Consider the following 144,179-nt stretch of genomic DNA (forward strand, 5'->3'; position numbering starts at 1 on the left):
CCCTCAGTACCACTACTGCCTGTGGCTATTTAAGGTTTGTCTATGTTGAAAAACATACCTGTGGTTGAAATGGACTTTTTACAAAACCACATCACAATACTGTACTTTGACGAAGATTTCACATCACAATACATTGACAAATTACGTTGAAACAACCTTGATTCAACTCGTTTGTGCCGAGTGGGGTAGCACCATATCATTAGCCATAGGAATGTCTACAGTACCTCATGTTGGCACTGGCCCATATACCTCATATTGAAATGTCATACTGTACGTTGGGAGTGCTTTCCTAAAGTAATGCTGGCTGTCTACCGTACATCCTCGTTCTGCTTCAGTGTAGGTATTTGGTTCTGGTTCAACTTGTCTTTTTTTGAACAACGGTTAACGTGTTGTAATGTCATGGTGCTCACAAACCAGACTGACAGCAGCTGGTTACAATACCAAATTAAAAGATAGTAAACAATACCGGGCCTGTTTTCCCTGAATTCCGCTGCCCTAATATACAGTAACAGTTCCTTATTTTTACTATTTTCTACATTTTAGAATAATAGTGAAGTCATCAAAACTATAAAAAAAACACATATGGAATCATGTAATAACCAAAAATATATTATAGCCACCCTTTGCCTCGACACAGCTTTGCACAATCTTGACATTCTCTCAACCAGCTTCACGAGGAATGCTTTTCCAATAGTCTTTAAGGAGTTCCCACATATGCTGAGCATTTGTTGGCTGCTTTTCCTTCACTCTGAGGTCCAAATCATCCAACACAATCTCAATTGGTTTAAGGTCAGGTGATTGTGGAGTCCAGGTTAAATGATGAAGCACTCCATCACTCTCCTTCTTCGTCAAATAGCCCTTACACAGCCTGGAGGTGTGTTTTGGTTCATTGTCCTGTTTAAAAACTAATTATAGTTCCACGAAGGGCAAACCAGATGGGACGGCGTATCGCTGCAGAATGCTGTGGTAGCCATGCTGGTTAAGGGCGCATTGAATTCTAAATAAATCACAGACTGCGCCACCAGCAAATCACGCCCACACTATCACACCTCCTCCTCCATGCTTCACGGTGGGAACTACACGTGCAGAGATCATCCATTCGCCTACTCTGCATGTCACAAAGACACGGTGGTTGGATCCAAAAACCTCAAATTTGGACTCATCAAACCAAAGGACAGATTTCCACCACTCTAATGTCCACTGCTCATGTTTCTTGGCCCAAGCAAGTCTCTTCTTCATTTTGGGGTCCTTTAGTAGTGGTTTCTTTGCAGCAATTTGACCATGAAGGCCTGATTCCTGCAGTCTCCTCTGTACAGTTGATGTTGAGATGTGTCTGTTACTTGAACTCTGAAGTATTTATTTGGGCTGCAATTTCTGAGGCTGGTAACTTATCCCCTGCAGTAGAGAAACCTCTGGGTTTTCCTTTCCTGTGGCCGTCCTCATGAGAGCCAGTTTCATCGTAGTGCTTGTTGGTTTTTGCGACTGCACTAGAATAAACTTTCAAAGTTCTTTAAATTTTCCGGATTGACTGACCTTCATGCCTTAAAGTAATGTTGGACTGTAATTTCTCTTTGCTTATTTGAGCTGTTCTTGCCATAATATGGACTTGGTCTTTTACCAAGTAGGGCTATCTTCTGTATACCACCCCTACCTCATCACATTCTTCCACTGCAAATCTACCATTCCAGTTTTTTACTTGCTATATTGTATGTACTTTGCCACCATGGCCTTTTTTTGTCTTTACCTCCCTTATCTCACCTCATTTGCTCACATCGTATATAGACGTGTTTCAGTATGTTTGTTTTACTCCATGTGTAACTCTGTGTTGTTGTATGTGTCGAACTGCTTTGCTTTATCTTGGCCCGGTCGCAGTTGTAAATGAGAACTTGTTCTCAACTTGCCTACCTGGTTAAATAAAGGTGAAATAAATAAAATAAAACAACACAACTGATTGGCTCAAATGCATGAAGAAGCAAAGAATTCCATAATTTTTACTTTTAACAAGTCACACCTGTTAATTGAAATGCATTCCTGGTGGTATATTACACTTCATGAAGCTGGTTGAGAGAATGCCAAATGTGCGCAAAGCTGTCATCAAGTCAAAGGGTGGCTACTTTGAAGAATCTCAAATTAAAAATATATTTTGATTTGTTTAACCCTTTTTTGATTACTACATGATTCCATGTGCGATATTTCATAGTTTTGATATCTTCACTATTATTCTACAATGTTGAAAATAGTAAAAATAAAGAGAAACCCTTGAATGAGTGTCCAAGCTTTTAACTGGTACTGTATGGCGGGTGGCCCAAGTGAAAATATAATCTAAAGTGAACGGTAGAAAAAATGGCAACATAAAAGTATTGAGTTGAGGTTGGCGTGCTGCTCTCCTCCAGCATTCTTATCTGAGAACGAAATATTTTCTGCTACTGCAACAGAAACCCAATAATCCTCTGTTGAGACTTCTCAGAGCGCATCTAGCGGTGTGTGTCAAAAAATATCTGCTCTACCCAGACGCCGATTTCCCTTTTAATTGGATGGGGAGAAAATGAGAAAGAATGAGAGGAAGAGAGGGAGGAGGTGTAGTACATAATGAGTGCATGTTTTTTTTTTATCTTGAAAAACACAAATTAGCTTCTCATAGGTTTATAGCATGATATAAGGAGTAGACACATAGTTTGTGTGACGGAAGTGGTTGAAATACAGACCCGTTGTTTTAGAAGTTTCCACATTGGTATTGTTGAGAGTGAAGATTAAATATTGAATTCAGCTTTGTAGAGGAGTGAGTAGACAACTCATGGAATCTCGGACAGTTCTTCCAGGTTCAACTTATTTTTCACATCATGATGGAAGTGTCGTGCTTCAAGCTAACACCTTGCCTAATCGGTAACACTTCATTTGTATAGTCTGTAGAGCATCTACAGATCAGATGGGCTATTTACAGACTACCAGTAACATTTCAACTAACTTTCTACAAACCCCTACCCTAGCACTAACCCTTACCCTTAACCCTTATTCTAACCCTAAACTTAACCCTAGTCCTAACCCTTATTCTAACCCTAACCGCAACCGTAGCAAGCAGTTGCTTATCAACAGATAGTTTGTTGATAGTATGGCCATCTGTATTTACAGGTGGACTATCCAAATAAAGTGTGACCTAACTCGAGTTTCCCTTCCAGGAGAATGTGTTTTCGTCAGCATCTCACTGTCCGAAGTAAGCCAGGACTGCTTCTTTCAGCATCTTTACAGCTCAGTAGACCATTTCTGGCCAGAAGTGAATGGTTAAAACACACAGTGCTGAAGATAAACATACTATTATGGTAAATGTACTACTGATTACTATTTGTATGTAGATATAATATATATGGTATATAATGGATATGCAGTACCTTCAGAAAGTATTCACTCTCCTTGACTTTCTCAAAACAAAGTGTTATAGACTGAATTTAAAATGTCTTGAGTCAATAAGTATTTAACGCCTTTTGTTATGACATTGCTAAATAACTTCAAGAGTAAAAAATGTGCTTAATTGTCATGCCTGCTCCCGCTCTTCCCCCCTGGCGCTCGAGGGCGCCTGGCTGCCCTGCATTACACACTCCTGCCACCATCATTACACACACCTGCATTCCCTCGTCACACGCATCAGCAAATTATTGGACTCACCTGGACTCAATCACCTGTTTATTACCTCTCCTATATTTGTCAGTTCCCCAGCTCTGTTCCCCGCTGCTGCATTGATTGTCTTACGTCTGTGTTTTACCCGGTTCTGACGCTGTTCCTGTCTTGTTTTCATGTCTGTTCCGATTAAATGTTGACTCCCCGTACGTGCTTCTCTTCTCCAGTGTCATTCCTTACAGAATGCAGCAGCCATCAAATGAAGCATCGGGGAGTGCTGGCGGTTCGGTTGGTGGTGAAGTCGGGTCCGGGGTTTGCCGCCGATGGAACCGGGGGTGCCTTAGCTGGATGATCAGGCTTCCATGTCCTAGCTGGCTCGGGAAGTTTCTTTGCCCCAGTTGGCTCAGAAGGCGCCCATACCAGCTCTCAGCAGGATCGTCAGATTTTTACGCCCAGCCGGCTCGCCAGGCTGCTACGCCTCAGCCGAATCATCAGGCTCCTATGCCTCAGCCAGCTCGCCCGGCTCCCACGCCACTGCCAGTTCGTCAGGATTTTACGCCCAGCTGGGTTTGTCCAGCGCCCGTGCCTCAGCCAGCCCATTGGGCGCGCCCAGGTGGGACCCCAGGTGGCGCCACTAGAGGGGAGGGGGGGGGGGGTTACTGTCATGCCTGCTCCTGCTCTTTCCCCCTCGTGCTCGAGGGCGCCAGGCTGCCCTGCAATTCCCTCGTCACGTGCATCAGCAAATTATTGGACTCACCTGGACTCAATCACCTGTTTATTACCTCCCCAGTTACACAGCTCTGCTCTCTGCTACTGCATTGATTGTCTTACGTCTGTGTTTTACCCGGTTCTGACACTGTTCCAGTTCTGTTTTCATGTCTGTTCTGACTAAATGTTGACTCCCCGTACCTGCTTCTCTTCTCCAGCGTCATACCTTACACTTAATAAGTCACAGAAAAAGTTGCATAATTCTGGATTTTTAACAAAGCAGACACGGAATATCCCTTTCAGCATGGTGAAGATATTAAATGCACTTTGGAAGGTGAATCAATACACACAGTCACTACAAATATAACAGCCATCCTTCCTAATTCAGTTTCAATAGAGGAAGGCAATTGCTCAAGGATTTCACCATGAGGCCAATGATGGCTTTGGAATAGTTACTGAGTTTAATAGCAACTTAAAATGGATCAACAACCTGGTTACTAGACAATGCTAACCTAATTGACAGAGTGAAAAGAAAGAAGCCTGTACGGAATACAAAAATTCCAAAACATGCATCATGTTTGCAAAAAGGTACTAAAGTTATATTGCAAAAATGTGGCAAAGCAATTAACTTTTTGTCCTGAATACAAAGTGTTATGTTTGGGGCAAATCCAATAAAACACATTACTGAGTACCACTCTCCATTTCTTCAAGCATAGTGGTGGCTGCATCATGTTATGGATATGGTTGTAATACTTCAGGACTGAGGAGTTTTTCATTATAAAAATAAACAGAATGGAGCTAAGCACAGGCATAATCCTAGAGGAAAATCTGGTTCAATCTGCTTTCCAACAGGCACTGAGAGGCAAATTCGCCTTTCGGCAGGACGGAGTTGCTTACCAAGAAGAACTTGAATGTGCCTGAGTGGCCGAGTTACAGTTTCGACTTTTGCTTGAAAATCTGTGGCAAAACTTGTTTTCTAGCTATGATCAACAATCAATTTGACAGAGCTTGAATAATTTTAACAAGAATAATGGGCAAATATTGTACAATCAAGTTGTGCAAAGCTGTTGGAGACTTTCACACAAAGACTCAGACCTGTATCGCTTCCTAAGGTGATTCTAGCATGTATTGACTCAGGGGTGTGAATACTTATGTAACTTAGATATTTATTTTCATTTTGTCATTATGGGATATTATGCGTAGATGAGTGTGAATTTATTTTATATTGATTCCCTTTTTAATTTAGGCTGTAACACAACAAAATGTGGAATACGTGAAGAGGTATGAATACTTTCTGAAGGCACTTCAGAATTATAGGTCTTTCAGTGTATTAGAAATTTAGAGTCAGGGGTCAGTAAAATGTCACTGTTTCTGCAATTTTTGTTCTATTACTTCCATAATGCAATTTAGTATCTTAATAATTAGATATGAAATAAGATTTCACATTCTACTTTATGAGGATTCTGGATACTGGTCCATACCAGCTGAACTATTGAGCTATATATACTATTGAGCTATTACCATAGTACAAGTTCTGCAGAAATTGAAATAAGTTGTACTGAGGCTGTCCTAATATGTACACCGTACACACACACATATACAGTGGCTTCGGAAATTATTCAGACCCCTTGACTTTTTCCACATTTTCTTACGGTTACAGCCTTAATTAATGTAAAATGGATGATAAAAAAAAAAATACTCAACTACCTACACACATTACCCCATAATGATACAGTGAAAACAGATTTCTGGACATTTTTGCACATTTATTAAAAATGTAAAACTGAAATACCTTATGTACATAAGTATTCATAACCTTTGCAATGAGACTCGAAATTGAGCTCAGGTGCCTCCTGTTTCCATTGATCATCTTGATGTTTCAACAACTTGATTAGAGTCCACCTGTGGTAAATTCAATTGATTGGACATGATTTGGAAAGGCACACACCTGTCTATATAAGGTACCATAGCCAACAGAGCAAAAATTAAGCCATGAGGTGAAAATAATTGTCCGTAGAGCTCTGAAACAGGATTGTGTAAAGGCACAAATCTGGGGAAGGGTACCAACAAATGTCTGCAGCATTGAAGGTCCCCAAGAACACAGTAGCCTCCATCATTCTTAAATGAAAGAAGTTTGGAAGCACCAAGACTCTTCCTAGAGCTGGCCGCACGGCCAAACTGAGCAATAGGGAGAGAAGGGCCTTGGTCAGGGAGGTGACCAAGAACCCAATTGTCACACTGACAGAGTTCTAGAGTTGGAAGGTAACAACATCTCCACCCCGCTGATCCTGAACACTGGGGCCCCACAAGGGTGCGTTCTGAGCCCTCTCCTGTACTCCCTGTTCAGCCACGACTGCGTGGCCATGCACGCCTCCAACTCAATCACCAAGTTTGCGGACGAGACTACAGTGGTAGGCTTGATTACCAACAACGACGAGACGGCCTACAGGGAGGAGGTGAGGGCCCTCGGAGTGTGGTGTCAGGAAAATAACCTCACACTCAATGTCAACAAAACTAAGGAGATGATTGTGGACTTCAGGAAACAACAGAGGGAGCACCCCCCTATCCACATCGATGGGACAGTAGTGGAGAGGGTAGTAAGTTTTAAGTTCCTCGGTGTACACATCACAGACAAACTAAATCGGTCCACCCAGACAGACTGCATCGTGAAGAAGGCGCAGCAGCGCCTCTTCAACCTCAGGAGGCTGAAGAAATTTGGCTTGTCACCAAAAGCACTCACAAACTTCTTTGTGCCTGGTACGGCAACTGCTCCGCCCACAACCAAAAGGCTCTCCAGAGGGTAGTGAGGTCTGCACAACGCATCACTGGGGGCAAACTACCTGCCCTCCAGGACACCTACACCACCGGATGTCACAGGAAGGCCATAAAGATCATCAAGGACAACAACCACCCGAGCCACTGCCTGTTCATCCCGCTATCATCCAGAAGGTGAGGTCAGTACAGGTGCATCAAAGCAGGGACCGAGAGACTGAAAAACAGCTTCTATCTCAAGGCCATCAGACTGTTAAACAGCCACCACTAACATTGAGTGGCTGCTGCAAACACACTGACTCAACTCCAGCCACTTCAATAATAGGGATTGATGGAAATTGATGGAAAATATATCAGTAGCCACTTTAAACAATGCTACTTAATTTAATGTTCACATACACTACATTATTCATCGTATATGTATATACTGTCCTCAATATCATCTACTGCATCTTTATGTAATACATGTATCACTATCCACTTTAAACTATGCTACTTTGTTTACATACCCTACATTACTCATCTCATATGTATATACTGTACTCGACACCATCTACTGCATCTTGCCTATGCCGTTCTGTACCATCACTCAATCATATATCTTTATGTACATATTCTTTATCCCTTTACACATGTGTGTATAAGGTAGTAGTTTTGGAATTGTTAGGTTAGATTACTTGTTGGCTATTACTGCATTGTCGGAACTAGAAGCACAAGCATTTCGCTACACTTGCATTAACATCTGCTAACCATGTGTATGTGACAAATACATTTGATTTGATTTTGATTTGAAACCTGGAACCATCCCTACGGTGAAGCATGGTGGTGCTTTGGAGATGTCTTTCAGCGGCAGGGACTGGGAGACTAGTCAGGATGGAAGCTGAACAGAGAAAAGTACAGAGAGATCTTTGATGCAAAAACCTGCTCCAGGGTTCAACCTTCCAACAGGACAACAACCCTAAGCACACAGCCAAGATAACGCAGAAGTGGCTTTGGGACAAGTCTCTGAATGTCCTTGAGTGGCCCACCCAGAGCCTAGACTTGAACCCGATCAAACATTTCTGAAGAGACCTGAAAATAGCTGTGAAGCAGCGCTCCCCATCCTACCTGACTGAGCTTGAGAGGATCTGCAGAGAAGAATGGAATAAACTCACCAAATACCGGTGTGCCAAGCTTGTAGCATCATACCCAAGAAGACTTGAGGCTATAATCGCTGCCAAAGGTGCTTCAACAAAGTCCTGAGTATTTTTTTTAACCTTTTTGGGATAGGGGGCAGCATTTTCGCTTTTGGATGAATATAGCGTTCCCAGACTGAACTGCCTCCTACTCTGTCCCAGATGCTAATGTATGTATAGTATTATTAGTATTGGATGGAAAACACTCAGAAGTTTCTAAAACTGTTTGAATGATGCGTATGAGTATAACAGAACTCATATGGCAGGCAAAAACCTGAGAAGAAATCCAAACAGGAAGTGAGAAATCAATTTTCAAAACAGTGCCTATTGAAATCCTAGTGAGATATGAATGAGGATGCACTTCCTAGGGCTTCCACTAGATGTCACCGTCTTTGGAAACTGGTTTGACGATTCTACTATAAAGGAGGGGCTCATCATAGCTCTTTGAGTGAGTGGTCTGGCAGAGAGACTCGGTCTCATGACACGTGCTCCCGACAGAGTTTGCTCTCGTTCCAATGCTTTTCTTCAGACAATGAAATTCTCCGGTTGGAACCTTATTGATGAGTTATGTTAAAAACATCCTAAAGATTGATTGTATACATAATTTGACTTGTTTCAACGGACTGAGTTTTTGTCTGAAGGAAGTGCTCGCGCCTCATGGAGATGGATTACTGGGCTGAACACGCTAACAACAAGTGGCTAAATGATGGGCTTTATGGAACTTTATGGAACAAATCAGTAATTGTTTGTGTTTTTTCTAGCTTCCGTTGACGCCAAAATGGCGAATATTCCTCTGGCTGTTTTGGGTTCTGGGCTCCGTTCTCAGATTATGCTTTTTCCGTAAAGTTTAATGAAATCTGACACAGCGGTTGCATAGAGGATAAGTCTATCTTTAATTCTGTGAACAACACTTGCATCTTTTATCAATGTTTATTATTAGTATTTCTGCAAAATCACCGGATGTTTTGGAATCAAAACATTACTGCACGTAACGAGCCAATGTAAACTGAGATTTTGGGATATAAATATGCACATTATCGAAAAAAATATACATGTATTGTGTAACATGATGTCCTATGAGTGTCATTTGATGAAGATCATCAAAGGTTAGTGATTAATTTTATCTGTAGTTCTGCTTTTTGCGACTCCTATCTTTAGCTGGAAAATGGCTGTGTGTTTTTGTGACTTTACTCTGACCTAACATAATCATATGTTGTGCTTTCGCTGTAAAGCAATTTTGAAATCGGACACGATGGGTAGATTGACAAGATGTTCATCTTTCATTTGCTGTATTGGACTTGTTAATGTGTGAAAGTTACACATTTCAAAAAAATATTTTTGAATTTCGCGTGCTGCCTTTTCAGCGGAACCCCTTGCCTAGAAAGGTTAAATAAATTAGCAGAAACATTTTTTTTAAACTATTTCTGCTTTGTCATTATGAGGTATTGTGTGTAGATTGATGAGGGGAAGAAAAAAAACATTTAGAAGAAGGCTATAACCTTGCCCATATTGATACAGATGAAAGATGGTATTACAGGCAATTTAACTTCTTGGTGACAGGGGGGCAGTATTGAATAGCTTGGATGAATAAGGTGCCCAGAGTAAACTGCCTGCTACTCTGTCCCAGATGCTAATATATGGATATTAATAGTAGTATTGGATAGAACACTCTCTGAAGTTTCTAAAACTGTTTGAATGATGTCTGCGAGTATAACACTCATATGAACTCATATGGCAGGCGAAAACCTGAGACAAATCCAACCAGGAAGTGGGAAATCTGAGGTTTGTAGTTTCATTTAAGTGATTGCCTATCCAATATACTGTGTCTATACTGTGTCTACTTCCCAAGGCTTCCAGCAGATGTCAACAGTCTTTAGAAAGTGCTTTGAGGCTTCTATTGTGGAAGGGTGTCTAATAAGAGCTGTTTCAACAATTGGACTAGAATGAGGCCAATCAGTTATTTACTGCGCGGTCACCGTTCCTTCTTTTTCCTCTGTAATGAATACGCTATTGTCCGGTTGGAATATTATTGAAGATTTATCATAAAAAGACCCTAAGGATTGATTGTAAACAGTGTTTGACATGTTTCTACAAACTGTAATGGAACTCTTTTGACTTTTCGTCTGGATTTTGCGCTCTCACATTGTGCCTTTGGAATAGTGAACTAAACACGCAAACAAAACGGATGTATTTGGACATAAATATGGACGTAATCAAACAAAACAAACATTTCTTGTGGAAGTGGGAGTCCTGGGAGTGCATTCCGACGACGATCAGCAAAGGTAAATGAAGATTTATAATGCTATTTATGACTTTTGTTGACTCCACAATTTGTTGGGTAACTGTATGGCTTGCTTTTGTGGCTGAACCTGTTCTCAGATTATTGAATATTGTGCTTTTGCCATAAATCTTTTTTGAAATCTGACACAGTGGTTGCATTAAGAACAAGTTTATATTTGATTCTATGTAAAACATGTATCTTTCATCAAAGTTTATGATGAGTATTTCTGTTATTTGATGTGGCTCTCTGCAATTTCTCTGGATGTTTTGGAGGCATTTATGAACATGGCGCCAATGTAAACTGAGGTTTTTGGATATAAAATTAACTTGATCGAACAAAACATACATGTATTGTGTAACATTGAGTCCTGGGAGTTTCATCTGATGAAGATCGTCAAAGGTGTGTGATTTATTTTATCTATATTTCTGCTTTTTGTGACACCTCTCTTTGGTCGTAAAATGGCTGAATGCTTTCTGTGACTAGTTGCTGACCTAACATAATGATATGTTCTGCTTTCACCAAAAAGCCTTTTTGAAATCGGACACTGTGGTTGGATTAACAAGAATCTTTAAAATGGTGTAAAATACTTGTATGGTTGAGGAATTGTAATTATGAGATTTCTGTTGTTTTGAATTTGGCGCCCTGCAGTTTCACTGGCTGTTGGCGAAGTGGGACGCTAGCATCCCGAACGATCCCAGAGAGGTTAACAGACTGTTGTTGGACATAAAAGTCTTCAAGCTGTTTTTAAGGAGAACGAGAATAATGTGGCCTTTAAGGTGGATAGCAAGAACTGGTGGAAGGTGAGTGGGAAGGGAATAAAAAAACATGTTTGGAATACGGTACATTAAAAACAATTACAAAAGTTAAGGCTGGGAATGGGGCTTGTTTGTTTTTGTCGAGATCACTGTCTTAAATGAAGGTGCTGTTGCAAGTATTAAGTAAGACTATTTTGAAAACCTAAGTGCTAGGACTGTGTTTATATAATGTCCTGAAGAGGTGCTTTCAGCAGAACATTGACAGCGCATCAATTGTCTGAAATATGTCAATTTCGTTAAGTAAACAACAGTCGGAAATGTCTTTAATTTCCTATCAGATTTTTTTAGAACTGTCTTTCAGTCTACGTTATGGTTTCTTAAACGTTGTTATAACTGTAAAGATGTAACTTTGTATTTGTCTTGGTATTTATTCTGATAAGAGAAAATGAAGACTGTGAAAATGAATAAATCATGTTGATAGTTTGTTACTTGTAAAATATAATATAGGCCTATGAATGTATGAAATGTGTATACAAATTCATCACACCACTCAAAAGACTCAGACTGATAAATCATTTAATTGCAAAAGGGTATTTTAGAAATATTTCTACAAGAATGCATTTTTTTTAATCAATTTGTTGTTTTGTCTGCACCATCATTAAATATATCTCAATGCTTTCAAAGAGGAACAAAATAACTGCAAATCTCAAAGGTTTCTTCCTTTTCCTCTCACTATACATATACAACACTTGTAAACATCTCACTTTTTTCGATATGTATTTGGAAAGTGAAGAGAAGACAGGCATATTAAGTGAGTTTGTTTAATTTTTGTATATATATATATGTATATAAAACAGTGACAGATGAAGAAAAACATTTCTGAAAAATATTATACCGGAAAATGTTAGGGGTTAAAAGTCGTGGGCTTAGATGGGGTGGAGTGTGGAAGGATTAGGGGATAGGTAGAGGAATGTGAGGCGAGTGTTAACTCTGTATACTTTCAGAGAGATGGGGTGATTGGCACAGAGAGATACTGTGTCTACCATAAATGTATAGTGTGCGGACTGGATTGGTTCAGTAGAAAATTATAATACTAGCACCTATATCCACACACACACACACACACACACACACACACACACACACACACACACACACACACACACACACACACACACACACACACACACACACACACACACACACACACACACACACACACACACACACACACTCCATTCACATGTCAGCGCTAAGCAGAGATACTGGTGTGTAAGATATGATTACAAAAACACAGAATGATGAACAATCGTCAACTCTTGACAATTCAAGGTCCTAAGTATGAAACATCTGTTAGGAACATCTCCCTACAGTGTGAAAAATCTATTTGTTCCAACAATATGTTCAGAGTTGATGTGCAAAGCATTTAGTCATTTTAAGATATGTAGCTGCAGCATCAGAGCTCATCACTCATTCAGCTTTTTTTTCCCCCAAAGCAAATTCAAGACCTAGCACAGCTTCTGCAACAAATCAATAGTTCAACCTAGCGCTGAGCTGCCATTTTTCATGAATGGGCATGTCAAACATCTGATTGTATTCAGCCTTCTCCATTGTTCACATTCATCAACCGAGTTCTATTAAGTCATTGTCCTAGCTGATGTAGCATTTGTACCTCACCTCACTTTTAGAGCATTATTGTTGTTACCACTATCATTATCGTACAGTGCAACTTTTTTGGGTTAGTAAGCCCTTACATGGGACTTATTGAACTGGAAATGCCTCTATTTTAAAAGAAGATTAAATGAAATCAAAATAAGGAACACATTTTTGCATAATATCCTTGATGGCTTCAGAGGTTTCAAAAGAAAGTCTAAAAGAGTAATATTGCACGACTTGATGCACGGTAGACAACAGAAACTTTCTGGAAAATAATCTGTGGGGACCAGCACTGCAAGTACCACTCTACCTAATACAGGTGGTTCATCCCATCCTTCAGCCCCCATCCCCTCTCCCCTCCTACTATAACACTGATGGTACATCCTAGGGGATGCAGCTGCTATCATTTACAATGAGCGCTCCAGATTGCTGCCTGTCTCCAGGCCAAGGTTGTTGGTCCCCGCACTGTACTAATCAGGCAGAGCCGCAGAGTCTAGACAGAATGATTGCAGCCTGAACAGGAAATAAATACAGATAATCATAGGCCGTCCATCCGTATGTCTGCGCTGGACTGTGAATGTATCCCTCGGAGCAGCAGATTGGCCACTGCATTAATCAGTCTGACAAACCGGGTCCAAGGGGCCACTTCTCTGAAAAAAGTGGACCATGGCCCAATCACGGAGGTGCACACACTGAGCCCTTGACGGAGCTCCGTCTACAGACCCATCGGTTTAAGAATGGTCTCTGTCACAGAGCTATACAGTGGGGGTAACGGACAATATTGAGATGTACAAACACACTTTTCAATAAAATCTCCATCGACCATTGGGTGTGTCAACTGTGTCAGGAAGTTTCATTTGGATAAAGGTGCATGGAAGACAACTACTGACAAGTTCACATGGCTACACAATATAATCTTCTTTACAGATGATTGAGAGAAGGAATGGTACAGCTAAAGATCCAGTCTTGGCGGTCACCAATACAATTTGACCTGAAACACAAGCTCAACATACCCACTAACACACGGAAACATACACTTGAAAGGAGAGGGAGGTTGTTGGTGCAGAGTGTATACCCCTCGTGGTCTAACCACGGTTTACCCCTTGAAATGCTAATATCATTGCAGCTGTCCCTAACTTCTCTCTACCTTTCCCTTCCTCACATTCTCTCTCTCTCATTCTATTCATCTTCAATCCCTCGCTATCTGCTCATTTCACTCAGAATCAAACGACATCTCACAACAACACTTTCCCAGTTTCTCAAATAGCATTTTGTTTTCATGTTATTTATCTTGTTTTTTGTTACAAAACATTACAGGCTGTTTAGAACAACAACAAAAATACATTATCCAATTTTATATGCACATTTTTATAATAATCAATAATTTGCCGAATCCTCTTGGGTCTTTTCGTTTCCTCTTGATTGTTCTTTAGAATAAGTCCACAGTTCAAATGGCCTCTTGTCCAAGTGGGGAGAAAAATAAATACACTGGGTGGAAGTATAGAAATTTAGCTAAAGTTTTAGATACATTATTTATCCAGGTATTAGTAAAAAGAAAGTTACGGTGTCTTTCGTGGTTGCCCTTAGTTTTGTACGATGCATATATATTTCCAAATGTTTGGATTTCAATAAAAAAAATGTTAACAGTTGTCCACAGAATATAGCGTAATTGTTTCCGATATAATTGTTGCTTCTTGTCACTGTTCAGTTCATGCGTTAATTCTCCATGGTGGTGATGTAGCTGAAGCTGTATTGTACAGTATTTTGTTACACTCATACATTCGCATACACACAAACACACATACATACTCACGCACAAACACAAGCACACACAAAAGGCTGGTCGTTCTTTGTATTGAGTTGCCACAGTTCTCACCTAACTCCTCCCTCCCCCATCACACAAAGCATCCAACAGGACTACTTAGCTCTGACCAGCCATCTTGAAACACAAATCTCCCCGAAGTGATGGAACAGAAAAACATAAATGGAAGGCTCATGTAAACAAATTAACAGCAATTCTTATAGTAAGAAAAACACAATTGATGAGACAAAATGAACCAATGGTCCCAAACTTTGAGAACATCCTGAGTGTGAGTTCCCCCAGGTTTTAGAAAAAGGTTGGTTCCATACCTGGTTAAGCCAAACTAATGTGGCCAGCTCCAGCTAAGCAGCTCTCATTTGACCTCTGTGACCCGCTGATTTGCCCTCTTCCTCCATGTCCTTCTTAGGCATGTGCCCAACGTACATAATAATACACCTTCAATATGAAGATGGCGAATAACACACACACCAACAATAAAACAATTTATATCGTTTTCATTTATCATCTTGGTGTCCAAACTTTTTTTGTGTGCAAACGCTCGTTCACGTTTCCTGCTTTTTGAAACACTTTATACTCCGTGTTCATCCTTTTACAACTGTAATGTCCGTCAGGGGGCTTTCCGACAGATGTTGGGGTAGGGTCAAGGTTCAAGGAGATAGATTTTCACAGGAGGAAGACTACGTTCAGGATACAAGAGGTGGGAGGGGAGGGTTTAAGTCCTGGCCAACCTCACAAACACACGCGCACGCATGCAAACATCACCCCACACTGAAACAAGTGAGGCACGCATGGGTTATGGGTTCTCTGTCTTGTCTATAGACATTTCTTTTTTACAAAATAATCCTGTTTAAAGTCTTATCGGATGGAAAAACATTGGACTAATAATGTGGAACACAGAAACATAAAATGTTGGCGTGGAAGAAAAATAAGAAAAACACAAGTTCGAGGCACTGCAAGCCAGTTTTGTTCTCGTCTGATTGGCAGAGATGGTCAGGCAGCTAGGGTTTCCTATTGGCTCTTTCTCTGGCACAGTTCCTCCCCATTCTGTCTGTCTGTTGGTCCATCTCAGACCTGGACAGGCAGTGTTTGGTTCATCTGTAGTCTCATGTCCTGAATGCTGCCTAGAATCTTCTTCTGGTGGCCAGCCAATGTCACTCCTATCCGAAGAAGGTCTCTGAGAAGAGAGAGAGAGAGAGAGAGAGAGAGAGAGGTCAGGCATAAACAAAAATAGGTCTACTTGAATCCAAATAATTGTTCTGGTCAGGAAAACATTGGGCCCTAATTATAAGATGTAGACAGGGAGTCCTAAGCACGCCTTTCCTACTCACTTCTCAGTATTTGGTATTCAGACACGTAACGCGCTCTACAGGTGTGGCTACCTTGCACACTCTGAATAAATGTCATTCATCTTGCTGAAAACCCTCACACTTGCTGGCCAACAGATTTTTCTTGTGGAGTTTTCATTCAATAGGCACCCCTTTGAATACGGTGTAGCTTTAAGTTAGATTTTTTTTCGACAGACTAGAATATATTAAGAGAATGGGTTAAATATTGGCTCTCGCTCAGGGGTGCGTGCTCAGTCCCCTCCTGTACTCCCTGTTCACTCATGACTGCAAGGCCAGGCACGACTCCAAAACCATCATTAAATTTACAGATGACACAACAGTGGTAGGCCTGATCACCGACAACGACGAGACAGCCTATAAGGAGGAAGTCAGAGACTTGGCCAGGACAACAACCTCTCCCTCAACGTGATCAAGACAAAGGAGATGATTGTGGACTACAGGAAAAAGAGGACCGAGCACACCCCCATTCTCATCGACGGGGCTGCAGTGTAGCAGGTTGAGAGCTTCAAGTTCCTTGGTGTCCACATCACCAACAGACTAACATGGTCCAAGCACACCAAGACAGTTGTGAAGAGGGCACAACAAAACCTATTCCCCCTCAGGAGACTGAAAAGATTTGGCATGGGTCCTTAGACCCTCAAAAGATTCTACAGCTGCACCATCGAGAGCAGTGGTTGCATCACTGCATGGTATGGCAACTGCTCGGCCTCCGACCACAAGGCACTACGAAAGGCCTAGTACATCACCGGGGCCAAGCTTCTATCCAGGACCTCTATAGCAGGCAGTGTTAGAGGAAGGCCCAAAAAATTGTCAAAGACTCCAGCCACCCTAGTCATAGACTGTTCTTTCTGCTACCGCACTGCAAGCGGTACCGGTGCACCAAGTCTAGGTCCAAAAGGCTTCTAAACAGCTTCTACCCCCAAGCCATAAGACTCCTGAACATCTAGTCAATGCTACCCAGACTATTTGCAGAGCGCCCCCCCCTCTCACCCCTTCTTTACACCACTGCTACTCTCTGTTGTCATCTATGTATAGTCACTTTAATAACTCTACCTACATGTACATCCTACCTCAAATAACCAGTGCCCCCCGCACATTGACTCTGTATCGGTACCCCCCTGTATATAGTCTCGCTATTGTTATTTCACTGCTGCTCTTTAATTACTTGTTACTTTTATCTCTTATTCTTATCTGTTTTTTTAAACTGAATTGTTGGTTAGGGGCTCATAAGTAAGCATTTCACTGTAAGGTGAACCTGTTGTATTCGGCGCATGTCACTAATCAAATTTGATTTGATGTGAAAATATATGCATATTCGTCTCCTTTACGTATGAAAGAAAGGAAACAGTGGTTTAATTAATTCTGAAATTGCCACATTCAGTTCTTCAACGCATGGTAATGTTGGAAGTTTTGTGTACATACATTGCCTTCAGAAAGTATTCACACCATTTACTTTTTCCACATTTTATTGTGTTACAGCCTGAACATAAAATTGATTAAATTGAGTTTTTGTATTTCTGGTCTACGCACAATACCCCATAATGTCAAAGTGGAATTATGTTTTTAGACATTTTTACAAATTAAGTAAAAATGAAAAGTACAGAACCAATAAGTATTCAACCCCTTTGTTTTGGCAAGCCTAAATAAATTCCGAAGTAAAAAAAAAGCTTAACATTTCACATAATAACCTGCAAGGACTCACTCCATATGCAATAATAATGTTTAACATGATTACCTCATCTCTTTACCCCACAGATAATTGTATCTATAAGGTCCCTCAGTTGAGACAGTGAATTTTAACCACAGTTTCAACCACAAAAGACCAGGGAGTTTTCCAATGCCTCACAAAGAAGGGCACATATTGGGGAATTTTTTTTTTTTTTTAAGTTGAAAAAAAGGTTGAAAAAAAGCAGACATTGAATATCCCTTTGAGCATGGTGAAGTTATTAATTTAACTTTGGATGGTGTATCAACACACCCAGTCACTACAAAGATACAGGCACCCTTCCTAACTCAGTTGCACATTGATCTGATACTGGTACTCCCTGTAAATAGCTCCATTCTTGTGCATTTAATTATATTCCCTCTTCTGTTACTATTTTTTATTAAAAGTTTTACTCTACATTGTTGGGAAGGGCTCGTAAACGAGCATTTCATCTGCAACATGTAGGGAGTTATTCGGCACGTGACAAATCAAATTTGATTTGCCGGTGAAGAAGGAAACTACTCAGGGATTTCACCATGGTGACTTTAAAACAGTTACAGAGTTTAATGGCTGTGATAGGACAAAACGGAGGATGGATCATTAACATTGTAGTTACTCCACTATACTAACATAAATGACAGAGTGAAAAGAAGGAAGCCTGTACAGAATAAAAATACTCCAAAACATGCATTTTATTTTTCCTTTATTTACGTAACTAGGCAATTCAGTTAAAAACTAAATCTTATTTTCAATGACAGCCTAGTGGCAGAAGGACTGATGTGTTCCTTGTCAGCTCAGGGATATGAACTTGCAACCTTTTGGTTACTAGTCCAACGCTCTAACCACTAGGCTACCCTGCCACATCCTGTTTGCAATAAGGGACTAAAGTAAAACTGGGAAGAAAATGTGGCAAAGACATGAACTTTATGTCCTGAATACAAAGTGTTATATTTGGGGCAAATCCAACACATCACAACGTACCACTCTTCATATTTTCAAGCATGGTGGTGGCTGCATCATGTTATGGGAATGCTTGTCATCGGCAACATCTAGGGAGTTCTTTAGGATAAAAATACATGGAATAGAGCTAAGCACAGGCAAAATCCTAGAGGAAAACCTGGTTGTCAGCTTTCCAACAGACACTGGGAGGCAAATTCATCCTTTCAGCAGGCTAATAACCTATATCATGAGGCACAATGTATACACTGGAGTTGCTTACCAAGATGACATTGAATGTTCGTGAGTGGGGGGGGGGGGGGGGGGTGATCATTGTCTAGCAACAACCAACTTGACAGAGCTTGAATACATGTTTTAATAATTGTACAGTCCAGATGACTTACCTAGAAATACTCACAGCTGTAATTGCTGCCTAAAATGTATTGACTCAGTGGTGTGAATACTTATGTAAATTAGATATTTATTGGAAATGAAATACAGAAATATGACATTTCAAAAAACATTTGTGTGTAGATATTATTTTTTTAAATCCATTTTTAATTCAGGTTTTATTAACATAACATGTGGAATAAGTCAAAGGGTATGAATTATTTCTGAAGCCACTGTAGAAATATTATAGGGAGAATATTGTACAATAGTAGGCTATACCCTTGTCTATTGCCTGGACTAACCATGTGGCGTGTGATGACACGCCCAAGTATTGCGCCATGCATCAGGTTCAAACGTTTGTGGCTTGGTCTGCGTTCCACTCCATAATGATTTAATTAGTGACGTGTTGACAGAGGAAGAAAATTAAGGTAAACAAAACAATGTAATTAAATGGAATGATAATATAGGCTATACCAACAGTAACTAACAGTAAATTGGCAGTTTAATACATGTGGTTATTAGGCCTAATGACGGTCGATACTGACAGTGGCTAATATTTAGCATGATAGAAATAGGAGACAGAGAACATCGGGGTAGCCATTAATTAAAACATTCAAGAATGCCCATCCCTGCAAGTTAAAAGGGAGTACAATTTAAATTCAGCGTAATGGCATAGCATTTCATAAACTTTACTGTGGGAAAGTTGATATGCTTCAGTTTGCTGCCTTATGACTGGTTTCACATTTGTCTCCAGAGATTATAATGTAAAATAGATATAGAGCAAATGTCATTTATATTTACAATTCCTTTATCCAAACGGATTACTCATTTACCAAGCTCTTATCAAAAGTTATTATCAAGTTGTACATTGCAGTGCTTGGAGAATGCTGTTATTTATATTGGAAAAAAGTGTTTTTTCCACTTGGAACAGTTAGGTTCGCAAGAATTTATTCATGGTTTACTCACTCGTAATGGTGGTGGAATTATTAGGGAATAAAGTCAATGTCAGAATATGGCATATCTGTATACGCACCTCCGCCACACCTTAATTTATTCGACCCTCCCATAGGGCATTACATGGACTCTACGATTTGGTCCTGCTGTACATACCTACACGTACACTACGGTCACAAGATGCAGGCCTCCTTATTCTCCCTAGAATTTCTAAGCAAACAGCTGGAGGCAGGGCTTTTTATGGAATGGTCTGCCTATCTATGTGAGAGACGCAGACTCGGTCTCAACCTTTAAGTCTTCACTGAAGACTTGTCTCTTCAGTAGGTCCTATGATTGAGTGTAGTCTGGCCCAGGGGTGTGAAGGGGAATGGAAAGGCACTGGAGTGACGAACCGTCCCTGATGTCTCTGCCTGGCCAGTTCCCCTCTCTCCACTGGGATTCTCTGCCTCTACCCCTATTACGAGGGCTAAGTCAGTGGCTTACTGGTGCTCTTCCATGCCATCTCTAGGAGGGGTGCGTCACGTCATGCCAGGCTTTTTTGCTCTATACTCGACTTGAGTGGGTTGAGTCACTGACGTGATCTTCCTGTCCAGTCTTGCGAGGCATGTGTAGTGGAGGAGATCTTGGTGGGCTATACTCAGCCCTGTCTCAGTTGGTGGTCTGTTGATATCCCTCTAGTGGTTTGGGGGCTGTGCTTGGGCAAAATGGGTGGGGTTATATCCTGCCTGGTTGGTCCTGTTCGGGGGTATCGTCGGACGGGGCCGCAGTTTCTATCGACCTCCCTCTGTCTCAGCCTCCAGTATCTATGCCCTGGGGGGCTAGGGTCAGTCTGTCCTATCTGGTGAAATTATCTTGTCTTACCAGGTTTCCAGTGTGAACTTAAGTATGCTCCCTCTAATTCTCTCTCTCTTCCTCCTCTCCCTGGGGCTCTGAGCCCTAGGACCATGCCTCAGGACTACCTGGCCTGATGACTCCTGGTGGTCCCCAGTCCACCTGGTTGTGCTGCTTCTCCAACTCAAATGTTCTGCCTGCGGCTATGGTACCCTGACATGTTCACCGGATGTGCTACCTTGTCACGGACCTGCTGTTTTCGTCTCTCACTCCTTTCTCTCCCTCTACCGCACCCGCTGTCTCGACCTCTGAATGCTCGACTATGAAAAGCCAACTGACATTTACTCCTGAGGTGCCGTCCTGCTGCACCCTCTACAACCACTGTGACTATTATTATTTGACCGTGCTGGTTATCTATGAATGTTTGAAGATCTTGAAGAATGATCTGGCCTTAATGACCATGTACTCTTATACCTCCACCCGGCACAGCTAGAAGAGGAATGTTCACCCCTCAGAGCCTGATTCCTCTCCAAATTTCTTCCTAGGTTCCTGCCTTTCTAAGGAGTTTTTCCTAGCTACCATGCTTCTACATCTCTGTTGCTTGCTGTGTGGGGTTTTAGGCTGGGTTTCTGTATCAGCACTTTGTGACATCTGCTGATGCAAAAAGGGCTTTATAAATACATTTGATTGATTACATTTGATTGACATATGCCAGTAGGTTTAAATGAGAACAAATACAGTTTGCCCTTGTGGAAACAATTGCAGACCGCAGTTATCTGTGTACACCAATAAAATGGCTTCCTTGTGTAACAGTATAGCTTCTGTCACTCTCCTCGCCCCTACCTGGGCATGAACCAGGGACCCTCTGCACACAGCCACCCTCGAAGCATCGTTACCCATCGCTCCACAAAAGCTACGGCCCTCGCAGAGCAAGGGGAACAACTACGTCAAGGGCTCAGAGCGAGTGACATCCCCAATTGAAAAGCTATTATGGTGCACCCCGCTAACCATTTCACGTCGGTTACACTCACCCCCTTTTTGACCTCCTCATTTTCCGCAGCAACCAGTCAACAGCATCCATGTAACAGTATAGCTTTCGTCCCTCTCCTTGCCCCTACCTGGGCTTGAACCAGGGACCCACTGCCCACATCAACAGCTGCCTCCCACGAAGCATTGTTACCCATCGCCGCGGCCCTTGTGGAGCAAGGGGAACAACTACTTCAATGTCGATGAGCAAGTGACGTCACCGATTGAAACGCTATTAGCGCGCACCACGCTAACTAGCTAGCCATTTCACATCGGTTACACTTGAGTCATGTCAACAAAATGGTGACACTCCTCAGTGCACTGATACCTGGGCCAGATGTAAAATACTTCAATATCCTGGCAGGTGGACGAGAGGAGGAAAATAGTAATGGGGAAGGGAGGTTAATATTTTAACAGTGCTTTATGCCACTGTGGGCCAGCTGGTGCTTTTCACATCACTAAAACCAATCTGCCAGCCAGCCAGCCAAACAACCTGTCAGTCGAGAAAACAAGTTAGTTATTGAGAAAACCAAGCAAGTGAGGAAGTCAGTCATGGAACATTCTGTCAGTAGCCAATCGGTTATTTCTGCAACAGAATGTAAGTCAGTGTGTCAACTAGTCAGTGATCGAGAAAATAAAATAAGTTAGTAATTATGTCAGTCAAAGAACAATCAGTTAGTAGCCAATGACATTCATATAACAGACTAGACTGCCAGTCAGTGAGTCAACTGGTAGGTCATTTGATGGTGATTCGTCTAGTCTTACACAGTCAGTTAGATGACAAAGCTGTCTTGAAAGACAAGACTGGAAGAGAACAGTAATCCATCCTTTCAATCAATCAATCAATCTTATAGCAGTCACCCAGGTTAACTTGTCTTTTAACAGTTTCTCAAACTGTCTTCATAGTTCAAAAGAGAACAGAGAGAGTTCACGCCAAAATGCGAGAAGCAATGGGGGATATGAAAATATGAAAATGACACCCACACAGCAGCCTTATTAAAGAATGGCAGCTATGAAAAAAGCTGTAGCACCTGTTTGGCGGCAGTCAGATAGACGGTGTAATCTAATCGTCTCAGCGGTGTTAGTTTAACACTAAGGCCTCATGTACTGGATTGTTAGGAATAATATCACAAGGACTCTCTTTTCCGCTCTTTTGTTTGTTTTTCCCTTGCCGATAACGAAGGAGAGAGCAAACCACGGTCGGCATCTGGGGGAACGATTAGCAAACCACGAGAGCCCAGCGCCTCTCTGGATCCTCTCCGTTCACACAGACAAAGACACACCTAAATTCAACCTTGTACACCGACACCATGCCCTTTGCAAGTCTGCATGTCTCTGTTGTCCTCTGCTTTTGCACACAGACACACACACACACACACACACACACACACACACACACACACACAACCTCTTCTATTACTTTTACTACGTATTTTGGACTTGAGACTTTTATTGTTATTATTGATGTTGAGGGAGCTAGCACATAAGCATTTCGCTGCACCTTTTGTACCTGCTGTAAAGTGTGTACACGACAAATTAAATCTAATTTTATTTTGATTTGACACAAACGATTTTTCCTAAATGAAATCAATTGTGTTTTTGTTTCCATTACAATCCCTCATCACTCCAGCAACGGGGGATAAAATGATCATAAATGCAAGCCATTAGAGGAATTACCTGCCATTAAGAGCAGGAGAGAGCCACTGTACAGCACACTTGTCGGCATGCCAAATTGAAACAAATCCCCTATTATCCACCTAACGAGGATGATACACTGATCATTATTATCATAATTATTTTATTTGATCACAACTGGCCCCGTTTCCATGACTTCTATGACACACATTTCCTGTTATATAAATAACTGTTATATAAATAACGTGCCAAGCTGGCTCTGAAAACGTTGGTCATGTTCATTAGGCCCCAAATGAAAGAAAATTGACTGAAACAGGGAGGGACTACCAGGACTTGTCCAATGATAAACGTTCCTTTTCATTTCGCGTTGCAAAACCTTTTAACATTTTGTTTCCTAATGAACACGACCCAGTTCTGTGTCAACTCTAGGTTATTATTGCTGGAAGGGAAGGTGTCGTGAGGTAACGTGCACTATGGAGGAGTGTATGTAGTGTCCTTCAAGTCTCTCCAGGATGAGGGAGAAGTGCTTTTTCTCTTATTGTGTTTTCACTTCAGGGTCAATTAGTGTTTGTGGACCCTTATCCCGAATGGTCTCTCACTAGTTGTACAACTGACCCTTTTCCTTTCCTTTCCAATCACATACAATGATAACAGTAACAACTGCAGCCACCATTATTCCCAAAGCGACTCAATTTGTAGTGTTACTAACTCTGGAGAACAACGCTGTGTGAGAACTGGGCCTCTGTGAGTGAATATTTAAATGCAATTTGAATGTCTCCAGTCATGTAGATTTCAAGGGCCATGCTCTCATTGGCACCCTAAGGATGTCTACTCACGTAGACATCATGTCTACAATGAGGCTGTTTGAATTCACCTGAGGTTAATTCTATTTGGTTGATTAAAATGGACTATTTCCAAACAACAAGGTGGGCCGACGCCAAAAACAGTGAAGTGGATCGATCTACTGTACGTCGAGGGAGGGGCAGATTGTTTTGCACATGACAATATTCTTATGATTAATGTCAAACTTGTTGCCACCTTCAATTCTTGCACATTTTCTTCAGAAAATGTATTCTGAACAAAAATATAAATGCAGAATGTAATAATTTCAACGATTCTACTGAGATACAGTTCATATAAGGAAATCAGTCAATTGAAATGAATGAATTAGATCCTAATCTATGGATTTCTGGGATCTTGATTTCAGCTCATGAAACATGGGACCAACAGTTGAAATGTTGCGTATATATTTCAACACTGTCTGCTCAGGCAAATTTGCTCAACCTAGAACCAATCAGAACTCCTGTACATATGCCTCGTGATAAAGGCAGCTAATGGCCTGCTTCTATCTAAGATGGAAAAACAGTGTCGGTGTGTTAAGATGAACTAACATTAACTACCAAAGACTAAATAAGATAATTATTAGTTTTTGAATGCACATTGACCTTTTAGACAATTTATTGAAAACTAGCCAATGTTACAGTTGACTAGCCTAGCCAGCTAATACTATCAACATCAATGCGCCTGCTCAGGAAGCTAGTATTTCATCACTGTCAGTGAATAAAATGTTGAATTATGTTTTGGCGAGATTGTCTCATTTCAAGTTAGCTGCAGGCTTAAATTAACATTAAATCATATGATTTAACAGAAACCCAAATAAAAGCATGTAGATAAATGTGTTTGTGTCATTTATGCTACAATGGAGGTTCAAAAATGACAGCTGCACAGGTATATTAGCCAATAAATATGGCGTAGCCTACTAGGGCTGTCCCTGACAAAAACAAATCTTGGTCGATCGAGAGTCATCCTATTCTTTTGACAAATCGATTGGTTGAAATGTTTCAACTTATTTTTCCATATATAGACAGAAACCCTATGTGTTTGAATAAAACCAACTACATATGCACTGAGCTTGTCTGATACTTTAAACCTCACTAGGGTAGCGGGCACATTTTTTATTTATTTTTCTGACCAATATTAACAGTGTAAACAAAACTAAATAAATAAGGGTAACAGAGAGTCTGTTCTAAAGGAAGAAAATATAAAGCCTTTATTACAGCAAACTAAAAACATTAATGAATTGCAGTTTATTTATTGTTTAGGCTAATTATTCAAAAGCTCCCTTTGCTGTTTAATTTAAAAACAAAAATTATTAATTGCATTTCAAAGCATGAATGTCTCATATGTTGTGTGATGGCATGATTGATTGATACAGTAGCCTATATATTGAATTTTTGACATTGCCAACAAACAGAAATGTGTTCAGAAGAAATTAATATACATATGTATATTATATGTATAAAAAAAACCAGTTCCACCCTCGACAGAAATCGATCATCTTGAAAACTAAAGAAGAAAGAAAGCTTGCCACGACCCACCGCCTAAGTCACTCACCGCTTAAGTCACTCACCATAACAAGTCACTCTTGCCATATCAATGAGGCCTTTTGAACTGAACTAACCTGAATTGAGTTTGATTCATTTGAATTGACTATTCCTCGATTCACCCAATCACCCTGCTATCTTGCCACATCAATGGGGTCATTTGAGCTGAAACAAACCAATTTGCAAGTGAACCAACTCATGTCTCAATGAAGCCATTTGAACTCAACTAAACCAAATATAATTAATCGGAATCGACTCATTCTTCACTCACTCTGCTGTCATCTGGGCCACGAGATCGAAGGAGGCAAAGCCGGCATTGAGGAAGTTGTCGCGATAGCGGCTCATCTTGATGGCATCCAGCCAGTCTCCCACGGTGGTGAAGGTGGTGTAGTCAGGGACGCATCGGTCGAGCAGAGGCTGCGATGCCCTACAGGAGGGAGGAGGAGAGTGAGACAAAAGAGAGAGGGTTAAGGTCATGCCTCGCCTCCAGCACCAATGAAACCTCACTCCCAAACCCCCAAAACGCCACCTCACTCCCTCCCTCGCTGCCCTTGTAGGGTCAAGGGTTAATCGCCTCCGTCGCCTGACGTAACCACCTTTGGCTACCGTTGGAGACTGGCTTGGCCGGGCATGTGTGTGTGTGTCTCTTTGGCATGATGACCAATGCTAAAGAGGCAAAAGGTGTGCAAACAACACAATACGGTGAAAGTGGAAAGACATTTCCTCAAGAATCTCTTGGACAGCGTGGAGATATTTGTGGACTGTCAACCTGTGTGTGTGTGTGTGTGTGTGTGTGTGTGTGTGTGTGTGTGTGTGTGTCTGTGCACGTGTGTGTATGCATACACCTGCAGACACCCAACGAGGCCCTTGGACTCTCCAAAAAACCCAACCACCCCTGATTGATGTCATATTTAGGGGGGCCACCTTGCAGTTTTAATAAACAGCAGTGGAAGTTTGAAAAGAGAGGGAGAGCTAGGGTGAACGAAGGAAGGTGGGGGAGAAAAGGACAGAAAGAAAAAAGGGGGAAGAAATAGGAGAAAGAGAACCTCTGTCTCTGTCTAGCTCTCTCTCTGACCGCTCTCTGCTCTGTTGATCCTTGTCGTCTTTTGATGACATTAGATTCACAATCAAAGGTGGATAGAAAAAAGAGAGGGAGCGAGTTAATAAGAGTCAATACAGAGGCTCCATTGAAGGGTTGACTGCTGCAGAGGGATAGGAGGAGTGCTCTTTAACAAGGCCTGCGCTTCAGTGCCCTGAGGGTTTGGGCTAGCCACCATCAACCATCAGACACAGTTCCCTCTTAATAGAGCATTGTTAGCCCCTTTCTGGAGTCTCGTACTGAAGTGGAAGGTGTCTAGCCTGATCCCAGATCTGTTTGTGCTATCTTGCCAACTCCTTATGGTCAGTGGAAAGACAGCCAAAACAGAGGATGTGGAATCAGGCTAGAAGTCAAAGGACGCCAAAGGCACTGGGAGAGGCCACTAAGACCGTATGTCTCATGTTATGAGGAGCAGTCACCTGAGTGGATACTCCCAAACTGGAGCCCAACGGGCAAAGGTGTTGTGACGGTTTCCTCATGGTTTTTGGTAAACGTTTTTTTGTTTGTCTTCAGTGTGAGTGGTGAAAGACACAGATCATTGGATTTTTCCGTGTCAGGCTACATGGGTATGCATTATGAGGCAGACAGACACACCTGACCGCACATCGCCGCCACCCCCCGCACACACACCACACACACGTACCACACACTCACTCGCGCATGACAGGAGGACACCTCCACTTGTATTGTATAAACTATAACACGACTCCCAAACCAGTGACAAAAGTTAGCCTAGCTACCGCTAACCTACAAAGCACTAATAGCTGGACGTCATGGCAGCTCATCTCTCACTCACTCTTTCGCCATTAGGCTCGGCGGGGGGCACACCTCTCCACTGGCCAATTGAAAATATTTTTTGCAAAGAATTCAAATCGTCTTTTCGCCTCACTCTTAATCTAGCTAAATACTGGCTAATTAATCTGATTTAATCTTCCCAGCCATCGCCATAGCTCCAGATCCCCGATGGAATCACCCCCTATTCCTCCTCACCCTCTTCCCCCTTTGGGCTCTTTCCATGAAAACTACAGAGGAATGTAGCATGAGGATATCACTAAATATGTGAAACCATTGCTCTAAGAACTTCCTTGTAGGAGCTATGGATGCCTTGAGTGCTTTATTGAGCAACGGTAATTCCACATTTGCATTGACAACCCTGGCCAGTTGTTTGGTGGCTTAATGTTTTAGCTATAGGAAGTACTATGCACTGTAGGCATTGCTGAGACACTGACTCTCATGCAAGTCAATAAGTCAATTTGGAAAATTATATTTTTTCAGTGAAAAGTGTTATCGTTGTCGGCATGACTCGGGTGACTCCAGTACCACAGTCACAGATAAAAAATGGCACCGTCACTACTAAACCCTAGTCCAGGGAACATACTGTATTGCAATAGACAGAAAACCAAAGAAACCCATTTCAGAGATATATATTTCTTCCTATTCTCTATAATGTAATCCATCACATACATAAAAACATACATTCATACACTATATTGTACCTGTCAAAAGTTTGAACACACCTACTCATTACAGGGTTTTTCTTTATTTTTATTATTTTCTACATTGTAGATGTAAACTATGAAATAACACATATGGAATCATGTAGTAATCACAAAAGTGATGAACAAATCAAAACATATTTTATATTTAAGACTCTTCAAAGTAGCCACCCTGTGCCTTGATGACAGCTTTGCACACTCTTGGCATTCTCTCATTTCAATTAACAGGTGTGCCCTGTAAAAAGGTAATCTGTGGAATTTCTTTCTTTAATGTGTTTGAGCCATTCAGTAGTGTTGTGACAAGGTAGGGGTAGTATACAGAAGATAGCGCTATTTGGTAAAAGACCAAGTTCATATTATGGTAAGAACAGTTCAAATAAGCAAAGAGAAACGACAGACCATCATTACTTTAAAGACATGAAGGTAAGTCAATCCGGAACATTTGAAGTTTCTTCAAGTGCAGTCGCAAAACCCATCAAGCGCTATGACAAAACTGTCTCTCATGAAGACCGCCAAAGGAAAGTAAGACCTAGAGTTACCTCTGCTGCAGAGGATAAGTTCATTAGAGTTATCGGCCTCAGAAATTGCAGCCCAAATAAATGCTTCACAGAGTTCAAGTAACAGACATCTCAACATCAACAGTTTAGAAGAGAACGGGTGAATCAGGCCTTCATGGGCGAATTACTGCAAAGAAACAACTAAAGGACACCAATAAGAACAAGCGACTTGCTTGGGCCAAGAAACACGAGCAGTGGACATTAGACCGGTGGAAATCTGTCCACTGGTCTGATGAGTCCTTATTTGACAAGAACTATCTTGTCTTTGTGAGACGCAGAGTAGGTGAACGGATGATCTCTGCATATGTAATTCTCAACGTGAAACCATGGAGGAGGAGGTGTGATGGTATCGGGGTGCTTTGTTGGTGACACTGTCAGTGATTTATTTAGAGTTCAAGGCACACTTAACCAACATGGCTACCACAGCATTCTGCAATGATACGTCATCTCATATTTTGTTTTTCAACAAGACAATGACCCAAAACACACCTCCAGGCTGTGTAAGGGCTATTTGACCAAGATGGAGAGTGATAGAGTGCTACGTCAGATGACCCGGCCTACACAGTCAATCGACCTCAACCCATTTGAGATGGTTTGGGATGAGTTGTACCGCAGAGTGAAGAAAAAGCAGCCAACAAGTACTCAGCAAATGTGGGAATTCCTTCAAGATGGTTGGAAAATCATTCCAGGTGAAGTTGGTGGAGAGAATGCCAAGAGTGTGGAAAAAGGCAAAGGGTGGCTACTTTGAAGAATCTAAAATATATTTGGATTTGTTTAACACTTTTTTGGTTACTTTATACTTTTGTGTTATTTCATAGTTTTGATGTTTTTCACTATTATTCTACAATGTATGAGTAAATGAGTAGTTGTGTCCAAACTTTAGCAAAATTCCCAGGTTTTCTAGAAATCTAGGTGGGAAGATAACCAGTTGCATCTCTAGGGGCGCTATTTCATTTTTGGATAAAAAACGTTCCCGTTTTAAGCGCGATATTTTGTCATGAAAAGATACTCGACTATGCATATTCTTGACAGTTTTGGAAAGAAAACACTCTGAAGTTTCAGAATCTGCAAAGATTTTGTCTGTAAGTGCCCCAGAACTCATTCTACAGGCGAAACCAAGATGATACGTGAAACAGGAAATGAGCAGAATTTCTGAAGCTCTGTTTTCTAATGTCTCCTTATATGGCTGTGAATGCGACAGGAATAAGCTTAGACCTTCTGCCGTTTCCCCAAGATGTCGGCAGCATTGTGACGTATTTGTAGGCATATCATTGGAAGATTGGCCATAAGAGACTACATTTTCCAGGGGTCCGCCCGGTGTCCTTTGTCTAAATTTGTGCGTAATCTTCAGGTGCGGGCATTTTCTCCTGGGATTCAGGAGAGAAAGCACACTTCCACGAACGATATATCATCGAAGAGATATGTGAAAAACACCTTGAGGATTGATTCTAAACAACGTTTGCCATGTTTTCAGTCGATATTATGGAGTTAATTTGGAAAAAAGTTCGCGTTTTGAGGACTGAATTTTCGGGTTTTTTTGGTAGCCAAATGTGATGTACAAAACGGAGCTATTTCTAATACACAAAGAATCTTTTTGGAAAAACTGAGCATCTGCTATCTAACTGAGAGTCTCCTCATTGAAAACATCTGAAGTTCTTCAAAGGTAAATGATTTTATTTGAAGGCTTTTATGTTTTTGTTGAAATGTTGCGTGCTGGATGCTAATGCTAATGCTAAATGCTAATGCTAAATGCTAACGCTAGCTAGCTACTTTTACACAAATTATTGTTTTCCTATGGTTGAGAAGCATATTTTGAAAATCTGAGATGACAGTGTTGTTTACAAAAGGCTAAGCTTGAGAGATGGCATATTTATTTCATTTCATTTGCGATTTTCATGAATAGTTAACGTTGTGTTATGCTAATGAGCTTGCTGATAGATTTACACAATCCTGGATACAGGGGTTTTTTCATAGCTAAACGTGACGCAGAAAACGGAGCGATTTGTCCTAAACAAATAATCTTTCAGGAAAAACTGAACATTTGCTATCTGAGAGTCTCCTCATTGAAAACATCTGAAGTTCTTCAAAGGTAAATTATTTTATTTGAATGCTTTTCTGTTTTTTTGTGTAAATGTTGCCAGCTGAATGCTAATGCTAAATGCTACGTTAGCCATCAATACTGTTACACAAATGCTTGTTTTGCAATGGTTGAGAAGCATATTTTGAAAATCTGAGATGACAGTGTTGTTAACAAAAGGCTAAGCTTGAGAGCTAGCATATTTATTTCATTTCATTTGCGATTTTCATGAATAGTTAACGTTGCGTTATGGTAATGAGCTTGAGTCTGTATTCACGATCCCGGATCCGGGATGGGGAGATCAGAAAGGATAACCGGGTTATGGTTATTCTAGAAAATCTGTGAATTTGGGGATTTTGCAACCAGCACCAGATTAAAGTAGCTGCTACCTTGGCTGAGATGGGCCAGACTGTCTGACAGTTTATAGGCTTACCCAGAAGATTGCGTGTTGCTGGTGACCACCTTGAGGCTGGCAGCGTTGCGGATGAGCTTGTCCAGCGTTGCAACGATCTGGGAGAATTTAGGCCGAAGGTTCCTTTCCTTGACCCAGCAGTCGAGCATGAGCTGGTGCAGCGCTGTGGGGCAGTCCATGGGCGGGGGCAGCCGGTAGTCCTGCTCCACGGCATTTATCACCTGGAAGGTTGGATAAGAGTTAGATTGGCAAGTGGGATAGAATCAGACCTAGATGAAAAAAAATAGAGATCAAATCTAGGGAATATGGTTTTGAATTATCAGACAAGAAAAGGATAAGAAACAGGGTGATGACTGGGGAGAGAAGGGGGGTTTAGAGTCAAGATAAGAAGAGTCAAAAGACAGGGAGAGGGAGGGAGGGGGAAGATAAAAAAGAGCATGAGAAGGGGGCAGGGGGGAGAGAGAAAAGGGAAGGGGAACCAGTTAGGAAAAAGGAGGAGTCAGAGAAGGAGAGTGACAACTTGATGATGTGACAGTGTTTTTCGGGAACGTTGAATGTCAAACTAAGTCAACTTAAACAAAGTCAAGTCCAGTAAAGTAAATAAAAGCAAGTTCCACTCACGTCCTGGTTGCTCATGTCCCAATATGGCCGCTCTCCGTACGACATCACTTCCCACATGACGATGCCGTAGCTCCATACATCACTGGCCGAGGTGAACTTCCTGTAGGCGATGGCTTCGGGGGCCGTCCAGCGAATAGGAATCTTGCCTCCCTGTGGATATGCGAATGAGTAGGTGAGAGTGAAATACTGGGGATGGAGTCACACACAGAGTTACACACATACAGAGGGAAGAGAGGGTGAGACAAACTTACACTGGTTGAGACACGTTTGATTATGATAAGATGCCAGGTAAAACTGAGGTACACAAATACCATACACATACACACATAAACAAACAAAACCCTGAACAACAAGTTCATTGTGATTCATATTGAATGTACAGTACAATTTGTGATAGAATAAAAAATAAAAAGCAAAAAAGAACACAGTGACGAAAAATTGAAACAAACCAATTTATTACCATTCATTCAAGACTTGACATACACTATACTGTACATACAAAAGTATGTGGACACCCCTTGAAATGTGTGGATTCGGCTATTTCAGCCACACCAGTTGCTGACAAGTGTATGAAAATTGAGCACACAGCCATGCAATCTCCATAGCCAAACATTGGCAGTAGAATGGCCTTCATGAAGAGCTCAGTGATTTTCAACATGGCACCGTCATAGGTTGCCGATTTTCCAAAAAGTCAGTTTGTCAAATTTCTGCCCTGCTAGAGCTGCCCCGGTCAACTGTAAGCCCTGTTATTGTGAAGTGGAAACGTCTAGGAGCAACAAGGGTTCAGCCGTGAAGTGGTAGGCCTCACAAGCTCACAGAACGGGACCGCTGAGTGCTGAAGCGCATTGTGCATAAAAATCGTCTGTCCTTGGTTGCAACACTCACTAACGTGTTCCAGACTGCCTCTGTCAGCGCAATAACGGTTCGTCGGGAGCTTCATGAAATGGGTTTCCATGGCCGAGCAGCCACACACAAGCCTAAGATTACCATGTGTAATGCCAAGCGTTGGCTGGAGTGGTATAAAGCTTGCCGCCGTTGGAATCCGGAGCAGTGGAAACACATTCTCTGGAGTGATGAATCACGCTTCACCATGTGGCAGTCCGGCGGACGCGAGGAGAGCGCTCCGTGCCCAAATGTATAGTGCCAACTGTAAAGTTTGGTGGAGAAGTAATAATGGTCTGGGGCTGTTTTTTATGGTTTGTGCTAGGCCCCTTCGTTCCAGTGAAGGTAAATCTTAATGCTACAGCATACAATGACATTCTTGACAAATGCTTCCAACTTTGTGGCAACAGTTTGGGGAAGGCCCTTTCTTGTTTCAGCATGACAATGCCCCAGTGGACAAAGCTAGGTCCATACAGAAAGGGTTTGTCGAGATCGGTGTGGAAGAACTTGACTGGCCTGCACTGACCTCAAACCCATCGAACACCTTTGGGATGAATTGGAACGCCGACTGCGAACAGGCCTACATTTGTGCCCGACCTCACTAATGCTCTAGTGGCTAAATGGACGCAAGTACCCGCAGCAATGTTCCAACATCTTCCCAGAAGAGTGTAGGCTGTTATAGCAGCAGAGAGGGGACCAGCTCAATATTAGCGTCCATGCTTTGGAATGAGATGTTTGACGAGCAGCTGTCCACATACTTTTGGTCATGCAGTGTAGATGCCCACACACACATGCATACACACACGACCAAAGTGTCCTACACACTAACCAGTGAGCTGGTGTAGGTGGGATCCGTGGCGTCATCTTCGAGGAAGCGCGACAGGCCGAAGTCAGACACCTTACACACCAGGTTGCTGTTGACCAGGATGTTGCGTGCAGCCAGGTCCCGGTGGACGTAGTTCATATCAGACAGATACTTCATGCCCGCCGCGATGCCACGCAGCATCCCCACAAGCTGGATCACTGTGAACTGCCCGTCGTTGAGCTGGCAAAGACAGAGAGATAGAAAGAGAAATATAAGCAAGCATTATACTATAATCTATATTCAATATTTAGCTTAACTGTTTAACATACTTCCATTCCTACCTCTCTTGCTCTCTCATGGTTTCTCTCTCACTCTCTTTCTTATTTCCACCTGTCTCCCATCTAGCTCTCCTTCTGTTGCTCCCTTGTCTTCTGTTTCACCCATTTCTCTCTACCCTCTTTCAACCCTTCCTTCCTTCCTTCCTTCCTTCCATCTCTCTCTCCCTCTATCTTCCGCTCTCTCTCTCTCCTTCTCAGTGTCAGACAATGTTTAATATGAGGGCGAGGCAGTGATTCATAGGCTAGTGAAATCTCTGTAAATGTCGGAGATTGCGAGAGGAGCGGCACATTTGTAAGATACTGACAACAGACAGGGGTTAGGTACATGTTTGGGTACTTTGGCAGATGATGAGATGATTACAGATACACATTTATGTGTTTTCAAGAGTATCAATTCTCTGGCTGTTTTTATATAGTGCATGTTCAATGGATTTAGTCCAGAGATTGACAGCAAGGTAGGCCTTTGTTATTATGAAAACATGTTTGGGGTTACAGTAGGTGGTGTGTAATGTTAGCAACTGTGAAATTAGTTGGTTTGGTTTTTGCCAAACCCTGAGCGCAATGTTTCAAATAATTTGCTAATTCTAAACATATCCTTGTGTGTGTGTGTGTGTGTGTGTGTGTGTGCACCCATCAAATTATTATTATTTTGTACTGTGTGTGTGTGTGTATGTTCCACAGGTTCTCCTACCCTCAAGAAAGAGTCTAGCGCCCCGTTCTCCATAAACTCTGTGACGATCATGACTGGCCGGCTCTTGGTGACCACGCCCTCCAGTCGAATGATGTTGGGGTGGTCGAACTGTCCCATGATGCTTGCTTCACTCAGGAAGTCCCGCCTCTGCCGGTCAGTGTAGCCCACCTTGAGTGTCTTGATAGCTACAATGATCTCACGTCGGCCGGGTAGCTTGCAACGCCCGCGACACACCTCCCCAAACTCTCCTGTGAGAGCGAGTGATGGGAGACAGCGAGAGAGAGAGACGGAGGGGGGAAGAGAGAAAGGATAGAAAAAGTGGAGGAGAGTGGGGGAGAGAGGGGAGAGGGACAGTTTACTGGTTAGAACCAAGGAGTCAGGGAAGGGAAGCGGGAGACTGCGAGAGAGAGGGGCTCGGGCAGTGTACGGTGGCTAGGAATGGCAGAGAAAAGGGGGGGATGAAAGGTGAGAGTGAGGGATGGCCGAGGGAGAACTAAAAACGTAGGGAAGAGTGGGTTAGCGTGGGTAGTTTGGGGGTGGTGGTAAAGCTTGATAAGAGAGTGTAGAGGTGGAAGGCTAGAGATATACATGGGGTAGAGGGGTGGTTGGGGAGATTAGGATTCAGAGGAGTTAGGGGCAGGGGCGGAAGAAGAGGCTGGAGGCGAGTGAAGCTTGGGGTTCGTGGAGGCTTTGCGTTTAGGTCCTAACACGCCAAGCGGGTGCGAGAGTGTGTGAGAGAGAGAGTGTGTGTGCGAGAGACGGAAACAAGGGAAGTGAGGGAACGGGGGAGGGTAAAGGGGAGGGGCAACAGGGTTTGAGGATTGTCACTAAAGGCGAAGGCTTGGAAGCAACGGGTTCAAGTAGCAGCAGTAGATGTTAAGCTGTGGTAGTGGTAGTAGAGCAGAGGGGACTCAGCTGCAGGCGACATACACCTCAAAATCCAAATTCCCATCACCACAAGTCTTCAGTCGACTCAGATACATGGCTAAATCTGAGTCGACAACAGTCCTGCAGCTTTTTAGCAAAAGTATTACTAATATTTCAAAATATCAAGATTTTAACTCTAACTAGTACATCAAAAAGGGGCGGAGGGATGGAGCAAGGGTGTAAACAGGAAGGACAGGAAGAAGTAAACAGGAAGGATGACCACAATAAGTGATGTGGTCAAGGGTCAAAGGGACTTTGGAGTGGCCCCCTTTAATAGTGGCCCTCAAGACTCTTACAGAGGGGGATGGAGTTTAGAGATGAATGTCCTGGCCCTGGAAGGCTGCTGTTCTAGCTTATTGAATAGCCAATCAACTCTCCTAGATGACGATTAAGTCAGGTAGATTCAAGTAGGGGGCTAATCAATTAAAGGGACTGATTAATGACAGTTGAACAAACAAAATAACTTCCTACTGCAGAGCACATCTCCGGGACCAGGAATGGGCAGTTCTTAGAGGTTAAAGGTTTATTAAAACAAAGAGACAAAAAGTGGGGAAAGGAGGTAGCAATCATTAAAGGCACTTAGGTGCCAACCTAAGGGGGAGCTACAGTTGTGAGTGAAGCGAATTAGGGCACACAACATTTTTTGCAAAGGTGTAAATGAATATTTGTGATTAGGGGGGCTGCTAGTGCTGGGTGGATGGAGGGGGGAAGCACGAGGGGAGGCGGGGATGGTTTAAGGGGGGGAGATTGGGACGATGAATTGAGTGAATGTACCGCTTGGCGTGAAGTCCTCTAACGGTATGGCATTCTTCCCCCTGTAGCTCAGGAGCTTTTGTTGGTTACCTGCGCCAATGACTTCCTCGATCTTCACGCAGGAGATGTCGATCTCCTTGGCAAACTCGCGGATGGCCTCATTGGGGTCCTCGTAGGTGAAGGGGTCAATATAGACCTTCATTCCAGGTGTGACTATAGGGGATTCAATAGCGGAAATAATCACATGAATCAAGGCAGTCAAGCAGAAATTACCATTCAAAATTATATGTACAGCATTGATTGTTAATCAATTAAATGCATGAAGGCGGCCTACGTGTTGTAATGATAGCTTTGCTTCTAATGATATTGGGTGCATTAACATAAGATGTTACAGTCGAGGAATAACACCAATGAGATCCAAAACCACTACTCTCTCAGAAAAATGGGTTCCAAAAGGGATCTTCGGCTGTCCCCAGAGGTGAACCCTTTTTGGTTCCAGGTAGAACCCTTTGTTGGTTTCAGGTAGAACCCTTTTGAGATCCATGTAGAGTCCTCTACATGGAACCCAAAAGGTTTCTTCAAAGGGTTCTTCCGTCGTCTCAGTAGGTATTAAATAGAACACTGCGGCCCGCCCGCCTGTGGGGAAAACAACCCTTGGTTATCTTGATTACCCAATTGACTCACAGCAAAAATGTCACCTTTTATACAATGCAGTTTTCTTGTTGTCTGCTTGTTTTCCTCATTTACAAAATTACATTTAAGAAAGTACATGTCTAAAAGATTACTTTTGAACATTTCCTGCTTCCAAGCGTTCTCACTACTTAGAAAAACGTAATATTGTAGGGATTCCCTCATGCCCCTTTCATAGTTTTTTTTTACAATGGGGGTCAATAGGAAAGAATGTTTGTTTTCCCCAATTTGTGAGCGTGGTCGAGGGGAATTCCTTCTTATGACACCAAGCTTTATCTCGGCCAGGTTGCAGTTGTAAATGAGAACTTGTTCTCAACTGGCCTACCTGGTTAAATAAAGGTGAAATTTCAAAAAATTCAAAACAGAGTATGGGTTCAGCCGGTTAGGTTCTAGACAGCAGCTTTTTTTCCTAAGAGTGTACCAATGCTGCCTATATAATCTGTGCCTGTTAAATGACATAAACCATATTTTGACACATAATGTGGAAATAGGATTCTTGTGATATAACTGGCTTTTGACATGTAGTGTGTGGGTATACTGTTAGATGTAGGGACTAAGTCTAGCTGACTTAGAAGTCTAGCTGTTAGAATATGGATCATGTGGAAAGCTTATAATGGAGGACAGGCAGTAGAGACTTACTGTACTGCTGCAGTTTCTCTGTGTACTCTGACTCGGAGCCATTCCTCTGCTTCCTGTGGGGCAAACCAGAGTAAAAACACAAAGTCAGTCAAGTACTGTATGGTGCAATACTCAATGGAGCAGGATTGAGTGGAGATGATTTCGGCAATGCCGTGTCATTAGAAATAGAGAATACCACTGTATTGCTGCTCACTACGATATCTTTATATTTGAAACTAAGAAATTGAGAATTTCAGGTAAAACTACAAAATAAGATAATATATTGGACAGCAAAAGTAGGACTCTGTTTATGTCTGAAATGGCAGCTGAGAGAAAACATAATGGCTCAACTCGAGAAGTGAAGGACAAAGCCTCATCCAATGGCATCCTCAGCTGTCTTCATCAACACCCAGCTTAACACTCCCTCCTGCACGCTGGTTCAGACTAATACACTGTTCACTCCCAATCCCCCCTTATTTATTCTGTTCATCCTCCTCTTTCTCTTATTTCTTCAGTATCAGTCCATTAATGCAGGGGAGATGGCTATGACAGGGCGAAGGGGGTGGGGTTGTTGAAATTACATGTTAATGTGGTTCCTTTGTTGTCTAACCAGTAACCGGGGCAATAATACCCGCCGGTGATTTGCATCTCATTTCCAATTCAAATGCAGTTACGGAATATGCCAAGGAGCCTCTGAGTTTTCCTTCTTTTTTTTCTTCTCTCGTGGCAGATGCTAGCGAGCTAAGCTAAGAGAAAGAAAGAGACTATTTAGCCTGACAGGGCCTGGGCCTGTCAGAACGGTCGGCTCACAGTGAACCATGTCACTGCGAGAGGCGGATGAGTGCCAACCAGTCGCCAAAAGGGAGGGTATCAAACTTGTATGCTTCGCCAACTTGCAGACTCCCAGTGGCATATGAGTACAGTAGAGTTGAAAGACCACGGCCAGGCTTTTACAAGAACTGAATGGATATTAAAGTTAAATGGACAAATATCCTACAAGTGAATAGGAATCAATAGGGATGGGCCGTGTCCAGGTTTTTCGGACGGGCAGCGTCCGAGTGCATATACCCGGGAACTCGATGACAAGGCCATGAATGCAGGCCTATTAGCTTCTAGCAGCTGAAGCTCATGCTCTGTTTCATGGGATAGCCTAGCGAGGGATTGGGAGTGAAATCTGTATGGACTATCCACTGGATAGAGCTAATCTCCTACTCGCAAAACTCTTAGGTGGTAGCCAGTGCAGGGTGTCCCTGTCTTTCTGTTGTGTGTTTAAGGACGTAAACACATTCAAAAGTTGACATTTCCATTTAGTTTTTGTGTGGGTGTTTCAATCTGTAAATCAAATATGCCAGGATTTACCATAAATATGCGGTTTTATCACTTGCTAACATTGCTATGCTAACATTGTTTCATCCACAAACTGAAGTACGGCTTATTGTCAGCTATTATTGTGTGAGCTTGGTCAACTGCTTTTGATAATGAGCGTGGCTTCAATGTCGGACGTAGACACTTTTTCAACGTTATCTAAACAACAATGTGTTCACTGGGTAGTATCGACTATGTTTATTCTCACCTGAGGCAGACGATGGCAATGACGGCGACAGCGATAATGAAGACTAGACTTGCGGTGGCAGAACCAACAATAAGGGGCAGCTGCTCCTGAAGAGACTTCTCGGGGTCACCTAGAGGTCAAGAGGTTAGAGGTCAGGGTTACCCATAGGTACCTGTCACCACTATCACATAAATACATACACACTACACCCACACGGCCCTCACACCCTCAGACTAGGCGAACTCCCGACATCACTTTGTCCTTGTGATGTATGCGTGCATCTCCCACCTGTATAGAATGATTTGAGACAGTTTGGTACAGCAGGACAATAATCCTGCTACAACAGGAATTTTTTATTATTATGGGGATTATTATTAGTGAACATTTTTGCAGGGGTTGATACATTTTTCCTAAGGGTAAATCAAGTCAGAAATTTCAAAGTGGAAATTACAAACTTCAGAAGCCTTTTTAAACCTCAAATAAACTCCAAGTAAAAACATTCCTGCAACAGGGTGATGAAATTAAGATCCTACATCTGTATAGGCTTTCAACTCCTACACTTCAGCTACTCCTAGAAACCACTCCTACACCTACTCCTTGAAACCATATGCTTACGTAAAGACAGGCATGCACTTGTGTTAACCACTCTGCATCAGTGAAAATGGAAAGGCTATTGTCAGTTTGTCAGATTAAACCTTTAGATTCACGATACAGTACTCTAGCCTAACTGGCTCTAATATAAATTGGAATGACAGTCAAATAATGGGAGACATCGTCATAAATGAGGCACCAAAGGTTTATTATTTCAATGATAAGCCTAAAGAAGTATAAACCTTTTGTAAGGCTTTTGAGCCTCTACATATTTATAAGCAGGGGCACAGGGTAAGGAAGTGGAGGTAGGAAGAAAGTGATGTAATATGGTCAGTTCGATATAGGGGGCGCTCTTTTAATTTTGGGATGAAAAACGTTCCCGTTTTAAACAAGATATTTTGTCTCGAAAAGATGCTCGACTATGCATATAATTGACAGCTTTGGAAAGAAAACACTCTGACGTTTCCAAAACTGCAAAGATATTGTCTGTGAGTGCCACAGAACTGATGTTACAGGCGAAACCCAGATAAAAATCCAATCAGGAAGTGCCACATTTTTTGAAACCGCCTCATGGGAATGACTCCTTATATGGCTGTGGAGGAGCTAGGAGTCAGCTTACGTTTTCCACGTTTTCCCCAAGGTGTCTACAACATTGTGACGTATTTGTAGGCATATCATTGGAAGATTGACCATAAGAGACTACATCTACCAGGTGGTCGCTTGGTGTCCTCCGTTGCAATTATTGCGTAATCTCCAGCTGCAGTATTTTTCCATTTGTTTCTGATGAGAAGCCAGCTGCCACCACTGATAGATTATCGAATAGATATGTGAAAAACACCTTGAGGATTGATTCTAAACAACGTTTGCCATGTTTCTGTCAATATTATGGAGCTAATTTGGAAAAAAGTTTGGCGTTGTAAGTGACTGCATTTTCCGGTATTTTTCTTAGCCAAACGTGATAAACAAAACGGAGCTATTTCGTCTACACAAATAATATTTTTGGAAAAAATGAACATTTGCTATCTAACTACTCGTCATTGAAAACAAACCCTAAGTTTTTCAAAGGTAAATTATTTTATTTGAATGCTTTTCTTGTTTTTGTGAAAATGTTGCCTGCTGAATGCTAGGCTTAATGCTATGCTAGGCTATCAATACTCTTACCAAATGCTTGTGTAGCTTTGGTTGAAAAGCATATTTTGAAAATCTGAGATGACAGTGTTGTTAACAAAAGGCTAAGCTTGTGTTTCAATATATTTATTTCATTTGCGATTTTCATGAATAGGAAACGTTGTGTTATGGTAATGAGCTTGAGGCTATGATTACGCTCCCGGATACGGGATTGCTCGTCGCTAGAGGCTAATCCAAAAGTGATTTACAATGAACACTTATACAACAGGCTATATGTGGCCCTCGCACGAAGCAAACCCACAACCTAGTGTTGCAAGCACCGTGCTGCTACCAAGTTGTGAGTCACCATAGCAACCACAAGAGATGTGTACCTTTTTTACAGCATGTGAGAATTTCAGTAGTATTCTGATGCATGCTTGTGTCAATGTCGTCCCTGTATGTGTCTTAGACTGTTTGACAAACCCCAATTTCCGCACATGGGGAGAAAAAAAGTTAATTAATTCATACTTTTTAGGTTGGTGCTGAAGTCGGCGGGGCTGCTATAGCGGCCGTACCCAGCCACTGTGCGGGCCCGGACCTGGACCACATAGTGCGTGCCCGTCTTGAGCCCCTCGATGCGGGCAGAGCTCCTTTGGGCTGTCATGGTGTGGGCGATGGCCTCACCCTGGTCCTGCCAAACCAAACGCACAGAGAAGGGTTAAGAAATGCTTAAAAAATATACTAATCACACAACATCCCCTCAATCATATCATCCATATTCATCGCCTTCCCTCCACCCGCTTTGTGGCACATGCCGTGTCCAACAAATCTCACTGTACAGATGGCGAGAGGCAGCGCGAGGCGAGAATAGATGGAGAGCTTTTATCGGTGGGTACAACACCACAACAAACATAGAAAGAGACACTAACCAGGTATTCCATCCAACCTTTTTTTACCGATCACTGTACCTTTACACAGCCAATCTGTAAATAGCACACCTCATCCCCATATTATTACTTACCTTCTTGCTCTTTCGCATCCCAGTATCTCTACATGCACATTATCATCTGCACATCTATCACTCCAATATTAATGCTAAGTTGTAATTATTTTCGCCTCTATGGCCTATTTATTGCCTTACCTCCCTACTCTTCTACATTTGCACACACTGTACATAGATTCTATTTTTATTTTATTTTGTGTTATTGACTGTATGTTTGTTTATGTGTAACTCTGTGTTGCTGTTTTTCTCGCACTGCTTTGCTTTATCTTGGCCAGATCAGTAGTAAATGAGAACTTTTTCTCAACTGGCCTCCCTGGTTAAATAAAGGTGAAATAGAAAATGTAATAAATTATGCAAGTAAAGTCCATGTCAAATAAAACATATCACGTCAGGCCTGATGGAAACAGTAAATCTGTCAGTTAACATTCCATTTGTAAACTTTAATAACAGGATATGGTGTGTGGTCCTCCCACTATGGCTCGGGAAAGCATGCAGTTATATACAATTAGGTTATGATGAACTTCCACAGGGTGGTGAAAGTGCATGTTACTGAGCTTGCTTCTTTTCCAATGTATATAGAGGGTCTTATTTTGGTGACAAAATTATCGATAATTGGCTGCAGTTCGACAAATAAAAATGATATTGCTTTTATCAATAATAATCTCATCATGTACAGTAGGTAGCCAACCCGCACTGTATCTGCACGCTGTTGGTTAGAGCGCACGTGCCAAGACCGGAGTGGGCACATTCACTATATAATGCAACATTTATTTTGACAAAATCACCAGTAGAGTTAAAAATTTGAGAAAAAATGAAATGTTTTATTAATTACATGGGAATGTAACTCCAAAATAATTTTTATGCCCACTATGTCATCACCCACAGCCTTTTATCATCAACAAGTCAATTTGATAGAAACAGAACTCAAGTAGCAAAATGTTTTTATAAAGATTTTCGAATATTTGCATGAGGGGGGTAAACAGGAATTGGGAGGGGAAGAAGGAATAAAGGCAGGAAGGATCAACTAAACGCCCAGCGGACAGAGTGACGGGATTAAGACTTTGTCATAAATGTTGTTGTTATTGTTGTGGTGTTGAATTATTTCCTACGGGGCAATATTATTACAGCATGCAACAGACGCAGAAATAAGACTTGTGAAATAGGATGTGGAATTAAGAAGCGTTGATTTACATTGTTGCTTACCTTCTCATGGTACTTAATCTCGTAATCCAGAATAATTCCATTGGGTTTTTCAGGGGGCAGCCAGGAAAGACTCATGGTGCTCGCTGTGGCCCCCATCAGGTGAACTGTGGGTACTGCAGATGGAGCTGTAAGAGAGGGGTAGAGGGAAGGAAATATGCACTTTAATTCAGTATTGTGTGTTTTTGGAGCTTTACACCCTTTGTATATCTTGCTTTATCCCCACAAGCCTAAGCATATTGATGCTTTGCAGGGCTTTGTGATGTGCTTGCTATACTTGTTAAGCTATGCAGCCAGCCACTATCTCTCCCTATAGCTCTGCTGTTCCTTTTCCAGACAAGGGATCTGTGATTCTTTCTCAGCAACGAGGGAATCAATCAACAAAATGGTGGCGCTTAGTATTTGTAAGATCCAATACACACCCTGTGCGGCACACACACATGCACGTGCACACACGCACAAATACATGACCTCACCCACATCAGGTTCATTTCTCAACCCACTCTTTTACTTGTGACCTGTATATGACTACACACAGCAGTCTGTCTCTCACTCTCTTCCTTTCTCTCTAGGCATGTCCAGGCCTGATCCATCCTCACCTCCCTAGTTCCTACCCTATCATTCGCTTTTATTTAACATCCATTGTCACTTCAGTCCTTCTTAAGTATGCTCAAAAATGTCCCCCCTCTTAATGATTCTCTTCCCCAGTTTCATCTGTCGCTTTTACTCCTAGTATTCTCCTCTTCGCCCCCCCCCCCCCCCCCCCCCCCCCCCCACCCCCCTTCAGTTTCTAATCCCCAAATCCGGTACTTTGAACCTTTGTTTCTCCTTGTCATTGTCACCACCACCTCCCTCTCTCTCACTCCCTCCACTCTTTCTCCCTTTCTTCCCTAACCCAAAGCTCCATCCCCATGTAGTAGCCTACCACCAGCCATCCATTCCTCCCTGAAAATCTCAAACCTCTCCCCATAGACAATAATCCCTGGGCAAACTCCCCAGGTCACTGGGAACCTCCTCCTGGCCGAGTCACTGGGGAGTAACCAGTAACCATGGCGGGCCTCACACGGCTTATCGCCTCTATTTATTTTGGGTTTTAAAAGGTGAATGCGGAGAGTGGCGAGAATGGTAGGGAATCTAAGGATAATCTCATCTGGGTGGTGTCTCTCCTTCCCCAATGCTGCTCCCCCCTGACCTACACTCCTCCTAGGGGGTGCATTGTGTGAAAGTGGGGGTGCAAAAGCTTGGAGGGGAGAGGGTGGCAGGAGGGGATCAGTATATTTTTTTAATACATTTTCCTGCAATTCTATACTGTTTCTTAATATGTGGAATACATATTATTTGACAGAACACAACAATTTTTCTTAGGTTTTTTTACACAATTTATATTGAAAAATTGTTTTAATGACTAGTTTACTAATCTACCCACTTCCCTGAAAATCCCACCTCCAATAATTCATTGACTGGTCTGAAACCCTCCCAACCATGTGACTCACAAACATCCTACTCCTTCCCCACCCACAGTGATTGATTGACAAGCCAAACTGTTAAGAATGTGGCCAGGATAACGCATGACAATGAGGAAATGAAATCGAAAATGGGAGGAATAATATTGTTTTACCCAATAAGGATTTGAATTTGAATGTTGTAATTGGTTGAGAAAAAGCATTGTTAAATTGTTAGGTTTTCCTTTTCTTTTTGTCAGAAGTAACGTGATCACAATAATTTTGTACAATAAAAAATGTGAACTTTTATTATTTTTTAAATGTAAAATAAATATTTTCTCAATATGGCAATTATCTAGTAGGGTACTGAACAAGAACTATCAACTTGAAAATGCAAACTGGAGTACATACAAAAAAAATTTAGTTACTCATATACAGCCTGCATATGTTATTGTGTAGTGATTTTGATTAATTTTGATTTGATTAATAGAAACAAAGAAAAGCACTACATGCATATCCTACACAAGTCCTACTGTAGCCTACCTGGAGAATCTTGAATTTTTAAGATGAGAGAAAATAAGAGGGTTTTACATTTGAACAAATCTGTAGCCTGCAGTTACAAGACAAGGCTACTATAAATAATTTTCAAATTGTCATTCTGTTTAATAGTGGCCATTTCAACAACATACCACAGTGAGTAGGCTACATATTTGACAACAACTTGTGAAGAAACATAATAATCATAAAAAGTATGAGAAATAACAAAGGTGTTGTCTCAGCAAGCATAATAATGTTCCAATTTTCCTCAGACCTGCATTTTTTTTGGCGCCATTGTTTGAAGCGCTGTCACCATGAAAATGTTTAAAAGCAACTGAAGGCAATACACAACTTCTCTCTTAAGAATGGCCTATCTGGCATCAATATGAGTCAGAAACATTGAGTCTATTGTCAAAATTGACGACAAAGTGTAAATAGGAAAATGTTGGTCATAAAGTCAGTCTCGTCCAAAACTGAGTTTTGTAAGTGAGTTAGTTACGACGTACTTGAGGGTTTTGGTATGGATTACTTACATGCCCACTTTTGCCAATTATACCAATTTCCCAGAGACAACACATTGTGGTCCACCCCCAGCTGCCATGTGGAGTTTTTGGACAATGTTGTCAAGTTTGCATCTGGGTGCAACACATGCACATTACATTTTCGCTCAGCAAATACGAGTGACAATGGGCTTCACGTTACACGTTTGCACCCATATTTTGAGAGTGGGTCTGCAGCTGCTCCGTTTGCTCCATTGCTCTGGCGTCTATGCCTGTCACCCGTGTGGCACCCGGTGCCCGACCCTTGCGCAACAATGGGGGACTACGGAATCCCCACCGGAGCCCCAGGCACAAACAGTGGGCCATTCCCATTCCTTTCGTGAGGCTTTGAGGATGGCTGCGGAGAGGGATAATCCTAGGGTCTGTCTGAGCCTGTCTAAAGAGCAGACACTACATAGAGACCCATACACAAACCCCAGCTATATATCAGAAGATATACACAATCCCTGGCTATTGGCCTACACCAGGGAAAACTCCACACAGAAACCAACACACAACCCCAACTACAAGCAGATTGAGCAAACTCTACATAGAAACGCAAAACCCCAGCTAAAAGGCTTATTGCAAGGGAAACTCAAATCAAAAACCAACAAATAAACCCCAGCTATAGGCCTACATAAGGGTAAACTCAAAACAGAGACCCAGACCCAAACCCAGTCTATATAGGCATACAGCAGGGAAAACTACACAACAATACACAATATAGACATCCACACACAAGCTCCATTCAGCAAACCAAAGGCAGATTGCATCGGGCTTGGTGGTGCAGATTACTATGGTGGCCTAGTTACTGAAGATGCTGTGGGTTGACAGTGGGTTGATCATTGTGGGCAGAACAGTGTCGGTTCAATGCCTAGCCATACAAGCAGCACTGCCTCGCTATTGCTATTTGCGGTGGTGTGTGTCGAGCGCTGTGGGCGTGTGAAATTGTCCTTCTGTAAATCTCATTCAAATGTTTTTCTTCTCAATCTTCACTTAAAATACATATATTGTATGTAACCCACACCTACATGCAGAGGAAATGTATCTGAACAAATGTCTGTTTTTACCTGCCTTGTTGCTGTAAATCACTATCTATTTTTCCTTGAAGCAAACATCATCTATTATTGAAAGATGCTTCACCCTATCGTAAACATCACCGATTGTAGCACACTGCCATTGTGCCCTTGAGCACCGCTAACCTACTTCAAACGCTGTTCTGCAGCTGAACATGTTTAACTTCCATTCATTCTCAATCTGTACATGTGCCTTATCTTTTAGGTTAGGAACAACACAAGACATTCAAAAGACAACTGTCCGTTTCACAATGGAACAATAAAGTTTTATTCGATCCTATGGACTAGCCATGGTTTTACCTACCAGCCTGGTTGGTGGTAATGTTGACGGCGGAGAACTGCGGCGTGTATGGGCTCTTATTCGACACGCCGTTGACAGCCTGGATCTCAAAGCTGTACTGGGTGTGTGCCTGCAGGTTGCGGACCGCCACACGACGCTGTGTCAGGCCCAGGTGGCGCGGCGAGATGTCCACATTGTCATCGCAGCGCGAGCACATGCCACGCTCAGGCAGGCACTTCTTGCAGATGATGTTGTAAAAGATGTCACCTCGACCGCCAGAGTCGCGTGGCTCACTCCACTCCAGGACCAGGGAGGTCTCATTGACGTTGGAGATGACGCTGCGCGGCGCAGAGGGGATGGCTGTGGGGGAAGGAAAGAAGAAGAAAAAATGAAGAAAACAGTGTCAATTCATTTAAATTCAAATATGTTTTATTGGCATGACAGAAGGATTGACAAAGCAACAATATTGAACAATTCAACAGGACATGAAATATATTTAGAACAGGGAGTAGAATCTAATAGATTCTATTTCAAGCATACAGGCCAAATGCTGTTGGGAACGGGCAGAAAAAAGTGGATCCACAAAAAGGACAATGCCGGAGTTTAATTCAATAAGAGAGTTGAAAACAAAAAGAAGGGAGGGCCAGAAAGTAATGTTTGGGAAAGCTTTGGTGAAGTGGTGCTAGCTATGTTATATGTGAAGATTTTTAGGCGCTATACAAATTCAACAGTCCCAGTCGGGGACTTCAAATAGGTCTATGGCACATCAAGGGAACTGTAACCTACTGTTCAGATGAGTTAAATGGAAACTGAAATCTCACATATACATAATATTAACTCCTGCAGAATTAAGGATTTCTTACGGTAAAATGATAAATCAAACGTAGGGAAACATTTTGCTCGGGAACAGGAGTGGAGAAATATGATTTCTTTCTTTCAGCAACTTGAGAGAATGCAAATACGCTGTTAGATATCATCTGCAGAGGTGCTATCTTAAACAGCATCATAACAGCTGACAGTATTTCAACCACATAACATATGCATCCAATACAAACTGAAATCTTTTCAGAAACATGTTGTGTCGTTGTCATAGATTTCTGTTACTTTACATCCGGTCAAACAGATGTCATTTGGACATCTTGCACAGCAAATCACTAACAGAGAACTTTACAATCAACTACATTAAAGCATTCATTCTCTCTATTTATGATGTTATTCTGGTGAGCAAGGGTTTAATTACTCTTCTAGGGCAACATATAATGACAGAAGAGAAGCTACATATATCTAATTATAGACTAACAAATAGTCTACCAAAATGTTAGAAATGATATGCAGAAACATATATAAATCAGGCAAAAAAAATCCTGCAACCCCTGTCAAAAAAACCTTCCACCGTATCTGACTGTAGCCTAGAGCACATTTTCTATATTAGCAGGTCAGGGTCGGTTGCGGGCCTCAGATTTTCACATTATCACTTATAGTCCGGCGGTTGCGAATGGGTTATTAGCAATTGCGGGCGGGTGCAGTCGAACAAACAGCTGACCCGCGCATCACTTACGTGCACGCCTGCCTGTGCACTCCTGTGAGCTTGCATGAATATGTGTGCTTGTGGAAACAGCTAAGAGGGACAAGAGAGACTCTTGGCAGCGGCGTAGCAATTGTTATCCAATTATTGTGGCCTTATCTCTCCCTGCTCTGTGGAAGAATCAAACAAACCTCCTAACAACAAGAGAAAATAGGCCCTCTGTTCACCACAAGTGAAAGGATTTCTCCCTGTGTGTGTGTGTATGTGTGCTCTCTTTGCTCTTAACTAAGACACATCCACTAGATACATTCCTACACTCTGCCAGTGAGAGGTGGCAGCTGCACAGGCGGATAGGCTACGGTGTGCAAAAGGCAATGATAACGTTGGGATAGCACTTGGAAAACATTGGGAGAGTGGCTGTGTTTGTTGTACACGTGGGAATGTTCTCAGGCCCTTCAGAGAGTGCTGATAAAGGTAGTGAGTGAAGGTCATAGTCCAGCGAGAAATTAATCGTTTTTTGAGTGTCTTGAAAGAGGTCGGGAATGGCTTAATGTCTGCAAAAGTGAACACACAACAATACCCACAACCTCAGCGTATATCCAGGCCCTTGGTGTGATAGCATATTGTAATGTGTGTTGTTTGTTTGTGTGTATGCAAGACAGCAACTAAATGAGAAAAAAACGTACTGGTGCAGGCATTGTCAGGTGAGTCTGTGTCTGAGCGATAGTAGCCGTTTCTGCAGGAGCACAAGCTAGCTGCTCCAGAGCTGGTCCGGCTGTTTGGTGGGCAGGGAGTACAGAAGCCCTCACCCTGTTTGGATTTGAACGTGCCCGGGCTGCAAGCTGAGAAAGAAAGAGATCAAAGGAGTGAGTCCAAAAGCCAGGAACTACACAGAAAAGGTGGAGATTAAAAGATTAACACAGGTGAATGAAAGCACTCATTTGAATCTCAAGAATAGCAAAATTGTACCTGTGTAAAGCTAGGTTGTAGTTGTTTGTATTTGCATTTGCATTTGCCGGTGTGTGTGTGTGCACATTGTCTTGGCACTCACTCTGAGCGTCTGTGATAAACTATGGCTTCCGATAAGATTGACAGCTCTCACTGCCGTGTGTGTGTGTTTGTTTGTTTTTGTTTTCCTTTTTTCCGCCTCTCTGGAGAACACATCCCCCAGCAACATTACAGGAAGAGGGCATTTTAAGAAACACGCAGTCCTTTGCATAAACCTGCGCACAGATGCACACACTGTCATCCCAAATTACTAACACACCCCTCAGAACAAACACACACACTAGCGTGAAGCCTTCCTCTGAACTCCTTCTCTTATCCCTGATACACACACAAATGTATGCACACACACACATATGCATGCACACAGGCGTACACACACAAATATGCATGCTTGCATACACACATATGCACACTTGCACAAGCAAGCACACACACACACACACACACACACACACACACTTCCATGACACTTGGGAACAGCCTTCACTTCACCGTAACATGCTCTCAATACTAAGAAGCTTTTCTCAAAAGTGTGCCTATCCTCTTCCTTTTTTTCAAATCAATCCAATTTACTGCAACACTAATGGATAAAATATCTGTCATAGAGAAAATTTGTTCTCAATGCTAAATGGTAAAAGTAAAACATTAATACATAAAATAAATCAATAAATAACGCCTCAAGCAGAGAGCGCATAGTTTCTTTGATGTGTAGTTATAACATTGTCGACCGGTGCCCTTTGTAGACTCCCTATCAATTTTTACAGGGCCTGTTTAGAAGTTTATTACTGATAAGTTATGAGCAAGCATGCAGGACAGGGAAGCATAGCATAGGCAGTAGATGGCACTGATCCGGAACATTCCAGCCGTCTCTATCTATTTATCTCTCACTAAACTGTCTCGTTAAAAGGTGAATGGAGGTGGGTATGTTAATAAAAAAATGGAAGGTGAGACAACAAAGTTGCTTAGCATGACCCGCTATGCCGCTAACTCACTCGTCAATGTCAAGGTTGCTTGGTTTTGGTTCAAACTGTTCATTGCTGTGTTGCTACTGGGTTTGTTTGCTTCCTGTGGAAAGTATCATTTAGAAATGAGGTCAGTGGTAGCACTGTGGGACTGGTTCTTGTCACATGTGTCACCGTTTCGCTGTGTGTGAAGGTATAATATTGGTACAAAGCCGCATTAGCTGCTGAGTGGTGTGCATTAACACTGAGTGTGTTTGTTCTTCCACCATTAATCAGACACCCACATCAACAGAAAGAGCTAACATCCTGGCATGATAACATTTTTACCTCAAATAACATTTGTCTTCTTAGTCATGGTGGTGAACATGCTAGTTGTGGTTGTGAACTTTGCAACTATGCAAATACTTTTTTCAAGGTCACTATGAAGTTACAATGCGTATCATATTCTATCATATTGTCCTGTTAAAAATATATATATTTCGGTCAATGAGAATTTGAAAAGGCGAATATTCAAGTTTGATGGGGCACTATCCCAACTAAAGCTTCCTCTTTAAACCTGCAACCTGATCAAATTCCTCCTTTGGCCGCCTTTCCTTACAGTTCTCGGCTGCCAATGACTGGAACGAATTGCAAAAATCACTGAACCCGGAGACTCATAACTCCCTCTCTAACTTTAAGCACCAGCTGTCAGAGCAGCTCACAAATCACTTCACCTGTACATAGCCCATCTGTAAATAGCCCATCCAACTACCTCATCCCCATACTGTTATTTCTTTTTTGTTCCTTTGCCCCCCACTATCTCTACTTGCACGTTCATCTTCTGCACATCTATCACTCCAGTGTTTAATTGCAAAATTTTAATTATTTCGCCACTATGGCCTATTTATTGCCTTACCTCCCTTATCTTACCTCATTTGCACACACTCGATATAGAATGTTCTATTGTGTTATTGACTGTATGTTTGTTTATTCCATGTGTAACTCTGTGTTGTTTGTGTCGGACTGCTTTGCTTTCTCTTGGCCAGGTCGCAGTTGTAAGGGAGAACTTGTTCTCAACTGGCCTACCTGTTTAAATAAAGGTGAAATAAAAATATATATATATAAAAATGTGAATTATAGAGCTGTCATTGTCATTGAAAGCAAGTCTAACATGCTGACCACACCGCTTGCGTTGCGTGCATGAGCGTTGCAAAGTAAATTTACAGATACATGTTATTCAATCATTGCACCCACACTGCTCGTGCTCGTCAACAAGCAACTACGTGACCAGGCGCTAAAATAGAACTTGGTTCTATTTGTGATGCTTGATGAACTGCAGGTCCCGCCTCTCCCATCTCCTCATTGGTTTTTAGGAGCATATACCCACGGCCATCTCTACATTGGTTTTTAGGAGCATATACCCATGTGGGTGATTGAAAGATGAACTGATGTCCACACTCCAGATCCCGTCGGTAGTGGTAATGCACCTTAAAGTTGGTTGCCAACCACCATATAAATTCCAAAGAAAAAGAAGAAGCAGAAGAAGAAGAAGGAGAGATTACTAGAAAAAAAACGTTTACCATTTTATCTGTGGATTAATTGCCAGAGTAGAGGACCTTGCATTTCAGGTAAAATAACAACCCAATGTTTATATCCCATGACAAATTAGCTAGCAACAGCAAGCTAGCTAAATTGCCATACATGTTAAATGCTTTTTGACCTGTCCCCAAATATATATCGTTGGTTCAGAGGTTGTTTTGATATTTCAACCTGCGTGTCCTGATCGCGTCTGGTGTGGGTAGACCAAATCAACTTGCGCGCAGTTTGGTCAGCATGTGAGAAGCGATAGATATCTTCTGTGTGCGCTATTTCAATGCTTTCCGTGTTTAAGTTTTGTTTTTGCGTCTTTTACTTTCAGTTTTGTACACCAGCTTCAAACAAGTTGAAAATACAATATTTTTGGTTATTGAAAATATATTTTCAATAACCAAGAGAGAGAGAGAGAGAGAGAGAGAGAGAGAGAGAGTATATTGAAAATATATTTCAATAACCACAACAGTTTAGATGGTAAATGATTCACATGAACTGAAATTAGGTGAACCATTGGAATATCTGCATATTGCAGCTTTAAACGAGGTAAGTTGGTATGTGTGAATGATTGAAAGTGCTGATCAATCGCTTCCAGTGAGGTAAGAAGTCATCCCCCTTTGCTTTCATCTTCCCTCCCCTTCGAGCACCACTCCTGACAGGGCGAAGAGGGGGAGAGTGGAGGGGGAGAAGGGAGGATGAGGAGGAAAAGGCAGAAAAATACTAATCCTGCAGGCTCTTTTTTTTGCAGATCTCTCCCTCCTCTCTCTCACTTCCCATCTCTCTCTGTTTTCTTTCTCTCTTTCCTTCCCTCTCTCTCTCCCTCTCTCTGTCTCTTACCCTCTTATGCAGAGCAAAGGGCTTAAGGAACTGATTAGGATGTGTGCTGAAATTGGAAGTGAGGAAGCAAAAAATGAGTGGGTTTAAAAATATGGAGCGGTAGGGAAGGAAAAGAGAAAAAAAGGGTATTGATTGATTAATATTCATGTGGATGTCCTCACCGTGCCCTGGTGGGGCATTAATGAAAGCTTTAGATAAAGGAAGGGAGGAAGGGGAATACATAAAGAAGGAAAGAGGGGGAGGATAAAGAGAGAGAGAGAGAGAGAGAGAGAGAGAGAGAGAGAGAGAGAGAGAGAGAGAGAGAGAGAGAGAGAGAGAGAGAGAGAGAGAGAGAGAGAGAGAGAGAGAGAGAGAGAGAGAGAGATTTTCAGGTAGAAATACAGAGAAAGTCAGAGAGAAAAAAAGACAGAGGTTGGCAGAGAGAGAGAGAGCAATGGCTTGGAAGAGAGAGCGATAGATAGATACTATAGAGGGAAAAAGAGAGAGAGAAGGAGGGTAAGAAAAGACACGGCAGGGAGATTTATCCCCTGTGGTTTCCGGTCGACTTGTTTAGAGAGTTTTTTTAGGCCCAGTCGCCAAGGCTTTGCCCTTGAGCTGCCAGAGGAGTTTTTAACCACACACCTGCCACTAGATTTACTGTGCCCACTCTCCATTAAAGGTGGGCACACATTCAATAACCTCCATTCAACGCCATATAGGGAGCTAGCTCCGTTTCTGTTCTTCTTAGACTTCAAGATCCCTAAGCCCCCTTCCCTACTTCACATGTTCTACCTTTTTTGATCTCTTTCCTGAATCTCTCATCCCTCTCCTCTTTCTGTTAGCAGGGTGGTATGAAGTACAGGCCTGTGTGTTTTTTTACACATTTGCACACCATGCTTCACAATCAGCAGTGCCAAACGATAACTGACAGTGGCCTACCTCTCATCTCCCCTGCTCTCCAACGTTCCACTACTCCCCTTCCCCCTGCTGTTTTAATTCACCTTGTTCTGGACTTCTGTGCACCTGTTATGGCCCTCCTAGATCTCTCCAGTTTGCTCCAGTGTCATATAGGTTACTTACAGCAGCGCCCACGCATTTTATTTATTCATCAACTCACTGTCTGAGGTCAGGAGGTTTGAGGTCAGGAGAGTAGAGGCTCAGTTGAGAGAGTGCCACTGACTATATTATGTGTTGTGTTGTGTTTCTCGCTGTTTCATGATAGTTGGGTGTAAATGTACAGTATCTGGATGCATTTGGCACAAAATGGATGCCGTCCAAAGGGAAAAAACTCACCCTGACATTGTGTGTCCTTGATGTCACACTCACCCTGACACTGGGTGTCCTTCATGGCGGGCTCAAACCCATTTGCACAGGTGCACGAGCCAACAGGAACCATCCACTCGCCGTCCCCATTGCAGTATAGCTTGAGAGGCACAGACACCTCGAGAGCGTTAGAGACGCATGTCCCTGGCGCGATGACCAGCGACGTGGCCTCGGCCCCTGTGGCCGTCTCGGGGAACATGGCGAAGTTCGCAATGGTAGTTGAGCACTTCTTATAGAAGACCCGGACAGATATCAATGACATACAAGCCCCCAGGTCCTGGAATGCCAGGTAAAACCCAACCTTGGATAGAGGTCCGAAGCTCCGCACTTTCGTGTTCACCCTTCCCGACTCCAACATGGAGAAACTCTCATCGGGTGCGATGGTGTCCACCTTCACATAGGGGTTCTCCATCCAGAATGGACTTGTCGCCGTGGCCGAGTCTGAGTCGGACTCATAGTAGAAAAGGTTGAAGGTCTCCTTGCAGGAGCCGGGGATGTTGGGGATGCTGTTGCAGTCGCGCACTGTGAACTTCATCTCCACGTAGACTCGGAGGACATCTTTGCGTGGGATGAAGTCACTGCGCAGCCAGTTGTTCTGATTGCTCTCCCGCACGTTGCACACCTGGTACGTCCGGATGGGGTTCATTGCATCGTCGTAGCCACTCACCTCCTCCCACTGTGGATGGAGAAAGAGGGAAGAAGAGAGGGAGAGAGAGGGAATGAGAGAGAGAGATGAGTGAGTGTTAGGGTCAAACAAAGGTAAAATGTCTTATAATGTATGCATTCTTAAACACATTGGCACACATACACACTCTCACACACACATGATAGCTAAGGAATGATGTAAGGAGTGTGTTAAATGTATCCATCTCTAGTCTGTTGGTATAAGCCTTAGGTGTGGATGAAAGCAGCAGTACACAACACATCCAGGGTTTGTGAGGCACATAACATGATGTACAGTGCTCTGTTCTGGCCTCAGATACTAAGTACAATAACCCAATTCGGAGAGAGAAATTAGGTGAGGCGTTAGGCATTAGGAACGGACAGATGAATGAAGAAAAAAAATCTGTTTGTGCCTTTTCAATTACACCCCGATCGGCGCTGTTAAGTCGAGGGCCTTTTCCACCCGCACCGCGGCCTTTCATCTCTGGTTACCACGGTGATGAGTCAGGAAACAAGGGACGGCGAATTCATCACAATTACGGTGGAGTGTCAACCCGGGTGCGTCCCAACTGAACAGCACTGGTTGTTTACCTCATTCTCCAGGTTCGTTGTAGTCGCTGCATCGCTTCACAAGCAATTACCCTTCAATTACGGAGCTACGATCGCATCGTCCTCTACAGCTTGCGAAAAGAAACGTGTAACCTTTTCTCTCTTTCCTTCCTACTTCTTTATCTCTCACAGTTGGGAGACAAATACATAAATTACTGAGGCAAAGCTCTGATTACGGGTTTCATTAAATGAAAATATGTATGCAAATTGGCAAATTTATAAAGTGTTATATACAGAAAATACATAAATGGTCTGTTTTTTTTTATGGTATCCAGGTTTAACTTAATGTGTTTCTCAATACATGGCTCCACTTGGCTGAGGATGTTTAGAACGATAACGTCAATCGAAACAAAACAGTCCGTTCAAGTTGGGCCAAATGGAAACATGCTTAGTACTAGAGAATGTCATCCCATACCCTGGGCTTCCTCCTACACTGTAGCTTGAATCTGTGCTCATCTCAAATGTATTCATTTTTTTTACCTTTATTTAGATAGTGGGTTCCTAGGCTGTTACTGGCCCAACGCTCTAACCACCAGGCTACCTGCCGCCACACACTGTATGTGTGAGGTTTGCTGTTTGTATTGCACTGTAAAGAAGTCAGCCAGAGTTGACGCGTGCTATCATTCACACAAAGAGATGCCTCCCTGGCCACCAGTTCATATTTCAAAACTACGTTGCATATAATGACAGGAAATTCTAAACCTATGCTGGTATTATTTTGTGCATTATTTAATTGTTTATTAAATTATATTCTTAGCTAAATACATTACTATTTAATAGTAGTAGCCATAATACATAATACGATTTGATAGTAGTAGCCATAATACATAATGAACTTGCACCATGCAGGGATCTATATACTGTAAATGAGAACTTGTTCTCAACTAGACTACCTGGTTAAATAAAGGTGAAATAAATATGTAAAAAAATTAAAAAATATATGGGACCATTTTGGTTCAGTGAAGAAGAACCGTTAGTGTTCTGATCAAAGAACCCTATAAAAGGTGTCTTTTATGTTTTATGGCTACTACTACTGAATACTAAAATATTTAGCTAAGAATATAATTTGCTAAAAATCAACTCAGAGTCAACTCTTAGGCAATATCTCAATAGTGGACAACAACAGTAACGGCAGTCTTTGGAACATGTACAAGAGCCACATTTGACTAGAAAGACAGAAAAGAATGAAAGTTTTCTCTCCGAGGCTGAAGACTCTTAATTAGGGGCCTAATATGGATGTAGCGGAGGCAGGCTATTCATCCAGCAGGACCCTCTAGACCTGTGGAGAGAGGGGGCTTAGCTGAGGATCAGGCCCAGAGAAGGCATTCATTTGTGAGCTATCTGCTGGAGTCGAGGCCGTCGGGGAATCAATAATCACCAGCCAGGTCAATGGGACAAGAGAATGCATGAAGTGTGAATGGGTATTTAGTTCAGTGTAATACATTGCCCAGTGGGCAAGAGGGAGATTGTGTGTGTGTGTGTGTGTGCATGCGTGTGTGTGTGTGTGGAGGTCAACCCCATGGGACACACGTACAGCACAGATGCGGACACTTCACGCCAGCCCTGCTTACCAAACCTGAATGAATTAAGTAGGTTGTGTGAAAGAGGGTCAAATTCTTTGGCATCAATTTGGAACAAGATGAATAGTTATGCAAGCTTTACAAGTCAACTCCTTTTTCCTTTTGTCCTTTACAGTCAAAGGCTCTACATTTTACTTTCAGATTCACTGGGACCTTGGTGCAGCCGGAACAGAGGATGTGAGGGGGATGTGAGGACTCAGGCCTTCTTCCAGACCTGCATACCAACCAAGGCAGCTAGATAACACATAGTCAAAGATTAGCCATAAATGCTAGTTGTCACACTAGTTTCCTCAAAGCTTAGTGTGTAGCAAAGTTAACATGTCCCTAGCATTTACCAGCCTGTAAGCCCATGTGTGGTCTGCTAATAGAACCATGCTAATAACAGTCATTAGAGCTGTGGGCTCCTGCATGCTACACACTACATGCTGCATAATAAGGGATACACTGTTTATATACACTGTATACACTGTATATACTGTACTCGATACCATCTACTGCATCTTGCCTATGCCGTTCTGTACCATCACTCATTCATATATCTTTATGTACATATTCTTTATCCCTTTACACTTATGTGTATAAGGTAGTAGTTGTGGAATTGTTAGGTTAGATTACTCGTTGGTTATTACTGCATTGTCGGAACTAGAAGCACAAGCATTTCGCTACACTCGCATTAACATCTGCTAACCATGTGTATGTGACAAATAAAATATGATTTGATTTGACATGCTCTAGGCTACAGGCTGGTTGGTCGCTAGCAACACCTTGTTATCGGTTTCTGTGAAACCCCCTGGAGGCTACACACTGATCCCAGGGAGAGCCATTTACTCCGCTAGAGCTTGGAATTCCCCCTTCAACGGCCATCTGTTTGGGGAGAAATGGCATGCCCAATGTGCACGCGTGCACAGACACAGACACAGACGAGAAAAATCCAGACGCAGACATAAACAGACATACAATACAAGAACACACACACATACAGCTCACTTTACGCACACATTGCACACACATACACACGCTTCCGTATCTTGGGCAGAATGGTATGGGGCGATACTGTCTATCACACATACACAAACATAGGTCAATTTGTATCAGACCCTAGCAGCACCACGCTGCATCACACTGGTGTGTTTGCCTCTAGACCCTTCAGGCCTGTTATTGTCATGTGGAGAGGAGATGCCGCTCAGTCTATATCTGTGTTTGTCTTCCTACGTCCACACACACAGCTCTGTAACAGACTAATGTACGAAGCAAGAAGAGGTAGCCTCCCTACACAGAGAATGTGAAAGAGAGACAGTGACTCAGACCTGGACGTGTACCTTCTCACATACCTTCTCTCTTCTCTGTTAATACTGCTGCTGGAGTCACTATAATGAATGTTTTGTTAGGCAGTTAAATAAAAAATAAAAAACTTTACATAGACACACGTGCATACATACACACACATACACTGAAACACAGAGAGACACACATGTGCGATCAAACACACACACACACACACACACACACACACACACACACACACACACGCACCAACAATTTACCCCAGTTTCAGGATGTGCGGCCCAGGCTAGTTCTGTTGTGGCCCACTTGGTGTCCATTAATGTTTCTGTAAACAGACAAAAGGAGACAAATACTTTAGCGAAAGAGGAACTAACACAGACGAAATCAAGTAAACCTTCAACAGTTACAAAGATAACGGCATCATAAAAATAGCAGTTCCTTCTGAAGTAATCTGCCATAATGAATTCCCCCAGTAGGCATGACCAAAGTAAGCTGAATCCAGCTAACTACCTTGTCCAAGGAGAGGACAAGATATTAAGGAGATAGATATTAAGATGGTTACTACCGTTCAGTAAGCTGCTAAACTTGAATAAAAAATATATTTAGCGTGAAAAAACTGTGGAGGAACAAGACATCTAAGTGGGTGATGTTTTATTGCTCATTTTACTAATTTAATTAGACATGTTTTTTCAGGGCCAGGAAACAACCATGAGTGTCATTGAGAGACTATTCCACTTCTTAAGCATGTGCAGATGAGGACACACACACACTTTTTTATTTATTTAACTAGGCAAGTCAGTTAAGAACAAATTCTTATTTCCAATGACTGCCTAGGATCAGTGGGTTAACTGCCTATGGGCAGAACGACAGATTTGTACCAGGTCAGCTTGGGGATTCGATCTTGCAACCTTTTCGCTCTAACCACTAGGCTACGCTGCTGCCCCTTGGTTTATTTATTTAACCTTTATTTAACTAGGCAAGTCAGTTAAGAACAAATTCTTATTTACGATGGCCTACCCCGGTCAAACATTAACCCGGAAGGCGCTGGGCCAATTGTGCGCCGCCCGATGGGTCTCCAATCACGGCCGGTTTTGATATGCCTCTAGCACTGAGATGCAGTACCTTAGACCGCTGTGCCACTCGGGAGCCCCAGATACTGTACATAACTTGAATAGAAGGCATGGATAAGGGTGTCATAAACCCCCGGTAGCACAAAAGGAAACCTCTTCACCCAGAAGAAAGGTCAATATACTTAAATTTCCCTCGCGTTTTAAAAACCAGCCAATCCCCTTTCACTCTTTTCTATTTCTCCCACCCTGTCATCCTACTGTTCCCTCTTTCCATTGCCTAGGCAAACAGTCTCGCTGTGTGAGAGAGAGAGAAGAGAGTGTGTGGGGAGGGGAACACTATAAATTAGCTATTTTATTACCTGGCACTTGGGAAGCAGTACTAAGCAACTGCATGTGTTATTATCCTACCACTCTGCTGTCCTACAAGACGGTAAAGATCATGGAATTGTGCGATACCAAAAGTGAGCCAATGTTTGCATTGGCATAAAATGGAAAGATGTACAGTACCTTTTTTCCACAAAGGCCTTCCTTTTCCTTGAGAGCTTTTCTTCTCTCTCTCTATCCTCTCTCCTTTCTCTCTCAATTAAATTCCATTTCAATCCAAATTGCTATAATGGCATGGGAAACTTGTGTTCCAAAGGAATAGAGACATTTCAAATGTAAATTATGTCTATATACAGTGTTGTAATGATATGCAAATAGTTACAGTACAAAAGGGAAAAAATACAGTTTTCCTTAATTTTGGGTCCACAAAGGCCTTCCTTTGGCCAGGTATTCTGCCACTGTGTGCTCTCTGTTTAGGGCCAAATAACATTTTGGTTCGCTCAGTTTTTGTTAATTCTTTCCAGTGTGTCAAGTAATTATCTTTTTGTTTTCTCATGTTGGTTCTAATTGTATTGCTGTCCTGATACCTGCTAATTATCAAAATACAGAAAAGAGCGTTAAATTCTACAACCACCTAATAGGAAGCGATTCCCAAACCTTCCATAACAAAACCATCACCTACAGAGAGGTGAACCTGGAGAAGCGTCAAGTTGGTCCTGAGGCTCTGTTCACAAACAGACTCCACAGAGCCCCAGGACCAACTTGACGCTTCTCCAGGTTCAACTCTCTGTAGGTGATGTGTTTTTATGGAAAGTTTGGGAATCGCTTCCTTTTAGGTGGTTGTAGAATTTAACTTTTCTGTATTTTGATAATTAGCGGGTATCAGCCTAATTCTGCTCTGCATGCATTATTTGGTGTTTTACATTGAGGATATTTTTGCAGAATTCTGCATGCAGTCTCAATTTGGTGTTTGTCCCATTTTATGAATTCTTGGTACATGAGCGGACCCCAGACATCACAACCATAAATGGCAATGGGTTCTATAACTGATTCAAGTATTTTTTGCCAAATTGTAATTGGTATGTTGAATTTTATGTTCCATTTGATGGTGTAGAAGGCCCTTCTTGCCTTGTCTTTCAGATCGTTCACAGCTTTGTGGAAGTTATGTGTGGCGCTGATGTTTAGGCTGAGGTATGGATAGTTTTCTGTGTGCTCTTGGGCAAAAGTGTGTAGATGGAATTTGTATTTGAGGTCCGGGCAACTGGACCTTTTTTGGAACACCATTATTTTTCTCTTACTGAGATTTACTGTCAGGGCCCGGGGTCTGACAATAAATCTTTGTAAGGCACAAATAAAATATCTAGGTGCTGCTGTAGGCCCTCCTTGGTTGGGGACAGAAGCACCAGATGATCAGCAAACAGTAGACATTTGACTTGAGATTCTAGTAGGGTGAGGCCGTGTGCTGTAGACTGTTCTAGTGCCCTCTCCAATTCGTTCTCTCTTTCTCTCTCTCTTTCAGTCTGTTTCAAGTGTTCCAGGTGAATTGACAGGACATACAGTATGACATGAAAAAGGGAGCTACATGTAATCTCCTTTTCCGACTGCAAATTCCTGCGTTGAAACACTTATGCTGACAAACGCAGATATTCTCGACCGCATCGAACACAAAGACCTCTCTCTGTCAGTCAGACTAGCTTTGTAGTATCTCTTTCTTTTGCAGAAACATCCCATTTATGTCACCCTGTTAGGTTTGAGTGATAGCATCTGAGAGAAAGTGTCAGTGTGTACATGATAGTATGTGTGGATCCTCTTTGCTTAGGACTTCCCCATCTGACTCATACATTACAGTGTTATTGTCAGACCACTTAGAATCAAGCAACCACACAGGGAGATGATGAGGTACAAAAGTATACAGTGTAAAGCTACTATAGTACCTAGTCTATTAAAACAGACCATGTACACCCTACATTACTGCTAACTTCACTGATAATGACAGTGTGTGACACACACACAGAGAGACAGTGCAAGGAAGGCCTGACTCAGTGTTAACTATGGAACACTCAAGAAAGGAGTGTATGAGCATGCAGTGGCCTAGCCAGTAGGTTCTGCAACTTTCTGTTTTGTTTGAGCTCTCGGCCGGTGTGTAAACAGTATATACTACGGCAAAGCCCCCTCATTGTGCCCAGCAATGAAGAGGCAATGCTGAGTCAATTGGGCAGAGCAATGCCACAATGACCCCATCATAAACCGGATCGTCATCACTTCCCAAAAGGCCAGCAAGAGGGCACACACCGAGTCCATCTTCACTATGGAACTGCAATGCAATCACTATGAACTCGACAGAAATGTTTTCCATACAAAATATAAGACAAAACCTAATTTTTTCCCTTCTTATTGGGCCATGGCAACAAAAAAAAGGATACACAGAGAGCTAAAACGACTAACATGCTAGGCAAGAGAGCTCTTAAATCCCTGAACAAAAAAAACTGACAGACAGCTCTTGAAAGAAACAAACATACATAGCTCAAAAGTTTTTTTTTCCATCATATCACCTTTTTAGCCCATTTTAACCTTCCAAATGTCCTTTTGAAGTTTTACTATGGGACACCACAATCAGAGAGAGTAAAGCTTGAGGGTCAGACAGAGGGAAAACATTGATAGAGTAAAGCTATAAAAGGCGGTGTCATAAAGCAGTGTACTACATAGACTGGGGCCGTTGGCAATGGGATAGCAGCCAAACTGACATGCAAATGTATGCTTTTAATCCATCCATCCATCTCTCTTTCTCTACCTCTCTTTTTTTACATCCCTTTATTTCTCTTTCTCTCTGTCATTCTCTCTCTCTCTCTACATCTCTTTCTATATCTCTTTATTTACTTTGTTCATACAGAATGTGAAGTTTTAGATCTGTTGACTGTTTAATGATGGATGGTACAGTAAGTCTGGCCAGAGGTAGATGTATTCCAACCGCCTATACTGTACTGGAAGATCCTATACTGTACTGGAGTCATAGGGGATTGCTGAATAAAAGTGTAATTTCCAATGTAGGTTAGCTCTACCCTACCTAGATCAGCAATGTGTACAGTGAGGGAGAGGTGGGGAGGAGGAGTGACTCAAAAGCGATGATATAAACATGACTCACTGACCCTGGTTCATACATAGAGAATATAAACACTGTGAAACATGGATGACATAGACAGACATCACAAAAACACACACACACACACACACACACGCACACGCACACGCACACGCACACGCACACACACACACACACACGCACACACACACACACGCACACACATATATTAACATACAGGCCGGCTGACAGGTAAGCACGCACGCACTGTAACCGATGTGAAATGGCTAGCTAGTTAGCAGTGGTGCTCGCTAATAGCGTTTCAGTCGGTGACGTCACTCGCACTGATACCTTTTGTGGAGCGATGGGTAACGATGCTTCGTGGGTGTCAGTTGTCTGACGGACTAAAGTTAAACTGTTACGCACGCACACGCACACACACACACACACACATTAAAATACAGGCTTGCAGGCAGGCACACACACACACATACAGACTACCCGACAAGGCCGGCCCATATACTCTAATCCCCTAATGACAGAGCAGGCCTAATAACATGGGCAGCCATTGAAACACTCATTCCTATTGAGTCTGAAAAAACACACAAATATACACACACACACACACAGCACACAGCACACAGGGTTACAAGCCTCTTCAAATATTTATTTGTTCAAACAACCAGGCATCTCAAAAAAATAAGAAAGGGGAAGAGGGAAGGCAAAAGCACCATTATTGGGCCAGAAGAATGTGTGCTCGTTTCATAGGCCAAACCTATCTCTAAGGCTAGGAAGAGCAGACAGGTGAGGGATTATCTAGTAGTGTGTTGCTAGTACCTACAAATTTTTGTTTTACAGTTGACCTCTCAACAGTTCAGTTACGGGAGGAGATATTTTCTAATTTGGTAGGGAATGTCAATGGATATTTGTTGGTGTTTCAGTGACTTCCTGAATGATAAATGTTGTGTTAGTTTAGTTACACTGATGCTAAGTAGCAAATTCTCTAATTAGCAAATTTTCAGCAACTACACCACAGTTGCCTGCAAAATTTTGACGATTATTTTTTATTTTTTTCAACAAACACCGTTGAACACAGACTTCAGCGTTTCTGTCTCGAGTCTTTCTCTTTTGCCAGTTAATTATCGTTTTTCTCTCTTCTGAGCTCCTTTGTTGTGTCATTCCAGAGAAACACACCGGCGCATGACAACTCGACTTCAACAAAGGTCAAGCCTGCACCGTCGCCAAACACTTCAGCTCTGTTTAGCCCCAAAAAAGTGAAATGTGTCAACAATAACCAGAGGATCCCCAACGTTAAACGTATTAGTGCTATATTAGCCAAATTGCTTTGTAGGCTGCTTTTGTTACCGCTGCTTTTATCAAGCCAATAGGAGAGGGGTGCAGCAGAGAGAGAGGAAAAAGAGAGAAAGAGAGGAAAAATCCTATTTAAATTTGAATGGGGCAGGCAGCCTCTCTCCCTTTGTACTGCAGGAGAGTGCCATGATTAGGAGGGGACCCCCGTTTTGTGCTGAGCCCCCCTGCTTTGGTAATTGGTTGACGGGCTCGATGTAGGTGGCTGTGGTGTTCCCCCTGTTGCCCTCTGTGGAATTCCCTCAAAAGACCCCCTTCTACCCACCCCACTATTCCCCCAAAATCACCCCACCTCCCATGGCACCTCGCCCATAGCCCCCCTACTCTCACTCTCGCCACTTGCTGTCACTCATGCCACAATGGCTGTCACAGAGCGCTTGCCTCTGTGTACTAACAGGGTTCCACTGTCAATGCTGGGCAAATGAGCTCTCTCACTGTAGGGCTACACTAATGAACACAGTCTTCAGAGGCCACACAGTTTGTTGGCCCCCACATTTACTTGGCTTATCAAATGGATTGCAGACTTAATAGTGTTAAAGGTTCCTCTGACTGTTGCCTCATTGCTTGTTTGGCTATCCATTTTTATGCAGCGTTAAATAAATGGTGGCAGTGTGGTGATTACGATAAAATGTGATTAATACATTTAATTTCTTTGGCAGCCTAGACAGCGATGGCAACGGTAAAGTAGATAACGGGATAGAAGCAAAGTCCTTCATGTTTGTTCGCGTCAAAGGGAGTGTAGGGAATGAATGGGGGTCTGAGTTCATGTAGGCATCATGTAGGGAGAGGAGCCGTGGCCATTGGGAGTTAAAATGAAGACTGGTGATTTGATCACGTTGGTGAAGTAGTCTCAGACATGGCTTGTTCTCAAACTGAAACAGCTGAAAAGGGAAAGACTGACTCAAGCACAACATTCCTCTGTTGGTGTGTGGATTTTTGGAGAATGTGTGCGTGCGTGCTTTCAAAAGCTCATGAAGTCTGTACTAGTTCCTGTATTGCCAGTGGAATGGTCTCTTTTGTATTCTCTGCCATTCTTTCTTTCTCTCTCTCTCAGCCCCCCTCTCCACACTCCCCCTTTTCTTTCACTACGGCCTGCAATTACAGAGCAGAGAGGATCTGACGAACAGGTAGCCCCTAGGGCGGCTGTCTGCAAACCAGGTGTGTGTGTGTGTGTGTGTGTGTGTGTGTGTGTGTGTGTGTGTGTGTGTGTGTGTGTGTGTGTGTGTGTGTGCTCATGTTTGTGAGTAGTACTGCTGATGCTGACAGTATGATGACGGGACTTTAATGATAGTGTTCAGGTCTTGTCTAAGGAGAGGCTAACATGTCTAAGAGAAGACTAACTGCTTTTATGGCCATGTTTCACCGTATGACGTTACGCTGTAGGGCTGCGCAAGCACACACCGAACCCCCCCCTGCTCTGCGATGTAGTCATCCTCAACCCCAAACTGATTTATGACATTCAGACCATGTGATTTCAAATCATCTAGATCCACCATGTATTGGGCTCTACTTACAGGAAATCACACATTGGCTTGGATTTCTGAGGGACTTGGGATAAAACTTTCTTTCTAAAAAAGACAAGAGTTCTTTCCACTGGACCAGATCTTAAAAGATGAGTTCACATTTTTTTTTTACCAAATTTCTATTTTGATGTAAATGCATGTTCTAGAAGGGTCCAGACACTTTTTTTGTGATTTCACTTCGTGTTGAGAAACAAAACTTCCTCATTGCTTGATCTGCAGTTTCCACTACCAGCTGTGCTGCTTCTCCATGTTGCTCGTGCTGCTTTTCCGTGTAGCCCTCACAGCACAGCTGGTATGGGAAACCCCTCGAGTCGCACATAATGGAATATGACGTTGTTCAATATTACACAATTTCACGTGTACAACATCTGCATCACTATATTGAGTGCTTTGCCGTTTCTAAGGATGTATTTGGGTGTTTTGGAGCCTTTGTTCATGTTTTTCCGTAGACACCATACTGCAGAACGAGCAATTGCGGGTGGAGGAAGTTTCTCAAAACCAAGTAAAATTGCTAAAATATTTTCTGGACCCTTCATTAACATACAATTTACATAAAAAATAGAGACTTGGTTCAAAAATAGTGAACCAATCCTTTAAAAGGGTTTCAGTCCACTTTACCCAATTAAACTTTTCCTGCATTAATTTTTCTTTACTTTTTTAAACTTCTTCAGAGATAATGTTTGTCTTACTACTTCAATCTAGTAATTGCACACATTTTCCATTTCAGCAAACATGAACACAGTGCTGTATTTAGTCTAGTCATCAATCAATCTTCAAATCGGTGTGGGAGTTGTTTTCAAGTAGTCTCCGTCTGCCAGTATGTCTGTTTGATTCTATAATCTGATATTCTTAGCAATGACTCAACTGCCTGGGTTGAAAAAACCAAGGTAGAAGTTTACCCTTGCCCATAGCATCTGCATATGGAAATGGAGATCTGAGAGCTGTGTGTGTGTATGTGTGTGTGTGTGGCCACAAGTGTGTGTGTGTCTGTACAGCTGTTAGTTGAGCTAAGTCTAAACTCACACTACCTTCAGGCTACGAGACCAGGATTATGATTCATATTTAAACATACAGTAACCACAACCCCTGTGTTTTGATTGATTCATACTACTCCATAATTGCGACAGACAAGCTCACACACTCATTCTCAGGTACACGTTCCGAAATCCTATAAAAAGCCCTCCATGATACTGAAAATAGCCACGTGCTGCATGCTCCATAATATCAAACTGGCCATTACCCAGCTTTCAATCCTCTCTACCATACCTTTTTAACATCACTGACTTTGGTACCCATTCCCACAGCCATTCCCCTACTCCAAACAACATTTCTCTCTTTCATTAACCTTTTAATACACATAGCGGCCGTCAAAGCTTGGCTGTCAGGTTTGGCTGTCAGGATAGCTAGGTATAAAAGTTGTGTGGCTATAAATGTGTGCTGTGCTCAGGAAATGTCAAGCTGTCACTTGCACTAATTTAGCCATACAGACAACCAGCTAACTAGCCACGAAATAGAGATGAGAGTAATTCATATTTATCTGTTGGATTTAGGTTATGGTTTGTCATGTTTGCTAGTTACAGATATTCATAGGCTATATACTGCCTCGTTTTCCTATTATTTGACAGCTTGCTTAGCTGTCGTGTTATGGTAGAAGCCCCCACAGTGGAGCTCAAATGATGTTCAGTTGCTGTGAAATTTGTTTAAATGGCCAGTTGCTTGTTTTGTCCTGTTTTTACCGGTGCTATTCATTTGGAAACTGTCCCAGCTTTGTAACTAATTATCTAACTCTGTAGTTGTCTGTCAGGCAAGAGAACGAGAGTTAAGTGAAGGCCACAACATTGTGCTTTGCTCGCGACGCTGTCACTTGATCATCTCACTCCCTCCCTACAAAGACAACCAGCTAACTAAGTAATCTAACCATGGGTCTTGAGGTGTGTATACCATATATAGCCTTTACGGTTATAATCTAACTCTGCTGGTCATCTATGAGCATATTTATGATTGTCTTTCTGTGTGCTCCATGATGTCTGAATACCCATTAGTCTAAAAAAACATACAATACCAGTCAAAAGTTTGGACACACCTACTCATTCAAGGGTTTTTCTTTATTTTTACTATTTTCTAATTTCTGAAAAATAGTGAAAACATCAACACTGTGAAATAACACATACAGTTGAATTCGGAAGTTTACATACACCTTAGCCAAGTACTTTTAAATTCAGTTTCACAATTCCTGACATTTAATCCTAGTAAAAATTCCATGTCTTACGTCAGTTAGGATCACCACTTTATTTTAAGAATGTGAAATGTCAGAATAATAGTTGAGAGAATGATTTATTTCAGCTTTTATTTCTTTCATCACATTCCCAGTGGGTCAGAAGTTTACATACAATCAATTAGTATTTGGTAATTGAGTAAATTGTTTAACCTGGGTCAAATGTTTTGGGTAGCCTTCCACAAGCTTCCCACAATAAGTTGGGTGAATTTTGGCCCATTCCTCCTGACAGAGCTGGTGCAACTGAGTCAGATTTGTAGGCCTCCATGCTCACACACATTTTTTCAGTTCTGCCAACAAACTTTCTATGGGATTGAGGTCAGGGCCTTGTGATGGCCACTCCAATACCTTGACTTTGGTGTCCTTAAGCCATTTGGCCACAACTTTGCTTTATGCTTGGGGTCATTGTCCATTTGGAAGACCCATTTGCGACCAAGCTTTAAATTCTTGACTGATGTCTTGAGATGTTGCTTCAACATATCCACATCATTTTCTCGCCTCATGATGCCATCTATTTTGTGAAGTGCACCAGTCCCTCCTGCAGGAAAGCACCACCCACAACATGATGAGCTGTTTAAAGGCACAGTCAACTTAGTGTATGTAAACGTCTGACCCACTGGAATTGTGATACAGTGAATTGTAAATGAAATAATCTGTCTGTAAACAATTGTTGGAAAAAGTACTTGTGTCATGCACAAAGTAGATGTCCTAACCGACTTGCCAAAACTATAGTTTGTTTACAAGAAAATTGTGGAGTCGTTGAAAAATGAGTTTTAATAACTCCAACCTAAGTTATTGTAAACTTCTGACTTCAACTGTACTGTGTGTGTCTGTCTGTCTGTCTGTCCGTCCGTCCGTCCGTCCGTCCGTCTGTCTGTCTGTGTCTCTCTCTCTCTCTCTCTCTCTCTCTCTCTCTGTCACTCTCTCTCTCTCTCTCTCTGTCACTCTCTCTCTGTCACTCTGTTCCTCTAGGTCAGTGAAAGTGAGGGAAGTGATGTGGAAAGTCAAGGCCCAGCTGCAGAAGGCAGGGAGGAAGACGAATTAGAGATGATTGGAGTGATAGAGATGTGGAGTGAGGAGGGAGGAGTGGAGCGAGAGGAGAGTGAACGGAACATTGAGAGGTAGAGGAGGAGGAACAGAAAGAGGAAGAGGGAAAGCACACCAGTGATGGGAGCCTACGTTTCCATGGAATGTGTCTGCCCCAAGTCTCGGGCTCCCGAGTCGCGCAGCGGTCTAAGGCACTGCATCTCAGTGCTTGAGGCATCACTACAGACACCCTGGTTCGATTCCAGGTTGTATCACAACCGGCCGTGTTTGTGAGTCCCTTAGGGCGGTGCACAATCGTTCCAGCTTCGTCCGGGTTTGGCCAGTGTAGGCCGTCATTGTAAATAAAAAAATTCAAATAAAAGAACAAATTGTTAAGTCTCACCTCGTACCACACAGCTTACGTTGTGCAATTTTTCCGTTTCATTTGTTGAATTTGGATCTGAAAACTGCAGGTACCTACTGTACATAGCTTCTCAAAGCGGTTGCGCAGCATATTGCTACCTATGTATGGTACCCTGAGGGCGGCGTCAGTAAACTAGTGTGGGCGAACCTGCAAAGGCCCCTTCCCAGAAACAGCATGCATTGGTCCTTGAAGGCATTCAAAATGCAGCTTGTGCATTCACTTTGGGATGGCTACAGTGGCAGGAAGCGGTGAGCCAAGAGTTGGGCATGTGGAGGTTTGGATCGAGTTGTCACTCAAACCACTACCTGGTGTAGTTTGAAGGGCGCAAGAGAGGGTGTGTGGTATGCATCTGGAGTGGACGCAGGGCAGAGAGTGGGAGTTGTGTAGAAACCACCTTTGTGTGCTCTACATGTTCTATTACACTTTGCTGGATGGGGCTGTGCTTCCAGAAGTCCCAAGACATGTTGTAGGCTAAATGCAAACACTAAAGTGACCAGTGTGAAATAAGAATTTGTCCTACAAATCTTATACGGAAATTGTGTATTTCTTTTCAGATTGTCTCTGAACAGTAGTTATCTGTCTATCTAATACAGTGCCTTGCGAAAGTATTCGGCCCCCTTGAACTTTGCGACCTTTTGCCACATTTCAGGCCTCAAACATAAATATATAAAACTGTATCATTTTGTGAAGAATCAACAACAAGTGGGACACAATCATGAAGTGGAACGACATTTATTGGATATTTCAAACTTTTTTAACAAATCAAAAACTGGAAAATTGGACGTGCAAAATTATTCAGCCCCCTTAAGTTAATACTTTGTAGCGCCACCTTTTGCTGCGATTGCAGCTGTAAATCGCTTGGGGTATGTCTCTATCAGTTTTGCACATCAATTTTAACCATCTTCCCTGTCCCTGCTGAAGAAAAGCAGGCCCAAACCATGATGCTGCCACCACCATGTTTGACAGTGGGGATGGTGTGTTCAGCTGTGTTGCTTTTACGCCAAACATAACGTTTTGCATTGTTGCCAAAAAGTTCCATTTTGGTTTCATCTGACCAGAGCACCTTCTTCCACATGTTTGGTGTGTCTCCCAGGTGGCTTGTGGCAAACATTAAACAACACTTTTTATGGATATCTTTAAGAAATGGCTTTCTTCTTGCCACTCTTCCATAAAGGCCAGATTTGTGCAATATACGACTGATTGTTGTCCTATGGACAGAGTCTCCCACCTCAGCTGTAGATCTCTGCAGTTCATCCAGAGTGATCATGGGCCTCTTGGCTGCATCTCTGATCAGTCTTCTCCTTGTATGAGCTGAAAGTTTAGAGGGACGGCCAGGTCTTGGTAGATTTGCAGTGGCAAACACTAAAGTGACCAGTGTGAAATAAGAATTTGTCCTACAAATCTTATACGGAAATTGTGTATTTCTTTTCAGATTGTCTCTGAACAGTAGTTATCTGTCTATCTAATACAGTGCCTTGCGAAAGTATTCGGCCCCCTTGAACTTTGCGACCTTTTGCCACATTTCAGGCCTCAAACATAAAGATATAAAACTGTATCATTTTGTGAAGAATCAACAACAAGTGGGACACAATCATGAAGTGGAACGACATTTATTGGATATTTCAAACTTTTTTAACAAATCAAAAACTGAAAAATTGGACGTGCAAAATTATTCAGCCCCCTTAAGTTAATACTTTGTAGCGCCACCTTTTGCTGCGATTGCAGCTGTAAATCGCTTGGGGTATGTCTCTATCAGTTTTGCACATCGAGAGACTGACATTTTTTCCCATTCCTCCTTGCAAAACAGCTCGAGCTCAGTGAGGTTGGATGGAGAGCATTTGTGAACAGCAGTTTTCAGTTCTTTCCACAGATTCTCGATTGGATTCAGGTCTGGACTTTGACTTGGCCATTCTAACACCTGGATATGTTTATTTTTGAACCATTCCATTGTAGATTTTGCTTTATGTTTTGGATCATTGTCTTGTTGGAAGACAAATCTCCGTCCCAGTCTCAGGTCTTTTGCAGACTCCATCAGGTTTTCTTCCAGAATGGTCCTGTATTTGGCTCCATCCATCTTCCCATCAATTTTAACCATCTTCCCTGTTCCTGCTGAAGAAAAGCAGGCCCAAACCATGATGCTGCCACCACCATGTTTGACAGTGGGGATGGTGTGTTCAGCTGTGTTGCTTTTACGCCAAACATAACGTTTTGCATTGTTGCCAAAAAGTTCCATTTTGGTTTCATCTGACCAGAGCACCTTCTTCCACATGTTTGGTGTGTCTCCCAGGTGGCTTGTGGCAAACATTAAACAACACTTTTTATGGATATCTTTAAGAAATGGCTTTCTTCTTGCCACTCTTCCATAAAGGCCAGATTTGTGCAATATACGACTGATTGTTGTCCTATGGACAGAGTCTCCCACTTCAGCTGTAGATCTCTGCAGTTCATCCAGAGTGATCATGGGCCTCTTGGCTGCATCTCTGATCAGTCTTCTCCTTGTATGAGCTGAAAGTTTAGAGGGACGGCCAGGTCTTGGTAGATTTGCAGTGGTCTGATACTCCTTCCATTTCAATATTATCGCTTGCACAGTGCTCCTTGGGATGTTTAAAGCTTGGGAAATCTTTTTGTATCCAAATCCGGCTTTAAACTTCTTCACAGCAGTATCTCGGACCTGCCTGGTGTGTTCCTTGTTCTTCATGATGCTCTCTGCGTTTTTGACGGACCTCTGAGACTATCACAGTGCAGGTGCATTTATACGGAGACTTGATTACACACAGGTGGATTGTATTTATCATCATTAGTCATTTAGGTCAACATTGGATCATTCAGAGATCCTCACTGAACTTCTGGAGAGAGTTTGCTGCACTGAAAGTAAAGGGGGCTGAATAATTTTGCACGCCCAATTTTTCAGTTTTTGATTTGTTAAAAAAGTTTGAAATATCCAATAAATGTCGTTCCACTTCATGATTGTGTCCCACTTGTTGTTGATTCTTCACAAAAAAATACAGTTTTATATCTTTATGTTGAAGCCTGAAATGTGGCAAAAGGTCGCAAAGTTCAAGGGGGCCGAATACTTTCGCAAGGCACTGTATATATATATATATATAGGCATGCTGCAAGGAGGCATGAGGAGCGCAGATGTGGCCAGGGCATTAAATTGCAATGTCCGTACTGTGAGAAGCCTAAAACAGTGCTACAGGGAGACAGGACAGACAGCTGATCGTCCTCGCAGTGGCAGACCACGTGTAACAACACCTGCACAGGATCAGTACATCCTAACATCACACCTGCGGGACAGGTACCGGATGGCAACAACTGCCCGAGTTACACCAGGAATGCACAATCCCTCCATTAGTGCTCAGACTGTCCGCAATAGGTTGAGAGAGGCTGGACTGAGGGCTTGTAGGCCTGCTGTATTTTGACCCCCCCTTTGTTCAGGGACACGTTATTCCAATTCTGTTAGTCACATGTCTGTGGAACTTGTTCATTTTATGTCTCAGTTGTTGAATCTTGTTATGTTCATACAAATATTTACACATGTTAAGTTTGCTGAAAATAATCACAGTTGACAATGAGAGGATGTTTATTTTTTGTTGAGTTTATATACAGTTGAAGTCGGAAGTTACACCTTAGCCAAATACATTTAAACTCAGTTTTCACAATTCCTGACATTTAATCCTCTTAAGAATGCCCTGAATGTGAAATGTCAGAATAATAGTTGAGAGAACAATTTATTTCAGATTTGATTTCTTTCATCACATTCCCAGTGGGTCAGAAGTTAACATACACTCAATTAGTATTTGGTAGCATTGCCTTTGCGTCAAACGTTTTCGGTATTCTTCCACAAGCATCCCACAATAAGTTGGGTGAATTTTGGCCCATTCCACCTGACAGAGCTGGTGTAACTGAGTCAGGTTTGTAGGCCTCCATGCTCGCACACACTTTTTCAGTTCTGCCTACAAATGTTCTATAGGATTGAGGTCAGGGCTTTGTGATGGCCACTCCAATACCTTGACTTTGTTGTCCTTAACTTGTTATGGCTGCAATCCCGTTAACGGGATAATTGTCATCAACAACCGCTGAATAGCATAGCGCTACATTCAATGAATATTACAAAAAATATTTATGAAATCACAAGTGCAATATAGGAAAACACAACTTAGCCTTTTGTTAATCCACCTGTCGTGTCAGATTTTGAAATTATGCTTTACAGCAAAAGCAATCCAAGCGTTTGTGTAAGTTTATCGATCGCACGACAAAACATTAAGTACACTTAGCATCAGGTAGCTTGGTCACGAAAATCAGAAAAGCAATCAAATTAATAATTTACCTTTGATGATCTTCGAGACTCCCAGTTACACAACAAATGTTCCTTTTGTTCCATAAAGATAATTTTTATATCCAAAATACCTCTGTTTGTTTGGCACGTTATGTTCAGAAATCCACAAGAAAGAGAAATTCCAAATTCCAAATAGTTTCCATAATGTCCACAGAAACATGTCAAACGTTTTTTATAATCAATCCTCAGGTTGTTTTTAAAATATAGAATCAATAATATATCAACCGCAAATGTCTTGTTCAGTATGAGAGGGAAAAGCAAAAAACTCATGCGACCACTTGATGAGATGTTATCGTTCTGGCTCATTTTTCAAAATAAAAGTCTGAAACTATGTCTGACGACTGTTGACACCTTGAGGAAGCGATGGGAAAAGGAATCTGGTTGATATCCCTTTAAATGGAGCCGAGGCAGGCTATGGAACATGGAGTATTCAAAATAGAAGCCACCTCCTGTTTTGATTTTCCTCAGGGTTTCGCCTGCAATATCAGTTCTGTTATACTCACAGACAATATTTTGACAGTTTTGGAAACTTTAGAGTGTTTTCTATCCAATACTAATAATAATATGCATATATTAGTAACTGAGACTGAGGAGCTGGCCATTTACAATGGGCACCTTTTCATACAAGCTACTCAATATTGCCACTGCAGCCATAAGAAGTTAAGCAAGTTGGCCACAAATTTGGAGGTATGCTTGGGGTCATTGTTCATTTGGAAGACCCATTTGAGACCAAGCTTTAACTTCCTGACTGATGTCTTGAGATGTTGCTTCAATATATCCACATCATTTTCCTTCCTCATGTTGCCATCTATTTTGTGAATTGCACCAGTCCCTCAAGCAGCAAAGCACCACCACAACATGTTGCTGTCACCCCATGCTTCACAGTTGGGGTGGTGTTCTTCGGCTTGCAAGCCTCCTCCTTTTTCCTCCAAACATAACGATGGTCATTATGGCAAAATAGTTATATTTTTGTTTCATCAGAACAGAGAACATTTCTCCAAAAAGTACGATCTTTGTCCTCATGTGCAGTTGCAAACCTTAGTCTGGCTTTTTCTCACGGTTTTGGAGCAGTGGCTTCTTCCTTGCTGTGCAGCCTTTCAGGTTAGGTCGATATAGGACTCGTTTTACTATGGATTTAGATACTTTGGTACCTTTTTCCTCCAGCATCTTCACAAGGTCCTTTGCTGTGGTTCTGAGATTGATTTGCGCTTTTCGTACCAAAGTCTGTTCATCTCTAGGAGACAGAAGGAGTCTCCTTCCTGAGCGTTATGACGGCTGCGTTGTCCCATGTTGTTTATACCTGCGTACTATTGTTTGTACAGATGAACCTGGTACCTTCAGGCATTTGGAAATTGCTCCCAAGGATGTACGAACGAGACTTGTGGTCTACAATTTTTTTTTCTGAGGTCTTGGCTGATTTATTTTCCCATAATGTCAAGCAAAGAGGCACTGAGTTTGAAGGTAGGCCTGGAAATTAATTAACAGATAAACCTCCAATTAACTCAAATTATGTCAATTAGCAAGAAAATGATGTCAATCAGAAGCTTCTAAAGCCATGACATCATTTTCTGGAATATTCCAAGCTATTTAAAGGCACAGTCAACTTAGTATATGTAAACTTCTGACCCACTGGAATTGTGATACAGTGAATTATAAGTTAAATAATCTGTCTGTAATCAATTGTTGTAAAATGTACTTGTCATGCACAAAGTAGATGTCCTAACCCGACTTGACAAAACTATAGTTTGTTAACAAGAAATTTGTGGAGTGGTTGAAAAACAAGTTTTAATGACCCCAACCTAAGTGTATGTAAACTTCCGACTTTAACTGTATATATATATATATATATATATATATATATATATATATATATTTATCTATCACTAAGCTGAATAAGCCTATGTGACATTTTAAAACCACTACATGAGCCATATAAAGCTGCATTCAATGTATTGCCCAGTGTAGGGTGTGGCTGTGAAAAAAACACATTAAAGGCATTTAGTTTACTAGAAGGCAAAGAAGAAGGGAGCCAAGAGAAAGAGGTAGGTGGAGATTGAGGGAAGAATATAAAAAACAAGCCACCAGAATACTCAGAGAGAGAGAGAGAGAGAGAGAGAGAGAGAGAGAGACTCCCCTATTCCCCTATCTCTGTGTTCCTTTCATTACGACAGCGGAGGTTGGTGGCGAGGTGGCCTTGAGTGTTAGTGTTTAACGTTCTCTCCGATCAGTGTGGTCTTCTACTGCAGTCTGCAGCCGCCCAGAGAACCATCGCCCTCTCCTCTTCAATCTTCTCCTAGATTGCTCTCTGCTTATGCGGTGCGCTGCAGCTAGCGACTTGAACGAGCTGCAAAAAACACTCAAACTGGACAGTTTTATCCCCATCTCTTCATTCAAAGGGTGGCTCCTGAGTGGCGCAGCGATCTAAGGCACTGCATCTCAGAGCCAGAGGCATCACTACAGACAATGGTTCGATTCCAGGCTGTATCATAACCGGCTGTGATTGTGAGTCCCATAGTGCGGGGCACAATTGGCCCAGCGTTAGGGTTAGGGTTTGGCCGGGGTAGGCCGTCATTGTAAATAAGAATTTGTTCTTAACTGACTTGCCTAGTTAAATAAAGGTTAAATACATTTAAAAAAATTAGCAATCAAGACACTCGTGGTTGCTTCGCGTGATGTATACTTGTTTCTATCTTCTTGCCCTTTGTGCTTTTGTCTGTGCCCAATAATGTTTGTAGCATGTTTTGCTATCATGTTGTGCTGCTGCGATGTTGTGTTGCTACCATGTTGTTATCATGTTGTGTTGCTACCATGCTGTGTTGTCACGTGTTCCTGCCATGCTGTGTTGGTGTCTTTAGGTCTCTCTTTATGTAGTGTTGTGGTGTTTCACTTGACGTGATGTGTGTTATGTCCTACATTTTTATTTTTAATTCCAGCCCCCGTCCCCACAGGAGGCCTTTTGCCTTTTGGTAGACCGTCATTGTAAATTAGCATTTGTTCTTGACTGAATAAATAAAGGTTAAAGGTTAAATAAAAAATAAAAATGCTCTGCTAACCCGACAAAACATTCATTATATGGACTACAGCAGCAGTATTAACAGTTAGCCTGGATGGGTCCCAGACAAAATATATGAAAATATGATAGCAGATTGCACCACGGCTATCCTAGGGGAATGGGGAACACAGACTGTTTGTGTGGTTGTATTGACCCTGGCTTGTCTCCCTCTCAAATAAATTCAAATCAAATGTTATTGGTCACATATACATATTTAGCTGATGTTTTTGCGGGTGTAGCAAAATGCTTGTGTTCCTAGCTCCAAAAGTGCAGTAATATTTAACAGTTCACAACAATACACACAAATGCAAAAGTAAAATAATGGAATTAAGAAATATATAAATATTAGGACGAGCAATGTCAGAGTGGCATAGAGTAAAATACAGTAGAATAGAATTCAGTATATACATATTAAATGAGTAAAGCAATATGTAAACATTATTAAAGTGACCAGTGATTCCATGTCTATGTATATAGGACAACAGCCTCTAAGGTGCAGGTTTGAGTCACCGGGTGGTAGCCGACTAGTGATGGCTATTTAACAATCTGATGGCCTTGAGATAGAAGCTGTTTTTCACAGCTTTGATGCACCTGTACTGACCTCGCCATCTGGATGATAGCGGGGTGAACAGGCCATGGCTCGGATGGTTGGTGTATTTGATGATCTTTATGGCCTTCCTGTGACATCGGGTGCTGTAGGTGTCCTGGAATGCAGGCAGTGTGCCCCCGGTGATGCGTTGGGCAGACCGCACCACCCTCTGGAGAGCCCTGCGGTTGCGGGCGGTGCAGTTGCCATACCAGACGGTGATGCAGCCTGACAGGATGCTCTCAAATATGCATCTGTAAAGGTTTGTGAGGGTCTAATGGGCCAAGACAATTTTCTTCAGCCTCCTGAGGTTGAAGAGGCGCTGTTGCACCTTCTTCACCACGCTGTTTGTAATGGGTGGACCATTTCTGATCGTCAATGATGTCTACGCTGAGAAACTTGAAGCTTTCTCTCTCATATGTATGGCAGTCTCTATTGAGAACACACACACTGGACATGCATGCACACACACACACACACACACACACACACACACACCATCCTTCTGCTTGCGCAGGGAGAACTTGGGACATAGTCTGACATGCTCTGTCTGTGAAGGTTACTTCCCATGCTAATGCGAGGTTCCAACTGGTTTGTGAGTCAGCAAATTGCACAACAAACAGTGTGCTGCTATCACATGAGAGCACGTACACACTCGTACCCACACATAGATGACGGCCATCCCTGATACAGTACATGTGCCCCAATTTATACACACTCGCACACACATACAAACACGCACCGATACAGGCTTGTCCACACAATGACAAAATCCTGCTTGTCCTCTGTGTAGCTTAACACAGAACATTCCGGAGCTGGTCCAGGTATAAAAGAAAAGCAGCGAGTCTGAATGGGGACTGGCTCTAAATTAAAAAAGAGGGCTTAACTTCCAGCTTAACTGTTCTGTATGAATAGCTATTGAGTCTTTATTTATAACTGCCGTTATGTATCAGCTTTTGATATAGCCATCATGCCTACATATCGGATTGTCTTACAGTCTTTACAGTCCACTTGTAAAGTACTGTGTAATGATTGTGTTCAATCTAATTAGCGATCGCTGCTTCAACATTTCTATAAACAGCTGGTTGTCTGCAGTTGTCTGCAGTGGACAGCCGTGATGTGGTGGTTTCACATTTTCCACATGCCAGTGGCTTTCAATGACTTTATAATGGTCGAAAATATACCATGGACAGCTCAAAACCCTTGAGGTTTTAACATGTCTTTATTTTATTTTTCCTCTGGTTTGGCATCCCTCTTGAGAAACATAAACAAAACAAAAAAGACCAGAATGTGAAATGCATGGGCTCTCAAGCTTTTAAGGAGGAACTATGAGACTATCCGTGCAACTGACGTTGATTTATTAAGACGTGCCAGCAAATCTTTGAGTCAATGATCACCCGTGAGCGATGTTAATTTTCGAGGTATGTCCTCATGACCTGGGATAGGGAAGAATAAAAAAGCAATCCTAATTGGTCCAGCTTTACCACAGTGTAATAGATGAGTAATTATACATGTTTCTTTCTCTGTATTTCTATCCCTTTCTTTTCAAACAGGCTGCTAAGGAGCTCCAGGGGAGGCGATAGCCTCGGGGTGAGCTAGCTAGCCAGAGCTCGACTGGCTTCTCACGTTAAGATCATTAAAGAGAGAGAAACAACAGAGAGAGAGAGAGACCCAACCAGAGGAGACCCAATTAGACCCAACCAAATCATGAGAAAACAAAATGATAATTACTTGACACATTGTAAAGAATTAACAAAAAAACAGCACACTAGAATGCTATTTGGCCCTAAACAGAGAGTACACAGTGGCAAAATACCTGACCACTGTGACTGACCCAAACTTAAGGATTTGTTTATTTATTTTCCTTTTTGTACACCGTACAACTGTATATATACATAATATCACATTTGTAATGTCTTTATTCTTTTGGAATTTCTGTGTGTAATGTTTACTGTTCATTTCACATGCCAATAAAGCTCCTTGGGGGGGAGGGGAGAGAGAGAGAGAGAGAGAGAGAGAGAGAGAGAGAGAGCCAGCCAGCCAGCCAGCCAGCCAGCCAGCCAGCCAGCCAGCCAGCCAGCCAGCCACGTTTTAGGCTCATACATTGCAAGAGAGAGTCACTCAAAGTCACAGAACAGAAATCTCTTCTTGGGTGCAACATTCATAGAATTAAATGTGAGAGAGAGCTTGTGTTTACCTGCTCACTCATTACCCATTCAGGTCAGGAGCACAACAACAAAAGCAAGGTTAGGGCAGTTAGCGGCAGGAACGCAGCCAGCCGGGTCAAGGCGTTAGGGCTGTGTTGCTGGCTGCTGACACATGCTCTGAAACACACGCACACACGTACATTCACACCTATGTGCACGCATACACACAGTCGGCTAAGAAGGCTGACACGCACAGGCAGGCAGACACATACACACAGGTAACCATACACACACACTTAGAGGCATACATCACATGCTCTACAGAATTTGTGTTACAGACACCTGACACGCACACAACTTGTTTTTTTTTATTTTTATTTTTTTTATTTCACCTTTAACCAGGTAGGCTAGTTGAGAACAAGTTCTCATTTGCAACTGCGACCTGGCCAAGATAAGGCATAGCAGTGTGAACAGACAACACAGAGTTACACATAGAGTAAACAATTAACAAGTCAATAACACAGTAGAAAAAGGGGGAGTCTATATATACATTGTGTGCATTGTTTGATTAAACAAACCTAAGCAGGGTTCCTGGCATCTCCTTTCCTCTTCTCCCTTTCTGCCTCTCACTCCTTCTCTCTCCTTCACGCATGGCACTCCTCCCTCTCTTTCCAGGTCCTCCCTTGGGGTGTATTGCCAGCTAACCAACCTGAGATTCAACACCCCCTTCCACCCCTTTCAGTTGGTTTTATGCCCATGTTATCTCTCTCTCCCCTTCTCTCTCTCTCTCTCTTTCTACGTTTGTAATTTATTTATATACTTAATGGCTTATGATGGCAAACAGCTGCGGGTTAATTATGAGGGATTTATATATTTATTTCCGTCTTTTTGAGAACTTTTTGTTGGCAAAAAAAATGTATTTTCCATTTGGCATCATTAACTTTCAGAGGAGGGAAGATCATTATTATTTATGGTTATTTTGTTTTTCTTCTCCCAAATGGCTCTGCGAGATAAATCACGTTGATTTGTTTCTAGCGTTCCCCAGCATTACTTTTAGGAGATCTTGTCTGCTCTATTCCTAATCGCCACTCAGTTAATTAATCTCACACTTGGTTGCTGTAATAACTTGACTCGTTAGACCTTTCCGAATGGGCTTTGCCTCTTTAGCTCTGAGGCCCATCGCTAAAGTGCCAGAAACCCAGAGAGGGAGAGAGGGACAGGGAGAAAGAGGGAAATAGAAAGACAGAGAGGGGGAGAGATAGAAAGAGATAATGAGAGGAACAGGGAGAGCGAGGGGGGCAGGGAGAGAGAGAGAGAGAGAGAGAGAGAGAGAGAGAGAGGGAGCAGACAGAATAATTTACCAACGAACCATTTTCAGTCTCTACTCTCTATCTGGTTTGGACCTCCTTTACAGAGCCTTCATTGCGTTAAGATCATCATTAGAACCATCGGACGATGTATTTTCATTAGTAACGTGGCTCCTAAAAAAACACATCTACGAGTGATCCAGACCACTCGTAGAGCAGCCAAAGTGCATGTTTAGATACTTTTTTGCCCTTCCACGTCACTTAATTCAGAGAAAAAAATGCCATTAAAAATAGAATCAAGATATTTAGTCTAGGTGTCTGTCTGACTGTGACCTCCGATAATTACAAATACATATTTGCCAAAGTATTTCCAATTGTTTCAAACAATTGAAGGATACAATTATGCTTCAAATGAAAATGTAGATGACTGCATATATAGGCTATTTCAATCATTTTGTAATCAATAGAGTTCTATTTTGCGACTAGGCTACTGTCTGCAATTTTCTGCCTCAATGTATTTCATGAATGTGTGACAACATGTGCGCAATAATGTGCACAATCTGTGATTTAGTGCATTATTATTGGGTAAGCATAATAAGCCACCTCAATAGCCTACTTGCAGCCATGGGTGGTAATATCACTCTAGGAGCTGATCTGTCGTCAGCATTGTGGAGTAATTCTCATGTACATTTGAATGGAGAAAGCTGATCCGAGAGCAGTGTGCAATATCCTTTTGATCTTATTAGTATCGACACATTGTCTAAAGACACACTTAGTGAACGTTCTCTCTACGTGCTTGTTTGAGAAACACTTAAAAAGTTTGCTCGTAAATAACGATGCATCTGGAATGATCACTGCAATGTTTAAGTTACATCGCTCTGGTGCATCGCCACGACACAGAGATAGCTAGGGGCCCGTGACAGCAAATGAGGACGAATAAATCACACAGCACTTAGGGAGCCAGAACAGACACACTGACTCAAATCTTTCTCTGTGTCCTTTGAGAGAACTTGGCTGTGTATGCGTGGGATGATGTCTGTCTGTCTGTCTGTCTGTCTGTCTGTCTGTCTGTCTGTCTGTCTCAAATCAACGTTTATTTGTCACGTGCGCCGAAAACAGGCTCTAACCAATAGTGCAAAAAAGGTATTAGGTGAACAATAGGTAAGTAAAGAAATTAAACAACAGTAAGACGACAGGCTATATACAGTAGCGAGGCTATAAAAGTAGCGAGGCTATGTAAAGACACTGTTGGTCAGGCTGATTGAGGTAGTATGTACATGTAGATATGGTTAAAGTGACTATGCATATATGATGAACAGAGAGTAGCAGTAGCGTAAAAGAGGGGTTGGCAGGTGGTGGGTGGCAGGACACAATGCAGATAGCCCGGTTAGCCAATGTGCAGGAGCACTGGTTTGTTGGCCCAATTGAGGTAGTATGTACATGAATATATAGTTAAAGTGACTATGCATATTTGATAAACAGAGAGTAGCAGCAGCGTAAAAAGAGGGGTTGGGGGGGCACACAATGCAAATAGTCCGAGTAGCCATTTGATTACCTGATCAGGAGTCGTATGGCTTGGGGGTAAAAACTTTTGGGAAGCCTTTTTGTCCTAGACTTGTGACTCCAGTACCGCTTGCCATGCGGTAGTAGAGAGAACAGTCTATGACTGTGGTGGCTGGGTTCTTTGACAATTTTTAAGGCCTTCCTCTGACACCGCCTGGTGTAGAGGTCCTGGATGGCAGGCAGCTTAGCCCCAGTGATGTACTGGGCCGTACGCACTACCCTCTGTAGTGCCTTGCGTTCAGAGGCCGAGCAATTGCAGTACCAGGCAGTGATGCAACCAGTCAGGATGCTCTCGATGTTGCAGCTGTAGAACCTTTTGCGGATCTCAGGACCCATGTCAAATCGTTTTAGTTTCCTGAGGGGGAATAGGCTTTGTCGTGCCGTCTCACGACTGTCTTGGTGTGTTTGGACTATTCTTGTTTGTTGTTGATGTGGACACCAAGGAACTTGAAGCTCTCAACCTGCTCCACTACGGCCCCGTCAATGAGAATGGGGGCGTGCTCAGTCCTCCTTTTCCTATAGTCCACAATCATCTCCTTGGTCTTGGTTACGTTGAGGGATAGGTTGTTATTCTGGCACCGCCAGGTCTCTGACCTCCTCCCTATTGGCTGTCTGGTCGTTGTCAGTGATCACTGTTGTGTCGTCTGCAAACTTAATGATGGTTTTGGAGTCATGCCTGGCCATGCAGTCGTGGGTGAACAGGGAGTACAGGACGGTCTGTCTGTGTTTGTCTGTCTGTCTCGGCTCCTAACTAATCGAAAGCTTGGGACTATAAGGTTCTATCTGCAAAAAGATGAGATAATTGGCTTTCAAGTTCCGAACCTCATTGGTTTGAATGGTGTCATTAATTATTATCTTGTATTCTTTTGAACATCACAACATGAATTGGGATATTTAGAGTACAATAAAGGTAGAGGACATTGAACAGAACAATCTATTTTGCTGTTGTGTCAAGGCGGTCAGTCACAATCTAGCTGACTGGAACACTGTCTGAACAATTTGCCATTAAAACTGAGGTGGATGGGTGTGTCACTTGTAACTGTTGACCCACAAGAAGAGACCACTGCCAGCAACTTCCCTCAGATCAAGTGAGTCAACTGAACCAGAGTTGATGTATGCATCACTCCCCATCTCATATATCCAAGGACTGGTGCTGTTGTTTAGCTGGGACAGCTTCCATACAGTATGGTCCCATACCATATATCTGAATTAAGCGGGGACATATTGTAGGCAAACAGGTTGCAAAGCAGGAAGGGATCTCCTGGGTTGGATGTAAAAGAAGAGGGGGCAGATACTGGAGATGTCTCCCTCTACTTCCCCCCCTCTCGCTTCCCCCGCTCTCCCACTCTTTTTACAATCTCTCTCACTTTTTCTTCCCTTCCTTTCAGCAGTAGAAGGAACAGGCCATGCTGGCTAATGTATTATTCACCCCTCACTGACGTGTAAAGCTGGTGGTTAGGAAGAAGGGTACTACTGTTACCCCCCCCCCCCCACAGAAGCCCAGGTGGCTAGGCCCCATTGATTTATGTGCTGATAGACAGATGATCCAGCCTGGGCAGGATTGGAGTGAGTTAAGTGTGTCCAGTTTGTGTGTGTGTGTGTGTGTGTACACATCACAGGAGGTTGGTGGCACCTTAATTGGGTTGACGGGCTCTTGGTAATGGCTGAAGCCGAATCAGTAGAATGATATCAAATACATCCAACATATCAGAGCATGTGAGTGGAGGTGAGTGGTGTTGAGCAGTTGGAAATCCCGCTCATCGCTCATGGAGAGGTGCTTGTACACCGCTCCGGTGCTCCATGTACTTTCCAATCGCTCCACTAAAAACCACTCAGTGCTCGTAGAAATAAAAACAGACGCTCCAAATTCGCTCCCTTCATTAAAATCACAATTTAACCAACACCCATCGATTTTGTGACTCCCAAACCATATGGTTTTGAATGAAAAGTATTTGAATAAACATGACAAGGTGAATGTAAGAAGCACACATCATTTCAAATAGTCTGCATGTCATATTAAACATCATAAAAACACTCTAAATGGGTCAGGAGCCAGAAAGGGAGCCTAAGAAGGAACGAAAAGGAACATAAAGTGTTCAGCATTTAAACAACATTTCGTTGTATTAAATCGTTATAGTCTATAAATTGCACATATAGGCTGTGATTTACTTAGAATTAAATACAAATGCGATGGTGCCTGGAGAGAATATCCTCTCCACACGTGCAGAGTCACTGGGAATGTATTACTTTTCTATAGGTAGGTCTAAAGTTTTTAAGCTAAATAACCCAATCAAAACGGAAAGCTCCTTGAACGTGGGAATATGCCAGGCTTATTGGGACAAAATCAATGATGGCCCATTGTATAAATAATATAACAAAAATAAACTAAAAGTTTATAATTTTTAGTTTACAAATACACACTTAGTTATCTACCCACCTTGTTCCTTTCGTTTAGCGTGTGCACATAGTAAGTACACCATCATGCCTTTGCGATACGAGTCTTTTCAGATTCCACAATGATTCTCAAGTTGTTGACACTACATCATCACACTCCCTCTCTTGTTCTTGGTCCTCATCTTTGTAAGTCACCTTGATTTAGCACCTGTGTGTTTTATCAGTTTCTTTATGACAATATTTAGCAAACTCCATGACAGTAGCTAAAAGCAAGGGGCTATAACAGCACACAAGTAGACTACAAATGAATGATGAGTCGGGCATGCCCTGAACTGGTGAAGTGAGCGTAACTGGAGCGCTACTGGAGCAAAATTGGATCGGGCGGGAAGGCCGACGCTCCAGCCTTTGCGAATCTCGCTTCATGCTCTTCAAATTGGGCACGCTCATGCTCTGGCATGTTGATGGTGAAGCCTCCAGATGAAACACACATGAATGCACACCACATACTCTGGTTTCCATGTGTTTGATGCCACTCCATTTACTCTGTTCCAGTCATTATAAAGAGCTGTCCACCCCTCAGCAGCCTCCTGTGGTGTGCCTGCAAGTGTGTGTCATCTGGAGACCACACCATCAACATGCCAGAATAACCGAGCTGAAGCATTATAGCAGTCAAACAGCAGAGGTGATCATGTGCAGAGGTGTCATGCCCATACGGTCTCCCTCAGATTTGCCCTGTTTTAAAAATACACACTAGCATTCAAAAGTTTGGGGTCACTTAGAAATGTCCTTGTTTTCGAAAGAAAAGCTCTTTTTTTTTGTCCGTTAAAATAACATGAAATTGATCAGAAATACAGTGTAGACATTGTTAATGTTGTAAATTACTATTGTAGCTGGAAACGGCAGATTTTTTATGAAATATCGACATAGGCATACAGAGGCCCATTATCAGCAATTGATAAGCAAAAGATCCTTAGAAACCCCTTTTGCAAATATGCTAGAAAAGCAGTAAAGAGGCGAGAAATTGGCAGGAAACTGAAGGTCTCGTAGAACGCTGTGTACTACTCCCTTCACAGATCAGCGCAAACAGGCTCTAACCAGAATATAAAGAGGAGTGGGAGGCCCCGATGCACAACTGAGCAAGAGGACAAGTACATTAGAGTGTCTAGTTTGAGAAACAGATGCCTCGCAAGTCCTCAACTGGCAACTTCATTAAATAGTATCCGCAAAACACCAGTCTCAACATCAACAGTGAAGAGGTGACTCCCGGATGCTGGCATTCCAGATGAGTAAATTTTATATTTTAACCAGATTTGAGTAGAGATGCCGAGAAGCATATTTTGTTTATTTGAAAAAAAATACAGACAGCTCAAGAGGTATGCTTAGACGTGCAGAGAAATATACATATTTTTAACATAGAATTAACAATTATGGTTATGCTCTAGATTGCAGGAAAAAGCTGTTCTGGGGTTTTGAAAAATGCAACTTCCGGCCCGGTGCCAGAATAAGTGACTAAGGGGGCTGTTGACATCGCAAAGGGGGCACATTTTTGGGGGTTCTTGCACTGGAATTATTTTGAACTCTGCTTATATAATCACCCTATACCCTAACAAACATAATGTTAAAATGCAGAGACTCTGTAGCCTATCTCTGTTGCTCTGTATCAGCACAAGGGACATCCCTCTACAGCAATGCCGTTGCGATGGGCAACCTTATTACAAACAGTCTATGTAAATGCACTGTACACACAGCTGTATTACCAAAATAATGCAAACTAAATGCTGAAAGTAGAATATTCTAAAGTTTGGTATTCTAAAGTTTGGATTAGAATAACGGCAACTGTGAATGTGAACGAATGCAAACAGAACAAAACAGCGGTACAGAGTAGATGTCCTAGTAAACAAAATATATGATCGATAAAGGCATGAAACAATTTATATTTAGGCTCGTTACATTAAAAGTAAACACAAAGCAAATGGAGATCAAATAACCAAAACATAGCTGACACACTACTCCAGTGAGATGCCGCCATGCACAGCTGTCTTTCCAAATGAAAAGGCCTATGCAGGCCTGCTTCAAACATGGAAAATCATGCCGCTTGCTCACGTTGTGATATGGTAAAACACACTTATGTGAAACAAATTCTACCCGCATAATCAATTAAGCAATGCCAGCCTACCATAAACACATTTCCAATACGTAAAGTTCCATTTACTGCAATGAAAACCTATAAGCTACCAAGAAAACCATAATAGAATGTAGCCTTTCTATGATGAAACATATGGATATGTAGCTATACCAACAGATGTAATTTGGGTTATTGCATTGGAACTTAATTGAATTATGCTTATATCACGCTATACCCTAATAAACAAAAAAGTTCAAAAAATGCTTTTGATCAAGAAGTGACAGGTTCAATGGCACAAAATATTGCTGCGCTCTATAAGCACCATGGGCAGCGCCCTACACACTAAAGCAAGATTTGCTAAAAAAAACAGCAAAATTGTTTCAATATTACCTTTTCAAAAGATTAGCAGATTCCTTGATGCTCTGTGAAATTTCCAGAGTAATCAATAATTCCATTGTCTCTAAAATCTCCTTGCAAGATCCCCCTCAAATGCAAGTTGGTTTAGCTGAGCTTTCCTCGGGTGTAGCATGCTTATTCTGTGCTGACTGAACACGTTTGTCAAATTGGAATGTGAATTATCGCATGTAGCTGTGGACGTCCCAAAAGGGACAATCGGCGACAAATACATGCGATTTCTTGCCACCTGCCCATCATTAACAAGTGTTGACACCAATCTTCCCATAGCACTTCAAACTAGTTTTTATTTCCACAGTGCAGTGCATTTCAAATGCTCTTTGCTTGATGCATGCCTAGCAAATACTTTAGTACTATCAATAACATTCTTCCAGTTAGAAGGCTAAATAGGCTAAGGCTAAAGCTTTTTACAGCTAAGAGTGAAGCAGTTTCAACTGTAAACATGACCCTGCCCTTTTAAATCAAAATCAACTATTACAGGCAGCGGCTTGTTACATTATTCACCTAACCTACCACAGAGATGAGAAGTGTTTTTTCCCGCTTTTTTTATGGAAACCCAAAGGAGTCATACGTAACCGCCCATTGGATTTCTATAGCACCCCGGCTGCAACCTGGTCTCAGAGCATTTTGTATTTAAATCCGAAACCCTCCATTTAGTATGATATGTTATTTTACCAGGTAAGTTGACTTGAGAACACATTCTCATTTACAGCAAGGACCTGGGGAATAGTTACAGGGGAGAAGAGGGGTATGAATGAGCCAATTGTAAACTGGGGACGATTCGGTGACCGTGGTATGATGGACAGCTTGGGAATTTAACCAGGACACCAGGGTTAACACCACTACTCTTACGATAAGTACCATGGGATCTTTAGTGTCCACATAGAAAAAGGACACCGGTTTAACGTCCCAGCCAATAGACAGCACCCTACACCGGAATTTAGACCTGAGGAAAGAATGCCTCCTACTGGCCCTCCAACACCACTTCCAGCAGCATCTGGTCTCCCATCTAGGAACCGACCAGGACAAACCCCGCTTTACTTCAGAAGCAAGCCAGCAGTGGGATGCAGGGTGGTATGCTGCTAGCTATCATATAGTATGTATTAATCTGAGAATGTTCCTTATCAATTTTTATATGATATGTTATGAATTCCAATTTGTATGATATGTTCTGAATTTGCTAAATACACTATGTTATGAATTTGCAAAAGGCACAATATGTTTTAGACTTACTGCTGCAATATATAATTTTGGGGGGTGACTTGTCCAATTCACATAGAAATATCGAGCTATAGACCTGTCATTCTCATTGAAAGCAAGTCTAAGAAGTGGTAGATCTGTTCTATAGGCACAAGTTTTATCCTTCCCGTTCTTAAATTTAGTTTCTGCATCTTTCACTTTCGGTTTTGTACACCAGCTTGAAACAGATGAAAATATAATATTTTGGGATATGGAAAATATATTTCACAGTGGTTTAGATGGTACAATTATTCTCCCCCCATGACTGATTGTTTTGTCACATAAACTGAAGTAAGACAAACTATTTCAATTTTAGCAACCAGGAAATGGCAGAGCGGTTTCTGCATATTGCACCTTTAAGTAACCTTATGTCTTATGTAATCATACCAAACGTAACATATCATACTCATTTGAGAGTCCCAGATTTACATTTACTATGTTATGTCTAGTCTATCAGACCAGGCTGCCTACACACATGAACACAGTGAAGCAGGGATCCAGATTTTTTTGGGGGGGCCAACCTGTTACTCAATCATTTTTTAACTTATTTGATAACTTATTTTATGTAAGGACATAAAATTAATCAACTAAAGTTTGAATTGTGTGGGCTAAACGCCCTTTAGCCCTCTCGTGGACCCGGGCCCACCTCCCAGCCATCCTCAAGTACTTTCTGCCCCGGTCAGATTTTTTGGGGTGCATGACGCCCCTGGTTCTGTGTGTGTGTGTGTGTGTGTGTGTGTGTGTGTGTGTGTGTGTGTGTGTGTGTGTGTGTGTGTGTGTGTGTGTGTGTGTGTGTGTGTGTGTGTGTGTGTGTGTGTGTGTGTCAGTGAAGGCTGCTGAGGGGAGGATGACTCATAATAATGACTGAAACAAAGCAAATGGCAACCACCTGGAAACAATGTATTTGATACCATTCCACTCATTCCGCTCCAGCCATTACCATGAATCCGTCCTCCCCAATTAAGGTGCCACCAACCTCCTGTGGTATGTGTAGCCCAGGAGGCAAACATCCTATGAAGCCTGTACCAGTCTATCTAGCGGCTAGTGTGATTGAGGGCAATAGAGGCCAACGTGCAGCAGGGACGCAGAGGGGGAGTGAGGGAGGGAGATAAAAGGGACAGAGGGAGCAACTGTGGCTATATGGCTCGAGGGATAAATAACAGATGTCAAAGGACTGGAAATGTCATTTTATATCCACCCAGAGTTGATTGCTGATCTATACATGAACTGTTTTGACAGCTCACTTCAAGTTGTTGAGTCAATATTGCCTGGTAGGCTGCCAATCGCACTGGGTGATGGTACGGGATGTGAGAGTGGATAGACTGACTCACCCACACACACTCAATAATATACACTCGGGGATGGAGGAGGACAAAGGGTTACGTAACCCTGACAAAAAAATAGGGTTAATAAGAGCTCTTGGTGAGCGAGAAAGATTAAACTGGTTTAGGTTTGATCAGAGGTATCTTTCTAAAAAATCTCTCTCTCTTTAACACATAAAAACATGCATACCTTAGATTCTCGTTTGGTGGTGACAGTCATAATTACAGACCTTTTGACCACACCCATGTACCTGTCATCAAATCAAACTTTATTTGTCACATGCACCGAATATAAGTGTAGACCGTGAAATGCTTACCTACAAGCCCTTAACCAACAGTGCAGTTCAAGAAGAGTTAAGAAAATATTTACCAAATAAACAATAGTAAAAAATACTAAAAAGTAACACAATAACATAACAACAACAGGGCTATATGCAGGGGGTACTGGTACTGAGTCAGTGTGTGGGGGGTACAGGTTAGAGGTAATTTGTACATGTAGGTAGGGGTGAAGTGACTATACATAGATAATAAGCAGCGAGGGGGTGCGGGTGGTCCGGTGGCCATTTGATTGGTTGTTCAGCAGTCTTATGGCCATTGGGTAGAAGCTTTTAAGGAGACGTTTTGGTCCGAGACTTGGCACTCCGGTACCGCTTGCTATGCGGTAGCAGAGAAAACAGTCTATGACAATTTTATGGGCTTTCCTCTGACACCGCCTATTATATAGCTTCTGGATTGCAGGAAGCTTGGCCCCAGTGATGTACTAGGCCGTACGCACTACCCTCTGTAGCAGTTGCCATACCAGGAGGTTATGCAACTGATCAGGATGCTCTTGATGGTGCAACTGTAAAACTTTTTGAGGATCTGGGGACCCATGCCAAATCTTTCTCCTGAGGGAGAAAAGGTTTGGTCGTGCCCTCTTCACAACTGTTTTGGTGTGCTTGGACCATGATAGATTGTTGGTAATGTGGACACCAAGGAACTTGAAACTATCGACAAGGTCCACTACAGCCCTGTTGATGGGGGCCTGTGTTAATGGGGGCCTGTTTGGCCCGCCTTTTCTTGTAGTCCACTATCAGCTCCTTTGTCTTGCTCACATTGAGGGCCAGTTCTCTGACCTCCTCCCTATAGGCTGTCTCATTGTTGTCGTTGATCAGGCCTACCACTGTTATGTCGTCAGCAAACTTAATGATTGTGTTGGAGTCGTGTTTTGCCACACAGTCGTGGGTGAACAGGGAGTACAGGAGGGGTACACACCTCTGAGGGGCCCCAGTGTTGAGGATCAGCATGGCAGACGTGTTGTTGCATAAACTTACCACCTGGGCACGGCCCATCAGGAAGTCCAGGATCCAGTTGCAGAGGGAGGTGTTTAGTCCCAGGGTCCTTGGCTTAGTGATGAGCTTCGTGGCCACTATGGTGTTGAACGCTGAGCTGTAGTCAATGAACAGCATTCTCACATAGGTGTTCCTTTTGTCCAGGTGGGAAAGGGCAGTGTGGAGTGCGATTGAGATTTATCAACTGTGGATCTGTTGGGGCCGTATGCGAATTGGAGTGGGTCTCTGGTATCCGGGAGGATGCTGTTGATGTGAGCCATGACCAGCCTTTCAAAGCACCTCATGGCTACTGACATGAGTGATACAGGGCGGTAATCATTTAGGCAGGTTACCTTCGCTTCCTTGGGCACAGGGACTATGTTGGTCTGCTTGAAACACGTAAGTACTACAGACTCATTCCGGGAGAGTTTGAAAATGTCAGTGAAGACACTTGCCAGTTGGTCCGTGCATACTTTGAGTACACGTCCTGGTAATCTATCTGGCCCTGCGGCTTTGTGAATGTCTGGTATGCTCACGTCACTGGGCAGCTCGCATCTGGGTTTCCCTTTGTAGTCCATAATAGTTTTCAAGCCCTGACACATCCAATGAGCATTAGTGCCGGTGTAGTAGAATTCAATCTAAATCCTGTATTGACGCTTTGCTTGTTTGATGGTTCGTCTGAGGGCATAGTGGGATTTCTTATAGGCGTCCGGATTAGTGTCCCGATCCTTGAAAGCGGCAGCTCAAGACTTAGCTCGGTGCGGATGTTGCCTGAAATCCATGGCTTCTTTTTGGGATATGTAATTTACGTACTGTCACTGTTTGGACGACGTAGTGGATGCACTTATTGATGAAGCTGATGACTGAGGTAGTATAATCCTCAATTCCATTAGATGAATCCCGGAACATATTCCAGTGTGTGCTAGCAAAACAATCCTGTAGCGTAGCATCCGCATCATCTAACCACTTCCGTATTGAGCAAATCACTGGTACTTCCTGATTTAGTTTTTGCTTGTAAGCAGGAATCAGGAGGATATACTTACGGTCAGATTTGCCAAATGGAGGGCGGGGGAGAGCTTTGTATGCATTTCTGTGTGTGGACTAAAGGTGGTATAGAGTTTTTTTTCCTCTGGTTGCACATGTGACATGCTGGTAAAAATTTAGAGTTGGTTGAGTGCGGTCTTAGTGCCAGCATCGATCTGTGGTGGTAAATAGACGGCTACGAATAATATGGATGAGAATTCTCTTGGTCTATAGTGTGGTCTACAGGTTTTCATAAAGTACTCTATGTCAGGCGAGCAATATCTCGAGACTTCTTTAATATTCGACAATGCGCACCAGCATTCAAGTTATTCACTTCTAATGTTTTACCACCCATTAAAACTCAGACACACCGGTAAGATTGCCAAACGTTTACCTGCCGACAGTACTTAGCAGCTCTGAACAGTGTCGGCAGTCAATCTCATTTGTGTTCACACAGCAAAGACCTTGGAAATCGTCAGCCACTCAGCCTTGTTAAAATACTCCAAACCAGAAGGTGGCAGTAGCGTTGTTTGGCAATGCATATCTGTGCATATTGCTAATTGTCTAGATTTTGAAGCTACTTTGCTAATGATGCTATTTTGTAGAAAGCCCTTGTTGTTACTAGCCTGATGGCCACAGCTACATAACTACCTAGCAAGATGATGAAGAAACAATTTAATTCACTCTCCATATTCCATACTGTAGTAATCCCCATAGTAAGGTAACTGAACTAAATGACTATCTCCCCGTAGTACTCACTTCTGTCATCATGAAGTGCTTTGAGAGACTAGTCGAGGATCATATCACATCCACTCTACCTGTCACCCTAGAACCACTCCAATGCCACCCCAACAGGTCCACAGATTATGTAATCGCCATCACACTGCACACTGCCCTATCCCATCTGGACAGGAAGAATGATGTTCATTCAACACCATTGTACCCTCCAAACTCATCATTAAGGTTGAGACCCTGGATCTCGACCCCGCCCTGTACAACTGGGTCCTGAACTTCCTGACGGCCCGCCCCCAGGTGGTAAAGGTAGGAAACAACATCTCCACTTCGCTGATCCTCACAAGGGTGTGTTCTCAGCCCTCTCCTGTACTCCTTGTTCACCCATGGCCAAGCACGCCCGTGGCCAAGCACGCATCCAACTCAATCATCAAGTTTGCAGACGACACTACAGTGGCAGGCTTAGTTACCAACAACGACGACACAGTCTACAGGGAGGAGGTGAGGGCCCTCGGAGAGTGGTTTCAGGAAAATAACCTCTCACTCAATGTCAGCAAAACAAAAGAGATGATCGTGGACTTCAGGAAACAAAGGGAGCACCCCCTTATCCACATCGACGGGACAGCAGTGGAGAAGGTGGAAAGTTTTAAGATCCTCGGTGAACATATCATCGACAAACTGAAATGATCCACGCACACAGACAGTGTGGTGAAGAATGCGCAACATGGCCTCTTCAACCTCAGGAGGCTGAAAAAATGTGGCTTGTCACCAAAAACCCTCACTAACTTTTACAGGTGCACAATCGGGCTGTATCACCGCCTGGTACGGCAACTGCACCACCCACACCTGCAGGGCTCTCCAGAGGGTGGAGCGGGCTGCACAAAACATCGCTGGGGTCAAACTACCTGCCCTCCAGGACACCTACAACACCAGATGTCACAGGAAGGCAAAAAAGATAATCAGGGACAATAACCACCCTAGCCAGTACCTGTTCACCCCGCTTCCATCCAGAAGGCAAGGTCAGTACAGGTGCATCAAAGCTGGGACAGAGAGATTAAACAACAGCTTCTATTTCAAGGCCATCAGATTGATAAACAGCCTCCACTAGCACAGAGAGGTAGCTGCCTACCTACAGACTTGATATCATTGGCCACTTTAAATAAACGTAACACTAGTCACTTTATTAACGCCACTTGAAGAATGTTTACATATCTCACATTACTCATCTCATATGTACAGTATGTACTACTAATATACTACTGTACTACTAATATATTACTGCCAGTGCCAGCCCATAGCCAAATATTTAGCTAGCTAGCTAACGTTAGCATATTTGCTAGCTAGAACAACCTAGCTAGCTAGCTAAGGACACTGCACTAACCCGGCAGCTAACACAGGCAGCTGTTTCATGGAAACTAGCTAATCCATTGTGACTTAATTATAATGTCAATAATAGCTACAGTGGTCAATAAGCTTGAGGGAAGTATTTAGTATTGTGTGCATTGTATCATTGTATCTGTGCACTTGGCTACCTTCATTGCATATGAAGTGAGACTGGATCATCCCATGGCTATATGGAGAAAATGCCCGATTATCCTTTTTTTGTTAGCTCCCCCATGTGGGGGTTCATGCTCTCTAATTGGCTCAAAGTCAAGTGGTTGGCCACTGACAAACATTGCGATTCTACAAGTAGAATCGGTAGGTTTGTTGCTACTGAGTCTTTCAAGAAAAGGAACGGCCTCCCACTGTGATACAAAGTCTATCGGCAGTCTATCGGCAGTGAGTTTCATGCTATAATGTTGACTTCCAATATTTTACCCTTCTGCCTCACTGTGACCCCAAAACACTGCCCATGGCAAAGCCAACAGGCAAATTAATAAAGATCATATTCTGATGACTTGCCTCATCATTCAGTTATAGCTTTCAGCTATTTCTGTGACCACAGCTGAGAGCTATAAGAACTATGACAAATGAATTGGCTATAAATGAATTGGCTATTCAAATACAAGACTGCTTTCTTGAAACAGAGATGTTCATCTCAATGTGACTTGCCTGGTTAACTCAAATAAAGTATTCTAAATGTACTATACCTACCTATATGCCAGACAAAATATGCAACCTAATTCAATGAACACACACATACTGTAGTTGCCATCTACCTTAGACACACACACGAAAACATATATATGAGAGCTCTTGATGGTCTGGGTTACGTGGGGTTCGTTTGGGACTGGCCGAGTCAGTCCAGACCACAGGGCGTGGATCAACCCCTGCCTGATTAGTCATAGGTAGCTTCCCAAATGGCACCCTATTCTCCATGTAGGGCACTACTTTCTGTTGGGGTCTTGTCAAATGTAGTGCACTATATAGGGAACATGGTGGCATTTGGGACGTAGACTAGACCTGAGAGTGGGGATGAAATATTGAGGCCCAAAGCACAGGGGCCTGTAAATCTGACTCAGAACCTGCGTTTATAGCTCTAAAAGCCACACCATACAAGGCTGCGATGGATAGACGGACGCACTCACTGTCCCTGAGCAGTGATGTCACCACCACCACCAAAACTAGGCAAACTTAGCTAGTCTGCGTGGGGGTAAAGTTTTGGTTGACTGACGTGGTTTGTGCGTGTGACATCTTATTGACCCGCATTGTCAGGGGTGCATGATTTTTTCAACCTGCTCGTCTATGAATGAGCATCACAAACAAAGTGTGGAAATGAGATGGGAGAATGTTTGTGCCACATCCTGACTTTCCCTGTTAGCACTTATGCTGTGGAGGAAATCAAAGGGTGTGACACCTCATCCATTTGATCTCTCTTGAGGTTTGTAGTCAAATGACACCAAGCACACTAAGAGGAGGATCTGGGAGAGGGGATTAAATACTGTAGCTTAAACTAAATTAAAGTACCTACTCAAAAAGTACCTGCATACGACTCCATTCAATATGGGTGTCCAGATGGAAATAAAGTTCCATGAGGGTAAAATTCTCAAATTTGCTCTCAAACAAGCAACACAAGACCAGAAGTAAAGGTCAGAAGTGCGATGGCATGTTCCGGCTGACGGTAGATGTTTAGAATGTATGGATCGTCGAGAAACTCAGCCATTAGTGATGGACTAATTAGGGTTTAGAGTCGAGTTACCTCGCGGTCTCCAGCAACGATCGAAGCGAAGATTCATTAATAAGTAAGTGCAGTGGCAGCTTTGCCGCTTAATTAGCAAAGCAGAAAAAACGCCTACTCCCAAGAGACCAACCCAGTCTGGTATTAAGAGGCTGGGCTATCAACAGCACTCACCTTCCTCCCTCCAGCATTGATTGATGGAGAGCTAAATTGAATCTCTAATCATCACCACACTTTTAGCCCCCGGTCCCATAGGGATTCAGAGAGGGCAAAAGTGTCTTTGGGGTTAATGTTTTCAGATCCGTCTTCTGACACCAATGGTATAAACATCAACCCCCTTGTTCACTGACCATTCCCATCTGGTCGGGGGTTATTTGACTCTGCTGTGTGTTCCTGCTCGCTTTCCTGTCCCTGGTGATTGTTTTCACACTATTCACCATTCTACCGGGTATTGAAAACCTGCTACACCTCACGTGCCTCGCACTTAGGCACCCTCTGACACCCTACAGCAACAGATTGAATTACAGCCCATTGAAAACCTTGTGTGTTTTCCTCCATTTGTACTAATCTCTCTTTTTGTGATGTCTGACAACTGAGGAACCTGTTCTTGGAGAAGCCAAGGGCGATGGGGACAGGTTGAAAGAGAATGCCATTGCAAACATGTCATGTAAGTGTCGGTGCTTGAACTCAAACTGCATTTTTTGCATACAGTCGCCATCATTTCGTGTTCATGGGAAACAATGTCACAGAACGAGGCAGAGAACCGCAGACTCCTCTTTCCACTTCAATAGAGGAAGTGAGTCATCTGACTTTCAGCCCTTATCAACAAGTGGACACATCAAAGGACCATGGGGCAGTTAATATCCCTGTCTCCTAGCTTTTGGGATTTCTATATCACAAGGCTGGCAGATAACGGGAAGGGAAAATATTACTACAATTAGAACCAAACTATTAAAGGATGGGAATCAGGGGTACAGTAAAGGGTGGGAAAGGACAAAATGAAAGAGTGACGGAGGTGAAGAAAGAGAAAGTAAACAGAGGAGAGAACGGGAGGCATTGTCTCCGGTTTGTTTAAAAATCGACCTGTTTGAATGAGGACCGGTGAACCTTTCGGTCTTCCTCTTTGGCAAACCACAGCGCCACTCTGTCTACCCAGTTACAAACTCAGGGCCTAAACGGCTGCCCGTGGATAAACCCGTGGAGTTCTGTTCACGCGCTAAATCATCACAGAAGATATACAGCCCTATAGTTCCTGGAATTAAGCGACAATAAAAGTTATTGGACAGTATAATCTCATAAACGGTTGAGCAAAAGCAAACAATGCCATTTGAATTTTTGCCCTAGCACTACACAGCTGATTATCTTGCAGTCTCTCTATCTATTTCTCTCCTTCTATCTCTCTTGCAGTGTCTCTGTCTCTCAGACATGGTCAGAGATGCTGTCTTGTGGCACAATGTTGCCATTGATCGGCACTTGGTTGCTTTGTCAGATTCATTAAAAACAACCGCGGATTCCTTCCAGCCTGCATCACAGCCCATACTTTTCATCTGGTAACCTGGGTGGTGAGTGAGAGAGAGAAAGAGAAATGGAGAGAGGGAAAGAAAGAAAGAAAGAAAGAAAGAAAGAAAGAAAGAAAGAAAGAAAGAAAGAAAGAAAGAAAGAAAGAAAGAAAGAAAGAAATCTGGATCTTTCTTCCCAGGTAAAAACTGGATTAAGCTAGTCTAATTGAAGATGAGAGGATATAGTAGATATGTAACACTGGTCCAAGGTAGGAAATACAATCTCCCTTCTCTGATGCTCACACCTTCCCAGAGCCCACCACCACCACCTTCCACCCCCTTTACCTTTCCTTCCTCACCCCCTCTTCCTCATTCATTTTACCACAGCTCCCCCCAAATCTCACATGGGTCACACTGTCCCGCATTGTCAACACTTTCAACACCTTTTTAAATTAACTGTCTTGCCAACACTGAACCAAGTGGCTTTCTCTCTGCCTCTCTCTCACTCTCTTTATTTCTCTGTTGCTCTCTTTCTCTCTCTCGGTTCAGGTTCAGCTTCAGTAACTGATAAGCCTTCGACTGCGGCTCAGCGGAGAACCAGAGCGCGAAGCTCAACCCTGCAATCATACATCTCGCACCCAGTATGGGAGGCTTCTCGCAAGGCAGGGGGTTTGTGGATAATCCCTGTAGAAAAGGGCTGCTCTGGGTGAACACTCTCACTGCCTGGCTGAGATATGTCACTTTGCAGATGTAGCTATCTGCTGGACCCATGCCTATAGATCAAAAGGCTTTGATACACCATATCTGTGAGCTGGTGTGGTGGTTTAGTCACCATATGGTTTCATCTTAACTAGATAAAAGTAGATATCGTGTTTTTATCACTCTCTCTACTGTCTATGTCTATCTCCATCTCATCAAGCACCATATTCCAGTGGGTCCAGCAGGGGTCTTTCAACTGTCTGCATGTTTCAAACCCCTTGCAGGTATTAGAACATCTGCCAATGATAATAATAAAAGTCACATCAGGTTTGATCAAAACACGCTCAGAAATGTAATTATTTCAAATGGTACGCCAAGATTGAATCCTTCAAAAATATATCTTCACAAACACTTGACAAGGACACTCATTCGCTACATGATTAAAGCTTGCTGTAGATAAACAATCTACAGAGGAAACATGAATATATAAACAAATCACAATGACAAGACATCTCCTATAAGGCTATTTTTATTTAACCTTTATTCAACTAGGCAAGTCGGTTAAGAAATAAATTGTATTTTACAATGACGACCTACCCCGGACAAACCCGGATGACGCTGGGCCAATTGTGCATTACCCTGTGGACTCCCACAGCCGGTTGTGATCCAGCCCAGGATCGAACCAGGGTGACATGCAGTGCCTTAGACTGCTGTGCCACTCGGAAGCCCAACTACAGATGGGGGTCCTTAGATTTATATATTAAACCTATTGCCTTGGATTGCATAAAGGTAAAAATCTGTGGTTCTACCCCTGAGCAAGGTGGTTAACCCACTGTTCACCGGGCACCAAAGACGTGGATGTCGATTTAGGCAGCCCCCCGCACCTCTCCGATTCAGAGTGGTTGGGATAAATGCAGAAGACACATTTCAGTTGAATACATTCAGTTGGACAACTGACTAGGTATCCATCCCCCTTTCCATAAAGCATCTCATTCCCCTATAATAGATAATGTTCTCTCAATAGCCCCGTGGGGGACAGCACTCTGTGCCCCGCACAGGGGCTTCCGCCACTGAAAATACCAGTGGTGTAAATTATTTTTACTTAAGTCGTTTTTTTGGGTACTTTACTTTACTATTTACATTTTTGACTACTTTTACTTCACTACATTCCTAAAGAAAATATTGCACGTTTTATTCCATAAATTTTTCCCTGGCAACCCAAAGTGCTAGTTACATTTTGAATGCTTAGCAGAAAAGAAAAATAGTGAAATCTACGCACTTATCAAGAGAACACTACGTCATCCCTACTGCGTATGTTCTGGCGCACTCACTAAACACAAATGCATCTTTTGTAACTAATGTCTGAGTGTTGGAGTGCGCTCCTGGCTATTCTTAAATTTTAAAAACAAGAAAAGGGTGCCGTCTGCTTTGCTTAAAATAAGGAATTTGAAATGATTTATACTTTTACTTTTGATACTTAATTAAGAATATTTTTAGAATTACATTTACTTTTGATAATCAAGTATATTTAAAACAAAATACTTTTAGACTTTTACTCAAGTAGTATTTTACTGACTGACTTTTACTTGAGTAACTTTCTATTAACGTATCTATACTTTTACTCTGGTATGACAATTGAGTACTTTTTCCACCACTGGAAAATACACTATGGTCACACACACACACACTCAGAGACAAAGACCAAACAGTCAGAGAAACACACACACTTCACAGCTCCCTCAGTCCCATCTCCCCAAATGGAGAAGTGTCAGATTGGCTAGGCAGTAAAACAATGTCTGCCTCAACTCAACACCAAGGCATTTCGTCTTTTAGTGCACCGGATGCACGTAAAGACGAAAGATGCCTCACTGCATTTTTGTCTTTGTCCCCTAACTTGGTATGCTTATTCATGTATTTAAAAGAGCATAGGGCATTGAACGTTCAATGCCCCGTCTTTAGCATTCAATGCAAAGGTTAGCGGAACTCTTCCCACAGACAAAACCTTCAGGAGGTCATAGTGGGGAGTGTGAGGATTATCGTCACTGTAACGGCCAATGGTGGAAGAAGGTGAGGACCAAAGCGCAGCGTGGTACGTGTTCGTCATTTTAATAATGGAACTGAACACTGATTAACAAAACAACAAAGAGAACAACCGAAACAGTTCTGTCTGGTGCAGACACAAAAACAGAAAGCAACTACCCACAAAACCCATGTGGGCAAGAGCTTCCTAAGTATGGTTCTCAATCAGAGAAAACGACAGACAGCTGTCCCTGATTGAGAACCATACCCGGCCAAAAACAAAGAAATACAAAAACAAAGAAAAAGGACATAGAATGCCCACCCTAGTCACACCCTGGCCTAACCAAAATAGAGAATAAAAGGCCTCTCTATGGCCAGGGTGTGACAGTCACTCTCGACTATCGTACATTCTATGCAAGCTGCATCACGTTGAGAAACCCTGCTTAAGTCATTAAGAGTGAGTACTGTCAACATTGGTAAGTGGTAATAGGGGGTATGGTAAAGTCTGCACCCATTCATGAGAAGAAGCTTCCTTTTAGCAGTGTGTGTTGTTTGAAGTGTAGATTGGGAGCAGGTGGAGCTGGGTGTTTTAACTCGGATGGAGTTTTAGTGCCAACTGTAACTCTTCGACTCCCACGCCATGAAGACACACAGGCACATTGAACACACACCACCATTCACACACAATGCACACTCGCTTCACACATCTAGTTCCATTAATCAAAGTGGACGTTCACACCTAGCGCACTAACCACGACTTCAGTCAGTGCCTCCATGATCCCCTATCATCACACCTTCTCTTTATGGCAGTCATTTTGAAAAGTAGCTAAATGTGTGGCCAGTCTTTAAAAATGTATCCAAAATACAACCAAGTGTCTGGAGCTAAAGCTTACATTAAACTATTTCAATATGTTAAAAATATCTTAGAGTTGGCCCCTTTTCTTCTTTCTCTTACATTTTAACAAGACTTGCGAAGCTGAAACCAGGTGATAGCTTTTTCCTCCAGGCACTCAATTTTGGAACGGCGGACAGATGTGACTGTGTTTTTGAAAAGACAAATATCAAAGATCCCTTTCTGCTCTATCAGCAAAATTGGCTACAAGAGCCTGTAGCTCGTAAAAAATGTGGGGGGGGGGGGGGGGGGGGGGGGGGCTGAAACGGATCAAACCACTGTGCATTGCAGAAGGAGAAGTCAGCTCGGCTCTCGTCAAGTGACTCTCGGCAGAGTAATGACCATGGCATGCTCATAAAGTGTGTTCGTCTTCTCCCCCGAGCGCCCCCGACCTACATGTGAATAGCACATTGGCCCTGAACTGCTAGCTGGCGTCGAGTGATGCTCAAGCACCCTTCAGCGCTATTGGCTTGTCTGTTTGTATCCTTGCATGAGTGTTTATGTGTGTCGACAGGCATGAGTGGCTGTGCATGCATATTTCCCTGTACAATAAATACACATCACCACTTGTTTCCTTTTTCATCCTTAATTCCATTTTTATTCAAACAAGCATGGCCCCAAAGGTTTGATTTTGTTTGGGAAGCCATTGTTACTGAATAAAAATACTGGCTTGGTTAAGATGCAGTGACTTCGTTGTTTCGAACCGACAGAAGGTCAAAAGGCGTAGGTCCTCAGTTGCAGCAGAAGAAAACACACTGGGGCCTAACAGAGCCACGTTCAGCAGGCAAACGTTGTGGAACGATGCAGATAGAAATGTCACGAAATATAGACGACACGATTCCTTATTCTAGACGTCAGATTGGAAAGCACCTTCTGACTTTGACAGTGACTAAAGAGGTAAAGGAGTGGCGCTACTACCCTAACGCCAGCTGCCATCATGTGACTTTGTTTAGGTGGCTTGAGCTGTCTCTGTTGGCTTCGGCAGTTGGCACTGTGATATAAGACATGGCCCTAAAGCCGTGCCACAGCCACCCATCTCGCTCTCTCCAGGCGGAGTGCAAGTCCCCTCTCTCTCTCTCTCTCTCTTCTTCTCTTTCTTTCAATCCCCATCTTTTTTTGTCTCCCTCCTCTCCCTCGTTCCGCTCGGCTGGCTGCACCAGTGGGAATTTGGCAGTGGGCAGGCCCACACATTTGCTCCCCACGCTCTCAGGAGCGGGTGTCAAAGACCTTCTATTCGACAAGACCCTTCATCAGCTGCAGGACAGCCCTTTAGAGGAAGAAAGGGGGATCTCCATAAGCACACACACACACACAAACACACACGAAGGTCTGCAACCAACCACTTATACGTTAATTAGCCAGCCATTCACTTCACAGCACAATAAATCCACCCAGAATATTCTGTCTTTATGGCATCCAAAACCCTAATAGACCCACTGTCCATATTGTCCATCCAAAAACGTCACCTAGTTTTCTTCTATGACATAGAAGTTCCTGGTGTGCAAATGTTGTATATGGATATGTGAGCAAACGTTCATGTGCTACGTGACCGTACCATCAGCATTCACATCCCACTGGCTGAAACAATTTTGAACCAACGTGGAATAGATGTTGAATTGACGTCTGTTCCCAGTGGGATGTGACCATTCACATAAGCACTCCTGAGTCCCATAGCATCAATAAGCCTGTCAGCTCTCTCTCTCGCTGCACAGCCACAGCCCCCCACCAACCAAACCCCATCTGAGCTCCTTACGCCAATCTGAACCAAAGACACTGAACATCTGTTCAACATGGCCTCTCCTTAGCATGTGACCTTCAACTCAATGGGGCCCTATCTAACCTATACCGTGTCAGTGTGGAAGATGCCACTGTTTTCCAGTTGTCATTCTTCTCTTATGGAGGATTTGACAGTTGTAAAGTCACAATTGATTCACAATTCCAGGCTGAATCATGATTTGACAATTGTGAGAATAAATTAGATTATAATGATGGAATCATAACATTGTAGTTTTACAATAATTATACTACTATTATAAGTATCATCATCACCACTATCATTCCTAATATTATTGCCTTAGATTATAAGTGCTCAATTACTCTAAAATCCAACAAATTTGGATTAAATTGTTTACTTAATTACATTGCTTTTGAATTTGAATTTGAATTTGATAATATTTCATATTATTCTTGACAGAAAAAAAACATTCACATGGAAAAATATACCTACACAATTATTTGTTATGCATTAATAATACTCTAACAACAGAGTACTGTATTTTTAATAATGGCCAAACTCTACATGAAAAGAACACGTTCAATAAACAAAATTAGATCATAAAATAGGCTACAACTATAATTCACGGAATGGAAAACAGAGACCATAACTGTATATTAATAAACCTTAATGCTATCAATTTATGAAAACCCTAGACTTCATAAATAAACTAGGCTTTTTGTAATCAATCATTCTATACTAAAAACTGAAATTATTCAAATATATTTTCACCCATGTAATTCAAAAAGTCAAAAATCATGCAAAATGTAAAAGCCTATATGCGCTCATCGCCATCGTGCTGTCTCGCTCACGCAGAGTGGCCTACGTGGCAATTAGATTGGCACACTCATCCCCTCTATCCGCCAGACCATTTGATTCCAACCGCCTGTTAAGAAATTGCCTTAATTGGTGCACTTCAACGTTTCATCCTGTGGACTACTCTGCAATAAAGACCTGCCCTCCAATAGATTGTAAGGCCAGGGATATTCAACTGGTCAAAAGTCGCAGCCATTTGGTTCACAGACAATAGGAAGGAAGCCAATATCTTGCATCACTCTCTTGATTATCCGGTTAAAGGCCTAAGCGGCGCGGTTGTCCTAAATCAATATAGCCACATCGATTGCGACACTCTGGCTATAGGGAAGTTTAAACAATTATTACCTACAATAGTTCACCACAGCATGCAACCCAAGAGGCATTTTCTTAGGCCACCATGGCCTACAACAGTTTTTTCAAAGTATTAACGCAAAGTCAAGCCATATTGAAAGTGCTAGTTGCGGCTTATTGTGAATTGTTTTACAAATTCTGCCGTCCAATTTCCCCCTCGGCCCCTAAGAGGATTTGGTTATAACAGTTTTTAACCTTAGTCCTAATCATTTATTTTGTCCATTCAATAATGCCCATTATGATCCCTAACGACGTTTGATGAGCATTTGCCTTTGAATGCATTGGCCTATGTAACATGGATTCTCTGAGGTGGGCGCTCAGAAATGGATCTCTCTGGACGCACTACAGGGTCAGTAAAAAGTTAACAAAAATCCTAGTTCATTCAAACAGAATAGCATGTTCTAAAAAAAGCTGGGTAAGGCTTCCCTTATTTAACACAGAACAAGTGTGCCGAACAAAATGGGTCAAGCAATAATAATGCTGATGAAGAGCCTTCTAGGCACATTGAAGAGAGAAGGATTAAACCTGGCTGAGAGAGAGAGAGAGAGAGAGAGAGAGAGAGAGAGACTTTGAATTGATTTGAGAGAGAGAAAGAGTGAGAGATTCGCCAACTGCAAATTAAGGACAGGAAATTAGGCCTGCAGAGGTGTGATCTTGGGCCCAGCATAAAAGCACAAGCTGGTGTGTACGAGGCTCGCCGCCGATTGACGCACACCACAACCAAACATAAATAGCAACGCTACGAGACAGAACGATTATGCCATGGGCATGGGCTAAATATGGTGAAAAACTCATCAAAGCAAATAATCAGCACTTTAGTTGGGGGAAATCCATACAAAATAAACTTGATACGGTTTGCACCTGTAGGCCAATCTACAAACGTGCAAGCAGCGACAATGGTAAATCAAGCCTGTCCCAGTCAATTGCACGGCTTTCAAAACACTGGTGCTATGAGGTTAGTTTATGCACTGTCTGGGAATTCATGAACTGAGGAGGGAGGGTGGGCTAATGGAAAAACGAAGTTCAACGTGCTTGAATTGAAAATGATTATCCTTTCCCTAGAAAAACAATAGGCTGCAAAGTGAAGGATGGGACCTATAAGTGAAATTAAATACACGTCAAAGTGGGTAAACGCGGTTCCAGATTGCCTGCGAATCGTGATAGATGTTGTTGTGTGTGCTGTGTGCACCGCTAACATATCTGCTTCTGCCTCTATCTTAAACCTCTATCATAAACATAATTTACAATGGGGAAAGAGATTAACGAATCCCCCAGTGCACTAAAATGTCATCGGGACAAGTTATGTCTCCGATGGAGCTCTGAGAAAACCGATAGCCACAGTGCTTCATTCAAACAACTCCCGGTTGTTGGCCACTTTATCTATGTAGCCATGTACAGTACAGTAGGCCTCGTGAGGCTTTAACAAGATGAGACTTTGGCTTTGTTTTCAAAGTATTTCAAGTACAACATTTCAAACAACTACAAACAACATTAACTTGAAGTCAAGGCAATTTTAAAGCCAACCATAGTGCGTAAAAACGCCCAATAGGCCTAGAATACTAGGCTATTGCCACAATATCCATGGTTCATTTTTGCTAAGCAAAAGATTAAGTCACATGGTCACACTATGATGTTTAGGCGTAGTTCATGTGTCCAGAATTAGGTCACACAATAGACCTATGGGGGTATCAAATTATTTAATTAATCAGGAATATGTTTCATGAATAATTTAACATATTCAACGGAATCGTGAACGTGGATGCTGAGCATACGAAAAAACATGACCTATAATGCAAAAATTCTAAAGGTGTTTTCTTTTCAATAGGCTATGGGAAAAGTTTTCTCCAAAACGGTGCAATGTTACTTTTAACTTGTCCGTTGTTAGTAGCTGCTGTAAATTGGGTAAAATATGGGCATTCTCTCGTTTATAGTTCCTGGTCAGACCAGACGCTCCGTGTGGTCGTGTATTGTTCCCCGGGCGGTCGCTTCTCCCGAAATCCCCATATAGTATGCTCCCTCTCTGAAAAGTCTCCAGCGCATGTCATAAATCACCTGCCCATTTTAAACGCTTAGCTAAACCCAGAACCAGGTCAGCGAAGAGAAATGTATGGCAGCACTTATGGTGGAAATAGGTTGTTCTAACGACATACATCAACTTCAGCCAAAAAATGACTATTTGCATTGCTCCCCTCTTTTACACCACTGCTACTCTCTGTTGTTACCATCTATGCATAGTCACTTGAATAACTTTACCTAAATGTACATATTACCTCTGCCGGTACCCCCTTGTATATAGTCTCACTATTGTTATTTTACTGTTGTTCTTTTAATTACTTGTTACTTTATCTCTTATTCTTATCTGTATTTTTTTTTAACTGCATTGTTGGTTAGGGGCTCGTAAGTAAGCATTTCACAGTAAGGTGAATACCTGCGAATTCGGCGCATGTGACTAATACAATTTGATTTGAACATTTGATTTCAAAAGCTGCACCCATCATTTCGGTGCCGTTATATAGCCTGACACACCACTCAAAATGAGTGCTTCCCACTAGGCATATCTTGAATGCTACCTCGTATCAGTGTAATATCAGGCCTAATATAGTCTACATAGGCTGGGTGAATATGTGGATTTCAGTGCACATACCAACCAATTCATAATTTACCGCTTCTTTTTGACATAAATTGGTCTATAGTCTACTTTATGCAGAATGATTGCGGGCACCAATGAAACAACAACGTTTATCAGATAAACCGTGTAGGCCTACATTATTTTGACCCACGCTATAGCCTACTTCACTTTACCACAACTTCAAAGGACGACTTTGAATACAACAGAACAACCGATTGTTTAAAACACTGTCTAAATATGATAATGTTATAATCCCGCACAATTATAATGTAATTTTATATTACGATCTGAAATTGGGTCAAGGCTCGCTCGTAATCAAATAATCCCAAGAATCATAAAACAGTGCATGCTATTCGGTTTCACTCTCAAGTATAATCGAAGTTCAACACCGTAGAAAGCTTATTTTATCAGTGTAAATTCAAAGGAGTTGAAAATGTATTGACAAGTCATGAAAGTAGACAAGAAAGCTGTGGGAGAGCGCCATTTAGTAAAAACTATGGCACACTGTCCTACTTTTATAGTGGCAACAGTAACACATGCCAGCCGGGTAGCCTACAAGCCGCCTTGCTACGGCAATAGCCTACAAACTGTAGGCCCATTCAAACCCACTGTGTGCCAGATCTGTTTCCCCATTCTACACCAATGAATAAATGGTCCACTGTTAGGCAATAAAAAGCTTTTTGTTTTCATATGTTTGCTGCTTGACAGAAAAAGTGTACTACTTTCGCTAAAATTGCTCTACATATTAACGAATGAAATTAAAATATATTTCACAGTAATTGTGTAGACAAATAGTGTATTATCCCAATTTACAATGACTCAAACGCTTGGCTTGCAATTAATCATAATTCAATAGCAAATATAGCTACATTTAGGCTACACCTTGATGTAATGGTTTGAAAGCCAAATCTGCTAAAAACGTAATTACTTGATAGGCTTCTTGTCAAACTGATCCACTATTTTATGCAATGATGAACCTTCCAAAATACCAGAATACATTTTAATGTCTGGGGCACCAATTGCGCTGCATACCCGCGGAGCTGCAACCTACATAGATCTCCGACTCCCTGTTGAGATATAGGCTAGTGTTGCGCTAATATCCTTAGGGTAAGAATGAAAAAGCAAGCATCAAGAAGAATGAGTGATCTTAAGCGGAAAAATACACAACAATTCTTGAAATGATACGACTGTTGAGCATTACAAATGTGTATTGAATATCGGCTTGGGGTTGTTTGGGGTTGTCTGCCGTTGCGCAAAGCTATCTGTGGAAGCGAGTTCATATCTGTTCAAAATGTTCTCTCAGAGCCTGATGAAAATAAATCGTTTAAAATGCTAAAATATAAATAAGAGAGTTATAGGTCGACGAGGGATAAACTTGTGTTACTCTGATTCGGCTACTACCAATGCGCACTGCTGTAGCCCATTGGCGGACCTCATGAGAGCTTCGGCGAACAGGGTCTTAACGAAAATCATAAACAATAATAAACCACAAAAAATATGAATGTGTCTTACCTTCAACAGCTGACGCCATGGCAAGCAAGAGGCTGCATAAAACCAGAAAGTAATCCATTGTCATAAAGCGGTCAGTCCGGACATAAACCCAGGGGAGAGAGGGAGGGAGGAATTACAATTCGGTGTTCCGAAGCTCCACGCACCCAGTCTAACCGCGTCTGGCACCCAAACCCAACCAACAAGATAAATATCAATATGAAGGAGGTATGAGAAGCTTTGTGCAATCTAGGAGCCCTCTCCTTTTCAATAATTTTCAATGGGTTTATGCAAGAAACGGGAAAGGGCAAAAGTTGTTCAACCCGTGAACTTCGCATTTGTCAATCCCAACAACCATTCAGTAAATATCCCGATTATGTTTGCTGTTATGATTACGCAGGGAAATGTAAATCCGTTTCACCGGGTCCGTCGGGAATAATCCAAATACTTTTTGAAGTCAAGACGTTTGATATTTCCACACTTCTTGTATTAATACCATAATGCAGTCCAGCTATGTCTGTAGTTTAGCCTACCCGTTTATATGATCAAGTGTTTTTCCCGAAAACCTTGGTTAATATATTGTAGAAATGTCCCTGAGCGAATTATCGGCGTGGCTGGAGAAAGCTTATACTCCGCTCGGTGTGTAGAGAGAGAGAGAGAGAGAGAGAGAGAGAGAGAGAGAGAGAGAGAGAGAGAGAGAGAGAGAGAGAGAGAGAGAGAGAGAGAGAGAGAGAGAGAGAGAGAGAGAGAGAGAGAGAGAGAGAGAGAGAGAGAGAGAGAGAGAGAGAGAGAGAGAGAGAGAGAGAGAGAGAGAGAGAGAGAGAGAGAGAGAGAGAGAGAGAGAGAGAGAGAGAGAGAGAGAGAGAGAGAGAGAGAGAGAGAGAGAGAGAGAGAGAGAGAGAGAGAGAGAGAGAGAGAGAGAGAGAGAGAGAGAGAGAGAGGAGGGGTTATAGTTAAAGCAGCTGTCAGTCTCTTATACGGTCACACCCCCACAACCAGCTTGTTAAACTGATGCTCCAGGGCCACTGCCTTTCTCGGGAATCCCAGATCAGGCGTTTCAGCGCGGACAGAGCGCCCCCTGCGGGATACTCATGTTATAGTGGTCGATTTAATGCAACACTACGGAGTATCTGATTATTTTCTTTTTGATGAAATAATTTTCAGCTTTTGCAACAATTATGTGTCTAAAACAGAGTCGAATATTCAGGGTTTTCAATGGACATTGTGTGTTATCAAAATGCTAAGCCCAATGAACACTGGGATTTTCTGTAAGTATAATTGTGTGCAATTCGCACCCAGTGTACAGACCTACACTTTCAGAATCTCGGTTTCTGAAGAAATACAAATTATAATATGCGGAATATAAAACAAAAAGTTGCATTTTGATTCGCTGTAGTTTACTGAGAACAATAATTAGGCTACACACTTGAAGCACATGGATGAAAACTCCAGTTCTGTTGTAAATTAATATGAAGACATCTAAAAAGCTTACAAACTGTACCGTATAGTTTAGTGAATCACTATTGTTGCTTTAGCCTCTAATCTTCATTGGCATATTGAGAAGGCACATTTGAAGAACAGTCAGTAGGCTATGACAATGAGCACATGGCGATTTTTCTTCTTCTTCAATAAACCTGGAATAGAGGTTTCTCTTTCTTTTGAAAACCAAAGAAAATAGCATCTGGGATGAGTATCTTTTAGTGCCGTTGCCTCAAATTTACAGCGTTTAAGGTGCTTTTATTGCATAATTGTGTCATTCATTTTCATTAATAGGTAACAATAACCTATACAAAATAGTTGAACATTATGCCAATGCCAATGATGAGCCCTTCTGTCTTCGAATTAGAGAAGAAAAAAAATCTAAATTGTATTTTGTTATTAATACGTTTGTTCATAATTATGAAATACACTACTTCGAGTGGTAGCCTGATACATTAAATGCATGCAAAACGGAAGTTAAGGTGTTAAAGTTAACCATAGACCTATGTCTAGCCTCTGCAATAACATTTTATTGTGCTTGAGAATGCTTTGATTAAAATTACATTTTAGCGGTCCAAAAATGGTGCACAACTGCGGATGTAACTCCTCCTGCCCCTCAATATAGGAAAGTTCCTTGAACGACTACTAATACTATTTTATTCGAGGAGCCTAAAGTTAGCAAAATTTTACATTGATTTATTGCATGTTAGACCTTCTATTTATATATGCGTAACTATTATTTAGCAGTAAGATATTATCATGGGAAAAAATCCATAAAAAAACAAATCCATAGGCCTAGTTTGTTTTTGAGACATAGGCCATATCGGAAATGATTAAGGCCGAAATGAGATAGGTCTACACCACTCAAGTAGATAAAAAAGCCTTATATATATATTTATGTATTTAAAAAATATATATTTCAGTGATGACTTCAGGAGCGAGAGTAATGGCTTCACAAGGGTGGTTTCCTCTCCATCCCAAAACTTGGTTCCAGATCTGGCCCTTGCCTCGTCTTCTCCGGCTTCCTCTAACCCAGGAACGCCGCCGCAGGGTCTTGATAATGGCCCGGTGTCAGTGGAGACAAGAATGGAGGATAAAGCCAATGTTAACTGGACTAAGACTTACATTTTGTACCGGAGTGGCAGTTCTTCAAAGTTATGCAAAACTAATAGCCTACTTCACTAACCATGTATACATAAATTAGGTTGAGATATTAAGTTTATCTCATGAAGCCTATTGTTGCTAGCTTTTTGCAATACCAAAATGGTATTGATTGACATTTTCCCAATAGTTTTGAGAGGCATTGGATTGTTTTCACAATAATAATAAAAAAATAGGCTCAATAAAGATACTAGAAAATAGAATGGCCAATAATATATTCATGATTTGGCTTTACAGTTTGTATAATATCTAAGAAAATAAATAAATACAGATGAGAAAAATGTCCAACATGGAGTAGACCTATCAGCTATGGCTGGTCACTCAAAATAGATAGGGATTATCTTGATTGTTGACCAGTTACTGTAGCCTAGATCAAGCAAATAAAATATAATTAGCTAATTATATGTTTGGTATTTAAACAAAAAGCGTGTGAATTGAAGTCGAAATTCAGCTCGTCTCTTGAGACTGAGTGCACAGCTGAAGGCCCAAGCAAGGCTTGACTGTCATTTCCTGAGCAGGCAGATCGCTCAAGAGTGACTTCGAAATTGGATGTCTATCCATGTCCTGATGATGTTGAGAAATGCCTTCAAAACTGGCCACCAGGGGCAACAGTGAGCAGCACTATTACCATCAAGTAGGCTTGGGTTTTGATAAAGCATTGTGGACGGGGTGTCGGATTAGCGTAATCCCATGACTGGTTGAATGTTTGATCCAAGTGGTGGACACTCATTTAAAAAAAATGTTTTTTTAATCCTATCCCAAACCTTAACCCTTACCTTAACCATTTGAAAAGAGTGCCTAAACTTAATGTTATAACCCAATCCAAAACCTTAACCCGTGGAGCAACTTCAAAATTTGACGTTTGGAGAAACATGTAAAAACTTCTAATTCTGCAGTGAGACTGTGAGAGCTTGTTGTTCCTGAGAGGTGTAAGGGTCGAAGATCAAAGTAAGGCAGAGTGTTGTTGTCTGTATGGTCGCTGGCTGGGCTCGCTGCAGTGTTTGATGTCTCAGTGTTTTTATTGACACTGGGGTTAAGCACTCCAAATATCAGGGGTTACTCTCCGTTCCTCAGGTGTCCACTGTCACACCTCCGTCAGGAGTTAAGAATAGCTTGGAGAACACCAAAGTCTGGCTCAACTGACTGTTCTGTACGCCAGTTGATTTTACAGCATCTCCTAGAGCTTTTTCACTTGATTAGATTGAGTTGATTGATACAACTTTTGTATTGAGTTTTGTGGTGAAACATGAAGTGTAGTAGGCTAGTCATTGTAGTCATACTTTTTGGTCACTTTAAACAATGCCACTTTATATAATGTTTACATACCCTACACTACTCATCTCATATGTACAGTAAATACTGTATTCTATACCATCTACTACATCTCTCTCTGGGATCAAAATCATGAAGAAAAAAAAGCTTGCTCTTATATATTTTCTTTTTACCTACAGTACCAGTCAAAAGTTTGGACACACCTACTCATTTATGGGTTTTTCTTTATTTTACTATTTTCTACAATGTAGAATAATAGTGAAGACATCAAAACTATGACACAACACATATGGAATCATGTAGTAACCACAAAAGTGTTAAATAAATCTAAATATAATTTATATTTGAGGTTGTCAAAGAAGCCACCCTTTGCCTTGATGACAGCTTGCAAACTCTCAACCAGGTTCATGAGGTAGTCACCTGGAATGCATTTCAATTAACATTTCTTAGGTCGGACATTCACTTGTTAAAAGTTAATTTGTGGAATTAATTCATTTGAGCCAACCAGTTGTGTTGTGACTGGGTAGGGTTGGTATACAGAAGATGGCCCTATTTGGTGAAATTCAAATGTGGCAAGAACAGCTCATAAGGCAAGAACAGCTCAAATAAGCAAAGAGAAAGAACAGCCCATCATTAATTTAAGACATGAAGGTCAGTCAATGCAGAACATTTCAAGAACTTTGAAGTGCAGCCACAAAAACCATCAAGCACTATGATGAAACTGGATCTCATGAGGACTGCCACAGGACAGGAAGACCCAGAGTTACCTCTGCTGCAAAGGATAAGTTCATTAGAGTTACCAGCTTCAGAAATATCGGTCCAAATTAAATGCTTCACAGAGTTCATGAAACAGACACATCTGAACATCAACTGTTCAGATGAGACTGCGTGAATCAGGCATTCATGGTCAAATTGCTGCAAAGACACCACTACTAAAGGACATCAATAATAATAAGAGACTCGCTTGGTCCAAGAAACACGAGCAACGGACAATAGGCTGGTGGAAATCTGTCCTTTGGTCTGATGAGTCCAAATTTGAGATGTTTGGTTCCAACCCCGTGACTTTGTGAGACACAGAGTAGGTGAATGGATTATTTCTGCATGTGTGGTTCCCACCATGAAGCGTGGAGGAGGAGGTGTGATGGTATGGGGGTGCATTGCTGGTGACACTGCCAGTGATTTATTTAGAATTCAAGACACACGTAACCAGCATGGCTACCATAGCATTCTGCAGTGATACGCCATCCCATCTGGTTTGCGCTTAGTGGGACTATCATTTCTTTTTCAACAGGACAATGACCCAACACACCTCCGGGCTGTGTAAGGGCTATTTGACCAAGACGGGGAGTGATGGAGTGGTGCATCAGATGACCTGGCCTCCACATTCACCTGACCTCAACCCAATTTAAATGGTTTGGGATATGTTGGACAGCAGAGTGAAGGAAACGCAGCCAACAAGTCCTCAGCATATGTGGGAACTCCTTCAAGACAGGTGGTACCGGTACAGAGTCAATGTTAGGGGGCACCGGTTAGTCTAGGTAATATGTACATGTACTGTAGGTAGAGGTAAAGTGACTATGCATGGATAATAAACAGAGAGTAACAGCAGCGTAAAAATGGGAGTGGGGAGGTAGGGGCAATGCAAATAGTCCAGGTAGCCATTTGATTAGCTGTTCAGGAGTCTTATGGCCTGGGGGTAGAAGCTGTTAAGAAGCCTTTTGGACCTAGACTTGGCACTCCGGTACCGCTTGCCATGCGGTAACAGAGAGAACAGTCTATGACTAGTATTTGGCAATTTTTTGGGCCTTCCTCTGACACCACCTGGTAAAGAGGTCCTGGATTGCAGGGAGCTTGGCCCTAGCTATGTAATAGGCCATACACACCACCCTCTGTATTACCTTGCGGTCACAGGCCAAGCAGTTGCCATACCAGGCTCTCGATGGTACAGCTGTATAATATTTTGAGTATCTGAGGACCCATGCCAAATTCTTTCAGTCTCCTGAGGGGGAATAGGCATTACCGTGCCCTCTTCACAACTGTCTTGGTGTGTTTGGACCATGTTAGTTTGTTGGTAGTCCACAATCATCTCCTTTGTCTTGATCACGTTGAGGGAGAGGTTGTTAAATTTAAATTGTTTGCTATATTGTAAAATAATGTTTTACTCCAAAGTAAATGTATTTATTTGTGTAGCTGTTGGCTATGTTTCCTAATTATGGCAACCTTGTCCCAGTGCTTTCTTGAGTAATAATTTTAAGTCACGTAATTTTAAAGTCACAATCAGAAGTTTGTGTTTCAGCCCAAAAGCATCCCGCTACTTGATTTGGTAAAGCTGAGGGACGGGACTGGAATTTTGACCATTCTCATAAACAGAGCTATGGTTACAAAGACTGACAGTTTATACGGTCAACTTGATAGTTTTTAAGAAATGTTTTGAAACTCTGGATTGTTTGTATAGAATGACTCATAAAGACAGAAAACATATCAAATAGTGCAACAACCATTTTGTCTTCTGATATAATAAAACACTTGTCCTAAACTCATGCATAAATTATATCAATAAAAAAGTTATATTCTTCAAGAACCAATGGATATGTATAATTATAGGTGCACTACGCAGAAATTGCTCTGCCATTTCCTGTTTGCAAAACTCAGATAGTTCAGTTTATGTGACTAAACAAGCAAGTATAGTGTAGAGAATCATTGTATCATCTAAACCGCTGTGAAATATATTTTACAGGAAGGCCTTTGCAGACTATACGATTTTAACCGTCTTATGCCACAATTTTGCAGTCCCAGACTACATTTCTAGGTCATGGGCAAATTCTTAGGTCGTAAACAATTGTTGGACATCTTGGCTCGTTCAGTGTGACAGGGTATAAAGTCTGCAGATGAAGTACCGATACGTGCGGTCGGTCGTAAGCTCAAACAAAGTTCTAGCAGTGTCAGAATTATTTTGCCTTTATCGTGTAGTGTGTGGCGTGTTACGAGCCGATCTCTATGACTGACCAATAGGAACACGGCTGACAATAAGTATGCACACAATAATATGATTATTGAGAATAGTCAGATTAATATTATAGTTTGATTTAAACATTTAGCCTACATGCTGTGCAATAAGAACGATTTCCTAATAATGATAAATGCACAAAATTGCCAATCAAAATAAATGTTCTACCACAGCAACCATATTATTTTGTGGAAGCCTATTTGATTCTGAGTTTGGACATATAACGTTTGTATGTGAAAACTATTTCTAAGATGAAAACTTTCAGTTTTTCCAAACTCACTTCACTCGTGCATAAGCATAGAGTGAGGCTTGTGCTGGTGGCACATGCGCAGATCAAATACACCGCTGCAGTTGACATAGCCTCGCAAGCCAATTGCAGAATGTGATTACAGAACTGAAGCAAATCAAACAATCTGGCCAGGTTCATATCAATATTTTAATTTGGAAGCATCGGACAATGTGACATGTTATAATCGTAAAATACAATGGCCTCCCGAGTGGTGCAGCGGTGTAAGGCACAGCAACGCAGTGCTAGCTACAGATCCTGGTTCGATACCGGAGTGTGTTGCAGCCGACCGCAACCGGGAGACCCATGAGGTGATTCACAATTGGCCCAGTGTTATCCGGGTTTGGGGAGGGTTTGACCAGCTGGGATGTCTTTGTCGCATCGCAATCTAGCAACTCCTGTGGTGGGCCGGGCACATGCACGCTGACACGGCAGCCAGGTGTATGGTGTTTCCTCCGACACATTGGTGGGCTGGCTTCCGGGTTAAGTGTGCATTGTGTCAAGAAGCAGTGTGGCTTGGCAGGCTTGTGCTTTGGAGGACGCACAGCTTTCGACCTTCGCCTCTCCCGAGTTCGTACAGGAGTTGCAACGATTGGATAAGACAGTAACTACCATTTGGATATGACGAAAAAGGGGGTAAAAATATATTTAAAAATTATCCGTTTGAAGCTGGTGTACAAAACCAAAACTGAAAGCTGCAAAAACTAAACTTAAGAACAAGAAGCATAGTAATAGCGCACATACAACAGCTCTACCACTTCTTAGATGTTCTTTCAATGAAAATTACAGATCTATAACTCACATTTCTGTGTGAATTTGGTCAGGTCACCAAAAAAGTTACATATTGCAGAATTCATTGGAATGACAATGGAAGAGCAGAAATTCATCTGATTGTGCCTTTTGTTTTGGAGAGCTTTGGACACAAAGAAAACAATGTTACACTGTAACATTAAAGAGAAACGGTATTGACAACTGTAGCTAATGCAGTCTGATCTGTAGGCTAGGAATATTTTATATGTTATAAAACACAAACAATTTGTTCATATGTCTGAATTCCACAATGACTTCCAATAAACTACAACGTCTCTTTGAAAGAATATCTGTTTATAACTGCTTGGGACTTGCGTAAGAGGATCTGTAGAGGCTTTAAAAGGAGATTGTCTCAGTTGTAGCCAAAACCATATTGCTAGCCTTGAGTCTCCTGGTCTTCATTAGGGGGCAAAGGAGGGGATAGCTGGTTCACTGTTACCACCGGTGTTGTTCACGTTTACATCTCGAACGCTAACCTTGCCTGTGGGAAAGGGGATAAGACTATGGGAAGGGGGGTAGAGACTACTATAGGGACCAGAGAGAGAAATACTTTGGGTGTAAGTGGGCTCTTTAAAAGTATGGCCTGTTGTTGGAAAGTCTCAAAGAGTGAATATGTTGTGCCCTTAAAGGAATCCTATAGATCAGTGCAAAGACTCTGTGCACTCTGCCCATGATTACAAGGATTAAAACTCTTACTGGGGAGGCCTGAACTTGAATTCTTGCTGACGTAAATAAATAAGTGTCTTAAACCATAAATATGGGTTGCGTATAAACCCATACTCCAGAGGGCTGTTTGTATGAACGGAAAGTCCGACTTAATAAATCGGTCGCCCTGAACTTTACAACTTCAGTCGGTTTTACGAAAACTATTATAGTCAGGTTTATTTTTCTAGCTGTTTTTTTAAAGATTTGTGTTGTTATTTGGGTCCACGTTGACTCAGTTTTTTTGGGGCTATGAATGGCAACAGTGAAACGATATATAGCCAAGGTTATATAATAGTTTATTTTAAAGGGTCTGTTTTTCGTAAAGCAGCGATATTAACCTCTTTGTAAAGGGGTCTGCCGAGTGACTCCGCCAAGAATGCCACCCCCGCACCTGGTGTGCATTAGAAACTCAATAAGTAAAGTGGCAGACATTTTTTTGCCATATGGAAATTTTTCAAGCTTACACGCTCCCCCTCAAAACCCCTCCAACATCTCCACCTCCACTCCTTCCAGTCTCTTGCCTTCAACCTTCCCCTTCCAATCCCAGAAACCCCATTCCTCCCAACTCCGCTTTCCCCTCCCTCGGTCAGCCTGGACTGTTTAATGGCAGCACTAATACGATGTGGATGTGAGTGGATCGCTTTCCTCTCAGAACATAAGGAGTGGCTTGGTTGGGCTCATGTGTGTGGGTGTGTGGGTTAGTGTGTGTTGGGCGGCGGGTGGGGGCGGGGGTTCTGGAAAATCTCAGAGAGACTTTGAGCCTGAATTTTAGTCTGAGGAAGGGGAGAGAAAAAGGGAGAGAGGGACAGTGAGCGTTTCACGGGGCGTCTAATCCCTGGGTCTCCCCCAGCAGCCAGGCACTTAGGGCTGAATCACAGAGGCCCCACTCCTTGTCTCGCTGGACCAACCTCCTCCCACCCCCACTATTCCCCACCGTAAATCAGCATCTCCTTTCTGCCCCCACCAACTCCCTCTGCTGAATCACCCCTCAAAATACTCACGACCTACCCTAGGAGAGGATAGCGATATGATTGATTCTATTACTCTCTAACTCTCTTCCCAAGACACATATACACCACACATGCTATCATTCACTTTCACTGATCCATTCAATCTCTCTCGTACACAATCTCTAAGTGTCTCCCAGTCTGACACTACTTAACAGACAGACAAGTACACACACACACGCACACACACACACACACACACACACACACACACACACACACACACACACACACACACACACACACACACACACACACACCCTCACTTTCTCAGACACTATCAAACTCTTCCTCCTTAAATCACTCACTCTCCATCTTTCTCTCTCCCTCCATCTCTTTCAGAGCGTATTATTAACAGTATTAGGGCTGGCCTGTCTCGAGTGGCTGGGAGGGTAAGGCAGGTTGCTTGGCTAGTAGAAATGGTACTCTACGCTTCAGAGACTCTTTATCCATTAATCTTTCTCCATTAATCTTTTTTTTCTCCATGCAGTCTTTTTCAATGTATTTTTAAATCATTACCGTATGTCCAATAAATCACTGTGTTTCATAAAAATTGTATTTTTTATAATTTATTTCCCTGAGCCTTCTTTTTCCATTGAAATGTGCAGTCTGATCGTGTGGGCGTGTTGATCATTTAAAAAATATATTTACATACACAGCCCTGTTTGGCAGATACGATTGTCTAAACTCTAAAGCATACTCCACTTACCCCTTCAAAGTAGGAGGATGCATATACAAATGAAGATGGCTGGTCATTGGTCAGAATAGTCAGATCTGATTGTGATGTCATGCTGTGGGCCAAAAACTCCATCCCACCTGAACAGGCTGAAATTCCAGGCGCATTTTCCAAAAATATATTAATGTGGAAATATCTTTGAAAAAACAGTAAATTATGTTTTTGACTGGACTGCCCCTTTGTACTGATGGGGAGTTTGTGTGAATTTGGCATTGTAAATGCACGGTCTCTCAAAGTATGATCTATTCCCTGCTCCCGTGGTATGCCTGCCTGCCTTTAGTTTCAGATGTATATTCCGGGTTAACATCCTTAACCGTGTTTGAAATATCTTACGTTTGCTCGGTGCCAACACAATCGTTTCTTGATTCATAAATATCCCTCAATGTTTCCATCATTCACGAGTCTATTACTTCACACAATGTCGAACACCTGAGAAAAACATCTAATCTAAACTTAATAACCACTGTTTCGTGGAAACAACTCCAACACTGTCGAAGATTTCTGAGGTGAAATTCCAACTGGTTGCTGGGCAGGTTTGGATGCAGCTCCACTCGTCACTTGACCGATATCAAAGGTTGAATAAATAATTACTGGCTGCAGACCAACAGCATGATAGATAACATTGTTCAAAGTGTCCAAACAAAACGTCAACAGAGCATCCTCTTCCTCGCAGTCCTCTCCACTTCCCTTTACCCAGGCTCCTGGGCTGACCTTTGACCTCCACATGTGACCTCCTGTGATCTCCATATGTCCAGCTGCAGACACAATCTCACAGCAGTTTTTTACCCCCGAGAGACCACGGTAGCCGCGGCACGGTGGCAATGCTCTCTCTACTGTAGGTCACGGGAGGTCAATGTCAACAACTCTCTCATCCCGCTGGGGAAATAGCTTCTTAAGGAGGCCAGAGGGAATTCAATACCATTTCGAAATGCATCAAAGGAATTGTGATGGTATGGTTATCACTCCATTATTACTGCATTATAGAAAAGTGAAGTCATTGTGGTCGATAAGTGTTTTGGACGTAAAATGGCATTGAATGCATTGAATTGAGGTGTGTTGTGTGATTTTCTGTGTCTGGGTGTTATTAGTTAGGTCAGGGGGTGATGGGAGTCATCAAAAGGTTTTTCAGAAATACCTCAATACTGTAGAACCCCTACAGTCGTCACAACGATGCACCAAACCACAAAAGTGCATGGTTTGAATTTGAGCAGAGCTACTTTCTCAACATGGCTTCCCTGCTGTTACCCTCTGTATATGATCAAACCACCCATATCCTGACCCAGTATTACACATAATGGAAAACCTAGATGCTGGATGACGTATTATGTGGTCAGCAGTGAAACTGTTCGGACACCTGGAGATATTGGGAAAGGTGTGTGTTTGCATGAGTGTGTCCTCATCATCTTAGTCTACCAGACAGGATATACAGAACTCCCTATAAGAAGTAGTTATCATGTTTAGCACCGACACACTACAGGTAAAGCCAGTCATAAGTACAAGGGAAGTTCATTCACTATTTCTGTGTTATACTATTGCACTAAGGGATGGGAAGTGAGTTTTTTGTTTTTTTACGTGTTATTTCTTACATTGGTACCCCAGGTCATCTTAGGTTTCATTACATACAGTCGAGAAGAACTACTGAACATAAGAGCAGCGTCAACTCACCATCAGTACGACCAAGAATATGACTTTCGCGAAGCGGATCCTGTGTTCTGCCTTTCACCCAGGACAATGGAATGGATCCCAGCCGGCGACCCAAAAAAACGACTTCGTAAAAGGGGGAAACGGAGCGGTCTTCTGGTCAGACTCCAGAGAAGGCGAGAAGAAATGTCCAGTCTCTTGACAACAAGGTTGATGAAATCCGAGCAAGGGTAGCATTCCAGAGGGACATCAGAGACTGTAACGTTCTTTGCTTCACGGAAACATGGCTCACTGGAGAGACGCTATCGGAATCGGTGCAGCCAGCTGGTTTCTCCACGCATCGCGCAGACAGAAACAAACATCTTTCTGGTAAGAAGAGGGGCGGGGGCGTATGCTTCATGGTTAACGTGACGTGGTGTGATCATAACATTAGAATGCCTCACAATCAAATGTCGACCGCAGTATCTACCAAGGGAATTCTCTTCGATTATAATCACAGCCGTGTATATTCCCCCCCAAGCAGACACATCGATGGCTCTGAACAAACTTTATTTTACTCTTTGCAAACTGGAATCCATTTATCCGGAGGCTGCACTCATTGTAGCTGGGGATTTTAACAAGGCTAATCTGAAAACAAGACTCCCTAAATTTTATCAGCATATCGATTGCGCAACCAGGGCTGGAAAACCTTGGATCACTGCTATTCTAACTTCCGCGACGCATATAAGGCCCTGCCCCGCCCTCATTTCGGAAAAGCTGACCACGACTCAATTTTGTTGATCCCTGCCTACAGACAGAAACTAAAACAAGAAGCTCCCGCGCTGAGGTCTGTTCAACGCTGGTCCGACCAATCTGACTCCACACTCCAAGACTGCTTCCATCATGTGGACTGGGATATCTTTCGTATTGCGTGAGACAACAACATTGACGAATACGCTGATTCGGTGTGTGAGTTCATTAGAACGTGCGTTGAAGATGTCGTTCCCATAGCAACGATTAAAACATTCCCAAACCAGAAACCGTGGATTAATGGCAGCATTCGCGTGAAACTGAAAGCCCGAACCACTGCTTTTAATCAGGGCAAGGTGACCGGAAACATGACCGAATACAAACAGTGTAACTATTCCCTCCGCAAGGCAATCAAACAAGCTAAGCGTCAGTATAGAGACAAAGTAGAATCTCAATTCAACGGCAGACTAAATAACTTTTTTGCCTGCTTTGAGGACAATACAGTGCCACTGACACGGCCGGCAACTAAAACATGCAGACTCTCCTTCACTGCAGCCGACGTGAGGAAAACATTTAAACGTGTCAACCCTCGCAAGGCTGCAGGCCAAGACGGCATCCCCAGCCGCGCCCTCAGAGCATGCGCAGACCAGCTGGCTGGTGTGTTTACGGACATATTCAATCAATCCCTATCCCAGTCTGTTGTTCCCACATGCTTCAAGAGGGCCACCATTGTTCCTGTTCCCAAGAAAGCTAAGGTAACTGAGCTAAACGACTACCGCCCCGTAGCACTCACTTCCGTCATCATGAAGTGCTTTGAGAGACTAGTTAAGGACCATATCACCTCCATCCTACCTGACACCCTAGACCCACTACAATTTGCTTACCGCCCAAATAGGTCCACAGACGATGCAATCTCAACCACACTGCACACTGCCCTAACCCATCTGGACAAGAGGAATACCTATGTGAGAATGCTGTTCATCGACTACAGCTCGGCATTTAACACCATAGTGCCCTCCAAGCTCGTCATCAAGCTCGAGAACCTGGGTCTCGACCCCCGCCCTGTGCAACTGGGTACTGGACTTCCTGACCGGCCGCCCCCAGGTGGTGAGGGTAGGCAACAACATTTCCACCCGCAGATCCTCAACACTGGGGCCCCACAAGGGTGCGTTCTGAGCCCTCTCCTGCACTCCCTATTCACCCACGACTGCGTGGCCACGCACGCCTCCAACTCAATCATCAAGTTTGCGGACGACACAACAGTGGTAGGCTTGATTACCAACAACGACGAGACGGCCTACAGGGAGGAGGTGAGGGCCCTCGGAGTGTGGTGTCAGGAAAATAACCTCACACTCAATGTCAACAAAACTAAGGAGATGATTGTGGACTTCAGGAAACAGCAGAGGGAACACCCCCCTATCCACATTGATGGAACAGTAGTGGAGAGGGTAGTAAGTTTTAAGTTCCTCGGCGTACACATCACAGACAAACTGAATTGGTCCACCCACACAGACAGCATCGTGAAGAAGGCGCAGCAGCGCCTCTTCAACCTCAGGAGGCTGAAGAAATTCGGCTTGTCACCTAAAGCACTCACAAACGTCTACAGATGCACAATCGAGAGCATCCTGTCGGGCTGTATCACCGCCTGGTACGGCAACTGCTTTGCCCACAACCGTAAGGCTCTCCAGAGGGTAGTGAGGTCTGCACAACGCATCACCGGGGGCAAACTACCTGCCCTCCAGGACACCTACACCACCCGATGTCACAGGAAGGCCATAAAGATCATCAAGGACAACAACCACCCGAGCCACTGCCTGTTCACCCCGCTATCATCCAGAAGGCGAGGTCAGTACAGGTGCATCAAAGCTGGGACCGAGAGACTGAAAAACAGCTTCTATCTCAAGGCCATCAGACTGTTAAACAGCCACCACTAACATTGAGTGGCTGCTGCCAACACACTGACTCAACTCCAGCCACTTTAATAATGGGAATTGATGGGAAATTATGTAAAATATATCACTAGCCACTTTAAACAATGCTACCTAATATGTTACATACCCTACATTATTCATCTCATATGTATATGTATATACTGTACTCTATATCATCTACTGCATCTTTATGTAATACATGTATCACTAGCCACTTTAACTATGCCACTTTGTTTACATACTCATCTCATATGTATTTACTGCACTCAATACCATCTACTGTATCTTGCCTATGCCGCTCTGTACCATCACTCATTCATATATCTTTATGTACATATTCTTTATCCCCTTACACTTGTGTCTATAAGGTAGTAGTTTTGGAATTGTTAGCTAGATTACTTGTTGGTTATTACTGCATTGTCGGAACTAGAAGCACAAGCATTTCGCTACACTCGCATTAACATCTGCTAACCATGTGTATGTGACAAATAAAATTTGATTTGATTTGATTTTCAGCCTGAACAGGGGAAAACTATATGTGTCAGAGATGTGTGTATAGGTGGCAAAGAAGTCAGGCGCAGGAGAGTCAAACAGAGTGTAAAATGGAGTCTTTTAATAAATGTCCAAGTAACATGCTCCATAACACTAATAAGAAAAAAATGAATATAAACAAATAATGGTACGAAGACCCATCCCGCATCTATACAAATAACACTACACTGACAATAAACAATCTCTGACAAAGACATGAGGGGAAACAGATGGTTAAATACACAACAGGTAATGGATGGGATTGAAAACAGGTGTGTGGGAAGACAAGACAAAACCAATGGAAAATGAAAGATGGATCGATGATGGCTAGAAGACCGGTGACGTCGACCGCCGAGCACCGCCCGAACAAGGAGAGGCAACGACTTCGGCAGAAGTCGTGACAGTACCCCCCTCTGACTTACGGCTCCAGCCGCGCGTCGACACCGGCCTCGGGGACGACCCGGAGGGCGAGGTGCAGGGCGATCCGGATGGAGACAGTGGAATTCTTTTAACATGGAAGGATCTAACACATCCTCCACCGGAACCCATCATCTCTCTTCCGGCCCGTACCCCTCCCAGTCCATGAGGTACTGAAGGCCCCTCGCCCGACGTCTCGAATTCAAAATGGATCGAACAGAGTACGCCGGGACCACCTTGATGTCTAGAGGAGGCGGAGGAACATCACGCACTTCAGCCTCCTGGAGCGGGCCAGCCACGCCTGAGGAGAGGCACATGGAACAAGGGGTTAATATGGTAATTAGTGGTTAGTTGTAACCTATAAAATACCTCAATACCTCTCCTCAGGAGAACGGCCCAACAAACCGCGGACCCAGCTTCCGGCAGAGCAGGCGGAGGGGCAGGTTTCGGTTCGAGAGCCAGACCCTGTCTCCTGGTGCGAACAAAGGGGCCGCCTTGTGGCGCGCTGAAGGTGGACGTGGGCTGCCTCCCAGGTTTCCTCAGCGCGCCGAAACCAATTGTCCACTGCAGGAGCCTCGGTCTGACTCTGATGCCAAGGAGCCAGAACCGGCTGATACCCTAATACACATTGAAAATGAGTAAGGTTAGTGGAGAAGTGACGTAGCGAGTTCTGGGCCATCTGAGATGGCCCAGGGCACGAACTTCGCCCACTCCCCCGGCCGGTCCTGGCAATAGGACCGCAGAAACCTACCCACATCCTGGTTAAATCTCTCCACCTGCCCATTACTCTCGGGGTGAAAACCTGAGGTAAGATTAACCGAGATCCCCAGACGTTCCATGAACGCCTTCCAGACCCTTGATGTGAACTGGGGACCCCGATCAGACACTATATCCTCAGGCACCCCATAGTCCCGGAAAACGTGGGTAAACAGGGCCTCTGCAGTTTGTAAGGCCGTAGGGAGACCGGGCAAAGGGAGGACACGACAGGACTTCGAAAACCGATCGTGGTGTAACCCTGTGAAGGTGGAAGATCAGTCAAAAAATCCACCGACAGGTGCGACCACGGCCGTAGAGGAACGGGTAAAGGTTGTAGCTTACCTCTGGGCAGTTGTCTAGGAGCCTTGCACTGGGCACACACCGAACAGGAGGAAACATAAATCCTCACGTCCTTAGCTAAAGTGGGCCACCAGTACCTCCCATCAAGACAGTGCATCGTCCGACCTATCCCAGGATGACCAGAGGATGGTGACGTGTGAGCCCAATAGATCAATCGGTCGAGGACAGCAGACGGAAGATACAGACGAACGGCTGGACAATCAGGGGGAGAGGGCTCTGCACGTGACGCCCGCTCAATGTCCGTGTCCAGCTCCCACACTACTGGCGCCACCAAACACGAAGCTGGGAGTATAGGAGTGGGATCCATGGACCGCTCCTCTGTGTCATACAGCCGAGACAATGCATCTGCCTTGACGTTCTGGGAGCCTGGTCTGTAAGAAAGAGTAAACAAAAAACGAGGGAAAAACATGGCCCACCTTGCCTGGCGAGGATTCAGTCTCTTCGTCTGCCGGATGTACTCCAGATTGCGGTGGTCAGTCCAGATGAGAAAAGGGTGTTTAGCCCCCTCAAGCCAATGCATCTGCCTTGACGTTCTGGGAGCCTGGTCTGTAAGAAAGAGTAAACAAAAAACGAGGGAAAAACATGGCCCACCTTGCCTGGCGAGGATTCAGTCTCTTCGTCTGCCGGATGTACTCCAGATTGCGGTGGTCAGTCCAGATGAGAAAAGGGTGTTTAGCCCCCTCAAGCCAATGCCTCCACGCCTTCAAGGCTTTTACGACAGCTAACAGCTCCCGGTCCCCCACATCATAGTTTCGCTCTGCCGTGCTGAGCTTCTTCGAAAAGAAAGCGCAGGGGCGAAGCTTCAGTGGCACATCCGAACGCTGAGAGAGCACTGCTCCTATCCCAGCTTCGGATGCGTCCACCTCCACTATGAATGGCAAAGAGGGATCCGGATGAGCCAACACAGGTACCGAGGTAACAGAGTCTTCAGGTGTCCAAAAGCCCTGTTCGCCTCTGCTGACCATTGCAAGCGCACCGGGCCCCCCATTAGCAGTGAGGTAATGGGAGCAGCAATCTGACCAAAACCCCAGATAAACCTCCGGTAGTAATTGGAAAACACTAAAAAACGCTGCACCTCCTTTACCGTGGTTGGAGTCGGCCAATTACGCACGGCTGTAATGCGGTCGCTCTCCATTTCCACTCCTGAAATTCCACTCGGGCGGTGCTCGTCGACCGCCGAGCACCACCCGAAGAAGGAAAGGCAACGACTTCGGCAGAAGTCGTGACAATATGATGATTGAATAGTACCTAGCGTTGCAAAATTTTACATAAATCCTGGTTTATTCCCTCCTGATTCCGGGAATCTTCATTGTGGGAAAGTTATCAGATTTTCCCCTAATAGTACCTATTAAAGATAGCACCTCTAAATATATTGGTACAAGTGCACAGCCAAAATACATCAGGATAAGTCTGGAGCGTTTGAAAGAAAGACTAATGTTGTTTTCAGACAAAGTCGTGCTTCGTCTAAAAGATCCAACATGAACCTACAGTACACCTACAGTATCATCATTGATGATATCTTCAATATTTGGGTGTGGGAGTGAAACTAGTTCTGCTGGAGGCTATGCACACACAATCTCTCACCAACATCAACGACAGCCAATCTGTTGTATCTGTTGATACCTCTGGTATCAGAAAAGAGAGCAACCATAATCAATATCATATCATGTGTTATCATATCAGTTAACTATGATCATAATAACTTTGTTATAACTTATTAGCTTCTTAATACCTAAACATTTGTTGGCTAGTTAAATCGGATACATTGACAGAAATTATGATTAATGTGCATTTTCAACAAAAACAACTGTTCAAAAGTAAAGTAAACTTTCTTTTTACACAAACAGAGTAAATGGGTTAATAAAACAATATGACCCAATCTTTGTAATCGGACCAACTTGTTTTGTACTGTATTTACACCAGGGTAGTCCATCCGTCTTTCTGTATATCTACCCACCTCTGGGGATGCTAATTTAAAGTGTAAACCGTCAAGTGCATAGATATCCAGGAAAAGAGAACAGTTTAGTAAATCATTCTAAAACCATTCCAAAAGTACAATAATGATGACTATATGCTAGATATGAAATGCACAAGTATTGTTTCTCACACAAGTTTATTGCTCCCCACACTAACTTTATTTATTTATATGATTTATTCAGAATGTTTGGTTGTAGGCCCACCTCCTTCAACAACAATTCTGAGTGCGCCACTTTTCATGCAAAGTTGGAATTTATAAAAACTGAACTCTACGTGAGAATGTGCTTATCCTCCCGCAAATTTTAGACCATGCGTACGCACAATTTCTAGTGGTTAAGGTGTTGCATTGCAAGAAGACAAAAGTAGCCTAGTACCAGAATATACCCTGTGCAGGAATATATGACGACACTCTTATTCATAACAAAAAAAAACAGGTAGTGTCACGACTTCCGACGAAGTTGGCTCCACTCCTTGTTTGGGCGGCGTTCGGCGGTCGACGTCACCGGCATTCTAGCCATCGCCACTCCATTTTTCATGTATCCATTTGTTTTCTCTTGTTCTCTGCACACCTGGTTTTCATTCCCCAATGAATTCATATGTATTTATTCCTCTGTTCCCCATCATGTCTTTGTGTAGGATTGTTTGTGTTACGTGTCTATGATATTGTGGATATTGTTACGAGCATTACTTTTTGTCTATGTTCTGTGCTTTGGGCATATTTTATGTTACTTTGTGCTGTCATTTTGACTGGAATGAAAAGTGCACCTGTTCACTACACTCTGCTCTCCTGACTTCACCTCCAATACAAAATCCTAAAAGAATCCTACACCTACCATGGAGTCAGCAGGAGCAGGTACCCCGGAGTCGAGGAACTCGTCCAGGAACACGCAGCTATGCTATATCATCTCGATGCCATGATGGATCGCGTTGTCCAGACCATGGACCACTGGGAGAGACAGGAGGTCTCTCCAGCGCCTCGACCAGCTCAACCGGGGTTATCTCTACCCGTCCCGTCCGGATCGAGCTCCAGTGGAATACGTCTCTCCCTTCCCAGGGAGTATGATGGGACAGCAGCACAGTGCCAAGGGTTCCTTTTACAACTGGACCTATACCTGGCCACTGTTCACCGAGCTCCCTCAGGTAGGGAGAGAGTATCCGCCCTCGTCTATTGCCTCTCGGGGAGAGATCTGGAGTGGGCAAAAGCCGTGTGGGGAGAGGAAGACATGGCATTGGACCACTTCGAGGAGTTTAACTGTTTACCCGTCTTTGACCATCCGCCCGAAGGTAGAGCGGCGGGTGAAATACTCTTCCATTTGAGGCAGGGGACGAGGAGCGCACAGGATTTAGCACTGGAGTTCTGGACCTTGGCCGCCAGAGCAGGATGGAACGACAGGGCCCTCATCGACCACTATCGATGCAGCTTATGTGAGGACGTCCGACGGGAGTTGACCTTCAAGGATGCCACCACCACCTTTGACCAACTGGTGGATATGTCCATCCGGTTGGATAACCTGCTGGTCATCTGTGGACGTCCTGAGGGGGCTCTGTCGGTTCCATCTCCCAGCACTCCCGCTCCGGTGCCCATGGAGTTGGGAGGGGCTGCGTGTAGAGAGGCTGGAGGAGGGGCCTTCACGTGCACCATCTGTGGCCGCAGAGGGCACACTACTGGTCGTGCCGGGTTGGTCCCTCTGGGAGTCGAGGCAGCAGGCAGGGCACTCTGACGTCACCCCAGGTGAGTATGCACCACCCTCATCCAGAGTCCTCTGTTGTCCACCTGTTTGTACCTGTTTGTTTCTCTGAGTTCTCCCCGCATTCCCAGCATAAGGGGCTCGTCGATTCAGGCGCAGCTGGGAATTTTAATGACAGAGCGTTAGCACTTAGTTTAGGGATTCCCATTATTCCTGTGGATAGACCTTTTCTGGTTCACGCTCTGGATAGTCGACCAATAGGGTGTGGGCTAATCAGGGAGGCCACCATCCCCCTGGCCATGGAGACGCAGGGGGGTCACGATGAGAGAATCAGTCTCTTTCTCATTGACTCTCCTGCGTTTCCTGTGGTACTAGGGCTTCCCTGGTTGGCTCGTCATAACCCAACCATTTCCTGGGAACAGAGGGTTCTCACGGGGTGGTCGCGAGAGTGCTCGGGATTTCCGTTGGTGCTACCACGGTGGAAAGTCCAGACCAGGTCTCCACCGTGCGCATTCCCCCAATTTGGCACTCACCTTCTGTAAGAAGAAGGCGACTCAATTACCCCCTCATCGACGGGGGGATTGTGCGATAAATCTCCTGGTAGACGCTGTACTTCCCAGGAGTCATGTGTATCCCCTGTCGCAAGCGGAGATGGTGGCTATGGAGACATATGTCTCCGAATCCCTGCGTCAGGGGTACATTCGGTCCTCCACTTCACCCGACTCCTCAAGTTTATTTTTTGTGTATGATGGAGGTCTGCGCCCGTGCATTGATTATAGAGGTCTCAATCAAATCATGACGTTTGAGTCAATGCACGGGGTGCGCTTCTTCACTAAACTGGATCTCAGGAGTGCGTACAATCTGGTGCGTATCTGAGAGGGAGACGAGTGGAAGACGGCGTTTAGTACCACCTCAGGGCATTATGAGTACCTTGTCATGCCGTACGGGTTGATAAATGTTCCATCAGTCTTCCAATCCTTCTTAGACAAGATTTTCAGGGACCTGCACGGGCAGTGGTGTATATCGATGACATTCTGATTTACTCCGCTACACGCGCCGAGCATGTGTCCCTAGTGCGCAAGGTACTTGGACGACTGTTGGAGCATGACCTGTACGTCAAGGCTGAGAAATGCCCGTTCTCTCAACAGTCCAACTCCTTCCTAAGGTATCGCATTTCCACATCAGGGGTGGAGATGGAGAGTGACCGCATAGCAGCCATGCGTAATTGGGTTTTAGGGTTTTTGCCAATTAATAACGGAGATTTATCCGGGGTTTTGGCCAGGTGGCTGCTCCCATTACCTCGCTGCTGAAGGGGGGTCCTGTACGTCTGCAGCAGTCGGTTGAGATGGACAGGGCTTTTGGGCAGCTGAGAGCTCTGTTTACCTCGGCTCCCATGCTGGCCCATCCTGATCCCTCTTTGGCATTCATAGTGGAGGTGGACGCGTCAGAAGCTGGGATCGGAGCAGTCCTCTCTCTGCGCTTGGGCATGCCACCGAAGCTCCTCCCCTGTGCTTTCTTCTCGAAGAAGCTCAGCCCGGCAGAGCGGACTATGATGTGGGGGACCGGGAGCTGTTGGTTGTGGTTAAGGCTTTGAAGGTGTGGGGGCATTGGCTTGAGGGGGCTAAACACCCGGACTGACCACAGCACCCTGGAGTACATCCGGGCAGCTAGGAGACTGAATCCTTGTCAGGCAAGGTGGGCCATGTTCTTTACACGTTTTGTGTTTACCCTGTCCCACAGACCAGGTTCACAGAATGTTAAGGCAGATGCACTGTCCCGGCTGTATGACACAGAGGAGCGGCCAATGGATCAGACTCCCATTCTCACAGCCTCCTGCCTGGTAGCGCCGCTCGTGTGGGAGTTGATGCAGACATTGAGCGGGCGTTGCAAACTGAGCCCGCTCCTCCCAGTGTCCCGTCAGACTTCAGTACTTTCCATCTGCTGTCCGTGACCAGTTGATCTATTGGGCCATCATGTCACCCTCCTCTGGTCATCCAGGGATCGGTCGGACGGTGGGCTGTCTATCTGGGATGTATTGGTGGCCCACCTTGGCTCGGGACGTGAGGGTTTATGTTTCCTCCTACTCGGTGTGTGCCCAGTGTAAGGCTCCTAGACACCTGCCCAGAGGTAAGCTACATCCCTTACCCATTCCACAACGGTACCTTCAGTACCTCGTGGAGTGGGAGGGGTACGGTCCGGAGGAGAGGTGTTGGGTAGCTAAGAGTAACAAAAATAAATGTATTTTATCATTGCATTTTAAATGAATATTTCCTATTATTTATTCAATTTCCATGATCATTGCAGAATACATTCCTCACCTTTTCTGACTGTCATGGTCTTAAATTCACGAAATAGCCAATAGGCCTACAAGTTAGGATAGCCCCATCTCTCATTTAATTGGACCCACTTCACTGTAGTAAATACTGTAGATAAGCTATTTCAAGTCCTTTGCTGTATTTGACGCCATCTGAAGCGCAGTTTAACGGTAGAACAGACAGTTTACCTTAACATTGACGTTTGTAGGCTACTGCATCTGAAAACAGTAATGTCAACTTTCTTGAGTATACAATATTTAATTTATAAACATAATACATATACAGTATCATAACCATTTCAGAATAAATTCATCACTTTTTCTGGCCATGATGAGTTCATATTCCCGAAGTAACCATACAACAAATGTCCATGCTCATCTCTCATTGTGCCTATTGGGTATTATAATTTAAAGTGATTGCTTTTGAAAGGGAGCATGGATTATAACATACCGTCAAAAAGGTAGTTGATCTTTTGCATTATTAAGGTGTGTAGGCTACCACTTTAAATAGGCCTACTGTAGGCTAGTTAAAAATATAATTTGAGTTAACAATGTTTCAGAATTTGCAGCATATTTAGGTTCGGGAAAAAGGAAATGCTAAACATTATTGAATTCAAACAATCTGTTTACAGGTCCACAACAATGTGCAATTGTTTTTGTCTGTCAGACAAGGTCAGATACAGCAAATGTCACCGCAAAAGAAAACATTCTGCCAACCCCTCCAAAGACATTTGATCAAGTTTGCCATGCATTGCTATTTCCTTAGATACCGTCTTGGCCAAATTCCAATATTCCCAAAGTATACAGCAAATAAGGGTATTATTGACAGCATGAAAGGTGAATGATGGGCGTTTTTCAGGTGGAGTTATAATGCTCGTTCACGGGCGCACAGTTTCACAATTGGTCTGATTTATAACGGGAAACATGCACTACATGACCAAGAGTATGTGGACACCACCTCCTCATGCGCATTAATATGGAGTTGGTCCTCCCTTTGCTGCTATAACAGCCTCCACTTTTCTGGGAAGGCTTTCCACTAGATATTGGAACATTGCTGGGGGGACTTGCTTCCATTCAGCCACAAGAGCATTAGTGATGTCAGGCACTGATGTTGGACGATTAGACCTGGCTCACAGTTGGTGTTACAATTCATCCCAATGGTGTTCGATGGGATTGAGGTCATGGCTCTGTGCAGGCAAGTCAAGGTCTTCCACACCAATCCAAACAAACCATTTCTGTATGGAGCTTGCTTTGTGCGCACGGGCATTGTCATGCTGAAACAGGAAAGGGCCATCCCCAAACTGTTGCCACAAAGTTGGAAGCACAGAATTGTCTAGAATGTCATTGTATGCTGTACCGTTAAGATTTCCCTTCACTAGAACTAAGGGGCCTAGCCTGAACCCTGAAAAACAGCCCCAGACCATTATACCTCCACCACCAAACTTTACTGTGTGCACTATGCATTGCGGCAGATAGCGTTCTCATGGCATCCACTAAACGCAGATTCGTCCGTCGGACTGCAAGATCGTGAAGTGTGATTCAACACTCCAGAGAACGCATTTCCACTGCTCCACAGTCCAATGCAGCAACGTTTTCACCACTCAAGCCGATGCTTGGCATTGCGCATGGTGATCTTAGGCTTGTGTGCGGCTGCTCAGCCATGGAAATCCATTTCATTAAAGTCCAGAGGCAGTTTGGAACTCGGTAGTGAGTGTTGCAACCGAGGAGAAGCGATTTTTATGCGCTACATGCTTCAGCACTCGGCGGTCCTGTTCTGCGAGCTTGTGTGGCCTACTACTTCACAGCTGAGCCGTTGTTGCTCCTAGACGTTTCCACTTCACTTTAACAGCACTTACAGTTTACCGGGGTAGTTCTAGCAGGGCAGAAATTTGCCGAGCTGGCTTGTTGGAAAGCTGGCATCCTATGATGGTGCCACGTTGAAATTCACTGAGCTCTTCAGAGAGGCCATTCTACTGCCAATGTTTGTTCATGGAGATTTTTTTATTTTTATTTTTATTTTACCTTTATTTAACCAGGCAAGTCAGTTAAGAACAAATTCTTATTTTCAATGACGGCCTGGGAACAGTGGGTTAACTGCCTGTTCAGGGGCAGAACGACAGATTTGTACCTTGTCAGCTCGGGGGTTTGAACTCGCAACCTTCTGGTTACTAGTCCAACACTCTAACCACTAGGCTACCCTGCCGCCCCGGCAGATTGCCTGGCTGTGTGTTTGATTTGATACCGGAAATAGCCGAATCCACTCATTTGAAGCGGTGTCCACATACTTTTGTATATATAGTGGATTGCGTGCCCCAAGTTTATAAATCTCGATGTTTTTGTGCGTGTGAAGTCTTTACAAATATGTCACACCCAAAAATGTAGTTTTAAATTTACACAACGGTTATAAATGACGCCCCTGTTCCTTCCAAGCTAAAACCTTACTGTTGATGTCTCCTCGAAGTTGTAGCAAAATCAAATCAAATCAAATTTTATTGGACACATACACATGATTAGCAGATCTTATTGCGGGTGTAGCGAAATGCTTGTGCTTCTAGCTCCGACAGTGCAGTAATATCAAATCAAATCAAATGTATTTATATAGCCCTTCTTACATCAGCTAAAATCTCAAAGTGCTGTACAGATACCCAGCCTAAAACCACAAACAGCAAAAAATGCAGGTGTAGAAGCACGGTGGCTAGGAAAAACTCCCTAGAAAGGCCCAAACCTAGGAAGAAAACTAGAGAGGTGCCAGGCTATGGTGGCCAGTCCCCTTCTGGCTGTGCCAGGTGGAGATTATAACAGAACATGGCCAAGATGTTCAAATGTTCATAAATGACCAGCATGGTCAAATAATAATAATCACAGCAGTTGTCGAGGGTGCAACAAGTCAACACCTCAGGAGTAAATGTCAGTTGGCTTTTCATAGCTGATCATTCAGAGTATCTCTAACGCTCCTGCTGTCTCTAGAGAGTTGAAAACAGCAGGTCTGGAACAGGTAGCACGTCCGGTGAACAGGTCAGGGTTCCATAGCCGCAGGCAGAACAGTTGAATCTGGAGCAGCAGCACGGCCAGGTGGACTTTGGACAGCAAGGAGTCATCATGCCAGGTAGTCCTGGGGCTTGGTCCAAGGGTTCAGGTCCACCGAGAGAGAGAAAGAAAGAGAGAAAGAGAGAATTAGAGAGAGCATACTTAAATTCACACAGGACACCGGATAAGAAAGGAGAAATACTCCAGATATAACAGACTGACCCTAGCCCCCCGACACATAAACTACTGCAGCATAAATACTGGAGGAGGGGTCAGGAGACACTGTGGCCCCATCCGATGAGACCCCCGGACAGGGCCAAACAGGCAGGGTATAACCCCACCCACTTTGCCAAAGCACAGCCCCCATACCACTAGAGGAATTTCTTCAACCACCAACTAACCATCCTGAGACAAGTCTAAGTATAGCCCACAAAGATCTCTACCACGGCCCAACCCAATGTGGGGCACCAACCCAGACAGGAAGATCACATCAGTGACTCAACCCACTCAAGTGACACATCCCTCCTAGGGACAGCATGGAGGAGCACCAGTAAGCCAGTGACTCAGCCCCTGTAATAGGGTTAGAGGCAGAGAATCCCAGTGGAGAGAGGGGAACCGGCCAGGCAGAGACAGCAAGGGCGGCTCGTTGCTCCAGAGCCTTTCCATTCACCTTCACACTCCTGGGCCAGACTACACTCAGTCATATGACCTACTGAAGAGATGAGTCTTCAGTAAAGACTTAAAGGTTGAGACTGAGTCTGCATCTCTCACATGGGTAGGCTGACCATTCCATAAAAATGGAGCTCTATAGGAGAAAGCCCTGCCTCCAACTGTTTCCTTAGAAATTCTAGGGACAATTTGGACGGTCTTGTGACCGTAGCGTACATGTAGGTATGTACGGCAGATAGGACAGATAGGTAGGAGCAAGCCCATGTAATGCTTTGTAAGTTAGCAGTAAAACCTTGAAATCAGCCCTTGCCTTAACAGGAAGCCTGTGTAGGGAGGCTAGCACTGGAGTTAAAAAAATGTTTTTAGTCAAGATTCTTGCAGCTGTATTTAGCACTAACTGAAGTTTTATTTAGTGCTTTATCCGGGTAGCCGTAAAGTAGAGCATTGCAGTAGTCCAACCTTGAAGTAACAAACGCATGGATGAATTTTTCTGCATAATTTTTGGACAGAACGTTTCTGATTTTTGCAATGTGACTTAGATGGAAAAAAAGCTGTCCTTGAAACAGTCTTGATATGTTCGTCAAAAGAGAGATCAGGGTCCAGAGTAAAGTTTTATTTGAGACTGTACAACCATCAAGACTAAATGTCAGATTCAACAGAAGATCTCTTTGTTTCTTGGGACCTAGAACAAGCATCTCTGTTTTGTCCGAGTTTTAAAGTAGAAAGTTTGAAACACAGGCTTCTAGCGAGGGCAATTTTGGGGCTTCACCATGTTTCATTGAAATGTACAGCTGTGTGTCATCCACATAGCAGTGAAAGTTAACATTACGTTTTCAAATGACATCCTCAAGAGGTAAAATAAAAAGTGAAAACAATAGTGCTCCTAAAACGGAACCTTGAGGAACACCGGAATTTACAGTTGACTTGTCAGAGGACAAACCATTCACAGAGACAAACTGATATCTTTCCGACAGATAAGATCTTAACCAGGCCAGAACTTGTCCGTGTAGACCAATTTGTGTTTCCGATCTCTCCAAAAGAATGTGGTGCCATTAAAATGTAATTTACCACATTCACAAGTGCAGTCTTGGTGCTATGATGGGGTCTAAAACCAGACTGAAGCATTTTCTATACATTGTTTGTCTTCAGGAAGGCAGTGAGTTTCTGCGCAACAGCTTTTTCTACAATTCTTGAGAAGAATGGGAGATTCGATATCGGCCGATAGTTGTTTAAATTTTCAGGGTCAAGGTTTGGCTTTTTCACTCCAATATGTCCCATAAAAATCACAATTGGTCCCTTTGTTTGATTAATTCTGTCCATATATATCCAAATGTCAATTTATTTGACGCGTTTGATCCAGAAAAAAACAGCTGCCAAAAAAACGCAACGTCACTACAAAACATTTCAAAAGGAGCCTATAAACTTTGCCAAAATATTTCAAACTACTTTTGCAATACAACTTAGGTATTTTTAAACGTTAATAATCGATCAAATTGTAGACGGGGCTATCTGTGTTCAATACAGCAAGTAAACAAACCATGCTCCTTTTTACGTCTTGCGCAACTCTCAATAGTGTAACGTTGTTCCAGGATTTGCTTCTTCTTCGTTGCACAAATTAATAACCTCAACCGAATTCCAAAGACTGGTGACATCCAGTGGAAGCGGTAGGAACTGAAAACAGGTTCCTATGAAATATCCCTTGGCAAAGACAACTCAGGGAACAGTCAAAGGCAAAAAATAAATACATTCTGAACAGTTAGTCCTCGGGGTTTTGCCTGCTACATAAGTTCTGTTATACTCACAGACATGATTCAAACAGTTTTAGAAACTTCAGAGTGTTTTCTATCCAAATCTATGAACTACTAATAATATGCATATCTTATATTCTTGGCATGAGTAGCAGGAAGTTGAAATTGGGCACGCTGTTTATCCAAAAGTGAAAATTCTGCCCCATAGCTTTAAGAGGCAAGGCGATACCCGAGGGGAACTCCACCCCCCCCCCCCCCCCCCCCCCCCCATTCAGCTGAAAAGGTGGCGCAGGGAATTCTTTAGAAATATTTAACTTTCAACATTAACAAGTCCAATACATCAAATGAAAGATAAACATCTTGTTCATCTACCCATCATGTCCGATTTTTAAAATGTTTTACAGCGAAAACACAATATATATTTATGTTAGACCACCACCAAATCAAAGGAAAAATGCAGCCATATTTTCCAGCCAAAGATAGAGTCACAAAAGCAGGATTAGAGATGAAATGAATCACTAACCTTTTGAAAATCTTCTTCAGATGACACTCATATGACATGTTACACAATACATTTATGTTTTGTTCAATAATATGCATATTTATATCCACAAATCTCGGTTTACATTAACGCCATGTTCAGAAATGCCTCCAAAATATCAGGAGGAATTACAGAAATACTCATCATAAACTTTGACTAAAGATACATGTTCTACATATAATTAAAGATACACTGGTTCTTAATGCAACCCCTGAGTCAGATGTTTTAAAAACGTTACGAAAAAAGCCTACAATGCAATAATCTGAGACAGCGCTCAGACGTAAAATTATTTCTCCGCCATGTTGGAGTCAACAGAAATACAAAATAACATCATAAATATTCCCTTACCTTTGATGATCTTTCATCAGAATGTAGTGCAAGGAGTCCTAGTTCCACAATAAATCGTTGTTTTGTTCCATAATGTCCAATACTAGTGTCCAATTAGCTGCATTTGCTAGCACTTTCAGCTCACGTATCCAAAAACTGACGCTGGTCCAGGACAACTCACACGAAAACTTCAAAAATATATATTCCAGGTTGAATAAACTGGTCAAACTAAGTAGAGAATAAATCTTCAGGATGTTATTTTCATATATATCCAATAACGTTCCCACCGGATCATACGTTTTCAGCTGCAGCCAAATGCAACGACGAAGAAATGGAACCACAGAGAAATGCGCCACAGGGAAATTGCATTCTGCCAAGACCGTGACTATTTCCCCTCCCATTCGGTCGAAGTTCACACCAAAAGCTCCATTCCACGTTCTACTGAATGAGGACATCCAGTGGAAGGCGTAGGAAGTGCTAACAGATCCATATCTTGTTGGGAAAGGAAGGGGCGATGACGTCAAAGTTGACCCACATTCAGAATTTCACTTCTTGTTTGGAAGATTGCCTGCCCTATGAGTTCTGTTATACTCCCAGACATAATTCAAACAGTTTTAGAAACTTCAGAGTGTTTTCTATCCAATAGTAATAATAATATGCACATATTAGCAATCTAGGACAGAGTAGGATGCAGTTCACTATGGGCACGCATTTCATCCAAAGTGAAAATACTGCCCCCTATCCTCCACAAGTTAAAGATGAACTTCTTGTGAATCCAACCATGATGTCAGATTTAAAAAATGCTTTACGGCGAAAGCATACCTTACAATTATTTGAGAACATCTAAAATATTTTAACCGGACAATAACTTTGTCAATATAAAAGGTAAAAAAGAAATGCACTCTCGGGATTGCGCTTGAAAAAGCTCTGTGACACGTCAGGGTCCACTCATTCAGACTGGTCTTACTCCCTCTTTATAAGAATACAAGCCTGAAACAATTTCTAAACACTGTTGACATCTAGTGGAAGGCATAGGAACCGCAAATTGAATCCTAAGTCAATGGATACTGTAATGGCATTGAATAGAAAACTACAAAACCAACAACAAAAATCCTGAATGGATTTTTCTCAGGTTTTCGCCTGCCAAATTATAATCTTCAGAGTGTTTTCTATCCAGTACTAATAATACTATGCATATATTAGCATCTGGTACAGAGTAGGAGGCATTTTGCTCTGGGCACGCTATTCATCCAAAAGTGAAAATGCTGCCCCCTGTCCCAAAAAGGTTAAAGATTGCTGTACACCAGCAGAACCCATCCAACTTGAAGGAACTGGAGCAGTTTTTCCTTGAAGAATGGGCAAAAATCCCAGTGGCTAGATGTACAAAGTTTATAGAGACATACTTTCATCCCAAGAGACTCTGTAATTGCTGCAGAAGGTGGCTCTACAATGTATTGACTTTAGGGGGGTGAATAGTTATTATGCACGCTCAAATTTTCAGTTTTTTTTGTATTATTTCTTGCTTGTTTCACAATCAAAAAAATGTTGCACCTTCAAAGTGGTGTTGTGTAAATCAAATTATACAAACCTCCAAAAAAATCCATTTTAGTTCCAGGTTGTAGGGGAACAAAATAGGAAAAATGCCAGGGGGGTGAATACTTTCGCAAGCTACTGTATACATCAACACAGCATCAACAATAACATCAGTTTTCATTTGACCACACAGAACATGGTTGAGGGCACATACTCTCTGTAGACTTACCATGGTCTCAAAATGGTCTCTGTAGACACTCCATGCTCTCTAATCTCACCATGGTCTCTGAAGACTCATCATGACCTCAGCATGTTCTCTGTAGACTCAGCATGGTCTCAGAATGGTCTCTGTAGACTCACCATGGTCTCTGTAGACTCTGCATGGTCTCTGTAGACTCACCATGGTCTCTGTAGACTCGGCATGCTCTAAGCAGACCCACAAGCTCTCTGTATAGACTCACCATGGTCTCTGTATGACAATATGTCAGCGCGTCCCCTGACACACACTTGACAAACACCACAACAGTATCCAAGCCCTAAGTAATCCTCCAGCATATACAATTACAGAGGATGCCAGACTAAACATTAGGCCAGGTGAGAAAGAAAAAGAGGAAGGGATGTTAGAGAATAAATAATGCCACGGTAATGCAGTCCAGCTCATCCCGCTCCAGTCTTGAAAAACATGTCAGAGACAGAAATACCAGGCGCTTATTTGGAAAATCCAGTCAACCAGGCGACCAGTGACTAAGAGGGGAGAAAGTCCAGGTGGCCTTTGAGGTATCAGTTACGTCGCCCCGGGTGCCAGCACCAGGGGGGATTGTGTGTGTGCGTGTGAGTGTGTCAGGGATTGGGGAGGGGCCATTGTAAGGGACAGAGAAGGAAAACACCTTAACCAGGCTGTCGTCAAAGTAGACGAACACAAAACGGTTTAGCATGTCCCGGAGCACATCATTTACCAGAGCCTGGAAGATAGCGGGGGCGTTGGTGAGTCCAAACGGCATGACTTGGTACTCATAATGTCCGCTGGCTGTGTTGAATGCTGTCTTCCACTCATCTCCTTCACGTATCCGAACCAGGTGGTAGGCATTCCGAAGTCCAGCTTGGAAAAAATGATGACCCCCTGGAGAGGTTCAAAAGCCGAGGACAGGAGTGGTAGGGGGTAATGATTCTTAATCGTAATGTCATTCAGACCCCGGTAGTCAATGCACGGAGGCAGAGACTTGTCCATCTCCACAAAGAAAAACCCTGTGCCGGCAGGAGATGCAGATGGACGGACACCTCCAGTAGCCAGAGACTCTATGTACTCTTCCATGGCCTTGGTCTCCAGCCCGGATAGAGAATACAGCCGACCACAAGATGGTGTGGTGCCTGGGAGGAGGTCAATGGCACAATCATAAGGACAGTGCAGGGGAAGAGAAGTAGCACGTGCCTACTGAAAACTTCCGGAGGTCATGGTATTCAGTTGGAATGGCAGGAACATCCAAAGCCTTGCTAACGCCCTGAGGAGGACGTCTCGGGGACGGCTGTGCTGCTTTAAAACAGTAGGAATGGCAAAATGGGCTCCAACCCAGGATGGAGCTCGTGGTCCAGTATATAACTGTGTTGTGTTTTTGGAGCCATGAAAATCCCAAGACAACAGGAACATGGGGAGATGCAATGAAGAGAAACTGTATGGTCTCACTGTGGTTTTTTGAAACCCGTACATCAACGGGCACTGTACTATGGGTGACTCTGAGCGGCCGTCCAGTGCCCTTGCATAAATGGGGACAGAGAGCGGTTGAGTGGGAATACCTCATTTAGAACCCATGGTAGTATCCATAAAACTTTCATCAGTCCCAGAGTCAATGAGCACTCGGAGAGACGTAGATTGGTCTCCTCACAGCAAAAGCACAAAAAAGGAGTGTGGGTGATGGGAATTAGGGATCTCCCAGTCTGGCTCACCAAAGTACTTGTACCCACCAGAGACAAGGGTTTCTTAACAGCTATATAATATAGCTATATAATGTCCTGCCCCTCCACAGTACAGACAACTGTTTGAACTCAGCCTACGTGAGCATTCCCAAACCGATACCCTAGCTCTTCCCAGTTGCGTAAGCTCAGGAGTATCCAAATCACCCATCGTTGATGATTCTCGGGGAACCTCGGGTGTTTTCAGCTCTCCTCAGAAATACACACTTTGGGGATTTCCAGATTCCTTAGATTGAGTGCCATCAGATGAAGGAGTGTTTTCGAAGTCCGAACTCCTCTCACACCGGCGTTCTCGTAGGCGACCATCAATCCTAATCGAAAGGGCGATAAGGGAATCAAGGTCCAGTGCTATTTCCCGAGCTGCGAAGCTCATCCTTTATCCCCTCCGACAGTCCATGGAGGAAGGTGTCGAACAGAGCCGATTGATACTCCCACACAGCTGTTGCCCAGGAGAGCACCCTTTCAGACATTAGTGTGTTTAAATACGCTATCTTCGATCGGTCCGACGGGAATGAAGAGGGTTAGAGTTCAAAGATGAGAGAGCACTGGGAAAGGAATGCCCGGCAAATACCAGAATCGCCTGCATGACATTTCGGAGGAGGTAATCTGGGCTCTTGGGGAGCCGGGGTAGGTTGAACCAATCTACCACTAGCAGGAAGGTTACTGGGTGGTTGGGAGATGTCAGATGTGACGTCAGATGTGACATGTTGCCTCTGCGCAAATTCACTGATTTGCTACATTATCGCCTTGAACCCTTGGTCGTGGCGTTCCGTCAGGGAACGAAGCCCTTCCTAAAGGTCTCGAAGTAGCTCCTCATGCCTCCCAATGGTGGCTCCCTACAGGGAGACAACGTGACAGAGCTGGTCCAAGTCTGCTGGATCTGTCATGGCCAGTTCGTACTATAAGGGCACAAGGCGTGACCCAAATGCAGACACAGGAGGCAGATGGTAGAGCTCTGATATTTATTACAACAAAGGGAGTAGGCAAAAGCAGGTCGGGGACAGGCGAGAGTTCATAAACCAAGTCAGAGTTCAAACGGTACCAGACGATAGGCAGCCTCAAGGTCAGGCCAGGCAGGGGTCAGAAATCAGATCTGAGTCTCAAGGACAGGTGAACCAGATCAGGGTGTGTGTGTGTGTATTATGACTGGATTACCTCCTCCCCCAGGGATCTTGCCCTGGTTTCCATGTCATGGCACGCATCTGTGTGATATACAGGCCACAAATTCTAACATTGAACTGAACCCCATCTTCACTCTCACCTACCACGGCCACACAAGAGGCTTTTTAATTAAGGAAATAAACAAGAATACAAGGTAATCTCTGTAAACTTCCTCAAAATAACAAAAGCACATTGTAAGGGAAACATTTTAATTAAGTACTGAACTGATATCAACCAGACCAAGAAAAAAATTCACACACAAAATGACAAATATCAACAAATGGAATATTTTTCCTGATTAAAATTAAGAATAATATACAGTCTAGTCTTGGAAAGTGTTAAACTGTTATGTAGACATACTTGGTGATAAATATATTGTATATTGCAGTGGTGAAATTAAAGCAGTGGTGTTGTAAGGTGCAGGAGTCTCCCTGCAATTCATGCAGGTGCACCAGCGAGGTTGTCCGGTGAACCTGGGATAGCGCTCCGGTACTCCATGATGTCAAAAATCACTCCAGATGGACAGGAAGCGGCAAGCTAAAGCACCTCTCCACTTTCTTCAAAGGACAGGTCTGGAAATTTTGCCTGGAATGATAATACAAAAACAAACATGAAATTACAGAATGCAGCCAAATATTGTGTGATATTTTTTTACAATGTTGTGAAAGATTTTGTGGGAGATTTTTACTAAATGTATTCTTGCCCAGACTCTCTTCTTGCAGTCGTGCGGCCTTTCAAGGTCTTCATGTCCAAGTAAAGGAGTCAGAAAAGGGCAAAGCACTTGCCTAAGCCATGCTTTTTTTCCATGAATGCAGAGCTATGACAGTCAAAATATATTATTTTACACTGCTTTTTGTGTGACAATTAATGTACTAAACTAATGATAACCAATGTACAAGATATTGCTGTCTTGTACCAGGCAGGGAAATTCACGGAAGCTATTATCAACCATGTAGCTAGCTAAGTTATCTAGCTAGCTACCTTGACGGCTGACAACGTGAATATTACAACATGTATAACATTTTAGTACTTGTTCTGAAGACATTATTGTTCAAATGGAGTCGAGTTATCTTCAATCTTGTCCATAACTATTTTTGCATTTGCATCCACAGTCTCAAATTTCCAAACTGTTGGGTTGTCACTAGTTACCACAGTCAAGAAGTTGACATTGGCTACAATGGGTGTCCACTAGATAACAAAGCCACAAGGTTTCAGAGCGGATGTTGATGCTACGTCATCCCAGCAGTGACTAACAATGAGAGTTGGGCTTTTCAGAGAGGTGCCAAGATGGCGGCTTGAACAGACGCTTTTTTACCGAGCTCCGTAACAAACTTAAGAAAGATTGTGAAAAAAAACAAGTTTACAGTCATTACTATTTTTATTTGTTGAAGATATAAGACCTTTCCTGTGACTGGAATAATAATTGGATAATATATTTTGGCATGTCCAGGCAAAGTCGTGATAAAAAAAGAAAGGAAGAAGTTAGCCGTTCTATTGCTAATCAACAAGAGAGAAACGTGCTTATAGACAACTGCCATAACTACGCTTGCCCTGTGGATAATATCATGCTTTCGAATGCTGTTGAAGATTACGAATTCCCCACTTTACCGGTTACTCCGTGCAAACCTCCACCCGCCAAAAAACCCAACATGAACTCTGACATCATGGCTACCCTCTCCTTACTCATCAACTCCAGGTGTGACGCCATTGAGAAAATGGTAGGCGCAAACACCATGGTTATTGAAAACTTGAAAAAGACTGTGGAGTTTGCATGTGGTGAAATCAAGGATGTGAAAACGAGAGTGGCAAAAGTTGAAAAAAGTGTGGAAAAGGTGGAAAATAATAACAATG

The 144,179-nt window shown here is 42.9% G+C and overlaps 1 protein-coding gene across 12 annotated transcripts; it reads right to left on the minus strand.

Moving 5' to 3' along the window:
• Nucleotides 1–11,862: 11,862 nt before the first annotated feature.
• On the minus strand, nt 11,863–109,187 carry LOC110521963 (ephrin type-B receptor 3). Of its 12 annotated transcripts, none has more exons than XM_021599981.2 (16): nt 108,572–109,187; nt 58,881–58,945; nt 54,488–55,160; nt 49,493–49,648; nt 47,306–47,641; nt 43,411–43,535; nt 41,733–41,895; nt 39,528–39,636; nt 37,976–38,028; nt 36,737–36,859; nt 34,967–35,214; nt 33,962–34,177; nt 32,251–32,400; nt 31,651–31,850; nt 26,260–26,415; nt 11,863–15,955 (listed from the first exon to the last, which is right to left on the minus strand). In XM_021599981.2, the coding sequence occupies exons 1-16, from the start codon at nt 108,633–108,635 to the stop codon at nt 15,847–15,849; spliced, it is 2,946 nt and encodes a 981-aa protein (XP_021455656.1). In that variant the 5' UTR covers nt 108,636–109,187; the 3' UTR covers nt 11,863–15,846. The 12 variants fall into 12 exon arrangements, with proteins under 12 accessions (XP_021455656.1, XP_036831368.1, XP_036831366.1 ...); XM_036975473.1 differs by having other exon boundaries at nt 36,737–36,871; XM_036975471.1 differs by having other exon boundaries at nt 36,668–36,871.
• Nucleotides 109,188–144,179: the final 34,992 nt, after the last annotated feature.

This window comes from Oncorhynchus mykiss, chromosome 4 (assembly GCF_013265735.2).
Source record: "Oncorhynchus mykiss isolate Arlee chromosome 4, USDA_OmykA_1.1, whole genome shotgun sequence".
Taxonomy (NCBI): domain Eukaryota; kingdom Metazoa; phylum Chordata; class Actinopteri; order Salmoniformes; family Salmonidae; genus Oncorhynchus; species Oncorhynchus mykiss.

What these genes read in the sequence shown, in the direction of transcription:
- LOC110521963 (XM_021599973.2), bottom strand. Translation starts at nt 108,635, where the DNA reads ATGACAATGGATTACTTTCTGGTTTTATGCAGCCTCTTGCTTGCCATG. An exon ending in ATTGCCATCGTCTGCCTCAG is followed by an intron (nt 38,029 to 39,527) that starts GTGAGAATAAAC and finishes TTTGCCCCACAG; the next exon opens with GAAGCAGAGGAATGGCTCCG. An exon ending in GGGACATGAGCAACCAGGAC is followed by an intron (nt 31,851 to 32,250) that starts GTGAGTGGAACT and finishes CCAACCTTCCAG; the next exon opens with GTGATAAATGCCGTGGAGCA.